General features: G+C 43.6%; 1 protein-coding gene across 1 annotated transcript; it reads left to right on the forward strand.

Moving 5' to 3' along the window:
- Positions 1 to 6,744: 6,744 nt before the first annotated feature.
- ALKAL1 (ALK and LTK ligand 1) lies at positions 6,745 to 65,184 on the forward strand. The gene is made up of 5 exons (XM_060242971.1): positions 6,745 to 7,432; positions 47,479 to 47,532; positions 54,324 to 54,404; positions 61,776 to 61,852; positions 64,905 to 65,184. Exons 1-4 carry the CDS (start codon positions 7,036 to 7,038, stop codon positions 61,838 to 61,840), a joined length of 597 nt encoding a protein of 198 aa, XP_060098954.1. The 5' UTR covers positions 6,745 to 7,035; the 3' UTR covers positions 61,841 to 61,852; positions 64,905 to 65,184.
- The last annotated feature ends 78,995 nt before the right edge of the window (positions 65,185 to 144,179 follow it).

Raw genomic sequence — 144,179 nt, forward strand, 5'->3', positions numbered from 1 at the left:
ACACATTTCCATTTGCTTGTTTTAAGTTTCTGCCTCTCCGTTATTTCAACCTTCTTTGTCAAGGTGTATTAACCAGAATTTGCTTTCCAGGATTGTTTTGTTATATAAAGGAAACCCGTATCTGCAATTCAAGTTTAGTGCATGCTCATTATTATATAGTAGTTTTAAGAATTGCTGGTATGTCTGCTAAGAATTGTTTGTTTAAGGATTAACTATTATTTGCTTTTAGGATTTTTTGTTGTTAAAAGTTTGTTGAAACCCACTCTCACATTTATGTGAGACCCACAGAACAAATTTTGGATGAGCTGACAAGGAGGAAAATGGGGTTCAGTCTCTATTTCCCCATGCCTGCCTTTGCTGTGCTTGTCTATTATAGGGGAGTGCAGATGGCTAACTTCTTCCTTCCTTCACAATCTGTAGAGTAGAATTGTCTACTGGAGGAGGAAATCTGACTCTGCATTATTGAGTTAAATGTAAAAAAAAAAATTACTTGGAAGCAAAGAAGCTTTACACAATATTCCTGATCCTCCATGTTTCCCAATTAAGGGAAAAATGCTGTTCAAACAAATTACAAAGATGATCTGACTCCAATGGTAACAAGAGAAGGAAATTTACTTGCACAAATAGAAGCACATCTTACATGACATATTCATGTACATGCATTTAACGGATTAACTCCAAAAAGTTAATTTACTACCACTCCAAGTCCATGTAAAAGGGAAAAGAGAGGTCAACATCTTCAGATTTCAGAATACTACAGATTGAAAGAAAATTCTGTTTGGATTCAGAAGATTCATAATATTAAAGAATGGGTGTGGTTTGGATTAGCCCTTGATTAATTGTCTTAAATTCTTGACTTAAAGATCTGACAACACTTCCCTACATATTTGCCTACATATTTAACTACCCTTATCCTGCTTTTCTGACCAAGGGAAATCTAAAATGGCTTACAAAATACAATTTAATTTTTTTTAATGAGACCAAACATATAAATATGAATACTCAAAATCTGGGGCTGGTCCCCATTTTCCTCTCTACTAGAGGATCATCCCCAAGGATTACACAGCAATACTGGCAAGAGCTCTTGGCTAGAAGTATCCAAGAACAGTAAGAAGCAGTTCTAGTAAACTGCATTCCTGTTATGTGGCCATGATCCTGATGTGAATTCCTGGTATTCTCCAGAAAATCATCCTCTGATTTATAACCTAGTATCCTCCTTGATTATGTATTTTGAATAAAAAGAAATCTCAAGCGGTCTCCATAACAAAACCACTATGTGACTTGTTTCGTGTCTGATTCAGACAGTCACTTTGGCCGTTTTCCCACTCACGTTTTACTGGCGCCACGACCATCCTGACGCCGGCGAATCTGCCTGGATTTCGCAACAGAAGCGCCGGCGCTCCCAGAAGCGCCGGCGCTTTCCGTCGCTAAGCCAGCGCAAACGTTTTCCTGCATCTTTGCGATTTCCGTTTGCGCTGGCTTAGCGACGGAAGTAGCCGGCGCTTCTGGGAGCGCCGGAGCTTCTGATGCGAAATCCAGGCAGATTCGCCGGCGTCAGGATGGTCGTGGCGCCAGTAAAACGTGAGTGGGAAAACGGCCTTTGTTTCAATTTTCATTTGATTGTGAATTGTTCCCTGCTGATTTCCAAGGGAAGGTTTCAACTGAAATTTGCAGGGATGGAAACTCTCTGTGAGGGAAAAAGTGTCCTAATTTCATCCAAATAAATATTGGGGGTTTTATCCTTGCACAGATGAATTTGATTATTTAAACAAGCTTTTGATTATCCTGCCATATTTTTTGTAGCAAATTAGCATGAAACTGGGCTAATTAGCATGTAAAGTGTTCCTGCATAAGATACCTTTGAGAAAAAGAGATGCAAGGGTTTCCAAGGAAATCACTGTCCAGTGTGACAAGCAATACTACTGTGTAACAGAGTTTAAATATGGTGTCAAAATGAAACCAACTCAGTCACAAAGGTATTCAATAGGAACAGTGGAATGGGAGACAATGTTCATTTGCTGAGTAAAACAAAAAGTCATTCAGACTTTCACTCCAAGAAAGAACAGGCAAAAGGTGGATAAATGGCCCCCAAACTATACATGTTTTACACTTCCACAGCCCCCTCTCCAAAATCACATTGATTGCAAGAGAAAGTGAACAAAAGAATCCAGACAGTTGGGGGGAGGGCACTGGGAGTCAAGTGAAAGAGACATCCATCCAAAGTAGCTCAAAGTAACTTTGCTTTGAAATGACCCAGAGGAACCTTACTTCATTGAGGGTGGAGGTGTTGAACTCATTTGTTACAAGGGCTGATTCTAACATAAATATAACTTTGTTGGGTCAGCCAGGACATGTTCCATAAAATGTTACATGAAGTACCAGAGATACGGTATAAACTTTATAAGGGCGATTTTTAGATGTCAAATAGCAACAGCAGGTGAATAACAATAGCAGGCTTGATTGGATTAGGTGTGATTTGCAGAGGGATAGTAGGCATGGAGATACCAGCATTGGTAATGAGACAGAAAACCTAGGTCTCAATTCCATCCAGGAGGATTCAGTCCAAGGGGATGAAAAGAATAAATGGACATAAACATTACAATAGAAACCAGAACATTCAGTTGCTGTCCCAAGAGTAGCAGTGCTCTTACAAAGGAATTTCAAAGGGAGGTAAGAAAGAGACCCTGCTGAATTGCAATTGATAATGAAGCTCAAAACAATGTATCCTGTACTGAATTGAGACCTAGGTTTCCTGTCTCATATCAATGTGTGTTATTATCATTTGGCATCTGAAATCACTCCATCTCTCCAAAATATAAAGACCAACCCAAGTGTTCTAATTCCTAATCAGGGTCTTTTTTGAAAGAAAATAAATCCAGATAGGAACAAAGAAACTCGATCTTTTTTTAAAAAAATCCACAACTTTTCAGAATAAGCTAAAATAATTTCCTCAAGGTACATTCACCCAAGAAGAAGCGTGTTTGCACACCCCACTGGAATAAAATGCTGTTGGTCTTAAGCTGCCATGATGGGACTCCAAATTTGTTCTCTTTCTCTATTTCCTTCCCAAAAGAGGAGAAGCAGCCCAGCAGAAGGAAGCAGAAGCTCTGTCTGTCTATCTGTGTGTGCGTGTGTGTGTGAAAGAGAGAGGCTTGTTTTTGTATCTCTCCTGCATAAAGCAGGAAGCAACCATGGAACTCTTTCTCTCTCAGAGATAGACAGACAGCGAGGGAGAGAGGGAGGCAAGAGGCAGGAAACAGGAAGTGGGAAGCAAAAATCCACTCAGAGAGCTGGGAAAAGAAAGCTATCATTCAGCTAAAGGAGCAGCCCTAAAAATAGAAGCAGGAGAGGGAAATTGCTCAGGGGAGGGTGGATTTGGGCCCTTCACAGGCAGGATGTGACCCATGGGCCACATGTTTGACACCCTTTATTTAGGGATTCTTCTGAGGTGGCTCTTGAAGCACAGTGTTTCTTTTCAGAGTGCAATTCTTTCTGAAAAAAATGTACACCCCTATATAGGAAAATGAAGAACATTCATGTCAGTTATTAATTTAAACTAGGAGTCTATGGGCCACACGTTCGACACCCCTGATTTAGGGATTCTTCTGAGGTGGCTCTTGAAACTCAGTGTTTGTTTTCAGAGTGCAATTCCTTCTGAAAAAAATGCACACCCCTATTTAGGAAAATGAAGAAAATTCATATATCAGTTATTAATTTAAACTAGGAGTCTACAACATGCCCACGCTGGCCACCATGGCACCTGCTGACAACTTTCCTGGCACCCACCAATAGATTGGGCTAGGAGGGGCTCCCACCCAGCTGGCCTTCTGATTGGCCTCTGGAGATCTGATTAGCTGTGTGGATTAAAATAATGTATCAATGGCAGCTGCTACCACAGTGTTGACTTTATTATCTTTCTCACTTCTTTTTCTTTTTTAAAATTACTCCTTTTATCCCCTGTGTGGTTGGCTCTGCTTTGTGCCTGGCTCTGCCTCCTGGATGGCCATTTTGTAGTTGTGTCCACTACCCTGTGTCAAAATTCCAAAGGTGCCCACAATCTCCAAAAGGCTGTGGACCCCTGATGTAAACTATGTTCTGTAGGTAAATAGAGAATGTTTTTATACCAAAGTTACAAGACAATGTTACACAGGAAAAACTAATTGCATAGCTTTCTATATATTGCAGAAGTACTCTAAAACAGAAGTCTCCAACTTTTTTGAGCCTACAGGCACTTTTGGAATTCTGACACAGCATGATGGCTGCAGAAATAAAATGGCTGCCATGAAACAGCTTCCATTGGAGGTGAAGGCAACCACAAAATTGTTACTCAGCTTACCTTCATTTACACAGTGAAGGCCCTTGTGGAGGTGACAGAAAAGAGGTTGGCTGTGCTTGTAAAAGCCTTCTTCTGTCTGCAAGCACCTCTCAGAATTTAGGAGGACTTTAGAAGCAGCCTCAAAATACATCATGAGGAATGGGGTGGGGGGGGGGGTTGCTGCTCTTCTACACTCACCATAAGTTTTTTTGGGGAGGTGGGCACAGTCCTTTCTGGAATCTCATTAAGGACTTCACCCCAATGATCTCACAATAGTGAGAAATAATTTATTTCAATTGTTAGTGTAAGTGCATATATGCATTTGATTGAGGTGGGCAGATATTCAGCTTTACTGGTTTATTTGGTTTAAATGCTCTTAAATATTCACATTGGCTAATAGCCATTCATGTTTTTTCTCCTTTCTATTTGTACTATGCTAGTTGAATTGACATGATCTTCGGAATAATTGTATTGTGGAGTAATCTGTTTCTGTTTTTTGCCAAGAGAAGGAGTTTGGCTCTGATTAGTTCAAACTTTTAATATGCTGCATTTTCTGCTTGAACATCTAAACTCAGGTACTGAATTTTTCCCAGATTAACTCAGTTTTGAGCAATTTGTATACAACCTTCCCTTCTTTATTCAGTTTTAGAGAGATTAATTTTTATGCTGTGTTTCTTTTTCCTCCCATGAAGACATCAATTCTAGGGAAATCCCACAATTACAAGCAACGCCCCCCCCCAAAAAAAACCCACCCACAATGCAAACAAAAACGGCAGACAAGTGAAGATATATGAATCTGGAGGAACATTCCCTAATCTGGGTGACAGTCTAATTTCACAAGCAGCTGAAAGTCACTCTCAATTGATGGCTATGAACCGCCGTCCTCATGGGGACAAGAAGGGAGGAGGAAGTTTGTCAGAAAAAGACCTTTTTTGAGCTGAAGAAGAATGATTAAGAGAGGGCTTTGTCGTCTGCCACCCACCTAAAGTCGATAGCACTCAAATGGACAGGAGGAAAATGAACTATATAAGCCAGGTGTATGACTATTAATTCCACAGACTACTTTTGAAGACACTGAGAAAGAGTGGAGACAACTTCCTACAGGAAGAAGCAACTCTTGCACGGTAACAAACAAACAAATTAACAAAAAATCCTCTCATAATCACCATTTCATTAATTGAAAGAATAAGGACAGTCTACCAGTCTTTCTCTCTTTCGTTTATAGGCAGTTCTTACAATGTTTTAGCTGTGGGGCATGTGGGGTTTATTGCCTTTCTCATTTGATTGGTACTATATTGATGTTTGGAATTAGTCAGGATGTCCGCTTCACAGGAAAGGATTAAATCTGCCCCCATTGTATGTATCTGCTGAGTAGAATAAAGCAAAAATTTAAGTATTTGGAGACAGAGAAAGGTGTGGGTATTTTTTTAAACTATATATTTGGATAAAGGGGTTCTGGAAGAGTTATACATTAAAGTGGCTTTGTAAACAGCTGGATTAATGGTCTTTAGCATTTAAGTGTACTGGCTTGAAGTATTTAGAATGGCTTACTGGGGGGGGGGGCATGATAGATCCAAATGGATGGTTCAGCCCGTCCAAGTTGATTTGCAAAGTGCTTTCGATGTGAGGGTTCCAACCCATGCAGTTGTCATTTGAAACAATAAGAGGGGTAATAAGAATAAAGGAGAAATGTTCTTGAAAATGACAGCACTACCCGATGCTAGAGCCAAGGGTGGATTGTGAAAGAAAATTTTACCTATGAATGCAATTCTGAGAATAAGTGGCGATTTTTTGGGTTAAAATATATTTGAAAATATATGATTAAAAGTAGGTGACAAATTATAAGTAGCACCCTGAAGACAAATATTTATCAACTGGACTTATTCTCCATTGTAAATATAAAAAGGGGGTCAGTTTTTTCCCCCAAAGTGATGTTCCAAATTAGAAAGAGCAGCAGAGGTTTGGGAGATTCGACAGCCCCTCTAGTCAAGCTCCTTCCTGGGCCATGCGTAAAAGACGCTGGGCGATGTCAAGAGAATCCTCGCGGGAGTTTTCTGCGTGTCTTTCTGCTTCGAGAGAGCAAGGAAACGCTCCGCCCCAAGAGCTGGTGTCCGGCTTAGAGTTAAGCGTGTCCGGCGTCGGCCGCCTTCAACTCGGAGAAGCGTTTGGGAAAGCAAGCTCGGCAAATCCCCCACAAAGCCCCTGGCTTGCAATATGCCTCGCCTTCTTAATACCTTTCCCCCCTAATCCGTGTCTATAAATGTGCCTTCAGGGGGGCTAAGAGGGAAGCGGCGGGGCGGTGGGCGGGGTGGCGGTCGTGGGACCAGTCAAAGGGAGCACCTCCCCGCCGGCCCTGGCAGAGAGCAGCCAGGCGGGCAACTGCAGCGGACCTCTTCTCCTCCCAGGACCAATTCTCAGCGCCCGCGAGCCCTCGCATGAGGCGGCTGGAGCAGGCGAGGGCGCCACGGCGTGACCCCAGGCAGCGACCCTCTGGCCGCGCCACGTGCCGTTGCCGCCGCGGGCTCAGCCAATCGCGTGCCGGGCGCCAAAAGCCAGCCTCGCGCTGTGCCCCCCTCTCCGGCTCGCCCCCCGCGTGCGGGGCAAGCGCCCGCCTCAGCATGAGGAAAGAGCCGGGGGCGGGCGTGAGCAAGAGCAGGAGCTAACCCACCGGGCACTGCCGTCTCTCTCTCTCTCCCTTCTCCCCAGGAGGCGGCCAAGAGATGCCAGAGACCAAGAGATGCCACCCCGCGTTGCCGGCCCTTCTCTTTCTCCTGCTCTTCTCTTCCGTCCTGACCCCCATGCCGGAGGTCGAGGGCAACAGCGCTCCAAGGAGCTCACCCCGGGACCTCCAGACGTTGGCGGGGGACAGGAAGACGGTGCTGGAGCTCCTGCTCAAGTCTCTTGGGGACAGCGGTGGCGGCAGTAGCCACCAGACTCTTCAGCACCACCTAGGGGCCAACCGGCTGCTCGCCCGGCGCTACAGGGGCAGCAGCGCCGTTTTCCCCGCGCCGGCTGTGGATCAAGAACCCAGAGGGTTGGCGTTCACATCTTCGTCTTCCTCCAGGGAGCGAGTAGTTGGGCAGCCAGCTAGGCTCTTCTCCGTTTCCAGGCACGTAGGTAAGAAGGCAATGGATTCCTTCCCCCTCCCCCGAAGATGAGCGAGGTCTGTCTTACTGTAGGAAGCAGGAGTCCCTTTGCCCATGGGCAAAGAGTCTGAACAATAGAACTGACGGGCATACTGGCAGAGAAGCCAGGTCCCATCTTCTCCTGCTGCTGCCAGGGTCCCATCTCCTCCCCATTGAGATGATGGTGGCTTCTCTTGGGGAACAAACGGGACCCTCATCAGCACTACCCCTGCCACCCACGCTCGGCTCACCCCAGCCAGCAGGAGTTTGGTCTGAATTTCTGATGAACTTTGCTTTACTTTTAATCCCAGAGACTTTCACGAAAGTGTGACAACATCCGGCCACGCTCCTAAACTACTTACTTGGAACAAAGCAGGAGTAAAGTTTACCATTAAGACCATCCAAGTTTTAAGTTTACGTTCTCAATAAAACTTGGTTGGTCTTAAAGGTGCACCTTGACTCCTGCTTTGTTCAACTGCTTCAGACCAACACGGCTGCCCTTTTGGATCTAATTACTTTGAAGTTAGTTCTGCTGGTATACTTAAAGAAAAATCCTGAAGCCTACTCAGAGGTAAGTCCCGTTTATTCAAATGGGGCTTACTGTCAAAAGCGTGTTCTTAGGATCACAACCCTGAGTGGCTTATTTTCAGAGAAGCTTGATTTCTCGCTCCAGCAGGCTTGAGCCTCGGAAAGGCAGAGACGTTTCAACCTGTTGCGCTGAGGCTCGCCTCGCGGCGCTGCTGGGAGCGCGCGCCAGTGCTGCGGCTGCTCCTTCAACTGCGCATCCCGCGCCTTCAGGCGGTGATGAAACTGACAAGCCGCCTTCGCTGGCGGCTCTGGGTAGCCTTGCTTTGTTTTGTCTAGAGCAGAGGGCGGTTTTGACGCTGAGCAGAGACACCTAACTCTCCATGCCTGCTTCTTAAACTTCCCTGATAAACAAGCTCCATTGACTTCCAGGTCCTCGGGTGTTTATGTAGCTTCTAATAGCTACAGGAGTCCTAAGCCTAAGACCATCAAGTCATCAGTCCAGGCTCTCACATATACTTGCAAAAAGAAATAATAATGAGAAAATCCTCAGTTGAAGTGGCAGGCAGACATTCAAGAAATCCTCTTGCAAACAGATCAAAAGAAAATGGAGCTGCAGAAAGACATTTTCTGGTACATGAATTTGTGGGGGTGATTTCAGGTCTTGTTTTAAAAAAGGAAGGAGAAGGAGTAGTGTTCTGTTCCTGTTTTCTCATCTCACAAATTTTGGAGACTTGAAAATGTAGACATATTACTCTCATTTGCTTCTGGAGGCACATCTGTCAAGAAAAAAGCATCAGTCACTTGTCCAGAGAGGAACTGCTTGCCCCCAACCATGTTGGTTACTCTTGTTATTTTTTATCTTTTCAAGAATGGGATAGTTCCTCTCTAAACAGCTGTAGGAAATAGCAGTTAAAGGGCAAATTAAATTCAAAATTTCAACTCAGCATACTGGCTTTTAGACAATGTGTAATGAAGTAACTGATGTCTAGAGATGATTTTTGTTGAACTTTGCCCTCTGTTCTGTGAAACTATAGAGGAGGAAAATAAGTATTATTTGCTTCTACTTGAACTGGATTCATTTCTACTGTACAGATAATTGGTGGGAGTGCAGGGAATGAGTGGGGTTCTCTAAAAGGAGCTCAGAGTTAGGTGAATCATATTGAATTGGTAGGAATGACATGTCTCTTTCTACTTGATTGTTGATTTCAATGGTGCTTAGGAGTGTCTTTGAACTGTACTCAACAACAGTAATCCCCCCCCCCCCCAAAGAGCTGAACCTCTGGGTCCAGTTTACATTGGGAGATCAGTTTTCTGTCAGATGTATCATTAAGGCACATGATCTATATTATAAGCAGTGCTTGTGTTGGTGCAGTAGTGCTAGTTTATCCTATGCTAAAGATTAGCATGTTGACTGTTCTTCTGCTCTGGGTGGTAGAGATGCAGACATTGATTCCTAACTAACAACAAATTGTAGATTAGTTAGATGTGTTAACATAACATCTGTATTTCAGGGCTTTTTAAAAAAACTGCACAGACAAAATGTCACCTACATTTTATCTGTTCTGCATGCCTTTAATTCTTGCCCTTCCTTTTCTAGCATAACTCCTAAACAAAAGTTTTTAGCCCATTTAGCTGAATTAACATGGCACAGAAGAGACTATGGATTTTGGGAACTGTGTGAATTATTGATAACAAACAGTTGTGTTATAGCAGTTTACTTCTTTGTGCACAGTGATTTCTGGCTGGTATCCTGAGTTCGGAATTACAGTAATTAGGAGTAATTCATTAGACCACTGGGTTTTTTAGAGTCCTTTGTCTGTATGCAAAACTAAGAACACTGTAGCAATCTGTGTCCTTTCATAAGCAAACAAGGACTTTAAAAATAGAAAAATAGAGGAAATAGCTCATATGTATTCTTTGCTTGACTCTGCTGACAATGGAATTCTCTTTAGAATTTATTCATATTAAAAGGATTAATGCTGTTTCCTATTGTGTACATATACTTTTCTTTATTCGTTGTCAGTCTGCTAAAATGCATATAATACAGCCTGTGCCGTACTGTAGTAATCTGTACCTTTCAAAAGTGACCAGATTATGCTCTAAACAACTAACTCTTATGTAGGTCAGGAAATATAGTATTTGAAGTTTGTTGTTGTTTTAAAAATATATAATAAGCAACACTTATTATCAAGCGATCATTCCCCTTCCATAAAGGATTTCTGGTGCATATGATTTAAAACTTCAGAAAAGTCACAGATGTCTAGATATGATCATAGCAGTAGTACTGGGAGAAGAGTGTTCAAACCTTTTCCCTCATGCTAATCCCCTGATTTATATCGACCCTCCCAAGCAGCTTTTAGCATATGGCAGAACAAATGAAGATGCCTATGCTAGCAAATCACAAAAGCTAATAGTCTTGCTAACTTCTGCATCATTCTAGGTTTCTTATTTCATTGAATTTGATTTAAGGTTTATTGTAGGGTTTAATTAATCTCATGATCTGATGATTTTTTAAAAAAGTATTCCTGACTTTTTTTCTTAAGTACTCACATATAGTACTTACAAGCAAGAGATCCATCTGGAATCATGTGTGGAGAAGAATCCTTTCCCACCCATATCATTTTGCTGTGTGTCCATTTCCCTCACCTGTACCCAATCAACCAATTTCCCTCTACTATGTCCCTGGAAAGGCGCTATGCTCCACTGGTCAAAATCTGCTGGTGATCCCCAACCATAAAGAGGCATGGCTATCCTCTGTGAGGGTCAGGACCTTTTCAGTCCTGGCCCCGACTTGGTAAAACACTCTGCCAGAAGACATCAGGGCCCTGCGGGATCTTTTACAGTCCTATAGGGCCTGTAAGGCAGAGATGTTCCACCAAGCTTTTGCATAAGGACAGCAATGGTTGCCATGCTGGCACCTTTTTCTTCCCACCCCTGATGTAATGACTGAGAACTGAATAACGTAACTATCAAGGTTTATAATTTCTTTTTAATGTAACTGGTTTAAATGTATGCATTTTGTTCTTGTGTTTTACATCACCCAGAGGCTGGCACTGGCTGGGATGGGGCAATTCATTAAGATAAAATGATGATGATAATAATAAAATTTCTCCTGAGCCCACCCAAGTGTAGCTTTCCTCATTCTCCTTAACCATCCTTCCAGTGTCTCCTGTTGTCAACCCATCTCCTACCTTTTGTGTGGCATATAGATAACTCAAAATGTCAGCTTTTTCCTAATACAGTATCTGCACATGTTGTTGGTTACTTTGTTAAAGGGTTTAATGTTCCTTTTTATTTTTGCACCCAAGCCCCCACATTGGCAAAAATGCATACCCTCGCTGAGGGTGCCCTCCTTGTGTGTGTTTTTTTTTAAAATGTACATGGGCATTACTATCCAATATATAGCTAAAGAGCCTTAACTGAAGGATTAGGAGAAGAATAACCTGTAATCATTACTTATTGTGGGTCCTCACAAAGTATGTATTGGAATTCCAGATTTGTTTACTCCCAGTGGTGTGAGTTTTCTAGGAAAATCTGAACTGGAAATTTTTCTGATTAAAATTTAAATGAATAATTTAAATATTTAAATAACATTAGCAAATGTTAATAATGTTGGCAGTTGCTCCATGAATGAGCCTGGATCAAGTACAAACACTGGAGTTTAGCCCATATAAGCATATCTAGCCCATACAACACAATTGATTTGTAGCACAACTGTGACAATTATAGATAAACAGACTAAGTTTACATAGGTGGGTTGGAAAGTTTTCCATGGAAAAATATAGCATTGGAAATTTTTATGCCCCACATCATTGGTTACTCTAGTCCAAAATCTGTAACAAATTGTAGTCTATAAAGGAATTAAAAGGAAAGATTATCTGACATTTTAGCCTTACTGCTGTGCATCTGTCCTGATATGCTGATATCCCTGTGTATGGGTTCAATGCAGATAAACCCCCCGCTGTGTGACAAGGCTTTACTTTTCTTAACACCGTAGCTCCTAGTAGCCTCCATATATGTGAGGCCTCTTTGAATGTCACTATAAATCCACATTTAGGCCAGACTGTATTGCTGATATATAAGCAGTTTTGTTCACAGCACATGCAATCAGTACTGAGAGTACTGGGGAGGGAGCCACTGTGTAATAGAATTTAAAGTAGTGCATAAAAGGGTTGACAAATCAACCCTTAGAGAGAAAGGGTAACAATACTGTGTAACTGACTGCATAAATGTAGAAAAGAGTACAATATTGTAATAATGCATTTGCAAACTTCATAGTTCTTCACTGATCTAGCCCAAAGCGTGGCAGAACAAGGGACTTTGCTCCCTGCCCCCACAACTTTTCATGTGCCCAAATGGCAAACCCCATGATCATTTTGGCACTTGAAGTGGTGCAGAGAAAAACCAAGAGTACCTCATTCCACTTTGCTTTGGGCCCAATTGCCTCCTGGCATTTTTAAATTGCACATTTTAGGCTTTAAAATGATGGTGTCATTCCAGCATTAGACATGAAAATGCTGACACATTTAGTTTGGCCCTAAGTTGTACTGGCTAGCATTGTTGTCTGAGCCACTTATTTTGCCCGTGTTCTTTCAACAAGTCATCAGACTGTACAAGATTCTCTGTTAGCTGTTGTTTCGACACTAACTAGTGGAATTTAAATGCTTTATTTAAAAGATCTTACTACTTTTTTCCCTCACTCCATCAGTTTTTTCCTACTTTTCATTCCCACCCTCTAGTTATTTATTTTATTAGAGATTTTAACATGTATGCTGTGTCACAGAATTCCTATTTTTAATTTATTTTTACATTTTGAATAATCTCCCTTTCACATTAGGCATAGCAGCCTGAGTAGCCTAGCTTAGCCTGAGCTCATCAGAACTTGGAAGCAAAGCAGGTTTGCTCCCCAAGGACGGAATAAAGAGTCAGACACAGAGTATTGGTATAAAATTGGGCCACTTTATTCAATATTCTAATAAACAGCAAGGGAACCCCAACAGCGGCCTGGCCAGGGCTAGGGGTCACTGTGACCGCTCCCCTGCCATTAATGGGTGAGAGACCCAGCCCCCCAGCCGGAGCTGAGTGTTACTCAGCTCCCTCCAGGCAGGCCCAGCAGGGAGGCACGTACCAGAGGGCCCAAACCCAGACGCACGTCTCACCAGAAAGGCACCCTCTAGCCGAGCCTCCTGGACAGTCTGCATTCTCCAAACCTGGGTCTTCAAACCCGAAGGCTGATCATGCCAGACCCCAAATTCCCCAAAAGGGGGATGCTTCACAATCCTCCCCTAGCCGCATAGTGCCCTAAACCCCAAAAACCTGCCACTACTAAGGCCCAGTCTCTGCTTAGGGCTTAGCGCCCACTGGGAGGCCCAAAGCCATCCGCAACCCTTGCCGCAAATCTCTCAGGAAAAGCATATTACCCTTTTCTGAGAGATGGACCCCATCCCCTCTGTAGAGGTCAGGAAATTTCAACAAAATGTCCGGATGGGGCAAATAGTGGCCCAACCCCTTTTCCAGCACCCTCCTGATCTCCTTATTAGCCATATACCAGGCTCTTTCTATAGCTGCAGGGTCCCAAGCACAACACCACACCAGGCGGGGCAACATGGCTGACCAAATTATGGTGGTCCCAGGCCATTGCTCCCAAATGTGCTAGAAATCATCCCGGGCCTGCCAAACTAAGGCCTTGCCCTTTAAGAGTCCCAGATCGTTACTTCCCAGGTGAACAATTAAAACCTGAGGAGGACGACCCACACAATCTTTAAACAACAAAGGCAGCAGGCCCAGCCACTGAAGGCCCTGGCGCCCCCGCCATTCGATACACACATGCTGGCTGAGTCCCAGCTGAGAGCCAACCACAGTTCTCCGAGCCTGATGAGCGGCCCAAAACACGTGGCCATGGCCGCATACGAGAACTCGGCTCCTCTGGTCAGGAACAACAACATCTAAAGAGAAAAACAGTTAAACAAGAACAGAACCAACAATAAACAGACGCCAAGTCACTCACGGCCTAATAAAAGGTCGCACGTAGGCCTTATAGGCCGAGGAACGCCACCTGCCCAATCTCTGAATGGAAGTGGAAGGATACCCCATGACAGCCGCTGTTGAGGCTGCCCCGATTCTAAAGGAGTGGGTCCCAAACCACACCCCAGACAACCCCAACTCACCCAAAGCCCATGACGTTACTGCCCAAAACTGATGCTTTGTCAACAGGCTACCATTCGAACGTATAAACGAAAACCCCTCCATGGGCCCCCTAACTGCCAAATAAGCAGCCAACGCAGTAACTGGACACAGCTCAAGCTCTGAACAACTACCCAACTCGAGCACCGTACCCTTCTGCAACTGATCCGTCTTAGAGCGACGGACAGTGATGACTGCCTTACCCGCAAATAGCTGCAGATTCCTTAATAACAGAGCCTTACCAGAAAAATCATTTCTAGACTGTGCCACCAGCTCACTTACTCTAAGAGCCCCCCAAAAGCTAACAAAGACACAGCGTGAAACAAACATGCTTCGAATGACAAAGCACACACCACATCCCAAACCCTCTTTAAACCCTGCAGAATCAAAGGAGACACAGGATTCCGCGTATCAACCCTGGGACTGGCCTCTCTGGCCCACCCCTTCAGCATCTTTTGACTACGAAAGTCAGCTGTTTCTTCCCTATAACCCAGCACCTTACTGACAAAAGCCAATGCAGACAGGCACCCCCTAATGGATCACAAGCCAACCCCTTACCTCGCAGTGAAACACAGTAATGGAGCAAATGCTCCACCAAGAGAAGCTAAACCCTGCAATACCGTACCTCAGCCCTAAAGTCTTCAAACTGCTGCACAGCCTGTTCATAAGACTTCCTGGTGCTGGGTGCAATGGCTGGACCTATCACTCTGCAGGCCTCGGCTCTCCAATCAGCCATAGCTCCTGGGGCATTGGCACCGGCTCTCTGTCGGCATCTGGGGCCAGCTGACGAAACCTCTCCATCTGTTTACGAGATAGAGCGTCAGCCACCCCGTTACTCATCCCAGGAACATGCCTGGCTAAAAACAAAATGTTAAGCTGCAAACAGCGCAGAGTGAAGGCCCTCACCAATCTCATAACCTGGCCAGATTTGGATGAAAGGGAATTAATGACGTGGACCACCGCCATATTATCACTCCAAAAATGGACAGTGTGATTGGCCATATCCTTCTCCCACAGAAAAACTGCGACTAAAATAGGAAAGAACTCAAGAAACGTAAATAGACTCCAAAACACAAGGAACCAGCAGCATCAGACATGACCTGAAGCTCAGCTTCGAGCCTCATGTTGTCCCTCCAAAAAGAGACTTCATTAAAGGACTCCAAAAATTCCTGCCAAACCCTCAAATCATCCCTCATGCTGCAGGTGACCCTAGTTCTGTGCTGAGGCAAGCGTAACCCTGCCATAGCATCGCACAGCCTTCTAAGAAAAGCCTTCCCAGGAGCAACCACTTTGCAAGCAAAGTTGAGGTGCCCAACTAGCTGCTGCAACTCCAACAAAGTAACCTTCCTTTTAAGAAGAAAGGTAGAAATCCTAGTCCTCAGCTCCACTATTTTCTGAAGAGGCACCCTAGACAACTGCGCAATAGTGTCAATCTCAATCCCCAAAAAGGTCAACCTCTGCGTCGGACCATCAGTATTCTCAGGTGCTAAAGGAACCCCAAGCTCTGCCGCCAGCTCAACAAAGCCAGACAGCAACTGCCCACAACGCCCAGTCCCCTCAGGACCCACAAAAAGGTAGTCATCCAAATAATGAACGACATCCTGCAAACCCACTTTCTCCCGCACAGCCCATTCCAAAAATGTACTGAAACGCTCGAAATCCGAACATGACACAGAGCAGCCCATTGGCAATGCTCTATCCATGTAAAATTGACCCTCAAAAGAAAACCCTAGAAGTTCAAAATCATCGGGATAGACAGGTAAAAGGTGAAACACAGACTTAATGTCGCATTTTGCCAATTCTGTCCCCATCCCGCAACGCCTTACCACGGCAATAGCCTGGTCAAAGCTGGTGGACTTAACAGAGCATAAGTGCTCATGGACTTCCCCTTAGGAAAAGACAAATGGTGAATCAAACGAAATTCACCAGGCGCCTTTTTAGGCACCACACCCAAAGGTGAGACTCTAAGAGTACTCACTGGAGGATGTGAAAAAGGACCCAGTATCCTTCCCTCAGCCAGCTCTTTTGCAATATTGTCCCTAATGACCTGCTCCAAGCCCTGAACTGACTTAAGGTTTCCTGACATAAACGGAACTCGAGGACCCTGAAAAAGGATCCTAAACCCAACTTTAAAACCTTCTTAGAAATACAAACTATCAACGCTTCGAGGGCACCTCGGGCTGGGCCCCTTTCTTAGCTGGAAAGGCACCTCCGCTCCTGCCAGGCTTCTTCGTATTTTTAAGCCCACGGACTCTAGGGCAGTTGTCAAATGAGTGGGAATCACAACACATGGGGCACTCGTGCTTGAACTGGCATGCCTTCCTATTACATACCCCAAGGGATCCAAATTCCCAGCAGAGCATGCGAGGTTGAACCGCCTGCCCCGCTGCACCGCGGGGAGAGCCTGATGAACCAGCAGCGGATGTGGATGACCTACTCACCAAGTGACCACTATCAGAGCGATCACCCAGATTAGGCGTAGCCGGGGACATAACCTGCAGCCAAAGCTGCTGATGGATCCGATCCCACTGAAGGGACAGATACAGGGCAGCCCTCATCCTAAATTCTTGGTCATATTGTAACCAGGCTGGTCCACTAAAGGCCGTATAGCCTTTATAAATTATGTCCAAATACTGGAACAGGGATGCTGCCCGCCACGGCATAAATACAGAACCCAGGAAGCCAATTAGCCCAAGTCCTGTCCACCTTCTGTTTTTTCAATTTTTCCTTCTCTTTCTCATCCAATTCTTCCTTGTCTTTTTTCTCAACCTCTCGAAAAAAGAGAAAAAATATCCACGTACTCCCCTTTTAATATTTTTTCCCTAGTAGCAGAAAGCAAGTGGTCCTCCAGCGGCAAGGCAACCTCCCCAAACGGCAAAGCAGCAAAAGGCACCATCCCATATGTTGAGGGTGCCCCCATAAAGGAACCAGCCATGCCAGGATGCCCTGCACCCAGGTACACACTAGGAACTCCTTGCCCACATGGCCAAGCCCAATTCTGAAATGCGCCCAACGCCAAGGAGGCAGGTGCCCCCGCGCTTGACAGGAAAGTGCCCTGCCCGGCCACCGAAGCAGGCCCCCATGCTCCCCATGGCCAAACCTGGCCAGGCCCCACCTGTAAATTATCACCCAACCTACCTCCGAATCCAGCAGGAACCAATGGCAAACCGACCCCCAATGCTCCAGCCACCGCCATCAAACCCACATCCGGACCGCAAAGGCCAGCGTCCCTGCCAGACACGACTCCACCAGACCTGCCCTCAAGAATAGATAGCCTGGTGAGAATACTCGCCTGCTTACCCTTCTTAGATTGCCTCACACCTTCCTCCCCACCTGGAGAAAGGATGCCCACTGCCTGTTCCAATGCTCTCAATCTATAAGCAATATTGGAATCGACCACCATATCACCCTCCTCATCAGAAGAGGATAAGGGCGGCGGTGGCATTTTTGCAGGAGCCTTGGGCGCCTTAGGCGCTGGCTTTTTTCCTTTGGGCTTGCCTGACCCTTTTCCACCAGCCATCTAAATAGCAAGCACAAGACCACAAAATGGCCTCCTGCAGCTCCACTCTAAAATGGATTCCCCCTGAAAGAAGAAAGGGAACTCAAAATGGCCAAAAAGCCTCTGCTGCACACCAATGTCTCCAGTAGGAGAAAAATTGGGGGGGGGGGAGGGGGAGGCTCTCCAAAATGGTCACCTGCCACCTCAAGGGTAATAATAAAAAAAAACCCAGGTTGCCCCACAGGCCCACACCCTCAAAAATTAAAAGGGGAAAGACCAACCCCTGGGCTCCACAACCCCTGCCCCAGCAGACCCCAAACCCTAGGCGGACTCAGCCACCAAGAAGGACAACGCCACGTCCTCCACCGTCTCCGATGCCACCGCCAGCCCGCAGCACTGCAGCCGACGCTCCAGCCGACACCGATGCTCCAGCCAACGCTTCACCCGCTGCTGCCCAGTCGACTGCCCCAACAAACCCCGACGTCCAACCAAAAACAAAAGAAAAGCTTCAGCCTTAGCCGATCGTCTGCCAAGACGAAGGAGCTGATGAGGAGCCTTTTTCTCTGCGCGCCAAAACGGGCGCCCCCTGACTCTTCCCATCCAGGGAAGCAAACCCTGCTCATGCAGCCTAGCAGCTACGTTGCAGTCTGCAAGCATAAGATTAGCCATCCTTAGCACTTGGATGTGAGACCACCAAGGAAGGCTGAGGTTGCTATGTGGAGGAAGACCATGGTAAACCACCTCAGCTGGTCTCTTACCTGGAACGTCCTGTGGATGGGGTAACCATGAGCTGGTTGCACCTTGAAGGATACTCCTCTTGCTTCATATTAAGCATGCAGTTTAGATTAATGGAGTGGTCTGAGCTTGATGATGTAAAGTATACTATTATGACACAGTTGGCTGTAGAAATGCATTCTTCCCTGGTTTGCAATTTACAAAGTGCATGTGTTTCTGGCAGTTTCCTATCTGCCAAATTCAGAATCTTGGTGTTTCTGCCACAGTAGGCCTTCGGTCCATGTCCACTATTTTCTTTTTATGTATTTATTCTTTGATGTCTTTGAAGATGATCCAGAAAACTGAAGTGTTCTGAAGTAGCAATACATTTAATATTTTGTTGTAGTATTAAAATTAATACTGACCTTAAAAGGAGGTGCAATTGATCTTAAAAGAAGGTGCAATTGATCATTGTACTTTAGCTTTGGCAAAATACATTTGAAATTAAAATTGGGACTTACTGTAAGCATTTCTTCTCATCAGCAGACTGGAAGGTGTCTTTAATACTGGGTTACATGTCCTCCTTGCTCCTCAGGCGGGGCTTATGCAAATAAATTTTGCAAGGATTCTTCCATCATTTGGAGGCAGATCTAAGTATGGATGGGCATGAACTGGCTCATGAACTAAAGTGATATTCACAAACTGAAAAGCCTTCCATGAATTTTAAGGCAGCTTGTGAAGAGCAGAGAGCAGGAGTTTAAATGGCTCCAAGCCCTGTCTGAGGAGCTATCTGCTACTGACAAATATCTGGAGACAGATACTCTTGGTCTTATGTGACAGTCAGGCATAATACTACTGCCTGTTCCATGAATTGGGGGATCACATGCTAGATTAATAGGCGAGGATGGATTAAAGTGTGTGAACACATTATCAGATGTGACCAGTTTCTTGGCATTTAAGAAGACTTCCTCACAGACATGTGACCACACCCACTTTTGACTCTTCTGTAACAGTTCAGTGAATGCAATGTAGTTGCCAAACTTTTACATAACAAACCCTAAAAATTGTAGGATGTGTCATGTCCTGGAGCTGTGGAGTTTCCAGGGCTGCCTTGATTTTCTTTGGACACTTATGTAAGCCTTGTACATCTGTGATATGCCCACAATATGCTACAGACTCCTAAAAAAAGGTATGTTTTGCATGGTTGGCTGACAACATATATTCTTCTAACCATTGTGGTACTTTTTCCAAGGTTTTCAGATGTCCCCTGTGCCATGATAATGCCATCCAGACAGCACTTTGTTTTTGAGGTACCTTGCAAAACTTGCTCCATTGTGCTTTGCTAAATAGCCACAGCTAATACAATACTAAACATTAGTTGTATTGGTACAGACCTTTTGAAGTGTTGGTGATGCCTTAGAATCTTCTAGTTCCATTGCAAGTAGACCTGTGTCAAATCAGTTTTGCTGAATTGTTTCCCTTTTGACATGGTTGCTTATATATGATCAATTTTTGGACCGATACCAAAGCATGGTTTTTACTAACCCTTCAGAGCAACACACACACACCTTTTTAGCATGAGAAAAATAGAGATTGCCTATTCAGTCCAAGCAACTTTGGAAATATATCTTCCTTCACCAAGCATCCACTTTGGAACTAATATTATAAGGTGGTCTGACACTGTAAAAGTTGGACTGTGTATTTTCAACTAGTACTGCTTTTTTACTTTTAGAGTTTTTGTGCCTTCTTTGAATATTTCTGATCCCTAATTTAAGATATTTCCCAACTTTTACTTGACTTTAGTAACTTCTTTTGTAGGATTGCAGCACCTGTATGGCTTTCCAATCAAGGAGCAGTTTTTGTGCCCATAAATATATAATTCCCCTTTCATTTTAGCAAATCCAAACTCCCTCATTGGTTGGAATTGGGTGGGACTGTGGTGCATCAACTTTTGGCCCATCAAACCATCAATCAACTGCTCTTGCATCGCATTGGCTGACTCTGTCCTCCCCCATCCACTGCTGGCCCCAAGACAGACGAGGATTGGCCTTCTGGGGAAACTGCTAGGCAGTGGCTGCTGCTAGGCAACTAACCTTGCTTCTCTCAATAACAAGCAACCAAACTTGGTTCTTTCAGTAGAAGCCAGTAGGGGAGGCATTTTCAATTCCTATTTTGGCCTTTGAGGGAGAACGCATTGATTGACTCTGCTCTTTTCTCCTACCCGAGTGGCTAGCCAGCCAAGCTGATTCTTGCAGTAAAAGGCAACCAACCTTAGTTCTGGCAGTTTCAGCCTCTCCCTACTCTCCCATTGGCTAAGCTGCCTGTTGCACTGCTTTGCACAGGAGAGAAAGAAAGTCTTCCCTTAACTGGCTAAAGGATGGAGGAGGAGGGAAAGAACCACAGAGAAAGCCTTCTCATGATTGGCTGAGGTTGGGAGGAGGAAGCAAGGCTTTCTCTCAATTGACTGAGGACTCCCTTGATTGGCTAAGGAGTCTGGGAAGGAAACACCCAGTGACAGGGGTAAAAATGGTGTTCTGTTGCAGTAGGCCAGACACAGAAAGACAGATAGGGAGGGAAAGTGAGAGACAAAGAGAGACTGAAGTCAATGTTATCAGAGAGAGTGTGTTGTTCTGAAAGGTATTACTAAAGGCCTCTGAGGGAGAACTCCTTGGGGCCAAACCTGATTATGGCTGCCAGTTCCAGGTTTGTGGAAAAACCCTGGAGAGTTTAAGGAGGGCATACAAGTTAGGGCTTTAGAGTGGGGACTGCCCCAGGTTCTTGCTGTGGAAGCTGACTGGTTGATTTCAGACCAGTCACACACTTCCTACCTCACCTACCTCATAGGGCTGTGCTGCAGATCAAAGGGGGGAGAGGAGATTCTTTGTTTTCTCTGCTGTGGAGAAAGACTGTCCTTTTACTATGTAGAGGCTGCAAGGAGCGTGGAGACGATGGAAAGCTGAAATCAGATGGAGAGATAAGGGGAAGGAGATAGGGTTGTCAACTTCAAGTTAGGAAATTCCTAGAGATTTGAGGGGTGGAGCCTGGAGGGAGTGGGGTTTGAGGAGGGGTGGGACCTCAGAGAGGTGCAATGCTATTTCCTTTAGGAGAACCAGTGTTGCCAATCTTCAGGTGAGGGCTGGAGATCACCTAGGATTACAACTGCTCTCCAGATGGCAGAGATCAGCTCCCCTTGAGGTGGGGGGGAGTCAATGCCTTCACTCGGGTGGGTGGGAAGACAGCAAGGATGGGGGGGGCGCTCTCCCAGAGCCTCCTTCTAGAGCCTTATCCCTAGTAAATAAAAAAGCTGAGTATTTCCCCCCCTAACTTCACAACCAGGACTTCTCAGCATGCACAGACCTGGAAAGTGAAAACACACAAGTAATAAAGGATGAGAGGGATGTAATTATTCATAAGCATCAGTTTAGTTTTGAAGACCACAAAAAGACCTTTTCTTATTGATGTTGGGAAATCATGTTGAGGAACTTTGAGAAGATAATGTACTGGAAAATTAGACTGCTATTTGGAGCCCTTCCTCTGTTTAAGAGCCCTTTCCAAGACAGACACCCCTAACTTGTCCTTTTTCAAGGTAAGGAGAGACCTTGAAAGAATAAGAATAGATTTGGGTCAGCATGGCGGCCAATAACCAAAAATTATATTCTGGAAAATGGATTATAACATGTGCACATTTATAATTTTCAGATTCTTTAGTTAGTCCTCTGTTTTACCTTGGTAACCTCTGCACTGCTGAGGTATTAATTTAAAATATGTAAATACTTAAGAGAATATTTGAGGTTCCACAAAAGATAATCACATGTTTAGAGCAGCTGCATACCATTCACATTCTTTAATGTTTGAACCATAGCAGTGGTTATTTTTCTTGACTTCACATATCTCAGTAGTATTTAGGTGTGGAACTTTAATTTCATCTTGCTCTTACCAAGGGCTAATTAATTTGCCCCAGTTTTATAATAAACTGTGTCAGCAGTTGACCTGCAGGGATGACACCCTCTCACTCACTTCATTGGCAAACATCCCAGTTCTGCAAAAGACAGCAGAGGCACGCGTGGGACAGATGACTTTCAGCTAAATTTCTCATCCTCCAATTCACAAACAAGAAACTTTGTAGGCTTGTTTTGGTGGTAAAAAGTTGTAGATTAGGAGAAAATAATAATTTTCATCTTCTGATGTGCTCAACTATAGTTGGCACTTACAAGTGAAATAAATGTATCCCTCTCATCCTTTTTTTAACTCATGCTTCTCTGATTTCTGCTCCCCTCCCACTATTTCTGTCCTCTTTCTCCCATATTGTCTCTTGCATTGGGCAGCGGTATGCTGAGAGCTCTTTCAGATGGGGCGTGTTTTTATTTATGAAGTACTGTAAAGCATCAGATACATTAATATATTGTAGTAGTAACAGTAATATTAAATATTCATCTTCAAGGCACTAATAATATGGAAACTGATAAAGAAAAACAGTGATGCAGTGAGAAGAAATTCTCCCAGAACTTGCTGACCAGATGGAGGCAGCAGTGTTCCAAATTTGTGCATGAATTTGTGAAAGATTTGAGCATTGTGAATATTTTCTACACATATACTGCAAGTTTTGCAAGACGCTCCCTGGAGGAAGGACCTGGCCATTCGAAATGGGCTTTACTCTGCTAGCGGTCCATTGGAGCTCTTTCTGGATTTATGATTTGGACTGCTTGCACACTGTTGAATATATGTGCATAAATATGCATATGTGGTATGTAAAATGATGAGGTTGCTGAAATGCACTTTTTTCCTTATATGAATTACATTTTGTAATAATATTTTTCACAGAGTGATTTTGATTTATTTGATTGTATCACCTGGAGATTGGCAACGCTGGTTCCCCAGGAGGAAATAGCATTGAACCTACTTGAATGATCTCTAGCCCAGGAGAAAAAGGCTGATTTGGAGGGTGGAGTCTATGGCATTGCACCTGTCTGAGGTCCCACTTCTTTTCAAACCCTATCGTCTCCAGGCTCCACCCTTTAACTCTCCAGGAATTTCCTAACTTGGAGTTGGCAATTGCTAAGTCACACTGGCTGTCATGGGGGGCAGCTGCTGAACAGGAACAAGCAGCCAGGCCTAGTTAAGCCATGGCGGTCAGGTGGTATCAAGTCACACAAAGGGTGCTGCCAGGCCTAAGTAGCCAACCTCCAGGTGGAACCTGAAGATCTCCTGGGATCCAGGCGTCATTTTGGGCAGCTCATAGCAAAGCTCCAGAACCTCTAAATTTTATTGTACTTTTTCTTAGCCCCCTCCCCAATAATATTTGCTTTTGGGCTCCGTTGTTCAAACACAATGTGAGAATTTTGCTGAACTCTAAGATTTGACAAACTCTCTAATATTTTCCCCCACAAAAAAGGGAAAATAACCAAAACATATAAAGCAGACGGATGGAAATTTTCATCATGCCACTGTGGCCAGTGGCCACACAGGAGGAAGTAATTTAAAAAGTATGATGGGAGTAAGGTTTTATTATTGCAATTATAATTTAAGAAGCATTTTAAAGTAGATTATGAGCTAATATAATTTAGTACATCTTCTGGTGATGCGAGGGTTGTGTGCCATATGCAAATGAGTTGTGCTAATGAAGAAGAAGAAGACTGCAGATTTATACCCCACCCTTCTCTCTGAATCAGAGACTCAGTCTCCTATATCTTCTCCCTCCACAACAGACACCCTGTGAGGTGGGTGGGGCTGAGAGAGTTCTTCCAGAACCAGCCCTTTCAAGGACAACTCTGCGGGAGTTATGGCTGACCCAAGGCCATTCCAAAAGCTGCAAGTGGAGGAGTGGGGAATCAAACCTGGTTCTCCCAAGAGTCTGCGCACTTAACCACTACACCAAACTGGCTCTCCAGCACCTCTTTTCCTACAAAATGACCCCTGCTGGGATCACAACTGAACTCCAGATGGCAGATCTCTCCCCATCCTGGAGAAAATAATTGTTTTGGAGGGTGGACTCATGGCATTATATTCAGCTGAGGGCTCTCTATTTACTGCCTAGCAACACTCTCTGGCTAGCAGCTTCCCCAGTGAGCCAATCCTTGTCTGTCCTGGGGTGAGGCTAAGGGGAGGAGGGAGTGACAGGAAAGAGGTGGTTGCCATGACCTCTGAGGAAATTACTTGTGAGGCCTCAGTAGAGTGGCAGCCCTTTCTGAGGCTGGTTGATGGAGAGAACACAGAGAAGCATTGGAGATGTGTCTGTCTCTGAGGTAAGACTGTTTTGGTGGTTTGTTCAGTGTTCCTGGACCTGCAGTAGTTGGGGGACATGAGAGTCAGCCAAAGGGAACCCAGAGGTGGTGACTGACACATGGTGGACCAATGGTTTATGGAGTGCAGGTATCAACCAATGGAAGAGCTCCGTTTGGCCAATACCACCATGGTTTTATTATTACAAAGGAATGACATTAAATAAATAAAGGTGCCGCTGGACTTCTAGGTTACAAAAACTTATTTCATTGTCTAAAATTATTACTAGAATAATAATCCATAGAAATAAATTCATTGATGCCACCTGTAATTCTTGTACCCTGGTTGCATTGTTATTAACATAAATTGTTCGAAAAGAACTGAATCTATCACAAAACTAAATAGTTAAGATAAATACACTTACAGAGCAAGTTAGTCCAATGGCTAACATGGACCAGTATGATGGGAATCAGATAAGAATATGTGATATCAGCAAACTATTCTAAGTCTTTAATTGCCTGTTGTGGAAGAAATTATGAATAAATGAGCATGAATGAAATTATTAACCGTCCTTGATGCCAGAAGTTAATCTTGTAAAATTCAACAGACTTTTCATGAGAGTATCACACATTATTTAGATAGATGGAAGAAATCTTTTGTGAGGAAAATAACAGACAGAAACATCATGGGAGTCTGAAGTGAGTTCAGTATGTAGGGAAACAAATAATGGACAGATGAGCATTATTAGAATAGATCTGAATAGGAAAACAGGCAACTGAATATCTGCCTTTAGGCGATCAATTTGAGTGAATCTATCTTTGGACTATGCCTATAGCCAAATGGCTGAGAGAACAAAATCAATATCTATTCCCCCCTCCCCCAAAAAGCTTATTATAACAAATGAGTAAGAATGAAAAGTCTCTGCCTTGAAGCGTATGAATCTTATTAAATAGTGGACAGCAGCAGACCAAAAGAATAGATAATCATCAGAGGGAATCAGAGTTAAACTGTTACAAGGTCATCTATTGTAGTTGTGCCTGGAGTGGGGCCAGCCTGTGGGGAGTAGGGGAGAAGGATGACACAGATACTGTGGTGGGAAGAAACAGGCCACAACATTATTTACTGAGGTCTTGGCAGAGTGTAGGCTGAGGATAATGAGTGCAGTTGACAGTCCAATTGCTGTCAGTACCTTCTCCAACCCACTTGTTGAGGTAACTACGGGCAGAGAGTTTGTGTAAGGGCTGGAAGTGGTGGAAACCACTATTGCCATCATCATTATCTGGGGTATGTGGCCAATACACCAGACTCAAGGTTGGCTGTTGTTCCACCCTGCCATTCAGAGCCCTTTAAGGTTCTTTTGGTTATGCAAACTGCTTTGAAGCCATCTGGGTGTCTCTCCCCACTGCTGTTTAACATTAGTCACTCCTTATTTATCTGGAACAGAAGAATAGCTTTCTTTTTTTTGGTCAATTGCTGTTTCTTCAGCATGAGGCACATCAGCTCAGACAAGACAATGAGATTGCCAAGGCACCCAGAAGTGACCAAGTTGGCCATGGAGAAAGCTTGTTGTTTCCCAAGTGGCTGCTGTGGTGCTTGTGGTGGTTTTACTCAACCAGCTTGCTCTCTTCAAGACAGTGATATCACATCTCTGAGCTAGATATTTGAATAAAGACTGTCTCCAAATTGGAGACATAGACCAGGAGACTTTGAAAGGGTATGTCTCTGATTATGAATTATCAGGCATTTTTACTACTAAGCTGAGCCGTCTAGGTTCTGGTGAACTCTTTCTAGCTATACAAATGACTTCTGAAATGAATGTCAAACAGAGGGACTGTACTGGCTTCCTCTGTCACACACTCACTGGCAAGAGCCACATGTTGGCTTCCCCTCTCACACACTTACCCTGCCTCCCTGCAGCAATTTAAAGGCACACACACCTTCCAAAACACAAGCAGTTATTTGCAAACTTCTTCTAAGCCTGCCAAGGCTTCCCCTCTAACCCCTTTAAATCTTGGGGGTAGCTTTGGGGGTGGGGCTTCCCCCCTGCCAGCCAGCTGGCTGGTGGCAGGGGTGAGCCTGTAAAACTGAGGGAATCTCCCACTGGGACCTGGGGACTGGCAAGCCTAATGATTGAACACTGAAAGGAGTTCTGGCCATCACATTTAAAGGGACTGTGTTCCTTTTAAATGCCTTCCCCTCATTAGAAATAATGGGGGATGGGGGCACCTTGTTTTGGGGCTCATAGAATTGGACCCCCTGGCTCAATCTTTTTGAAACTTAGGTGTTTGTTTGTTTTTTGAGGAGAGGCATTAGATGCTATGCTGACAATTTGGTGCCTCTACCTCAAAAAACAGAGCCCCAGATACTCCCAGGTAGATTCTCCTTTATATCCTATGGGCACCAGTCTCCATAGGGTGTAATGAAGTGCTCAGCAGATATTCAGCTCCCCGCCCCCAACCATTTTCTGATAACCCTGAAGCAGGGGAGGGCCTCCAAGCCAGGGAATCCCCTGCCCTCAGCTGGGGATTAGAAACACAACTGGGGATTGACAACCCTAATTCTCAGCTAGTGGTGGCTCAAAACCTCCTGGTTTAGGGAACTAGATTGATACTTGGGAGCAGGTGTCTTGAAACATTGTCAAAGAACCAAGAAGTCTTTTCTGGCTCTAATTTTCTTACTAGTTCTTGTTTTAAGATGTGAAATTTTGTACAGTTACCAGGACTGGATTAACAATTAGGCCAAGCAGGCACTGGCCTATGGGCCCCCACGCTTTTAGGGGTTCCAGGCTGGCTTCCCCCCCCCCCCGCCCCTGCTTGCAGCCCTCTCAGCCTGCACATGCAGCCAGTAACTGAGCTGCTCTTTGCCCAACTTGCCTGATGTGGCTGCTGCTGCATCATCGCCAAGTTTGCCTCTCTCTGCCTCTCCCCCACAGCTTTGTCAAAGGGGTTTTTGAGACGGTGCCTGCAGGCTGCAGCAGGGAGGGCACTCTGACTTTGAGATAATTTACAAGGGGCCCCCAAGATTTTGACTTCCTAGAGGCCTCCACAGGGTTTAATCTGGCACTGACAGCTAACCTTTCACATATTATGGACAATTTCAAAAGCTGCTGAAGTTTTAGTCACTATTATTTAGTCAGTAATATAAAAGTATAGCTACAAAACAACTTAGGAGGGAAGTACTGATGAATACTTGAATAAAAAGGTAAAGGTATTTATTTATTTATTTAAGATTTGTATCCCGCCCTTCCCACTAGTGGCTCAGGGCGGCTTCCAACAATTAGTCAAACATAAAAAAAACAATATTTAAATATATAAACAATTAAACATTTAAAACTATTAAAACATTAAAAACCAGTAAACATTCTAGATATATACATATAAAACAAGAGTCTGGCAAGCTACATTGAGTTCTCATCTTAGCTAGGTGTAAGCTAGCCGGAAGAGGGTCGTCTTGCAGGCCCTGCAGAACTGAACAAGGTCCCGCAGGGCCCTCACCTCCTCCGGCAGCTGATTCCACCATGTAGGGGCCATAACAGAGAAAGCCCTTTCTCTGGTGGATTTCAAGTGGGCTTCTTTTGGCCCGGGGATAGTGAGGAGATTTTGTGTTCCCAGCCTCAGTACTCTCTGGGGAACGTGGGGAGAGACGGTCCTTCAGGTAGGCAGGTCCCAGGCCATATAGGGCTTTAAAGGTAATAACCAGCACCTTGTACCGGACTCGGTATATCACTGGAAGCCAGTGCAGGGTCCGAAGACCCGGCCGGATGTGTCCCCACTTTGGGAGACCCAGTAATAGCTGGGCCGCGGCATTCTGCACCAGCTGCAATTTCTGAGTTCGGGACAAGGGCAGCCCCATGTAGAGGGCATTACAGTAGTCCAACCTCGAGGTGACCGTAGCATGGATCACTGTTGCTAGGTCGTCGCGCTCCAGGAAGGGGGCCAACTGCCTTGCCCGCCTAAGATGAAAAAACGCGGACTTGTCAGCGGCTGCTATCTGAGCCTCAATCTTTAGGGAAGGCTCCAATAGCACCCCCAAGCTCTTGACCCTGTCCACCGCTATCAGCGGCGCACCATCAAAAATTGGTAGGGGGATTCCCCTTCCCAGCCCGCGGCGACCCAAGCAAAGGACCTCTGTCTTCGCAGGATTTAGCCTCAGCCCACTCAGTCTGAGCCATTCAGCCACGGCCTGTAGTGCCCGATCAAGATTTTCCGGGGCGCAGACCGGCTGGCCATCCATCAGTAGATAGAGCTGGGTGTCATCAGCATACTGGTGGCACCCTAGCCCATACCTTCGGGCAATCTGGGCAAGAGGCCGCATATAGATGTTAAATAACATCGGGGAGAGAACCGCCCCTTGGGGCACACCACATTCGAGTGTGCACCTCCGGGATAGCTCCCCCCCAATTGCGACCCTTTGTCCCCGACCTTCCAGGAAAGAGGAAAGCCATTGTAAGGCCAACCCCTGAATCCCTGCGTTGGCGAGGCGGCGCGTCACTAGCTGATGGTCGACCGTGTAGCATTTTGTTTGTTTTGAATTACCATCAGCTTCTCATGTGCCATTATCAAAAAAGACAAAAGAAAGATTTTAGACTGTTACTCAGTTCCCTAGGCTGGATCAGCATGTATCTATATGCATTTAAATGACTGGGTGGAAGACAGCAGAACAAAGGAGAATGAAAGGGGACTGCCCAGCCAAAGAAACAGAAAAAATGGGAATCTGGGATGCAGGGAAGCAGGGAACCATTATAGAGGGATATTAGACCATGCAAATATCACATTTTTGAAAAATGCTGTCAAGCATGCATACCATATATAATAATAATAATAAATTTTATTTGTACCCCGCCCTCCCCCGCCGAAGCAGGCTCAGGGCGGCTAACAATACGGTGACCAATGGTGCACCAACAATAAAACAGTTACACTAGAAACATTAAATTAACATTAAACTAACCTTAAAAGCCTGAATTAAAACAATTAACTAAAACATTTTATGACGCTATCCTTGACACTCTTCTAGTTGATGCTGATGGCGGATTTTCAGTTATTCATAAGCTAATTTAAAAAGGGTGGTCTTGCAGGCCCTGCGGAACTGATCAAGGTTCCGCAGGGCCCGCACCTCCTCTGGGAGTTGGTTCCAGAGATGTGGGGCTGCGGCCGAAAAGGCCCGAGAGCGAGTATTCTGTAGTTTAATTTGTCTTGGCCCAGGGGTAGTCAGTCTGTTCTTTCCTACTGACCTCAGTGCTCTCTGGGGTTCATACGGGGAGAGACGGTCCTTCAGGTAGGCTGGTCCTCGGCCATATAGGGCTTTAAAGGTGATAACCAGCACTTTGTACTGGACCCGGTATACAATCGGTAACCAGTGCAGTTCGCGTAGCCCCGGCCGTACATGTTCCCATCTTGGGAGACCAAGTAACAGCCTGGCCGCCGCGTTCTGCACTAGCTGTAACTTCCGGGTCCGGCACAGAGGCAGCCCCATGTAGAGGGCGTTACAGTAGTCCAATCGTGAGGTGACCGTCGCATGGATCACCGTTGCTAGGTCCCGACGCTCCAGGAAAGGGGCCAACTGCTTTGCCCGCCTCAGATGGAAGAAAGCTGACTTGGCAGTGGCTGTTATCTGGGCCTCCATTGATAATGAAGGCTCCAGTAGAACACCCAGACTCTTCACCTGCTGCGCCGCCTTTAGCTGCACACCATCGAAGGTCGGGAGGGATATTTCCCTCCCTGGAGCGCCGCGACCCACACAGAGAACCTCTGTCTTTGCCGGATTCAGTTTCAGCCCACTCAGTCTAAGCCACGTTGCGATAGCCTGTAACGCCCGATCCAGGTCTTCCGGGGGGGAGGCGGGCCGGCCGTCCATTAGCAGATAGAGCTGGGTGTCATCCGCATATTGGTGGCAGCCCAGCCCAAACCTCCTGGCAATCTGGGCAAGGGGGCGCATATAGATGTTAAATAACATCGGGGAGAGGACTGCTCCCTGAGGCACCCCACAATCTAGTGTGCGCCTCTGGGATCGTTCACCCCCGATCGCCACCTTTTGTCCCCGACCCATGAGGAAAGAGGAGAGCCATTGTAAAGCAGACCCCTTAACCCCAATGTCGGCGAGGCGGTGGATCAGTAGCCGATGGTCGACCGTATCAAATGCAGCCGACAGATCTAATAACATCAGCACTGCTACACCGCCTCGATCCAGTTGCCGTTGGAGGTCATCTGCCAAGGCGACCAAGACCGTCTCCGTCCCGTGGCCCGGTCGGAAGCCAGACTGGCACGGGTCTAGGACAGAAGCGTCATCTAGAAATCTCTGTAGCTGCAACGCCACTGCCCTACCATGACAAGTGCACAAGGATTGAGAATCTTTTCTATATCCTTCTCCCTTTCCCCAACAGTCCCATTTTAGCCCTGGCAAAGTTGATTTTTGTGACTTAGGGACCTGTGTGACCTGCAGATTGGGAGGCTGCAATGAAGAGGTGAAAGGGGCAAAATCTGCCTTTTTCATAAGCGCCAGCTGTACAAGAGGTAGGATGGGGCACTCAAGCTCCTACAGGTTTGGCTCATTTGTAATCACCAGTTGTGAATAAACAGATGATTAATCATGGTTCAGATTGTTTGATCGTTGAATTTTTTGTCAGAGTTTGCTGGGTGGTGCATATCTGCATCAAGTGCAATCTACATGCACATACATAACAGAAGAAAGGAGCTTGATAGTTATATTTTCCCCATGGCTGCTTTAACACTGGGGATTTTCTATCCTAGTTCCATTCTCTCCTCATTTTGTGGCGGCAACATCTGTTAATAATGCCCAGAGAACAAGCAGATAACGTGGCTGGTGGGTGAAAAAGCTATTTCACATCAGCTAACCAGCTTGTGAGGTGTTTATGATGTTTGTCCAGCCAGCAAAGTAATCCCATGATCAGCTAACTATAGTCGCTTCCCATCAAATAATACAAGTCCACCTGATGAATTCATTTCAGCAAAAATTGCAACATTTCTAGAATGGAGGGAGATTTTATCCACTCCCTTCTCATTTTCTGTCCCATCAATGTAAGAATCAGCTGTCCTGGGGTCAGAAGAGACTACTGAAGGGATTTGGGGGAATATCCATAGCCATTAGCACCTCCCACTGATAGATTACAGGATCCTACCTTATGTTTTGTGTACCATTTAATGTTTAGGAAGCAGTTTGGTATGCTGGGGGCTCTATCAGGTTACAGAAGACGACGAAGAAGAAGATGATGATGACAATGATATTGGATTTATACCCCAGCCTTCACTCTGAATCTCAGAGCGATTTACAGTTTCCTTTACCACTACAACAGACACCCTGTGAGGTAGGTGGGGCTGAGAGAGCTCACAGAACCTTCCCTTTCAAGAAAAACTCTGGTGAGAGCTATGGCTGACCCAAGGCCATTCCAGCAGGAGCAAGTGGAGGAGTGGGAAATCAAACCCAGTTCTCCCAGATAAGAGTCCATGCTCTTAACCACTATACCAAATTGTCTCTCAGATGGGTATTGATACCAGCTATGGAAAATGAAAAAGTATATTCACTTGGAAGATCTTCAGAGTCCTAAAGACAACATAGGAGTAATTTGATCTGAAAACAAAGCTGAGATTGTCTTACGACTTCTGGTTGCAGGTTTGTGGGTTTTCTGGGGGTTTTTGCAAGCAGAAATACTAGGAACCTACTTATCTTCAGCAAGGTTGTTGGGTCAAGTACTTTCTAACCATACCATGCCACTAGGATTCCCCTCCTTAAGCTCAAGTTATACAGCATGAATAAGAGCACTGTGCATTCTGTTTTATATCCTGTTTGTCTTCTCACCCTTATATGATACTTCATGTTGGTCATAAGTCTCTTAAAATTGGCTTGATAGCAAAGTTATATTTAGGATGTTTAGGATAGCAAAGTTATATTTAGGATATTAACCGACTGAGCATCAAGAGAAGAAAAACAGTAATGATATTAGAGTTCTGCAAAATCCCTTTTGTTCCAGAACAGTATATCTAGTTGGTGTAATGAAAATTGAATTTTGGGGTGTATGGTTTTAGATATGAAATTTGGCCATTGAATTCTGAAACTCATGTTGTTTTTGTCTATGAAATGCACACCTCTGATCAGTGATGCCAGAACTTGCCTAAACATCTAGGTGCTTTATGAGTAGGTAGTGATGAGAGTTCCCTTGCTGCCAGCCTTGAATTGAGCATCATGGCTGGCATAATTAAATATAGCATTTATTCACTGAAATTTTAGTGCTGAATTTACACAGGCAGTTTCTAAGTGGAATCCAGACAGCTTTCCTAAAAACAATTTATTAAGTAGAACACTTTTAGTTCATTTATTGTAGGGAACCCCGATGTCTGTGACAGAGAACTTTATTGTCCGAAAATCAAACCCATCATATGTTGTTACCTAGATTGGGAAATTTATGAACTGAGGTTACACAGAGTTGGAGCATCCTGGATAGGGTCAAGATATCCATGGTGATGTGACCTATATTTTACTTTGATAATCATTAAACAAACGTTTTGATTTGTTTTAGTACTCTACAAGTTATGTACTTCCCACATCGAAATGTTAGTCCAGCCCATCTCTACAACTGTGACTTGTACACACTTTTCAACCACATTGGTAGCATCTTGTTTGATGTGCCTGCCTCCCATTTTTTGAGTGGGGGGTGCCATTTTTTGGTTTTGCCTGCACTCAAAAAATATGTAGATCCAGTCCTGAATATAGATAGGTAATCTATATGCATAGTGGACTACCCACAGCTCTGTGTGTGTGTATGATAATCATAATGATAAGCCTTACTTTTGTGAGCAAATGGAATTACACAGCACAAAATTAAGACTATTTCATGTTAGTTATGCAAGTTTAGGTTACTTTTACTGAAACAGTTACAGTCCTTTTCCACAATGTGCTACTAATTTAGTTTTTGAATTTTAAAACAGTTCAGCATGCAATGCTTTGTAAGCTTTTAAGCTTGTGCCTTTGTCAATTTTAAAATTCTCTCTTTTAAGATCATTTTGGTACACATGCATCATTAAAATCACATGAAGAATTTAGGGTACCAATGAAGAACTCATATGGTTTGCAGATGTTTCAATCAATATAAAGCTATCTCTGCCATACAATTTTATTTGTATATTTTACAGATACCAGCCTCCAGGTGGAGCCTGGGGATCTGCCAGTTTTACAACTGATCTCCGGATCACAGGGATCAGTTCTGCCAGAGAAAATGGCTGCTTTGGAATGTGGACTCTATGGCATTATACCCTGCTGAAGTCCCTCCGCAAATGCCATCCTCCCCAGACTGCATCTTTAAATCTCCATAAATTTCCTAACCTGGAATTGGCAAACATAATTTGCATTTAAGAAAATGAGTGAATTCATTCAAAATCCAGCACTCTTTGCTTTCAATTTTTGTCTCTGCTATGGCTGATACCACACAGCCAGTGGGCCTTCATCCCTTCTTGAATTCCTCTGTAGCAATTGTTTTGGGACTTTTATGAGACTTCATGAGACCAGAGCTTTCTTTTCTCAGAGACTAGGTTTTATTTCAGAGTGCTATATGTTGTAAGGTCAGTGGTGCCTTCGGTGGTCAGCCAGGTAATCACTGATGGCACTGAGCAGTGGGTTGGGTAATGTACAAGAGTTGTCATGGTGGGCACAGAGCTGATCATAGGTACACCTGCCAGTGTTGAGCCGTTGCAGGGCCACATCCAATGCAAGCAGCATGAGTGAGGAGTGTGTGGCTGGGTTCATTGGTCAGCTGGGCAGCAGGTTAGGGCTGCTGCAAGCAAGAACAAGAGCTGGTCATAGGCATACCTGCCAGCACTGAGCCCTCACACAGCTGTCAGGGCAGTGGCGCAAGGCTTGCCGCAGCAATAATGAGCATGAGAACTAAAATTTAACAAATTGGAAGTCAGCAGCCTGGGCTTGGTGAGAAGTTGGGGGCCTTGGTGGTAAGCCAGGGGGCTGGGACCCTGGGGGCCCCATTATAGCTACAGGCCTGAATAAAAGGCAGAGAAGATTAGCTTCTGCAAATTCCTTCCATAGGTGCTTGGATTCAAAACACTGAATGTTTGTTTTTATTGTGTTTTACCCTAAGATGTTTCCTGGGTAGTTACAGCAATTAAGAACCCATCCCTTTACATATGAATTTAAAATTATTTTATGTTTGAAATGTGTAGTTATATGAATACTATTTTCCCATCCAGAGATAGTTTAGCAGTCCTTTACAGTTGGCTTGAAATATCACCATCCAGGATCTTGGCTCCTTATTGTAAACCACAAACTCATAAGACCCAAACATGGAAGAAAAAAATGAATGCCCTCAGCCTAGTTTACAGGCTCATTACATTATATGGTTTATTTATGTCATCACAGAAATAAAATAGAAAATTTTCTTTCACTTGGAGCTGGTGTCGGATGGAATTGTAGGGGTAGTGGTTTGTTACAACTTTATACATGGGCCCTGTTGAATTCTGATTGTTTGTGAATGCTAAGTAGAACCAGTTCCAGTACAAACCTTTGAATTTCCTCCAATATGAAATCTGGAGTGACAGTTCAAGAATTCCATGGTGATTTCTCCCATAACAACCCCTTATTTTTTCCTTTATTTGGGAGCTTGAAAAGCAGTTTTTAAGGGAGTATGGGGGAGGGGCAACAAAAAAGCTGAAAGTATTAGAGAGTGATCAAAAGCCCTTCCACATATAACTAAACATGATTACTGAGTTGTGGCATGTGGGGAACAAAGTCACAGATTTAAAACATGTTCAAAGAGGGTGAAATTCTCACTGGGACAATGTCTTTGTGAAACAATTATACTAATAGCATTAAAAATAAAAAATGTACTGAGATCAGTGGAGAAATATTACTGTCTCCCTGGATATGGTGGTTGAAAAATCTAGAAAACCATGATTCACTAAGAAACCTGATTGCATTTCTCAGTGTTTGAATAATGGTTAGTCTCTCAATAGTATAATTTTGTATGCAATAAAAAAATAACTCTTTTGAAGTCAGCCCTAGAACTCGAGTGTAGTATTTAGCAAATGTTTAGTTTATGTACTGTTTAGTTTGTGAACATAAGAGAAGCCATATTGGATCAGGCCAATGGCCCATCCAGTCCAACACTCTGTCACACAGTGCCCCCCCCAAAGCACCAGGTGCCATCAGGAGGTCCACCAGTGGAGCCAGGACACTAGAAGCCCTCCCACTGTTACCCCCCCCCCCACCAGCACCAAGAAAACAGAGCATCACTGCCCCAGATAGAGAGTTCCATCTATAAAAAGTAAAGGTAGTCCCCTGTGTAAGCACCAGTTGCTTCCAACTCTGGGGTGACATTGCATCACGTTTTCATGGCAGACTTTATTATGGGGTGGTTTGCCATTGCCTTCCCCAGTCATCTACACTTTCCCCCCTAGGCTTGCCAATCCCCAGGTCCCAGCAGGGGTTCTTCCACTTTCCCAGACTCCTTCCCACCCCCAGTCAGCTGGCCAGCGGGGGAAAGCCCCGCCCCCAGAGGACCATGTGCCTTTGCACCTCCAGAGGCTTCAGTCTCTGATTGAAAGGCTTCCTCTTGGGATGGTGTGTCTGTGTTGCTGTGAAGAAGTTGGCAGCAACTCATGAAAAGAGAGGCCAATCCACCTTCAGAGTCACCAGAAACGGGGGGGCGGGGGAAGGGAAGCGAAACGTCTGCTGAGCACTTCATTATTCCCTATGTGAAGATCGAGTCTCATAGGGTATAATGGGGAATTGATCTGGAGGTTTCGGGGGCTCTGGGGGGGCTGTTTTTTGAGGTAGAGGCACCAAATTTTCAGTATAGTATCTAGCGCCTCTCCCCAAAGTACTCCCCAAGTTTCAAAATGATTGGACTAGGGGGTCCAATTCTATGAGCCCCAAAAGAAGGTACTCCTACCCTTCATTATTTCCTATGGAAGGAAGACATTTAAAAAGGTGTGCTGCTGTCCCTTTAAATCTGGCCAGAACTCTTTTGGAGTTCAATTATGCTTGTCACACCCTTGTTCCTGGCTCCGCCCCCAATGTCTCCTGGCTCCATCCCCAAAGTCCCCAGATATTTCTTGAATTGGACTTGGCAACCCTATTCCCCCCAGCAAGCTGGGTACTCATTTTACTAGCCTTGGAAGGAAGAAAGGCTGAGTCAACCTTGAGCTGGCTACCTCAACCCAGCTTCTGCCGGGATCAAACTCAGGTCATGAGCAGAGTTTGGACTGCAGTACTGCAGCTTTACCACTCTGCTCCATATCCCCTCTTGAAGCCATCTATGCATGTAGCTGCCACCACCTCAAGTGGCAGTGAATTCCATGTGTTAATCACCCTTTGGGTGAAGAAGTACTTCCTGCTATCCATTCTAACCCGACTGCTCAGCAATTTCATTGAGTGTCCATGAGTTCTTGTATTGTGAGAAAGGTAGAAAAGTACTTCTTTCTCTGCTTTCTCTGTCCTATGTATAATCTTGTAAACTTCTATCATGTCACTCCTCAGTCATTGTTTCTCCAAACTAAAGAGCCCCAAGCGCTTTAACCTTTCTTCATAGGGAAAATGTTCCAACCCTTTAATCATTCTAGTTGCCCTTTTTGGACTTTTTTCAGTGCTATAATATCTTTTTTGAGATGTGGTGACCAGAATTGGACATAGTACTCCAAATGAGGCTGCACTATCAATTTATACAGGGGCATTATGATACTGGCTGATTTGCTTTGACTTTATATAATGATTAATTATTCATATACCAGCAAATAGGGTTGTATTTACCTTCCTGTAACCTTTGCTTATCTTCCTAATTTATCCTCAAAATATATCCTATATATATCTTGTATATGTGTATACACACACACACTGCCTTTTTTGACCTTTTGCATCTTGAAATATAATATTCTGTTTGTAATAGCTCATGCTGTAATGAATTGCTTAGTCAACATGTTGTCGATTTTTGTTGAACACATGTATAATGATGGAGAATATGTATGAGGGCCTTATACTATGACCAAAGTGCAAAGCCATGAGGCAGAGCCTGTCAGTTGATGTTATCAGGTAATGTATCATGGGTCATTCAGGGCTCCTCAGGAGAAGAGAAGTACTGTGTAGCCAGCTCTGAGTAAGCAGAAGCCAGCAAGCAGGAAGACGAACTGCAGGCTGATCAGGATTTATAGGCAACGGCTGGTGCAGAGCCACTGACCACCCTGCCAACCCTCCAGCATCACCCACACCCTTTGAGCACCACAGACAGAGGCTGTGAGAACTACAGGAGAGATGGCAGAGTGCTCACCTTCTGGCCTGATGTAAGGTGATTGAGTAGTTGCAAATTGGACCTTTAGGCACATGTGTATAAAAACCAGACAAGGAAGGCTGTTAGGCATGGAAGCAATAAGTAAATCTATAATTGACTCTGTGGCCACAGACTTGGATCCTGCCTTACTCATGTGACCCTTTGACTGGCTTCTGACTGGCTTTTTTTTGTGTGTGACTCTGCTGGTCTTCTACTCATGAATAACCCTTAGACTGCTTGATTACCTCTCAGGGCAACCCCTTTGCAATGGCTCTCTTGGCCTTAAACACTTGGTCTGTATTGTTGATTTGGTTTCCCTTACTTGGACTTTGACTGCCCTCCAGGAACCCAGTTTGGCTCTGCCTGACCCATGGAACTATCTTGACCAACTAGTAAGAGCTAGGCAGGGGTGATCAAACTTGCTTAATGTAAAAGCCACATAGAATAAATGTCAGATGTTTGAGAACCACAAGACATGAACAGATATCACACATACATTTTTAATTAAATCCTTATGTATGCAGTCTACAACACAACCATGCTAGAAGAAAAAAAATTAAAGCAAAAACTGGGAATAACAATCCCTATAAAACCAGCATAGGAAAGGTTAGAGAATTATTTTTTGGCACCAGTGAGAAGGAAACATATGTACCATATAAATCACTGGCCACTGTTTGCATCATTAAGCATCTCTCTTTGCCTTGACACTAAAGTTAGTAAATACAGCTCCTACAAGAACTATGGAAGAAAGATGGAACCCTGCACAGCCCTCTTTTAATTCCATCCATCCTTCTAGTGGCTCCCTCAGTTCTTGCATTCTTGTTCCCTGCTCTAGGTCTCCAGGTGACCTCTGTGGTGGTGGAGAAGTGCTTGCAAGCCTGCCTATTTTCCCCTCTTTCCTCACTTCACATATGGCGGACATAGTTGCCTACCTATGTCAGCGCTCAGAGATTAACAGAAGCCCAATGCTAAGCATATTTACTAGAGAGTAAGCCTGCATTAAGTTCCTCCTTGTCCTCTGGGATCCACGCAATATATGTGAAACAACTTAATGTGGCTCCTAAGCCACAGTTTGGTCACCCCTGAGCTAGAGGCATTCCATTGACAGGTGCCATAATAACACAAAAATAATACTCTATATGTGATATGATAGCTGATTCATGATAGCTACCGTACTTTTTACAGCCAAGCTTGCACTTGCTAGTTGTAGCTATCATGCAGTAAATATGGTCTTTTAAGCAGGTTATCAAAGCAAGTCTTTCAAGAGACAAGCTTATCACCTTCTTATTTGGCTGTCTGTGTGAATTGCCCTTAAGAAGGAATGAGATCAAATGATTTCCAAACCAGTATCTCACCATCTTGTTGTGATTGCTAATGAGCATTTGTAATTAAGAGAATAAAATAGCTTTTATTCCACAGATAGAAATAAAAGGAGAGTGTGCTTTCAAGCTATTTACTATGGAATAATCTTTCTTTAGGAAGTTTTATTCCAGCAGGAATTGTTTCAAGATTAGCTGGCAAACCAATTGCTTTGTACAAGGTCAGCCAGGAGGCCTTGTATGCCACTGTGCAGCTGAATCTAACTAATCTTGTGGCCCATCTGGTGCTACAAAAACAACATCCCAAGCATTAGGGAGTAAGTAGATGTGTTCAGTGACCACTTCCCCAGCTTTTCATAGCAGTAGCCACCTGTGGAGTAAGGAGTAGGATTTGTTCCATAATGCTTAATTATCTAAAGAAGAGTAGGCATATACAAGTTGAAAGATCTTGCTGGAAACAAGAAAGAAATCCCTGATGAAGAAGATTACTTATTAACTGGGATGACTGTACTGGGCATTGGACTCTGGCTTATATAATGCAAATCCATCTCTTTTAACTTTCCCTGTGATTGCAAAGATGTAGGTCCATGAAACTTAAACAAATGATAAAGCATGCTTTATTTGAGACCATAAAGTCTTTTCAAATCTGTTATTTGTTGTATAAAAATAACATGTTGCCTTTCTTGGAGCTTTTGAGCATGGGAACAGGGTAGTGGTGGGGCTTCCTCTAGGCAAGATAATATAACACTTATGCTTAAAGCTATTCTTTAAATATTTAACAGAAAAGGCTCTGTATTATAAAGATACATATTAAGAACCTTGAATTAAAACCTGGCATATACGTTAAGCAAAAAAAGAAGTAAACCAAATATTTTTGCGATGTGATTGAGTGTGTTTATCAAAGTGTTTATGAAAAATTCTGACTTTTACAGTTTATAATCTGGATTCTTTGCATTGAACATGCACTGTGCTATTTTCCCCATGTACATTCTGTCAAGATGACAGCTACTATGGTAAAACTAAGTAGAGGTTCATTAAGGTTCACATATTCTCATTTTGGATTCTCTTTGTTTAGTACAATATGCTGCTATTTGATACTTCACTGTACAGTATCTCTTCTCTACTATTACAATAGTATTAGGTAACTGACTGCAGTTCTAAGAATATACTCAGAAGTAAATCCCATTAAGTTCAGTTAGACTTGCTCCCTAGTAAATGTATTTAAGAGTATGTCTTAAATCCTTTAAAATGTTCAGTAAATTAAAAGGAAGTGGAATGAAAAAAAGAAACTTATAGTACTCAGCCTCCCTGGTTGTATAGCTTTACTAAACCTTACGCTGGGCCTTATGAAATAGATTGCCATACAAGGGTAATAACTCAGTTCTGCTCCTTGTGTATGGTGAGATGTTTGTAATGAGGCACCCCTAGGAGTTAAACAAATTTCTCCTGTCCTGCAACAGGTTGCTTTGCTCACAGGGGTACTATTGTCACATCAAGTGTAAAGTAAGGGACTGCTTTTACATGTGTGGTAAATAAGACTAGGAGTTCACTGGGCCTAGCTGTTGTCTGCTGGATGCTCTGAAATAGCAGCTTTCAGAAAATGAGTGTTGAGTCCAGAGCACCAATTTCATCTCACTCAACCCATTTTTTCTGAGGGACACGATTTATATCAAATGACTATACCTTGTGCTGAGGCTTATGGAGTAGATTGTATATACTATTGGCGTACTGGTAATGCTGTTGCCTAACAACTTCTTAACAGAGCTGGTCTTGGAGGTAGTCTTGACCTATGGGATTTCAATTTCTGTTCCACTTTAGCAAGGTGAAAATTATGGGTAGGCTTCCCAACCCCCCCTCGCCATACACAAGGACCCCCCCCCCGATATGCAGCCTTCTCCCCCGCTCTCCAAAAATCAGGAAGCGGGGGAGAAATGGAGCCAATTTTTCTTCCACTCTAGGATTTTCTCTCTATGATACCAGATAGATGCTCTAGGATTTGTCTCTGTGATTCCCTGTGTGTCCCTTGCCGGCGCCGCCCCCAGCCAGCACAAGTCTTTGACTGACAGGGCAGATTCTAGTTCTGAGAGAAGTGGGCTTCAGTGGGCTTGCCCCGCCCTCCTTTCTTCAGCAGCCGCATTTCCTGTCCCAGCAGCCCTCATTTGGTGGGCGTGGGACTTGGGCAAGTTGCTTGGTGGTCGTCTTTGCTTCCTAGCCCCAGCCTGAGGCCTCAGAACAAGCTGAGGCAGCAGCCTCAGCACAGACTGCAGCTGAGCCACAATCTGGAAACAACAGGTAAGGGTTGTTGTTTTTTTCTCCAAAGAAGGATGACCTTGGTGTTATTTTTTTTTTCATGCTGCAGGAGTAGGGTTGCCATTCCCCAGGTGGGGGCAGGGGATCCCCCAGTTTGGAGGCCCTCCCCTTGCTTCAGGGTCGTCAGAAAGCAGGGGGAGGGGAGGGAAATGTCTGCTGGGAACTCTGTTATTCCCTATGGAGATTTATTCCCATAGAAAATCATGAAGAATTGATCTGAGGGTATCTGGGGCTCTGGGCAGACTGTTTTTTGGGGCAGAGGCACCAAATTTTCAGAATAGCATCTAGTGCCTCTCCCGAAAATACCCCCCCCCCCAAGTTTCAAAAAGATTGGACCAGGGGGTCCAATTCTATGAGGCCCAAAAGAAGGAACCCCTATCCTTCATTATTTCCTATGGAATAAAGGCATTGAAAAGGTGTGCCGTCCCTTTAAATGTGATGGCCAGAACTCCCTTTGGAGTTCAATTATGCTTGTTACAGCCTTGATCTTGACTCCACCCCTGGCTCCTGGCTCCACCCCCAAAGTCTCCTGGCTCCACCCCCAAAGTCCCCAGATATTTCTTAAATTGGACTTGGCAACCCTAATTATGGGCCAGTCTTAGTATGTGTTTTGTCCTACCCATATTGCTGATAAAACATTCAGATTAGTCTTTGGTTCTGATCAAGGATGAGGATTAGCTTTGATGGTTTGCCACTGCCATGGAAAGATCATGATGGTTGGGCTTTTAGCACTTACTGACATTGTAAGTACAGTGGACCCAGGCCTTTTTTTGTAGCAGGAACTCTTTTGCATATTAGGCCACACATCCCTGATGTAGCCAATCCTCCTGGAGCTTACAGGGCTCTTATTTCAGGGCCTACTGTAAACTCCTGGACCCATTAACACCCATTAATTGGATCCATTAAGACCTATTAAGACCCATTAAGTAGACCCATTAAGAATCAGGGGTGTCAAACTCATTTGTTATGAGGGCCAAATCTGACATAAATTAGACCTTCTTGGGCTGAGCCATATTGAGCTGGGCCAGGTCATGTAGGACTGGGCCTTGTGTGTACCTATTTAAGATTACGTAGCAGAGACATAAACTTTATAAGGGACACAGACAAACACAATTAAAGATTTAAAACCAGCTTAAAACATGCTTAAAATATTAACACTCATTGATCTTAATGGTGCATTTTTTGTAGCTCTCCCATGGGATCCAGGGAACTGGCCAAAGGAAGCTGTGGCTCTTTCTTTCCTTCCTTCCCCAAGGAACCAGGAGGGGGAGGAGCCTCAGCCAATAGAAGGAAAAGAGGCTTGGCTTAGTAGCTCTGCTGTGCAATCGATAGAGCCTTGCAAAGGAAGCAATCCTTCCTCCCCAAGGGAGGAGCCTCAGCCAATTGAGAAAATAGAGGTTTTGCTCTGAAGTTCCTGTGCGATTGAGCAAGTCTTGCAAAGGAAGCTGTTATGCAGAAGGAAGCAAGAGAGAGGGAGAAGGAAGCAAAGGACTACTAGTTGCTCGGGGGCCTGATTTTGCCCCCAGGCCGCATGTTTGACACCCCTGCATTAAGATGGTCTACTGTCCAAGGCTTAAGGATATAACTGGTTTTCAGATAGCCTCAGGTAAATATTCTGGTTGGTCTGGTCTGACTGTTCTGCTGGAATAGGGAATTGATTCAGTAAATTCAACTTCAAGGCATATTCTCCCTGCTACCAATGTGCATAGATTGTCATGATTAAAGAAGAAGATGAAGAAGATCTTGGATTTATATCCCGCCCTCCACTCTGAAGAGTCTCAGAGCGGCTCACAATCTCCTTACCTTCCTCCCCCACAACAAACATCTTGTGAGGTGGGTGGGGCTGGAGAGGGCTCTCACAGCAGCTGCCCTTTCAAGGACAACCTCTGCCAGAGCTATGGCTGACCCAAGGCCATTCCAGCAGGTGCAAGTGGAGGAGTGGGGAATCAAACCCGGTTCTCCCACATAAGAGTCTGCTCACTTAACCACTACACCAAATTGGCTCTCCAGTTTTATTAAACAATAATCTGAAATGGTAGGGATACTGTATCTCAGTGAAACTCAGAATGAATTAACTTATTGAATTCAATTAATAATGAGCTGGAAACCATCTGAACATTTATTCTGTGGCATGGATGACAATCTATATTAAGGGAAGGCATAATGCTGTCCAGTCTGAAAGAAGCTTTTGGAAAAGCATTCACTTGATCTCCAAGGTTTGTGAATTACGGACTTATATCAGATCTTCCACTCTGCCAAATTTATCAAAGAGTCAGTGACTGAGAAAGTTTAGGTGTCTCTGGATAAAATGGGCTATCAGAATCTGACTTCAGAGTTAGAAGTCTCAATGGTCCACTGTGACAGTTTCTGGGTTCTTTATGGATCCCTCCTGACCTTGATTCTACTACTAAGTAAGTGATGAACTTTGCTGGGACATAGAGAAAGGGAGCATGGCCAAGTTGATTCTCCTAGTTCTCTTGTCAGCTTTGATATTATCAGCTCTGGTATTATTAGGGTTTGTAGAATCTTTCGGGATCAAGTGCCGTGTTCTACTGGAGAAAGTTTTCCTTCCAGACGTTTCGTTCTCAGCTGCGGAGAACATCCTCAGTGGCGTTGCAGCCGGAGCAGGCGCTCAGACCTTCTTGGCTGCTGTGTGCAGCAGCCAAGAAGGTCTGAGCGCCTGCTCCGGCTGCAACGCCACTGAGGATGTTCTCCGCAGCTGAGAACGAAACGTCTGGAAGGAAAACTTTCTCCAGTAGAACACGGCACTTGATCCCGAAAGATTCTACAAACCCTAATGATGTTACCAGCTGTGAAAACCTGAAATCTTTGATTGCTCTGGTATTCTTTTAGAACAGGTGAGAAATCCAGGAGCTAAGGCTCCACTTCTATCCTCCCAAGAACATTTAGCTGTTGGTGGGAGCTCACTTATGTAGCATCCAGGAATCTATGCTGTTATCCATGCCTTTCAGAAGCTGCTGAGGTAGTTGGTTTAGAATTGTTGAGTGAATTGTCATTAATATGCAATTGATAGTTAGTTCCATTCCTACTGTTCATCTGAACATTCCTGAGCTGTTATCTGAAGTAAGAGATGGACTAGAACAGAATAAACAGAAATTGGTCCAGACAAAAGAGAGTTGAGCATAATAGAAAATTCAATTAGAATGTTGGGAATTTCTGTTTTAGGTAAGGTTAACTTCTTCTAAAACATCAGTTTTTGTTTAGAGTGCAGTTGGACCGAGGTTTCTTTTTGGAAGGTTTGATAGAAGATATAGTAAAGTGCATATTTTATGTGGTTCACCAACTACATCCTTTCTTGGAGCAGCAAGATTTGGTTTCTCTGGTACATATATATCTTAACTTATTTGGCTTTTTATCAGGCTGCATGGAATCTCTAATTTGCCCAGACATCAACATGATACAAAAAACATACCAATGTCTGTTCTCTATACCAATTTATTTATTTATTTATTAGATTTATAAATTGCTCATTCTTGCTATAGGAGGACTCTAGACAAGGGTTTCTCAAATCCCGCCCCCCCCCATGGCCCAGTTCTTTCCCCATGGTCTGGGCAGAGGTCTGTGTGAGGAACCTGGTCAGAGGCTTTACTCGGGAGGTGACCACTTTAAATTTCTCCCCGGTCACCTTCCCTCAGTCCCTCAGTCAGACTCACAGAAATCCTGTCAGAACTAGTAATAATTGGCACCAGATGGTTTTAACGTTAACAACCACAAAATACTTATCAGGTAACAAAAGGCAAGGAGGGGGATGAAATAATATTGATTATAACTGTTCAATATTAAAAGGCAAATCAGTTGGCAGCTGGTTGGCAGAATAAAATAATTACAGAGAGTAGAGACTTTTTCAGGCTGAGGTAAAAATATAACAAGACTTTGGCAGGATATCTTTAAAATAAACAATAAACCAGGCAGGTTTCAGAGTCCCACTAGACTCTACTTCACACAGGCTGTTTGTGCCTTCTGGGCAGTCAGAATGCTGGTTCTTCAGATGTTTTACCCTAACTTAGGCAGTGCCAAATCATATAAATAACAAACTTCAATCACTCTTCCACACACACATAGAGAACTCCTGACTGGTGTCAGTATTCTCCCTCACAGACCCTTTCACACTAGCTATCTTCCAGGACTTGCACTCCTCTATACCGATGCATCTCAGTCCAACAGCTAGTCCTCTGGTCTGAGTCTTGGGCAACCCTGCTGACCACCAGTATCCAGTTCTCCCCTCAGTGTGTATTTGTGTGATCTTGTTTGTACTTGGAGACTGCCTGATGCACTGGCAAAATCTCCCTCAGAGAGTTTCAAACCGTCTGAAAACTCCCTTTTCCAGAGCCCACTCAGCTCTGTCTGCCACAAGGAGCTCAGCCGCTCTGGCTGCTCTCAACCCCTCATCCAGTTGGTTTTACAACTCCCTGGCCTAAGCCCACTGTCTTCACTTCAGACATACTGAAGACTTCACTTGAAGACTCCCTGGCTCAGACTAAAAATCCTGAGGTGATTTTCTGCTGAGCAAACTTCCAAAGGATACTTTTCCGTTGCTTGGGCAATGTTCCAGCCAATCGCTGCAAGCCTGTTTCTCAGCTACTCAGGCTAAGGGCCTGAGTCCATCACAATCTGGGTGGAGGTTTTTTCCCCATGGTCTGAACATCTTAAAGTTATGGATGTCCAAACACACACAGAGACAGATACACACAAACTCACAAAGATAGACATACCTCTGAACAAAGTGTGGCTTGACATACCCTTTGGGCCATGATGTGATTGTTCCTAGAACAATGCGCTGATGGTGTGAGTGAACCACTGTCTGAGCCAGGAAGCTTCACAACTTTCCCATTGATTACAAATGCAATGTAACATTCATGTGAAAATGTCTATTGTGTTCGGTGACCTTTAATTGCCAGGACAAGGCAATTATCACCAGGACAAGAATTATGGGATTAAAATGGGTTTTACTAGGTATTCACTTACAGGAAAGGAAAGGTAAGGTAAGGTAGGGAGCTGGTTAGTTTTCTGTCCTTTTCTGAAAATTAATCTTTGGCATTGATAGATTTAAAGAGGGAAGGGAGCTGCCAAAAACTAAACCCTTTTCACATCACACCTTTAAGATCACTTTTCCCAGTTAAGTCTCTGATCAATGTTTTATGGCACAAATTTCATGTTACAGTAGGACCTGTTTTGATCAGGGAAGAGTCAAGAGTGAGTGACCCTGTGAGATGTAGAAAGAATGATGCCTGTCATCATCTTGTTCCAAAGTATCAGACGAGTCCTTTTGAGGGAGAAGAAGTATAGATATAACAGCTGGAATCTATTTGTTCTTGGTTCAGTCTCATTTCAGGCTGTTGTCTACTGCTAAATAGGTATTTCATAGCACTATAATAGCTACCCAGTGAATTTATGTGACATCACCTCTCTGTCTTTGAGAAGCTTTAAGGACTGATTTATTTACTTGAACTTTTATTATGTAAAATATATGTTGCCTGTTAATTGTGGCCTATTGGACGCAAATTTGTTTTACTTGCCATTTACATGGTATTGTTTTATTTATTATTGTATTACTGTGATTTACTTTGAGAACACATTGTTGGTCAAAAAATTGCCATTAGTAACAAGCATGTTTGGGCATTTCATAGCATAGGAACCCCCTCACTTCATTTTGCTGTGGCCACATAGCACATAAGCTTCTTGAAGTGGTAAGAGGGACTTCACTTCAATAGAGTGGGCACCCTTATCCATTCAAGGATATATATGTACATGATAGAACTGATGCTTCCATTGAAGTTAAGAGATATGCTTTGTGTACATTGGAACTCTGCCTGTTTAGAAGGGCCTCCACATTTGCAAGAGGGGTTTATGAATTTAGGGTGATGTTTAAATGGTCACTAAAATGAAATTTCTAACTACATTTCCATATGTGTAGCTCTTTTGCATACAGTTATACTTTATGTGTGCATAATGTATTTTTTCCACAGAAGTATTTCCAAGAGATTCCAGTTTAAAAGACAAGTTTATAAAACACTTTACAGGTAAGAACAGTTTTTATTTTAAAAGAACATATATTTAAACCCCCCCCCCCCGCATGTCGCCTGTATGAAGTGTTTGTCTCGCTCCCACTGAATGACGCCAATGCGGTAAATGGTGACCTGGTCACCCAAGAAGCAGTGGGACCAACTAGTTAAAGGAGAGAATCATAAGTTTTGTGCCAAAGTCTAAGCTCATCTATTGGAACTGACTTCACCTGTTGAAATGTTGTAGACCTCTTCTGAGAGTTGTCTGTTTCCAGGGCCGGCTCATGCACTAGGCAAACTAGGCAGTTACCTAGGGTGCCAGGAGCCAGGGGTGCCGAATTGGGCTTTCCTCCCCGCCCAAGACAACTGCCTAATTTGCCTCCCTTCCCACACCGCTGCCATCTCCTGCCCACCTGCCACACTCCTGCCCACCCTCCCAGAAGCTTACTCTGCTGTCGCCCACCCCCAAAGCTTGCCCTGCTTTACCACTGCCAGCTCCCTCCCTCCCCCCACAGAAGTTTGCCCTGCCACTGCCCGCCCATCCCCAAAGCTTGCCCAGCCCTGCCCTACTGCTGCCAGCTCCCTCCCTCCCTCCCCCTTCCCTCCCTCCTTCCTTCCTTGCCCTGCCGCCGCTGCAGCCAGCTCCCGCCGCCCAGAGAAGCTCACTGCGAGGACGCCGGGCCATACCGGCTTCGAGGTCTGTGCTTGTTTTGACAGACCTCTGGAGGAAGTTTCTTCCCCCTCCTTTCCAGAAATCACTTTCTGGTTACAATAAGGTCCGAACAAAAACGGGATATGCTTACAAGAGAAATGTATGTGATGCTTAATTAGGACTGAAATGGTTATAATTGGAATGCAGGAGGAGAATTTGAAGCTGAAGGAAACAAGTTAACTGGGTCTTTGAACTATTCTCTAACTTTGATTAACAGACTGAGGGTTTTTTTATGGAGGAAATGGCAGCTCAAATCAAAGCATGTGATATTATGATTAACATAACCTCCTTAAAGCAGGAACTTGGTTGTTTAGCAGAGTTGGTGCAACAACAGATGGGGACTTTTATTTTAAAATACAGCGAAAACAAAAATCTACATGAGCAGAGTAATAAAGAGTTCCTAGTGATGTCTGTCAAGCTGAGGAAAAAAGCTAAATATTTGTTGGGAAAGGTCTGGAAGAAAAGCAAAATGGAGACATATAACTGCATAGTTATAAAGTTGAAACAGAAATCAGCATCGATTATAGCCTGCCCCGAAGGATGTGACGAAGCGGTGATCATACCACTTTCAGCAAAATGCTTGGAGATATCAAGAGGAGAAAAGGCAAATTTCAGCAAGATGATCAAATTTTGGAAAGCGTTCAAAAAGAAGAGATTTTAAACTGTTTTGGGGTTGTTGTTTTTTTGCTCCACCTTTTTTTTACATTTAGCTGGTTAATACTGAATCAATGAAAGGGGCTAATAAGTAATTCCGTAATGGCAAATGAGGCTTTAAAAATTGGGATGCCTTTCTTCAGTTTGTTATAATTATCTATGGAAGTTAAATAGAATATTGTAATTAAGAGTGGGCTAAGCAGATTACATGGGTTTTTATTTACCTAAAAATAATCAAGTATAGGAAATGAGGTAACTATTACATATTAATTTTTCAGAGCATTATGAAAATAGGATTTACCGTCTCCAAAATGTTTAAAGAATTCTAAATGTTTAAAGCAGATAAAAAGTCAATCTGGGTAAATTTGTAAAAAGACAGGCTACACAAATATTTTGTAATCTTAAGTCTGCCCTTGATATTTCTGACAAGAGAAACTGTCTATAACGTGTGTTTTCTGTTTTTGCTTTCTCTCTCTGTTAAAAATAAATAAATTAACATTAAGGATTAAAGAACTATATTTACCTTTTGTGCTTATGTTAACTGCTAATATTGTTAAACCAACTAAGCTTTTATTTTAAATAATGTTAAATTTAACCAGTCAGCTCTGTTTCAGGGTTGGTTCTTCTGCTTTTCTCATTTGTATGTACTGAAGATAAAAACTACAGAATAGCTAAAAGTGTATAACAAAATAAGAAGATTGTAGAATTTAAGGGTTATAATGGGCAAAACGTAAAGGCTTTCAGGTAGAAAGAATCTGGTATTTTGTCTTGAGGTAGAAATGTAGCAGGTATATATGCTGCTTCTCTTTGTATTTTTGTTTCTGTTTTTCTATCTTGTATCCCCTTTCCTTTTTTGCTTCTGTAACCCTGCATTTCCTACCCTTTTTATATTGAAACGTAATAAAAAAATTTAAAACAAAACAAGCACAGACCTCGAAGCCAGTATGGCCCGATGTCCTTGCAGTGAGGGGGGTGGCGGTGAGTGGAGCGCAGGGGGCACTTGCCTCGGGGCTGGCAGATGTGGGGCTACTTGCGAGTAGGGTGCACCTGCTGCCTATTCGTGAGTAGCACCTGCCGCCTACTTGCGAGTAGGTGGCAGGCGCAGGAACTCAGGGGCAGGCGGAGCTGTGCTGGCTGCCTAGGGCGCCAGAAGGGCTTGGGCCAGGCCTGTGTTTCTAGCTTAGACAAAACACAATGGTGTAGTCCAGGAGTATTAAATGTCTGGCCCGTGGGCCAGAACCAGCTTGCTCAGGGCCTTAATCAGGCCCACGGGGCTCTTTTCTTCTCCCTTCTGTCCTCAACTTTTGAAGCGACAAAGCTGATGAAGTTCCCCGCTCTTTTTACCAGGGGCACAGACTTTTCAATTTCCCAGGGGGGGGGGGGGGCTGGGGCCTAACCAGAGACATTTGATCCAATGACATCATAGGGAGGAGCCAGTGACATCAGAGGGAGGGGCCTCCATTATCACTACCTATGAATTTATGAAGAAGCTCCCTCTCCATAAATTTTGGGAGCACCCCCCCCCCAAACAATGCCCATGGACCGGGCCAAACCTAGAAAAAGGTGGGAGTTGGCCAATGGTTATAGTGGTATCTCAGAGGTCTCTTGCTGTGTCCTGTTTTTGAAATTCACTTTTAGAATAGTCACTTTAAGATCTGCAAATATACATATCATGTGCATAGGACAAACTAATGGCCACAAATTTGACAGTAAACGGCAATACAGAAAAGCTTTAGGGGAACATTTCGCTCCCCCCCCCCTGCTGTTTTCTGATGACCCTGAAGCACAATCTCCTTTACCTTCCCTCCCCCCACAACAGACACCCTGTGAGGTTGGTTGGGCTAAGAGAGCTCTTACAGCAGCTATCTTTCAAGGACAACTCCTACAAAAATGATATTGACCCAAGGCCATTCCAACAGCCGCAAGTGGAGGAGTGGGGAATCAAACCCGGTTCTCCCAGATAAGAGTCTGTGCACTTAAACTACTGCACCAAACTGGCTGTCACCAACTATATGTTGGGTTCAATATATGCTACAGTTTACAGCTGCTGCTGATACCAGGGCTTGACACCTAAATCATTCAGTTTTCACTTATACTCAGAAATGAAACTTTCATTTCATTTCATATATTCAACATATCCTGCCCTACCCACAAAATGGGCTCAGGATGGCTCACATCATAAAACCAAAAGCAGCAAAACAATAAACAAGATCAATGATTAATAGCAAAAAAAAGGCTCATGTCAGATAAAATAAGTGTGTGTGCAATCTAAATGAAACAGTGTACATACACACAAAAGCTGATGCCCAGAATAAAACTTGGTTGGTTCTTAAAGGTTAAACTGACCGCAAATTTTGTTCTTAAAGACTTCTGATCTTCATGGCCACACTCAATCTTACTTTTCCCCCAAATGTAAATTGGAACCAAGCAAGTATTTTGAATCCACAAACAATGTTCCCTCTAAGCTGCAGAGTCTTGTGAGCAAAAACTCTACTTTGTGAGCTACTGGCATTAAAGTTGTGAGCTACTGCATAAATTATTGTGCTCTACGGCCATTTTTACTGAGCTAAGACAAAAATGTGTGAGCTGGAGGCTAAAAATCTGTGACCTAGCTCATGCTAACTCAGTTTAGAGGGAACACTGTCCACCAAAGAGAGCCTGCAGTCTGACTGTTGGTACATTAAAAGTGGAGGGGGAAGGAGTGTCACTATTATCTTGGCAATTGCTGCCCTATCCAAGGATTGGTTCATCGTCTTTTCCACCTCATGAGACTTTCAAGACAAGAGAAGCAGAAGCTCAATTAGCATTTCTAAGGAGCCGAGTTTGAGTTGTAAAGTCATTAAGTCATTCATAAAGTCATTCACTGACTTTGAAGCTCAGAGGGAAAATCACACACAGCCCTTATCACCCCATTCATGCCTTTGAAGCCCCAGGTCCTGTGCTGAATGCCCAGTGGGGGCTTAGCCCCAGGTGGGAAACTCCTGGGGGGCTGGAGCCCCCCAGCCCCCGCGTACTTTACACCTATGCTTTTTACCTTGTCTTTGCTGCCTGCAGCAGGAAGCAAAGCTGCAAGGGAAATGAATGGATTTTCCATTAAAGTCTCTGTACCTAGATAGATAGATCCAGAGACCTTAATGGAAGATCCATTCCATGTTTTCCTTGCAACTTTGTGCTGCAATGTGTTTCAATGGACTGGAAATCAGTTTCACATTCAGCATTCCTATATCCAGCTGAAGCTCATGCTTCCTTGAGTTGCATCAACCCTTGCAAATAAAGGGTTACTATTTTGAACCAGCTTGTCTCTGTTGAATGGACCTGACCTAGTGAGTACTCTAACCTCAGAACTCACAGCCAAAGGGGGATATTACATTAGAGAGCCATTGACGATCTGAGTAGACCTTGGCGGGGGAGAGGAGAAGCTTGCAATGCCATTTCATTGTTTTCCCAGGCTCAGCATTTTATTAGTTTCTGCTGTGATCCTTGTGCTTTTTTATTGTTTTATTTTAAAAATTGCATTGCCAAATCCCACTATTCCCATTGCCAAATCCCACCTTCCCATTTTAAACAAAATATTGCAAGAGTTTTAAGCATGTTTGTATTTTGAGTTTAAAAAATCTTTAATTGTGTTTATCTGTGTCCTTTACAAAGTTTATATCTCCACTGCCTCACATTACATTTTATGACACACATGGCCCAGCCCCACAAAGTCCCATTTGTGTCAGATCTGGTCCTCACAAATGAGTTTGACACCTCTGGTGTAGTCAGTGTGAAAAAAATTATAATAATAAGCAGCCTTATCAATATGTCTAATTTTCACCATGCCTTCTTCTGCAGATATTTCAGAACCAGGTTTGCAGGAAAATCTGGGGAGGGGGGAATTGAGGGGGATTTAGATCCACCTAAAATAGAGAAATACATTGTCTGTGCATGTTTATGATTAATAGAGAGGAGAAGAAAACGTCATGCCCTGAGATCGCCCATGAATGCCTTTCCTCTGGTCTCTGGAGGCCTCTGGGTGGGAAGGGTGGAAGTCATCCCATAGGAGGTAGTGCTGTGGGTAGAATGGAGCAGAAGCTGCTGCCATCACAGGCAACTGTATGGGAGAGGCAGCAGAGCAATGACCACCAATGCCACTGCCACTCCCCAAGTGATTGAGGGAGGCAGTTCAATGGAGGGAGGCAGGACAATGAGGAAGGAGGCACCAATTTTGCCCTGCCTCACTGGGAGCCAGTGAGTGAATGGGTGAGTCAGGCAGGTAGCAAGAGGAGGGAGACAAAGGTGTTACTGGCAGATAGGTCAGTAATAGGTTGATAGGTCAGAAGTGGTTGGCTTGGGAGACAAGGGGGGAGATGGAATTCCCCCCCCCCCACAGATCTCACAGAGCCCTGTTTGTATATTTTTATTCAGTGCTACTTCTTTTCTCTCTTTCCACTATTTCAGTATTTCATATTACAGTTATCAAGCTGATTATATTTGTGTGAAGCTAAGTATAATTTAGGGGTGCTGTTGTTAAAGGGTAAGGGCCAAGTAGACACGGTATGATTCCCCATTGAGCCATGAAGTTCATTAAATGAGCCATGATGTTCATCAAAAGTCCCCAACCACCAGGCCGTGGACCAATACCAGTACCAGTCCATGGCCTGCAAGCTACTGGATCGTGGAGTAAGGTGGAACAGCCCTACCACCCCTTTCACCTGCCCCAAACCCAGGCAGATAAAAGAGGTAGCGTGACCTCACTCTGAGGAAGGGAGGCAGCCTCGGAGTGAGGCAAAGCAGCCCTGCTGCCCCTTCTACCTGCCTGGGACTTGGGCAGATGAAAGAGGCAATGTGGCCTTGCTCTGAAGCTGCTTCCCCTTGCAAGGGAGGCAGCTTCGAAATGAGGCCACACCACCTGTTTCATCCACCTGGGCCCCAGGCCAGCAGAAGGGGCAGCGCTGCTGTGACCTTAGCCTTCCCCTCATTTATAGACTCCTGCTGATCAGCAGGGGTCTTTAAATGAGAGGGAGGAGGCAGATTGGCCTTCTGTCACCTGGCCACCTAGCAGGAATGTGGCAGAAACTTCCCCAGTCTCCTCCCATTTAAAGACCCCAATGGGGGGCAGGGATGGGGCATAGGTGGGGGCAGCCTGGGGCAACCAAAACCCCAGCACCGCCCCCCACCGGTCCATGGAAAAATTGCCTTCCACAAAACTGGTCCCTGGTGCCAAAAAGGTTGGGAGCCACTGCTTTAAATCACTTCATCTCAGCCAAACTGGTTGTTGTGAGCATAAAATAGAGGGTAAGGAACCTTGGTTGCCACCCTGTGCTCTTCGAGGAAAGCATGAGACACAAATCCAATAATTAAGTAACTGTTGTTAGCACAGTGTGAGATGGATGCTAATATTATGTGTTAGTTCACAACTGCATTAACTAGGTAGTAAAACTTGTTGGTTTTCTTTAAACAGGTCCAGTCACATTTTCAGCTGAATGCAGTAAGCATTTCCACCGGCTGTATCACAATACACGGGATTGTTCAACTCCAGCCTGTAAGTTATAGTTAAAACTGCATAGTTTTAGCATGTTTTGATGTTTAATGTCCTGATTGTACAAATAGGGTGGCCAGACCGTCCCGGGCACCCGGGAAAGTCCCGGTTCTGGCCCCCTATTACCGCCTCCCGGGCTGGCTATACCGGGACCATTAGAGGTCCCGGTTTAGCCAGCCAGAGAGCCGGTGGGCCGCGCGCGCCGGCGGGGAAGGCGGCGAGTGAGGGAGGGAGCGTCCCTGCGCGTGCGCAGGGATGCTCCCTCCCTCACTCGCCGCCTTCCCCGCCCGCACGCGGGGCCCGGCGGCGGAGAGGCCGGCGCTGGTCCCTGGAGGCCCTCCAGAGACCAGCGGAAGCCCTCCCCGGCCTCCGCAGCCGCCGCCAGCCCTGCCAGCAGCACCAGCCGCCCAGAGGAGAGGCCACCACCCGCCCTGGAAGAAGGTAAGCAGGGAGGGAGGGGGCCGAAAGCGGGGGGGGCGGCTGGCGGGAGGGGGCGGCCTTCCTTCCTTCCTTCCTTCCTTCCTTCCTTCCTTCCTTCCTTCCTTCCTTCCTTCCTTCCTTCCTTCCTTCCTTCCTTCCTTCCTTCCTTCCTCCCTCCCTCCCTCCCTCCCTCCCTCCCTCCCTCCTTCCTGCCTTCCTTCCTTTCTTCCTTCCTTCCCTCCCTCCCTCCTCCCTTCCTTTCCTCCCTCCCTCCTCTCCTCCCTTCTCCCTTCCTTCCCTCCCTCCCTCCTTCCTTCCTCCCTCCTTCCCTCCTTCCTTCCCTCCCTCCCTCCTTCCTTCCTTTCTTCCTTCCCTCCTTCCCTCCCTCCTCCCTTCCTTCCCTCCCTCCCTCCTTCCTTCCTTTCTTCCTTCCTCCCTCCTTCCCTCCTTCTTTCCCTCCCTCTCTCCCTCCTTCCTTCCTTCCTTCCTTCCTTCCTTCCTTCCTTCCTTCCTTCCTTCCTTCCTTCCTCCCTTCCTTCCTTCCTTCCTTCCTTCCTTCCCTCCCTCCCCCCTCCCTCCTCCCTTCCTTCCTTCCCTCCCTCCTTCCTTACTCCCCTCCCTCCTTCCCTTACTCCCTCCCTCCTTCCTTCCTTCCTTTTTCCTTCCTTCCTCCCTCCCTCCTCCCTTCCTTCCCTCCCTCCCTCCTCCCTCCCTCCTTCCCTCCCTCTCCTCCCTTCCTTCCCTCCCTCCCTCCTCCCTCCCTCCTTCCCTCCTTTCTTCCTTCCTTCCCTCCCTCCCTCCTTCCTTCCCTCCCTCCCTCCTTCCTCCCTCCCTGTTTTGGTGGTTTGGTATATGGTTACTTTTGCATTTATTGGCATTTGCATTTATTGGCAATAGCTTGTGTAATACAGCATTTTGACTTTTTTTTTTTTTGCCATATAGATAGGGTGATCATTTTCCTATACTACTTGTGCTTTGCGTATTTTTTCAAGTGCTTGTGTATTTATGTACATTGTTTTCATTGACTAAGGGAGGTATCTGGTGTTTTCTGGTTGCTGACCTAGCCAGACAGGACAGGAGACCAGCAGAGAATATCTCCCCTGTTTCCCTCCCTCCCTTCCTCCCTCCCTTCCTTCCTTCCTTCCTTCCTTCTTCCTTCCTTCCTTCCTTCCTTCCTTCCTTCCTTCCTTCCTTCCTTCCTTCCTTCCTTCCTTCCTTCCGTGGCTCTCAAATATCCGATGTTCATGTCTTGCGGCTCTCAAACATCTGACCTTTATTCTGTGTTGCTCTTTTGTTAAGCAACTCTGGCCACCCCTGGAGTAGACAATACTGACTTTGGTGGACCCAAGCACTGATTCAGTGTAAGGGAGCTTTGTGTTTGTGTCTTCTGGTGCAATTTTGTTCTCAAATCCTGTATTTACTTCATCAGTATATGGGATAAGGCACTTTCTCAACTGTGCTGCATAATGCAGCCTATTTATTTTGTCCTGTTTGCTCTGTTGGCTCTATCTGCGCCACCTTCATCACTTTCGGGGTGTGGATCCCCCAGTGGGGTTGTCTCCCGACTCCCTCCGCTGGCTGTTTCTGATAGCCCTGCGCCCCCTCTTTCATTTGATATGTGTCCCGTGCGGGTGCCACCCTCCCGCCGGGAGATGCCGCAAAATGAGCCCCCTTGAGGCTTATGGCAGCAGGGCTCGGGGGAAGCGAGCTAGACTGCTGTTCTTTTGAGGGGTTATAGAGTGTTTCGAGCCGGTCCCTGTGGCATCGGTCCCATCGTTGTGGGGCCCAGGGGGCCGGCGCAGTGGCACGCTGAAGCAGCCTGTCGGTCACTTCCGGGTTCCTGTCCTGCATCTCGACCTGTGTTATTAGTGACAGACACTTCCGGCAGGTGGCGCGGGGGAAATGATGTCACAGGAAGTGACATCACTTCCTGTTTCCGGCAGGTGGCGCAGGGAAAATGATGTCACAGGAAGTGATGTCACTTCCTGTCACCGGAAGTGACATCACTTCCTGTTTCCGGCGGCGCGCACACAGAGCGCGCACACACCCCTACCTTCCCCCCCCCCCCAAGGTATCCCTGGCTGGCCTTCAGACATTATGGCCACCCTATGTACATCTAGTTTTACAGAGAAGGGCAGGTTCTTTTACCATAGGCCATTTCCTATGATCCTTTTGTAAAATCACTGCATGTATGCCTACTATCATTTTCAGGTGGCACTCCCTGCCCTGAAATTTTGCTGTGCTGCAGTATATTAAGTGTATTGTGTTGGTGGATGAAATTGGGGCAGGGAAATTTATATGATAATCACAGATCTTATGTCATGTTAGTCCAGTTCTGCTATGAATGAATAAAACAGGGCTTGGGGAGGGTCAGTGCAGAATACAGACTGTTCTCTCTTTGCCTCTTTTTGGTGGTCATGGTTAGGAAATTTGCCTGAGAACCAAGGGTGGAATTCTAGCCAGAGCTCTTTTGCATATTAGGCCACACACCGCTGATGTAGCCAATCCTCCAAGAGCTTACAAGGGTCTTTTTTGTAAGCTCTTGGAGGATTGGCTACAACAGGGGTGCATGGCCTAATATGCAAAGGTGCTCTGGCTAGAATTCCACTCCTGCTTAGAAGAGTAGTAGTAATTAATTGTTTTCAGCCATAAAATTTCAAATAAGCTGGCTTGGGGGGGGTGTTTTTTACAAGCAAAGGCTAATGGGTTGTATTTCTAACTTAAGAGGTTGAATTGCCAGGTGTTTTTTTGGGAGGAGGAGGGCGGCTAAATCTTTTTTTAAAAAAAATTCAATTACTAAAAGGAGTAACAGCCAAAAAAAACGTCATCTTTGACTTGATACAAATTCCATTTGACCCCAGTGGCAACAAGACAATGTGCTTATTACCCTGTTAAACTTTCAGCTAAACATGGCATTTCCTATTACAGTAATAAATGGAAAGTGTCTGGTTAGATCAGTCAGTTTAGAGAAGTCTGACTGGAAGCGAAATGTGGCAATTAATTGTCAGAGAACATATTTTTCCTACCATTCAGTGATCTGATTCATTGCATATTGGGATCTTTATGGGACTTTAAAGATCCCAATATATGGGACTTGATCATTTGGAGACATTCTACAGGCTAAACACTTTGTGACAGTGTTATAAAATTCACCAGGTGTTCTAAAATTCACTTTGTGACAGTGTTCTAAAATTCACCAGGATTTATGAGAGTTTTAAAGTCTATCCTATTTTAAACCCTTTCAGATAATCTAGTACAATATCACTATTCACTATTGAAAAAGTGGGAAGAAGTGATAAAAAGGACTAGTTTATTTCAATGAAAGACTGATTAAACTAGAATCTTCAAATCTTGATGATGGACTTCATAGTTATCTCTGGATCAAAAAATCTACATAAAAAACATAGTCCAAGATAAAAGGCATATAATGAGAAATAGCTTATTTAAAATATGGAAATCACTATGAAAGAGAATCAGCCCCACAATCCCACCAATAATGTTACCAATAGATGCTTATTATGATAATCACACAAGAAGAAATAATGGCTTTATAACTTATAGTAATACAATAAACTCACAAGGTATGATTAAGATGTGGCAAGAGATCAAAGATGAAGGAAAAAATGGTGGACATACTTTTAAATTTCTTCAAGATTTAAAAAACAATATCTGTAGAGAAGAGAAGAGCCCCGTGGCGCAGAGAGTTAGAGCTGCAGTTAAGCTCTGCTCACAACCTGAGTTCGATCCCCGGTGGAAGCTGGTCCAGGTTGACTCAGTCTTTCATCCTTCCGAGGTTGGTCAAATGAGTACCCAGCTTGCTGGGGGGGGGGGGGGTGGGAAATGTAGATGACTGGGAAAGGCAATGGCAAATCTGGGGGGGGGGGGATTGAGGGGGATTTAGATCCCGTAAAAAGTCTGCCATGAATACGTTGTGAAAGCTACGTCACCCCAGAGTCAAAAACGCCTGGTGCATGCACAGGGGACCTTTCCTTTCCTGTACCAAGAGAAGTGTTACCATAGAACTGACTGTCTTTGAAAAAATCATTTTGCAATCTAAAGACCAGTTATTAGGAGAACTTTACAAATTACTGCTTCAATATGACTTTGAAGAAGAACAGGTAAAACCCTGCGTGATCAAGTGGATGCAAAATTTTGGTGACGAAATATAATTTCAATGCTGGGGAAACCTATGGACTTAGGGCATTAAATTTACTGCTTGTTATGTACTAAGAGAAAACTGGTATAAAATGTTCTATAGATGGAAATTACCCCCAAAGATATTGAAAAAATGGACAAGAATTGCAAAGAGTCTTGTTGAAAATGCAAAGAAGCAGAAGGCACGTTTTACAATATGTGGCGGACTTGCAGCAAGACAAAAAGATATCGGAAATACATGAAGAGATACAAAACATTTTAAAACATTTTAAAAACCAAATTCCCAATGAAACCAGAGACTATGCTATTGGCAGTCCTGCCAGACAACACAGATAGAACCTCACAAAACTTGCAATGAAATGGAAGTCAGAAAACTGACCCACAATAGAGATCTGGAAAGGAAAACTAGCTGAATATGCAATAATGGCATATATACACAGAAGAACCCCAAAAGAATTTCAGCAGGAATGGCATACCTATTACTCATGTTATGGGATTAATTAAGTATCTTGATTCCTGAAACTATTTGTATATTGGATCACACATGATGAAGATATTGATTACAGTTATAACTCTTTTTAGTTCTCAATATTCTAACAGAATTTAAGTACTCTGTAAAAATAAGGTGTAGAAATTGTTAAATGTTTAAGATAATACCTAGGCTCTTAGGATGCTTTAAACTTAATATTAAAATTTATCTAATTGTAAGGTATGTAACCTTTTTATTGTTAATAGGATACTGAAATTAAGAAAATTCTTGATTATTTTTGAAGAGATAATTCACCTCAAATACTGTAATAACAATGTATAATTATCTGCTCGTACATTTGAAATTATTAAATGATAAGTCAATATCTAGGTTTTTCAGGATGGTTTAAATTTAGTACTAGAATTCATCTAACTTAAAAGATGTAACCTTTTTATTGTTCTATTATCTGTTCTTTTAAAGAGAGAACTCACTTCAAAATACTGTAATAAGGATCTTTTAATATCTGCTCTCAAATGTGAATTATGTATTTTTACTTGATTTAACTTGTAATTATTCACAAAATTTGAAAATTACTGAAGAATTTATACTTTCCTCTTTAGCTTTTTTCATTTTGTAGCCCCCTTTTTTCTTTTGAAAAAAGAGAAAAAATTAAAAGGATAAAAAAACTAGTTTCTGAATATATATCTTTAATTATACCAATTAACAGTAGATCAACTACAGACCTGATCCTATAGAAGGGACAATATGTGACTCTGTAGGCTGAGATGGTGGCTATGAAGGATTTACTCCACAATTCACATAATGCAATAAGAAAACTGAATTAGGAGTTAAGGCTGAATTACTTAAGTCTGGGACCACTTTGACATAAGTATGTCTTGCTTCATCATGGCTACTAGTCTCAGCTTTTCAGTATAATGTTTCACTATAATATCAGTCACTAGCTTTTGTAAGAATGAAAAAGAAAGTCAAATGCCTTTTGTAAGAATGAAGCTACTTGTACACAAAGTAAAGCAGTCCCATGACCACTTCACTACATGGTGAAACTTGACACCTGTTTTGTGTCATTTAAGGGGCATATGACTCGGATCTCATAGTACTTGTTATAATCATTTGTGAGGCTAAAAAAAAGACTTTCTCATCTAGTGTTGGTTTTCCTCAGCTATATGGACATGCCATAATGCAGTACATAATATTGATGTGTAAGTATGGTTGCCAGCCCCCAGGTCCCAGCAGGGTTCCCACACTTTTGGGGGCTTTGAACTGCTGCTGGCCAGCTGGCTGGCAAGGGAAACACCACCCTCAAATGATGTCTCCAACATGATAACATAACTTACATGTGACATCATCATGCTGGAGACATCACATGGTGATGCTGTGTTTTTTGGGCAAACTCCATGGTTTTGAGGGCAAAAAGCCATAGAGTTTTGTCCAAAACCCAGAGCATTTTGCATGATGTTGCTGACATTATGACATCACTTCTGGGTCATCCTACCTACCCCTGGAATGTCCTCCAAATCCCCCCACCAAAATGATAAGGGGAACTGGCAAGCTTAGGTGTAAACATCCATAGGTATGGCAAGATTCTGATCAAGAGTTATAGGTGTGGGAATCTCTTGACAGAAAATAAAATTGGAAGGAAAACTGAGTGAATAGCTGTTCTTTAACTTTTATTTACCATATATGATCTTCATATTTGTGAGTCCTTCAGCCACTGTAAATTATGTTGGCATTATTCATTGTAGATGGATATTGTTAGTGTCTTGAACTTTGTAAATAATTAAGAAGCCAATTATTTGATTTATTGCATTACTAATGCTTGTAATGTTAATTCCCGACTGTCTTATTCCTAGTCTTTAATCATGGAGCAATAGGGTCTATAATCTATGGGCTGGATCCAAGGAACCACAGCTGAAAGCATTGTTTCACAATTGTTTACAAAAAAGCTTAATCATGAACTCATACAACTGTGTAATAAGAAAATTGTGAAACAGGCTGTGCAAGCTCTTGTACAAGCAGAGTATATTTTTAGTTTAGTTTCACTTTTATTGGCAATGTTCTAGCATGAGCTATAAAATGGCCTTAAGTGGGTAACCACCTGCTGAAGGGCATTTTAAGGTCTAAAACGTATACAATAAAAAGGAGGGCTAAACTATGATAGTACTGCAATCTGACTATGGAATTTTTTAATGTATATTTTTCAAAGTATTGATATTTTGCTGCTGGTGACAAATGAAATCAAATTTTCATTCTGGACAATAGATTTGGCTAAATAATAATTAATGTTTATTATATTTTGTGGTTTTAAAAAGATTACAAAAGGTGTGCAAGATTGCTGACGAGATTAGCAATGAGCCCACTGTGTACACAGCCATAGGAGGCCTGCTATGTAAGTATACTTCCCCCCTCCCAATAATCTAATTATTCTTTCCTCAGAAGCCAGGCAATATTCCTGACTTTGCATTTTCTTCCAGTATTGATTTCAAAATGTTTCATATTAATGATTAGATTCTTCCTCATACCAGAAATTAAAACCATGTTTTTCTCTTGGTTTGCAAACTTATTTTTTCTGACCAGGACCATGGCATTGGGCTCATGCTTTGCAGGATCAGTCCTCAGCATCTCATTGGGAAAGAGCTCTGCCCAAGTGTTTTGCTGCCAGTCAGAGTAGAAAATATTGAAGTATTTGGTCTAGTGTTCCAACTTAGTGTAGGGTAGGGTTGCCAGGTTGGTCGGATCAGCAGGCAGGGTATGGGGCTTACCTTTCTGAGTTCAAGGAGGAAGAAGCAGGAAATAAACATGATGTTGTTACGTCACCAAGAAGTGACATAGGCACATAGGTGACATGACGAGATGAGTCTTTGGGTTTTGGACAAAGTTCTGTGGTTTGAAATTAATTCTACCATAGAATTTTGCCCAAAAACCAGAGTGTTGCGTTTGACATCACTGATGTGCTAACTTCACTTCCTGGTTACGTAGGCACATTATGGGTGATAACAGACAGGCATTTTGGGGCGGATGGGAGGTGTCCCAAATCGGGGCAACTCAAAAAGAGCCATCCTGAATCCTCCACATGCTCCCCTGCATGCCGTCCCCATTCCATCCATGGGGCAACATGGGTGTGTTCAGACGGCTGTTGCGCACCATTCCCGTCACTCAGCTTCCCCATACATTTTCAGTAGTTATGCACATGTCAGATGTGATTTGGGGCGGCTTGGCAGTTTCATACTGCCAAGGTACCTCGTTTGCGCCCTTCCACTTCCAGACGCCAAGGAGGCAACTGGCATGCTGCTCAAAAATTTGCTACCACTTGGGAAGCGGTAGCTTTTGGAGTCACACTACAGAGGCCAGAGGACAGGGTGAGAACAGGACGAGGATGGGCGGCAGATGTTTGTGTATGGAAGGATTTTTTGGGTCAATTTCAGAGTCTCTGAGTTGGCCCAAAGTGCCAGTTTATAATCACCCTAAATTTATTTCGTGCTTCTTACCTGTTCGAAGGGGATGTAACTCCTGCCATGGAGAGGAGCACCGTACAGCCATTTCCCTCTGCTTTCTGATAGCTTTGAAGCAGGAGAATGGTTTCCAAACTGGGGGATCCCCCACTCCTTACTGGGGATTGGCAAACCTAGCACTGTAAGGTAGCTTCATAAGTAATCCAGCTGGCTAGGGTTGCCAAGTCAAATTCAAGCAATACCTGGGGACTTTGGGGGCGGAGCCAGGAGACTTTGGGGGTGGAGCCAGGAGACATTGGGGGTGGAGCAGGAACAAGGGTGTGACAAGCATAATTGAACTCCAAGGGAGTTCTGGCCATCACATTTAAAGGGACAGCACACCTTTTTAAATGCCTTTCTTCCATAGGAAATAACGAAGGATAGGGGCACCAACTTTTGGGGCTCATAGAATTGGACCCCCTGGTCCAATCATTTTGAAACTTGGGGGATATTTTGGGGAGAGGCACTAGATACTATATTAAAAATTTGGTGCTTCTACCTCAAAACATAGCCCCCCCAGAGCCCCCAATACCCGCGGATCAATTCCCCATTATTCCCTATGGGAATCGTTCTCCATAGGGAATAATAGAGCGCCCAGCAGACATTTCCCTCTCCCCCCCATGCTTTCTAAAGCGGGAGGAGGGCCTCCAAACCAGGGAATCCCTTGCCCCCTCCCTCTCTCTCACACACAAATACTTACTGGGTCTTGTTCCTGCAGAACTTTACTTCATCAGAAAACGAAAGCAAAAGAAAGGGAGGGGCCGTTCTCTAAAGCCCTTCCTGTTTCCTGCTTCCTGCTCAGCCTTAAAGGGACATATCTTAAAAATGGTCCTGCAGGAGCTCTAAAACTACATGGTGATTGTGGGGGGCGGGGCTTCCCCCGCTGGCCAGCTGGCTGGGGGCGGGGAGAAGCCTGTGAAAACAGGGGATCCCCTGCTGGAACCTGGGGATTGGGAAGCCTACAGCTGGCTGATCTGGGATGTGCTGAATTAGTATAGGAGTTTGTTTTTGTTTTCTGCTTTATCACAAAAAACACATCCCCCTGAGCAATGAATCTTACGCAGTGCTAAGGAAGCAAAGCATAGAACCTGGTTACAACCTTACAGATATGGTTTGCTTCAGGAGGCTGAAGCATTTTTGCACCCTTTTGGTTCTGTTAGATTTGTTCCTGGCTTTCTTCTGTATCCATTTTAGGAACATGAAGAAGTCTGTTGTTGCAATAAATGGGCATAGTCTTAGTAATGAAAATGGGTTTAACTGCAAAGATCATAACCAAAATTTTCAGATCAAGATGCTGTTGTGTCTTACAAAATATTTTGGTCAGGGTTAAATTACATTAATTTTAGTTAAATGAACAAAAGCTGACAGGAGCTACTTTAATGCCATCTGAGATATATATGCAAAGATATTCCTCTAAAATAAACCATTAATTTCTAAAACTTGTCAAAGCCCTTATTTGGGGGATATTTTCAAATGGTAATATCATTCATCCAAAAAAGAACAAGATCTAATAGAACTTTTGGCTTTCAGTCCAAACATGGAACTACACTGAAATCAGTGTATAAAGGTAGTTTCATGCAGTGTGAGCCCTGAGCCTGCTTCGGCAGGGAGAGCGGGATATAAATAAAAAGTATTATTATTATAGTTAACTTCATGGGCATGAGGGGCTGCTTTTTAAAAAAAAATTACACCAAAATATCTAAAATTCCTTTTATTGTATTGCTGCTGTTTAGTTTACAAGATGTATTGGATTTTATATTTTTTATTTTAATTTTTGACTTTTTAAAAAAGATGTGTACTAAATTAAATAAAAATATGGAAAATCTGGGTGTATTTTTTTAAACTGTCAGTAAACCATAAGCTATAAAATAACTTTGGTCTGTTATGACAGTATCACGATTTAATAACTATGGCTCTAAGCAAACAGTAATGAGTGAATTCATCTTTCAGACTTTCCTGCTAAGACAGAACTCTGGTTTGCCAAGAAAGTGCCTTGAAATCTACCCGAAGACAACAGAGAAGATATCTTGACCTTTGGATTTACTGCATTTTTTTTTGTTAATAGATGGGTTTTATTTTCATATATGCTGGACATTTCATATTTGTCTGAATGGAACATATTTTATTTGAATGTGTAAATATCTTGCCTGTAGTTCAAATTCGCCAATTTATTTAAATAAATTGTAAATAAATACTACTAATAATATACTAATTAAATATTATAACCATATGCAGGGAGTTGGTTAGTGTTTTCTTGTTTCGTTGTATGTACATCATTTTGCTCAGGCTCTTACTTTCATTATTTGCACTAACTTGAAATGCAGAAATCTCTGTAACTGAAATATGATAAGCTGCAAGTGGGATGTTTTACTTTCAGTGGAAAATATTTGATATTATGAAGCTTTGGTAATATTTATATATGCCTATACAGTATATATATTATTGCACATCAGAACAAAATGCTCAGAAATACACATTGCTTTGGGGGACATTTGTAATGTTGTTCTGGATTATCATCAATTACATATGTATTGGCACTTACGGAAGGAGTTGCAAACAATGTAAATATAAAAGACTGGAAGACTGCAATGCAGCTCGGGTGGAATAAAGACTATGAATATAATTACATTTTCATTTACATTTCTTGAAACTTTGGATAGATTTCAGATTATTAGTGTGCTTTAATTGTGTGGACAAGAGTAAAGCTGCATCTGCAGTGTAAGTCAATTAACCAATTGCAAAGGTTATAGAGGTCATTCTTGGAGCAAGTCCACAAAACAGCTACTTGTGTTTGTGTTCTTTAGTGCTAAGGAAAAGGCAGGCATCTTTTCTTTGCAGGTATTTCTGTGCTGAAATGATGAACCAGTTTGTACATTGTCCAGACAAATAAGTTGTATATATGGGCAATTGCCTTGGTTAACTCTGTGAACTGCAGGTGTAAAGCATCAACTGTGTTGCCAGCTCCAGGTTGGGAAATAGCTGGAGATTTGGGGGTGGAGCCTGGGGGATGGAATTTGGGGAAGGAAGGGCATAATGCCATAGAATCCACCCTCCAGAACAGCCACTTGCTCCAGGGGAACTGATCTTGGTCATCTGGAGATCAATTATAATAGCAGGAGATCTCCAGGTGCCACATGAAAGTTGGTAACCTTCATCAGTACAAATTAAAATGAAACCAGATTTGTGATGGTGGTACAGAATGCCAAACTTGGATAAAAAAGAGAAAGGAGAAATTGACAGCAGGGAGACTGAAAGATGTGGTTTCACAGCCTAATCCTGATCTGCAAACTCCAAAGGCTCATCCCTTGAATATGTTGAATGGTCATATTTTACACTCTGGTCCTAAATGCGTTTAGAAGTAAGTCCCATTGATTTCAACAATACTAGCTTGGAGACTAAGGGTGTTTTCGCACTGACCTTACTCAGGAGGGACGTCCCTCTTCACCGCGCAGCGTCTGCGCGGATTTCGCACTAATTGCTCCGCAGAACCCGGAAGAGCCGCAAAGTCCCGCAGCTTTTGCGTCGCAAATGGAAACTGGTTTTTGGCCAGTTTACATTTGCAACGCAAAAGCCGCGGGACTTTGCGGCTCTTCCGGGTTCTGAGGAGCAATTAGTGCGAAATCCGCGCAGATGCTGCGCAGTGAAGAGGGACGTCGCTCCCGAGTAAGGTCAGTGCGAAAACGCTTTAAGATTAGAGCTGAAGTGTAAAAAAGGCAGCAGCAAGCCAAAGGGGATGAAAATTTTCCTCAAGGAAGAGGAACACACAGAGTGTTTCTACTCCCTACTGCACATTTACAACTTCCAGAAATGAAAACTAAGGACTGGAAACAGGAACTTGCCATTTCTGGGTTTATTCTTTGTTCTTTCTGTGCCATGTTATTTTAGTTAAACAACACATGCATTTCCTCTTCTACAGTTTCTCTAATTTTATAAATTATTTGTGACACAATTGCAAAATCAATAGAAGTTGGAGTGAGTCATCACATTATACTAAAATACACTTTAGTCTCTTGTTGAATCAAAATACAATTTGGCACTCAGCTGGACGTATTGCCATCTGTACTAAATATTCCAAGAGCCCTCCTGGGGACAGAAGGAAGCAAAATCAGTATCTGTATATATTAGGCTTTTTCACAGAATCTTGGCAGAAACAAGTATGCATGCGCCTATGTGTTTGAAACTGTGGCTTCACAACTTCTGTTACATGCTGAATATAGTTTATTCTGAATATGCTGAATTAAATGAGAATGAGAGTCCAGATGAGAAGGTATGCAAGCCATCAGCATCTCCCATGGAGGATCTCCAAATGTTTGGAGAACCGATTATTTGTATGGCCCACTCAAGATAGAAGTCATTACCTCAGAGAACAGACCCAAATATAAGATTCTGAGTTACCTCTAATTCAGAATCTCCCAGGATCATTGCTTTCTTGGTGTTGGAGGGCTTTGAGGACCTCACACAGGAACTGCGGCAAAAACCTGCATCTCTCCAGCCTATCTCCAGGAGGGTAGAACATTTTTCTAAAACCAAGAAGGAGCATTGTAATCTAGAGGTTTACAAGATTATGCATGGGATGGACTGGATGGGCCATTGGCCTGATCCAACATGGCTTCTCTTATGTTCTTATGTAATGTTTGCATAATTTGTGGTATATTATTGGACAACTCATCCTCTGCTGTCCTTGGTTACAGAGCAGATGTAGCCAATGACTATTAGGCCTACTACTCTGCTCCTACAGTTAAGGAAAGGAGAAAACTGGATGTGCATGTTCAAAAATTACATTTTTCAGCAGCCTTAGGTTTCAAAATTGCTAACTATGAAACCATTATGGCTGGTTATCAGCTCTTCTTATGGGAGAGGATTTTTCCATTCCTGGAATTCCTGCTGGATGATAAGCATCCTGTCACTAAAGTTCTGCATATGGAGGTTGTTAAACTTTCAAAACAGCATTCTGTTTTGATTTAAGTGGGACAGCATTCTGCAGTTCTGGCTGCACAGTTCATGGAGACCTCCATTGTACTCAGGCACAATGCATGGTTAAGATCAATGGTCCAGTCTATGGAGATCAGGCTTAAAGCTGAAGACTTACCTTTTGAAGGTTCCACTCTTTTCTCTTCCAAGATGAATGAGATGCTTTTCCTGATCAAGAAGAACAAGCAATAGTTCTGTCAATAGTTAGATCTGGTTACAGATTTGAATTTAAGTCTATCCCCCTTGCTCTTTACCTTTCTGTGGATCCAACCAAGCAGCTTTGGGTCCTGCCCAAGCTTTGGCCTCCTTAATTGACAAGGGCACCATAGAGGAGTTTACTTTGTCTCAGTCATTGGAGGGTTTCTTCTCTTGTATGTTCTTAGTAGATAAGAAAGATGGGGGAGTTAGACCCATTTTAGACCTAAAAAAATGTTTTCTTCATGTTTCAAAGTTCTGTATGATGTCCATTCCTTCTATTTTACAGTAATTATAATTTAATTGTTGGTTCACCATTATTGATTTGAAAGATGCCTGTTTTCATGTTTCTATCCACCCTTAACATAGCAAGTTCTTACGTTTTTCGTGTGGGGAATGAATTTTTCAGAACACTATCATATCCTTCGGCCTAGCTACGATACCCAAATTATTCTCTAAGTGTTGAGCCCAGTTGTTGCTTACCTCTGTTTGTGGGGTTGCCATATATTCCTTTACTTAGATGATTGGTAACTGGTGGCCGATTTCAAGGACTGATTGTTGAGTCATTGCACTCTTGTGAAGGTGTGATATTTTGGTAATATGAGAAGGCAAGACTCACTGGGAAAGATAATAATGCTAGGAAAAGTTGAAGGCAGTAGGAAAAGAGGATGATCCAACATAAGATGGATTGACTCAATAAAGTCAGCCCTGGCCTTCAGTTCACAGGACCTAAGTGAGGCTGTTAATGATAGGATTTTTTGAAGTCATTCATTCACAGCCTCAAAATAAGTTGGAAGTGATTTAATGGTACAAATTTCACACACACACATCTTACACAGGATTTTTAATTGCTGATTTCGGTAATTGGGAACTTCCTCAAGAACATTGCACCGGGAGTTTGACTTATCAATATTTTTTTTTAAAAATGAAGGCAGTGGCATACCTAGCCTGTTTGTTGGCTGGACCAGATAATTTTTTAATACCCCACTTAGGGTTGTAGCCAGGATTTGGAAAGTCGGGGGGCATTTGTATTTTTCAGGGGGCACTGATGCCCCATCCAGCACTCCACACAGCCTCCAGCTTACACATTTTTGTCTTAGCTCAGGAAAAATGCCCCCCTTTTCCTTTTAGGAAAAATGCCCCCCTGTTCCTTATCCCCCTTTCCTAAAACTTGAATACAATATATTAAAAAGAACATAAGAACATAAGAGAAGCCATGTTAGATCAGGCCAATGGCCCATCCAGTCCAACATTCTGTGTCACACAGCGGCCAAATGTATATATATATATACACACATACACACACACACATACACACTGTGGCTAATAGCCACTGATGGACCTCTGCTCCATATTTTTATCTAACCCCCTCTTGAAGGTGGCCATGCTTGTGGCCGCCACCACCTCCTGTGGCAGTGAATTCCACATGTTAATCACCCTTTGGGTGAAGAAGTACTTCCTTTTATCCGTTTTAACCTGTTTCCTCAGCAATTTCATCGAATGCCCACGAGTTCTCGTATTGTGAGAAAGGGAGAAAAGTACTTCTTTCTCTACTTTCTCCATCCCATGCATTATCTTGTAAACCTCTATCATGTCACCCCTCAGTCGACGTTTCTCCAAGCTAAAGAGCCCTAAGCGTTTCAACCTTTCTTCATAGGGAAGGTGTTCCAGCCCTTTAATCATTCTAGTTGCCCTTTTCTGAACTTTCTCCAATGCTATAATATCCTTTTTGAGGTGCGGCGACCAGAACTGCACACAGTACTCCAAATGAGACCGCACCATCGATTTATACAGGGGCATTATGATACTGGCTGATTTGTTTTCAATTCCCTTCCTAATAATTCCCAGCATGGCGTTGGCCTTTTTTATTGCAAACGCACACTGCCTTGACATTTTCAGTGAATTATCTACCACGACCCCAAGATCTCTCTCTTGGTCAGTCTCTGCCAGTTCACACCCCATCAACTTGTATTTGTAGCTGGGATTCTTGGCCCCAATGTGCATTACTTTGCACTTGGCCACATTGAACCACATCTGCCACGTTGACGCCCACTCACCCAGCCTCAACAGATCCCTTTGGAGTTCCTCACAATCCTCTCTGGTTCTCACCACCCTGAACAATTTAGTGTCATCCGCAAATTTGGCCACTTCACTGCTCACTCCCAACTCTAAATCATTTATGAACAAGTTAAAGAGCATGGGACCCAGTACCGAGCCCTGCGGCACCCCACTGCTTACCGTCCTCCACTGCGAAGACTGCCCATTTATACTCACTCTCTGCTTCCTATTACTCAGCCAGTTTTTGATCCACAAGAGGACCTGTCCTTTTACTCCATGACTCTCAAGCTTTCTAAGGAGCCTTTGATGAGGAACTTTATCAAAAGCTTTCTGGAAGTCAAGGTAAACAACATCTATCGGGTCTCCTTTGTCCACAAGTTTGTTTACCCCCTCAAAGAAATGTAACAGGTTAGTGAGGCAAGATCTTCCCTTACAGAACCCATGCTGAGTCTTCCTCAATAACCTGTGTTCATCAATGTGCCTACTCATTCTGTCCTTGATAATGGTTTCTACCAACTTTCCCGGTATTGAAGTCAGACTGACTGGCCTGTAATTTCCTGGATCTCCTCTGGAACCCTTTTTAAAGAAGGGGGTGACATTTGCTACCTTCCAGTCCTCAGGAACAGAGGCAGATTTCAATGAAAGATTACAGATTTTTATTAGAAGATCCACAAGTTCAATTTTGAGTTCTTTCAGAACTCTCGGATGTATGCCGTCCGGACCCGGTGACTTATTAGTTTTTAATTTGTCTATCAGTTGTAGGACCTCCTCTTTTGTCACCTCAATCTGACTCAGGTCTTTCAACACCCCTTCCAATATTAGTGGTTCTGGGGCGGGCAAACACTTCTCATCTTCCACGGTGAAGACGGAGGAAAAAAATGCATTCAGCTTCTCAGCCATTTCCCCATCCTCCTTCAGTAATCCTTTTACCCCATGGTCATCCAAGGGCCCCACTGCTTCCCTGGCTGGTTTCCTACTTCTAATATATTTGAAGAAATTTTTATTGTTGGTCTTTATGTTTTTTGCAATATGCTCCTCATAGTCCCTTTTTGCCTGCCTGATCACAGTCTTGCATTTGATTTGCCACTGCCTGTGTTCCCTTTTATTAATCTCACTTGGACTGGTTTTCCACCGCTTAAAGGAGTCCTTCTTACCTTTTACAGCTTCCATTACTTTGTTTGTTAACCATGCTGGCCTCTTCTTATACCTGTTTGTGCCTTTCCTAACTTGTGGTATGTATTTTATCTGAGCTTCTAGGATTATAGTTTTAAATAGTCTCCAAGCTTCCCCAAGGGTTTTGACCGTATTTACCTTTCCTTTCAGTTTCCTCCTCACATGCCTCCTCATCTCAGAGAATTTACCCCTTTTAAAGTTAAATGTGGTTGTGGCGGTCTTTTTGGGCAACTCCCTATTTATACAAACGGTGAAATCAATAACATTATGGTCACTGTTCCCAAGCGGCGCAATCACTTTTACGTCTCTCACTAAGTCTTGGGCATTACTTAGGACCAGATCCAGGATCGCCCCACCTCTGGTAGGTTCTGAGACCATCTGCTCCATAGCACAGTCATTGAGAGCATCAAGAAACTCAATCTCTTTCTCTCGACCAGAACACATATTGACCCAATCAATCTGCGGGTAGTTAAAATCACCTATTACGACACAGTTTTTACGTTTAGCCGCTATCTTTAATCCTTCCATCATATTATAATCGTCCTCTCTCTTTTGATTTGGTGGGCGATAACAAACTCCCATAGTTAAATTTCCTTTTGGGCCCTCTATTTCAACCCAAAGCATTTCTAAAAGGGAATCTAATTCTCTGACCTCAGTCTTACTGGACTGTATATCCTCTCTGACATACAGAGCCACCCCACCTCCAACCCTTCCCTCCCTATCCTTCCGATATAACTTATATCCAGGAATCACCGTGTCCCACTGATTCTCCTCATTCCACCAAGTTTCTGAAATTCCCACAATGTCTATGTTTTCTCCCAACACTAAACATTCCAATTCACCAATTTTACTTCGGACACTTCTAGCATTTGCATACAAACATTTATAATTTCCCAGGCAAGCTAGCCTGCCACCTCTGTCCTGCTGCCTCAAGACTCTGGCAGACAGTCCATACTGTTTGTCACCATCACAGTGGACAACTCTGATCCGTTACTCGGTAGAAAAATAGAAGCCAACCCTTCATCTCTTTGAGATGAGTCCTCCCGAACCAGAGACATTCCATCTCCTGTCGGCTTTCCCCCAAGATTTAGTTTAAAAACTGCTCTGCCACCTTTTTGATTTTAAGCGCCAGCAGCCTGATTCCATCCGGAGACAAGTGGAGACCGTCTCTTTTGTACAGCTCCCGCTTGTTCCAGAAAGCATCCCAGTGCCTAACAAACTTAAACCCTTCCTCCTTACACCATCGTCTCATCCACACATTGAGACTTCTAATTTGCGCCTGTCTCTCCTGCCCTGCATGTGGAACAGGTAGCACTTCCGAGAAGGCCACCTTGGAGGTCCTGGTCTTAAGTCTCCCACCTAGCAGCCTAAATTTCTCCTCCAGGACCTCACGACTGCATTTCCCCACATCGTTGGTGCCAACATGCACCACGACCACAGGCTCCTCCCCAGCACTGTCTATCAGCCTATCTACTACACGTGTAATGTCCGCTACCTTCGCACCAGGCAGCGGTGCCCAGAGCACACTAATTTATGCAGCAGCTCACAAATTTAATGTCAGTAGCTCACAACTTTAATACCAGTAGCTCACACAGAATTTTTGCTCACAAGACTCCGCAGATTAGAGGGAACATTGGTCATAAATTGGCTACTTAGTAAGAAGCACAAAATATGTTTTTAAAAACTGAAGAATGTTTTCTATCAGCATTACTGATAGAAAGGAGGAGGTCAGATCAGAGTTTCAAGTGGACACACTGCCAAGGAGAAAACAAGTGAAGTTGCCTCTATCTGCCTCTTTAGAGTCTGCTGGCGGAACACAGAGAAGGGGAAGAAATAAGAGGCAAGCACAGCCAAAAGGAGATGGGCTCCCCCCCTTCACCCAGAATTAGGAAGGAAAGGAGAGAAAGGAAGGAAAGGAAACAGACAGAAAGAGAACAGGGGAGAGAGAAGTGAAATGAACGAAAGGAGAGTCAGGAAGGAAAGGAAACAGACAGAAAAAGAAGAGAGAGCCATGAAGGGTGGGCCCTCCTTCCCCATTGGAGCGTCAGGAGGAGGAAGTGGTGAAGAGGGAGAAAGGAAGGGAACAGCTGCCCCCCCTCCTGGAAAGTCTTTGCAAGGCATAAGAAGTCTTTGCAAGGCACGAAGAAGGAAAGCCCCAGAGCGAGTGAAGGAGTCCTTAACCAGAAGATGAAACCAGACCCAAATAGGATAGTTCTAAAGAGCGACAGGGGAGAAGGGGGAAAGGAAGGGGTTAAATGCAGGAGGAGGAGAAGGGATGGGGGGGGAGGTGAACTAGGGACAAGATGGGAAAACCACTTTGCAAGAAAAAAAAAGAGGGGAGGCGAGAGACAGGCAGGTTGTCAGGGTGCTTCAGCAACCACGTCCAGAGGAGAAGGCACAGGGGCTGCGGAGGCAGCTGGTGAATGGTGACAGCAGTGGTGAAGGAGAAGATTTTGCAGACCTCTCCCTGCCCAGGCCCAGCTGCACCTTTTTGAAATCCTTTTTGAACTGACAAGCCTGGGTGCAGAAGAGCAGACTCTCAGTTCTTGCTTTGCCATTGCCTGACTCAGAGCACTTCCCCTGCACAGCCCTCCCTCCTTGCCGACTTCTCTCTTCCCCTTTACCTGTGCCCAACCCAGAAACAAGAGAATTAATGAAGGGGTGATCTCAGCAGCAGGAGGTGATGGTGGAAGGCGGGCAGCACATGCTCTCTCACTCTGTGCAGAAGCTACGCACACAATGGAAGACACCTTAGAGGACAGGAGCAGTGTGGGGCTGCCCCCACCCCCCTAGGTATCCTCTTTGTGCACGATAGGGCAGTGCAGGCACAGCAGCAGCCAGCTCATATGGTGGAGTCGCCCCAGCTGCCAGAGGAGGGGGGGAGGGCCCGACGAGGCTCTGCGGGTTGGGTGGCTGGGCTGCCGATGCCCCTCTAGCTGCAATGGGGAGGTTCATCAGATGTGTGTGTGGGTGGGGTGGACTTACTTGAAGTAAAAAAAAAATACAATTCTGGTGTGCTGTACGTCATCTGCCTCGCTGCTGCTGCTGCCACCCCCCCTTTTTGCACCGGCCTCTAAAATAGCGTGCAGGGCCCTCCGCAGAAGCAGCCCCCAGCTCCAGTTAAAGGACCCACGAAGCAGCTGATCGGTGGGCCCTTTAACGCTGGAGGGAGGCTGGGACTGCTTTTGCCTGGCAAGTGACCTTTTCACTGTCCAAATTACTTGCGGGCGGCGGCAGCCCCTGGAATCATGGCAAAGGTCTTGGGGAGCTGGTAGGGGTCTCTGAGTCAGGGGGCCTCACTCAGAAGTCAGGGGGCTGTGCCCCCACAGGCCCCTTCATAGCTATGGGCCTGACCACTCATCTATTTATTTATTTTTTGCCATCAAGCCACAACTGACTTATAGAGACCTCATAAAGTTTTCAAGGTAAGAGATGTTTGGAGGTGCTTTGCCACTGCCTGCCTCCGTGTCAGCCTGCTTAACATCTGAGATCTGGGGGGGGGGGGGGGGGCACACAGAAAAAATTAAGTGAAGGAAGACAGAAATTATTGAGAAAGGTGTGGAAAAGGAGAGAAATTAAGACAGGGAAAGTTTGTTTTATCTTGCTGCAACACCCTAACTAAATGCTTTGCAAGATCTAGCTGAGCTGGGTGCAAGGAAAGGGAGAGGCTAGACCAGAGGCGTCAAATTCATTTTTTTTTAGAGTTGGATCTGACATAAATGTCACTTTGTTGGGCTTGGCCATGCATGCCATAAAATGTGACATGAGGGACTAGAGATATAAACTTTGTAGAGGTGATTTCAGATGCTCAATGGCAGTAACAGGTGAATGACAATAGCAAGCTTGATTGGATTAAGTATGGCATGCAGAGAGGTAGTAGGTCATTCCAAACTAGGTCTCAATTCAGTCCAGGAGAATTCAATCCAGAAACAAGCTCCCCAACATCAAAAATCACTAGACCATTACGAGCTGAGTCCAACCCTCCTGCAAATTTTATTTCATTTTGAATTTTCTCAGGGCCGACTTCTCATTTGTAGCTTTCCCTTGTCATATACTTTCCCCATGTTTTCTCAAACGGACCACGGCTGCAGTAGAGGGAAAATGACACCTGAGGCTCAATTTGTTTTTGCATTGCTGGCAACAAAAAGAAAAGTTGGGAAATGTAGCTTTTTAACTTTATCCTGATTGTTGAAACACCTGTACATGCTCAAAGCCATTTCACAGAGCTGGAATTTAGAAAGACCTTAAGTAAAAATGTCCTGAAAGGTGTTCCACATACCCCACCCCCACCAAATGGTAAACTTGGAGAAGTGAGGATATGTGTGAAAGGGCACTTGGCAGAGAAGAGGGCTTTCAGCAGTGAAATATTCCCATCCCCCTCACACATGCACACACACACACTGAGTCCTTCCAAGTATTTGGGAAATTCTTGGGCCCCAAAGTTCTCTCCATACAGCCCATTTTAAACAAGTGATTCCTCATCTTTAAGTAGTCTTAATGACTTGCAAGGTTCTGGAAGAATCTATACAAAGGGACAGAGAATAAGCAAAAGAGCACTTGGGCTCTTAAATTTGATTGGAAGAATAACTAAAGTACCCTTGAATATTTTAGTAAAGCCATTCCCTATTAAAGAGTTCAGGATTACAGTAAGAGAGGACAAGTCTGACTATTTCCATTAGTTCCAGGGTTCTTGAGTTGAACCCTGCCCCCTACAAGTGTGAAAATATTTGCTTACCATATGGTATTCCTCTTCACCTATGAAGTACCTGTTTCAAGCTGTTTCTGTTTTAAATCAAATGAACAAATATTCCAGTTTTTACCAGCTGTGTTTACCCATTGATCAAGGTCAACACAATGGTTTGGAGCTTGTACAGCAGTAAGGCACCAGCGAAAGTACAGCTGATTGATCTTCAAGAGACACTTCCCAAGAATGTTCATCAAATTTAGAATTTTAGAGAGGAATCAGTTAACAAAAAACAATATACCTGATCAATCAGATCAGATTTATTAAAATATTTCCATTAAATGAAGCTATTATCTTTGGTGTCCACTGGCTATTTAATCTCTTGTTTACTAACCTCATATGCTACTTTTTGACATCAAAGTGCCCCTAAGGTTACAAAAAAAGGTTACATGGAAGCTAGAAGAACCTATGATAAAGCACCATACAGTATAGGGCAACAGTAATTAATACATAATATACAGAAAGCAGCAATAGAGTGAAATCAGTCAGGAACCCAAGCATCCGTCAAATCTCATTCAACATTACCCAACTGTTAATGACTTGTCTCACCTGTGGCTGTGTCCTTTTTATATTAAATTCTTTTTATTGAGAGTGGGGGGAATGATTGAACAGCTACATTTTGGAATCAAAGGGGTGGCCAACAGTAGCTCTCCAGATGTTTTTTGCCTACAACTCCCATCAGCCCCAGCCAGCAATGATTAACACCCCTGATTAACAGAAAGCCAAAATCACCATGAATGTGATCCCCCCAGAACTCAGTTCCCAAATGTAGAAGGCTTCTGGTAGGTTTAAGAAAGCATGGTGACTCACCTCCCAACATGGGCTCTCATACAGTGCCTGCCTGGGCAATTCAGAGGAGATCAGTATGCACTCCCCATATCTAACAGTATCTAACAGTAACTTACTGTTTAGTAAGTTACATGAACTTCAGAGGGAAGCAGTATAGAGCTCCCATTGTCCACAAAGGTCTACAGTGTGGCCTGCATAATGTACATGAGTGCTGTGGAAAGGCAAGAAGGAAAACAGCACTTTATCAAAAATCCTGTATGTTGGTTCCTTCCTATATGTTTTTATTATTTATTTTACAAAATTTGTATCCTACCCTTTTGCCCTCAAAAGGGCCCCAAGGAGGCACAAGGCAAAATATACAGTAATAAACAAATGCTTGCAAACTCAAGATGGATTCAGGTAGGGCAGCAGTGTTGGTCTGAATGACTTTTTCAGATCTGTTATTTAGTAAACATATATTAAGATATACCTAAATCAAACTTGATTTTACTAACTGATCTTCATTAGTGGTAACAACATAGCGTGGTTTGGAAACCTTCAATATTCTGTAAAAACAAGAAGTGGTGATGGGGGCACTTTGTTAAGGCCTCTAGGAATCCTCCTGTGTCTTGATTTCCTCCCTGTAGGTTAATTTTTTTTTTCCAGTAACAGGACACCTTTCTGTACATTAAGTCTCCTAATTAAATTTTTTTTTACCACTTGATCTTATTTAGTTACTAGACTTTTTTAGTCACCACTCACCTAGGGGGTCTCATGTAGACTTACAAGACTTAAAAGAACATCATAATAAGTAAGTTAAAAATCAACAAAATAAAATAATACATATATTAATATATATAACTTGGATCAAACCACCCCAGAGCATCTGGTTAACCCCCCAAAACCAACTTGAACTATTTGGCCTGACAGACCCTGTGGAAACTAAGCACATCCCACAAGGCACAGGCATCATCAGAGTGTGAGTAGGGGACCTATCACTAAGAAAGTCCTTCCCCTAATAGATAATTGCCAGTGGGAAAAGGGTCAGAATAATTGATTACAGGAAGATGCCAAACTGTTTGGATCTGATCTGACTAGTGGCATAATATTACATGCAGGGGTCATTTTGTAGAAAAATAGGAGGTGGAGCTCATTAGCATAACTCATTAGCATATGCCACTCCCCCCCAGCCCAAAACAACCCAATGCAAGAAAGGAGAACCTTGGGTGAGCAAGGCCTGTTTGGGCTGACTAGAGGTTTAGCCAGCCTAAGCAGGCCTCGCTCATCTGGGGCTCTCCTTGGCCACGCCCCACAGTCAAAAGGCCAGCAAGCCCACTGCCCAAAATCACACAAGAAGTGGAGAAAAGGTGGCACAGGCTTCTCCAGGGGTTAATGAGGGTTGCTGGGGGTATGGCAAAACTCCTGGTGGCTGGCTCCTCTCCTAATCCAGGGATTGTTCTGCAGCTGCACCTACTATTCCATGGACAAGGTAGGTAGGGAGGAGGAGGGAGGGCCATCAGAAAGATTCAGGAGCTGTGCTCCTGTGAGCTCCTGCTGAATTCAAGATCTGATTATATATTTTGGAATGTTTGCTCCTCCAATAATCTTCAGACCATGGCTAATTCAAGGACAAGAAATTTTCTCATGCATCAGCCTTGAGAGCAGCTACAGTCAGCAGACCAGGCTCATCTCCAAGTGTCCTCTCTGTCAGGGCATGTTCAGTTACAAAAATGGCCCTGTCTACACATTCAACATAACAAGACTCTTGAGTGGTGGAATGGTATGTATCACTTCAGATTGCAGATGTGTTAATTTTGAATACTCCAGCACACCAAGGCAGAACAGTAGCATAGAAGGGAGAAACATTGTTGTTCAATCCATTCTCTGATGTTCTTGTTATTTTTTCATTTGCAGTGAGTTGTTGCAAAACAGAACCTTTAAAAATGTCATTCCTTCCCTGTTTTTTTGAAGTGGTAATGTCCTGGGTGGGGGAGGCAATGGCAAACCACTCCGTAAAAAAGTCGTGATGCGACGTCACCCCAGAGTCGGAAACAACCGGTGGTTGCACAGGGGACTACCTTTACCTTTAATGTCCTGGGATTTTGATTGCTATAGCCCCCAGCCTGTGAAATCATCTGCCAAGAAACCAGAAGATGTTCTTCCCTCTCCTCTTGAAAACTCACCCTCTTTCAGCTGAAGTTTGTTTGGTGTACTATGGCTTTAACAGTTGATTTTTTCACTTTGTTTTTATCTTGGTCCTCATTCTGTTAAAATGTAATGTTTCAAATTATGTTTTTTCCTCCAGTTTTTGTGGAAGTGGCATTAAAACATTTTAATTCAATGCAGCTTTCTTTGGCAGTACATCATCCTAACCATTTTTGTAAGTTTCTTATATTAACATATATTCATGAAGAAGACTGGCTGAGTCCTGAGTTAGCCCTTGAGAAACCTGATTATGTTCTTGTGCCTGGAGTGGGGACAAGCTGTAGGGCGGGGAGAGAAGGACCACACACACACCACACTGGGAGAAATAAGGCCACAACTTTATTGATTATACAGTATAGAGATAAGTTCTTTGCTGTGAGAAAGGCAAAAACTCCAGGGTCTCAGAGCCAATCAAAGACTTGGATAAAATAAAAACCCTGTCCTGTTAACCAGCAATTACATGCAGGCATAGCAAAAAAAAGTTTAGAGGGAGTTCTCAGCGGCCTCTGCAAGTTGAAACTAATGGAGACTTTATTCAGATCAGCCTCTGTATCACTTACCATGCATTGATCTGAGCATTCTCCAACCCAGCTGATAGGAAAAGCATAAGAAATACAGAATTTTAGGGAGGCTCAGTCTCAGCATGGCTACCTGCTGTTTTCCTAAAGTGCACAGCATTTGTCTATATATCTCTCCTGACATGGACCCTCCATTCTTCCCATGCTTGTGCTCAGTTGTCTGCACACAGATTGAATGAGTTCAAGAATATGGTATGGAGCAATGTGCATGGTTAATATTAATTCAGGCAGCCATGGGGTCTTCTCATCATGCTGAAGGTCCTGCTGATAAGTTTGTTTAAATTTTGAAGTCATACCAAATTTGATCACCTCATCCTCAGTCAGCAGGATATTCTTATGGATCATCGCTTCCAAAAACCTCATGCAGCACCCTTCATTTCTGTTTCTCTAATGTTATGCATGCTGGACATGTTTTTGTTGCACAAAAAGTACTTCACAGCAACCAGACACAAAGCTAACCCTACCAAGCTGTGCCATGTTTAGTTGGCTCTCTTACAAATCAACAGGAAACTCTTCTGCTGCTAGCACTAGGATAGTTGCCTAAATGTGCTGTTTCAGACACCTACTGTGCTTTTTCGGACACAACTTCAGACTTCTAGAATGTAATAGTTCATGCCTTAAATAAGATTAGTCATACCTTGTTATGTGATGCCAGTATTAGAAAAAGACCATTTTTATTATGTGGCAGGCCTCTTAAAATTAGAACGATATCTTACATGACACTACAGAAGAAAAGTCCACCAACTGTTGGAACATGTTGTCTGTGGTTCTTTTACATCTTAACTCATGAAGCATGACATTAGTTCAAAGTGTCAATTCTTGTAAGTGTTGGAACATGTTGTTGCCCCTGCACCCCAGAAGGAACAGATGACACATCAGCTTGGGTGTAATAAGGCCAAAACTTCATTCAAAGAACTGCAGTTCAACCCAAACAAATTTTGCTGCATTACAGCAATGAGAAAACAGAGGCTGCTTCTTTTACACTGTCAGGGAAAAAAATGGTCATAAATTCAGTAGAATGTAGTTGCAAGGTCAATGGCTCCAGATGCTATATTCTGCCTTGTGGTCCCAATTGACCATCCACTATGCTTGGGGGTAGGTAAGACTGGTTTGGTATTCATCCTAGACATGGACCACATCAAGAGCACCTTGAGTCCACAGGTAAAAAAGGATGTGTTGTGTTCCAAGATTAAATGCTATCGGATACAATGTCAGCAAGACTGAATGCTCTGCTATGCGGATAAGCACCCTTTCCAAGGTCATGAGAGGGCAGTGAATTGTAATTTTGCTTGTTAAACAGCAGCATCATTACTGTTCCTAAACACAACATAAAAACAGATAAAGAATTCAGCAGCTAAAAGGGAACCTTGTAAAACAATCCCCAGGCTAGAAATATTATGTATAAACGGTTTTAAAAGATCAAACCCCTGAATTTAAAGCCAGGATGAAGATAAATGCTTTAGCTAAGAGGATAAAAGAGGGCAGGGCAGATTCCATGCAAGGCTCAAGAGGGGGAATGTTCCACAGGCATTTCTATCTGTCTTGAGTACTGCCTTAGAGCTCCCTCAAATACCAGAATGATACTTGAGAATCAGAATGGAAAACTCTTAGTTGCTTATTTGCATGTGTGATTCAGGCTGATTACCCCCCACCCACATCTCAGCTACATATGAGTGTTCTCATGGCTGCCTATTGCAGGTGGACATCCATGATGGTATTTTATTATTATTTATTAGATTTAATTAATCGCCCCATCCTGGCCAATGCTAGGCTCTGGGTGATTTACATCAGTGGTACAACATAATACAAAGTTAGAAACATTAAAAACAATATAAATAAGAACATTTTATGAACCCCCGATGGCGCCCTGCTACTTCTACACTTTCAGATTATCAGCATCATATTGGGGGTTCTTGGAAGGGGGTGCCAGCTAGGCAGCCATTGCTGCCCTTAATCAAAAGCTTGCTGGAACGTCTCTGTCTTACAGGCAATGCAGAGTTATAAAAGGTCCTGCAGGACCCTGATGTCATCTGGCAGAGAGTTCAACCAGGTTGAGGCCAGGACCAAAATAGTCCTGGCCCTCATCAAGGACAGCCAGACCTCTTTAGGGCTTGGGATCACCAGAAAATTGCTTACAGCAAAGCATAATGCTCTTCCAGGGACATAGTGAAGGAGGTGGTCTCACAGATACATTGGTCCCAGGCTGCTCAAAGTCTTAAAGGTCAATACAAGAGTCTGACTTGCTACTCAAGTTCTTTATTTTGCAATAAATGATAGGGTTATCAACACCTCACTTGTTGCACACATGCCACTTTTGCTGGACCGAGACCATTGTCTTAATGGTTTCAATGGAATTTAAAGCTTCCAGTGTTCTGCTGACTAAGCCTTCTGATGCCCTCTGTACCACTGTTCCCTGGCCAGACTGGTTCAAATTGGGTTTGCAGTTACACAGAACACTTGCAAACTCTGCCAGTTATCAGGTAATTCTCAAGGGAGTTACAAAGGTACCCTGACAATTATAGCTTCTGGTATTAACACAGCCAGTCTTAGTCTTCTGGATCTTCATCAGTTTTGCACTTGTCCCAAATGATCAGGTTTGAGATTCCACTAACCATGCTGAAAACCAATTTATTCCCTAGTCCACATCTAGTGCTCTGTGCTAAGATCCACCATATTATTCTGGAATTTCTTGGCACACACTTCTGCCAAACAGAAAATTTCCTCTTGTATCATTTAGGGGTACAGGCCTATTCGGGGCAAATAAAGTTCAAATATTTAATTGCCTTGTATGTCAGGCTATAACTTAGTTCAATATATTGTTTTGTTGCCATAGGTCTGGGTGAAATAGTAATTATCCTGTTGGAAATGTTTCCGTGGTAGTCTCTATTGAAAATGAATAGTATTGAAGTTGCTAGAGAACCCAGAGGATTACCACAGATCAGCCCCTAACATTCTTACTGGATTTGTGTCCTATCTGCTGGAGAGTGTCTAACCTTCATTTGTGTCAGTAGCTTGAATATTCTCTGAATGACTTTGGACCTAATACTGTGCAGAGTTAATATCTTTTAATCAGTCATTCCTGAATCACTTCTCAGCTCTCACTGATAGTAACCCCTGCAATCAGATTATACAGCAGTCAATGCATGGGAATCAGCATGTTGATATCAGGGAGAGCAGTCAAGCACATCACCATCTAACTCTGAGCCTATGAGAACTTGGCATCAAATAACATTTATTCCTGGAAGATGCACAAATATTGTAGCCAGTGTAGAGCTCAGTCTAAGACCCTCCCCATAGCTTCACTGCTTGATTAAGAAGCATCCACAACCATTAAGTGGATTGCACCAAATTCCTGGATTTGGTCAAGATGGAGTTGCACTTTAACAACATAATTTTCTGGAAAATGTAAAATCTATTTCTTTCTCCAAATGCAGCTTCTGCAGCTACTAAGCTAAAGGGGAGAAAAACATGGGGGAAGAGGCATGACAACCCTTACATTATTTGTTATTTTGCATTAAAACAGCTCAAGCTGCTTTTATTCCCACTGGAGGAAACATAAAAAGTTAACAGTTACCTTATGAGTCTATTATCAAGCACAACTTAGTTAACTTTCATGAGAAATTAACAAGAGCTATGAACCAATAAACCTATAAACCTATCAAACGTGTGGCTCATTGGCTGGATAAGGCCCTTGGAAGGCTCCTATCAGTCCCCTGAGCAAATCACTATTGTCTGCTTCCTTCTCCATTGGCTGAGGCTCCTTCTTTGGTGAGGAAGGGGGGAGGGGAGAGCTTGCTTTGCCAGGATCTCTCACTCCTTCTGTTGGCTGTGGCTCCTCCCCCACTCTTCTCCTGGGGAAGGAGGGTGTTGTGTCCTAGGCTCAAATGGGAGAACTGTTACTTTTGGAGGGAACTGTTACTTTTGGAGGGAAGCCAAACAAGCCAGAGCTTGAACTCCACACCAGGGTTCCAGAGAAGGCCTAAGCGTGCCCAATCAGGGGAAGGATTGAAACATAAGTAGCCAATCAACATCCAGGCTCATACTGTACCCTGATAGGCCCTTAGGGCCCTGTAAATAGCCAATCCATGTAGATAGTTAAGGACCAATCAGAAGGGGGCAAGAATTGTATAAAGGAGCGGGAAGTTTGAACAGAGCTCAGTGTGTGTTGTGTGTGTGTTCCTGAAGTAAAGCTTGCTGAAATCACTCTCCGACTCTGGTCTCTTACTGTGCCGACCCCAGTACATTACAGAGGGTAAGATCCAAAGCTTTCTTTGCCCACTTCCTTTGATCCCACAGAAGAGATACAAAGAAAGCACCTCTCTCTCTCACTCTCTCTGTAGCAAGACACACACACAGAGAGAGATTTGTTGGTTTGTTATGCCAGACCTCACCTGAGTGCAACTGGGTTTGCCTCCCCCTTTTCTCTGTATTCATGCCTTCATGATCCAATCTTTCTCAGTAGGAAAACAATGTGAACTATTTGGATGACAAATAACAACAAACCAGTTAGATGGATTAGGCTTAAAGTGTGTGCCCAGCAAGTTCACCCAGCACATTTCCTTTGGAGATTTTAGCCTGGGCTTCCCAGATAAATAGGCTGGTATTGACCACTATACATTGCTGTCCCTGTATTCTTGCACTGCCTCATAGAAGTTGTAGTTATTTCTCTGGGGAAGACTATAGTTTTCTAGACAAACACATGGTCATGGTCCTTTCACATATTCTTGACCAGTCGTGAAGTAACTTATTTATTTATTTATTTATTTATTCCGTAATTTATATCCTGCCCTTCCCACAAGTGGCTCAGGGCGGCTTACAACAAACAATAAAACAATAAAATCGGAACAAATTAATACATTTAAAATCAAGCATTTAGAACCTAAAAACCTTAAAATTTTACATTGTACATTCAAACTATACAGTATAATCACAAAAATCTAGAATCTAGAAAGCTACATTTGTCCAGTCAGGCGTAGGCTAACCGGAAGAGGGTCGTCTTACAGGCCCTGCGGAACAGAGTAAGATCCCGCAGGGCCCTCACCTCTTCCAATAGCTGGTTCCACCACATAGGGGCCATTGTGGAAAAGGCCCTGTCTCTAGTTGTTTTGAGGCGCACTTCCTTGGGCCCGGGGATGGTGAGAAGATTTTGAGTCCCAGACCTCAGTACACTCTGGGGAACGTGTGGGGAGAGACGGTCCTTCAGGTAGGCAGGTCCCAGGCCATATAGGGCTTTAAAGGTAATGACCAGCACCTTGTACTGGACTCGGTATATTATTGGAAGCCAGTGCAGAGCCCGAAGACCCGGCCGGATGTGCCCCCATCTTGGGAGGCCCAATAACAGCCGGGCCGCGGCATTCTGCACCAGCTGCAATTTCCGGGTCCGGCACAGGGGCAGCCCCATGTAGAGGGCATTGCAGTAATCCAACCTCGAGGTGACCGTGGCATGGATCACTGTTGCTAGGTCGTCGGGGTCCAGGAAGGGGGCCAACTGCCTTGCCCGTCTAAGATGAAAAAACGCGGACTTGGCAGTGGTCGCTATCTGAGCCTCCATATTTAGGGACGGCTCCAGTAGCACCCCCAAGCTCTTGACCCTGTCCGCCGGCCTCAGCGGAACACCGCCAAAAGCTGGCAGGGGGATTTCCCCCCGGCCCCCGACGGCCCAAACAGAGGACCTCTGTCTTCGCAGGATTCAGTGTCAGTCCACTCAGTCTGAGCCACTCAGCCACGGCCTGTAATGCCCGATCTAAGTTATCTGGGGCGCAGACCGGTCGGCCGTCCATAAGTAGATAGAGCTGGGTGTCATCAGCATACTGGTGGCACCCCAGCCCATACCTTCGGGCAATCTGGGCAAGAGGTCGCATATAGATGTTAAATAACATCGGGGAGAGACCGCTCCCTGGGGCACCCCACAGTCAAGTGAGTGCCTCCAGGATAGTTCCCCCCCAATCGCGACCCTTTGTCCCCGACCTTCAAGGAAAGAGGAAAGCCACTGCAAGGCCAGCCCCTGAATCCCCGCGTCGGCGAGGCAGCAAGTCAGCAACTGATGGTCGACCGTATCGAACGCCGCCGATAGGTCCAACAGCATCAGTACTGCCGAGCCACCCCGATCCAGATGCCGTTGAAGGTCATCTACCAGTGCGACCAACACCGTCTCCGTCCCGTGACCTGGGCGAAAGCCGGACTGAAGTGGGTCAAGGATGGAAGCGTCCTCCAGGAAAGTCTGTAGCTGCCTCGCCACTGCCCTTTCAATGAGTTTGCCCAAAAAGGGCAGGTTTGAGACCGGCCTATAGTGTGCCAATTGGGCCGGGTCTAGAGATGGTTTTTTTAGGAGGGGACGGACCACAGCCTCTTTGAGTGGCGCTGGAAAAAGCCCTTCCGTTAGGGATCTGTTTATGATATCCTGTATAGGATATCTGAGATCCCCCTGGCAAGATTTAATAAGCCAGGAAGGGCATGGGTCCAATTTACAAGTTGTTGGGCGGGCAGATGAGAGGATCCTGTCGACTTCCTCCAGGCTGAGGGGGCTGAAACCATCCAGGATATAATCCGAAGACATGCTCGGGGCCTCGGTTGCGTTAACTGCCTCAAAGTTGACGGGGAGGTTGAGGCGGAGTGATGCGATCTTGTCCGCAAAATAGTTCGCAAAAGCCTCACAGCCTATCTCCAATTCACTAGAATTTGGTCTGCCCTGGGGCAGAGTAGTCAGATCTCGAATTATCTCAAACAATTGTGCCGGGCGTGAAGTTGCAGACGCAATCTTAGCCGCAAAGTATGTCTTCTTTGCGGATTTGATTGCCATCTCATAGGTCTTCAAACTCTCTCTATAAGATGTTCGGGTCACTTCGTCTCGAGTACGCCACCATAGCCTCTCTAGTTGTCTGAGGTCCCGCTTCAATTGCCGTAATTCCTGATTGAACCAGGGAGACGGTTTGAGGCGGGGACGCAGAGGACGCCTAGGCGCGATCTCCTCAACAGCCCTGGAGAGTCCATCGTTCCAGGACTCAACCAGAGCCTCCAGGGAATCGCCAGTGGGCCAGGTATCCTGTAGGGCCATCAGGAACCGTTCCGGGTCCATCAGGCTCCGCGGGCGAGCCAAAATATGCTCTCTACCTAAACGGATTTGGGGTGGCATATCCATACGAGCCTTGAGGGCAAAGTGATCCGACCATGGCACTGCTTCCATTGCAATATCGTTCACTTGTACTCCCGCCGCGAAGACCAGGTCTAACATGTCTCGCTTGATGAGTGGGCATTGTAACAACCTGGGAGAGTCCTAGTGTTGCCATGGATGACACTAGATCCATCGCCTGGCCGGAGGCCGCATCGTCGGCATGAACATTGAAGTCACCCAAGACCAGTAGCCTTGGGCACTCCAACGCCCAGCCCGCCGTGGCCTCCACCAGGGATGGTAAGGCGGCGGCTGGTGCGTTAGGCGGTCAGTACACCAGCCAAATCGCCAACCCCTCCCCAACGTCCCACATCAGGCCGGCACATTCAATGCCTGGGATCTCCGGGGCCGGGAGAGCCCTAAAGGAGTAAGCCTCTCGTATGAGTAATGCCACTCCTCCCCCCCCGCCCGCTAGTTCGGGACTGGTGGAAGACCGAGTAACCTGGGGGGGGTCATCTGGGAGAGAGCCACGATCTCCCCATCTCGCACCCAGGTCTCGGTCACACAAGCCAGGTCCGCGTCCTGCTCGAGCAGGAAGTCCCGAAGGACCTGGCGTTGCATAGCACCAGTGTCGGAGGCGGGTGAATTCGTCTGGTCCCACTACCTGTCACCGTCGGGATGGGACGCAGGCTGGAAGGTGGTCGAGCACTCTCATGTCTCAGCCTCCTTCGCTTGTAAGTCTGCCTGCTCCCACCATCGTACCTTCCCCTCCCCAGGAGTACCAGAATCCCCAGGCCAGTCATCTTCTGTGGTACAAAAGCTTGTAATGCCCAACCATTTCATGTTTTCCTCTGGGTTTTAGGCTCAAAGCATTGACCATGAGATTTCTGTAATTAATGTCAATAAATCAAAAGTTGGTTTGCAACTTACAGATACACATCTGAACAGCATACTCAAGATTGCTACAGCACAGACATCTCCAGGTTTTGATAGAATGATTCAGAGCAAAAGATGTCAGTTACCAGTGACTGTTAAATCAACAAGATATTGCAAGAATACTTATCTTTTAAACATGTTTTATTTTTTAAGTTAAAAAACCTTTGTGTTTGTCTGTGTTCTTTATAATGCTTATATCTCCACTACCTGGCATTACATTTAATGACACACATGGCCCGGCCCAAGAAGGTCTAATTTATGTCAGATCTGGCCCTCATAACAAGTGAGTTTGACACCTCTGCTATAACCTATACAGAGATTCTTGGTGCTTTCAAAAAAAACCTCCTTAATGATGTACACTGTCTTCATCTATAGGACATCACAATACAGAGGTGTTGAACACATTTGTTATGTAAATGTCACTTTGTTTGAATGGGCCATGCATGCCTCAATATGTAAGATGAAATACTAGAGATATAAACTTTATAAAAGTGATTTCAGGTGCTGAATGGCAATAGCAGGCTTGATTGGATGAGGTGTGATATAAAGGTAAAGGTAGTCCCCTGTTCAAGCACCAGTCGTTTTCGACTCTGGGGTGATGTTACTTTCACAGCGTTTTCACGACAGACTTTTTATGGGGTAGTTTGCCATTTCCTTCCCCAGTCATCTACACTTTCCCCCCAGCAAGCTGGGTCCTCATTTTACTGACCTTGGAAGGATGGAAGGCTGAGTCAACCTGGAGCCAACTACCTGAACCAGCTTTCGCTGGGATCAAACTCAGGTTGTGAGCAGAGGGCTCTGACTGCAGTACTGCAGCTTTACCACTCTGCGCCACGGGGCTCTGAGGTGTGATATACAGAGGAGTAATAGGTGTGGAGATGCCACCATTGGTAATGAGATATGAAACATAGCTCTCGGTTCTATCCAGGAGAATTCAGTCCTTGAGGATGCAAAGAATAAATGGACATAAATCTGACATTAGAAACCACAATATTCAGTTGCTGACCTAAGAGTAATCATGCTCTTATAATGAATTGCAATTGATAATAAAACTCAAGACAATGCATTCTCCTGGACTGGACTGAGAGCTAGTTTTCCTATTTCATTATCAATGTGTACTATTATCATTTGGCATCTGAAATGACTCTACTCTACAAGATATAAGGGCCAATCCAAACATTCTATTTCCTAATCAGAATCTTTTTTGAAAGAAAATAAATCCAGATAGGAACAGAGAAATTCAATCTTTTTTTAAAGCCACTTATCAGAATAAGCCAAAATAATTTCCTCAATGTACATTGTGCTTGTCAGAACAATCCATCCTCCTCCCCTTCCTCCCTATGAAGAAGTGTGCTTGCACACAAAAGCTCATACCTGGATAAAACACTGTTGTTCTTAAAGCTCCAACTTTGTTTTCTATCTCTCTCCTCCCCCCCTTCTTCCCCCCAAAAGGAGGAGCAGCCACACAGAAGCTGTTTGTGTGTGGGGGGGATGCTTGTCTTTGTATCTCTCCTGCACAAAGCAGGAAGCACCCAAAGAGCTCAGGGGGTGTAGAAAGGAGGCAAGAGGCAGGAAACAGGAAACATGAAGGAAAGAGCCAATGAGGGAGCTGTGGAAAAAAAGCAAGCTATGGTATGGCTGCACTGGCAGCCCTGGAAAAGGAAGCAGGAGAAGGAAGTTGCTTGTGGGATGGATTTGAGCCCTGTGCAGGCCAGATGCGGCCCACAGGCCACATGTTTGACAACCCTACCACAATAAAAGTATAGGTTCATTTTCCGTCAATACAGTCGCCTGGATAAATGACATGGACAGTCTCAATGCACAGCAGCCAAGAAGGTCAGAGCGCCTGCTCCGGCTGCAACGCCACTGAGGATGTTCTCCGCAGCTGAGAACAAAATGTCTGGAAGGAAAACTTTCTCCAGTAGAACACGGCACTTGAGCCCGAAAGATTCTACAAACCCTAATGACATGGACAGTGCTTCATGCACACAATAATTAAATATGATTTGAATGTTCCACACCTCTGTATGACTAGAACATTGTACAACATCACAAGTAGTAAATGGATGGATTTCCCTTTACCAAGCTTATCAGTAGAAATCTAAGTTCTTTCTAATGTTCACTAAAGACTGCCAATATCTCAAATAAAAGTATGACAGTAGCTAAATATGAATTAACAGAGTATCAAGGCATATGCTTGTGTGTGGGGATGGGTGGTAACGTGAGTATTACTTCCCTCTCTATAGTTCAGTGGGTTTTTCAGGATACATTTTATTTCTCAATTTCAAACAATTTTATTAGTAACATATTGTAATAAATTTCAATTTATTACATCATTAATAATTACTTTTTTATCTATCCCATATATTACTTTCTACCCACCCCTCCCCCCCGTTACTTGATCCCCTCCGGTGTTATATACTTAAAATCTTAATATTAAAGGTACCCTTAATTAATAAGAACCAAAATTAATATCCTCCTCCCTCTTGTAGTTAGTCATTATCAAATATTGTCCAATGTCCTTTTATTTGCCACTCTTTTTCTATGTATCTTCTGAATTTTTTCCACTCCATCTTAAATACTTCTAAATCATAGTCTCTTAAGGTTCTTGTTAACTTGTCCATTTCACTCCATGTCATAACTTTTACAATCCAATTCCATTTCTCTGGTATTTTTTCTTGCTTCCACAACTGCGCATACAATGTCCTAGTAGCTGAGAGCAAGTACCAGATTAAAGTTCTATCTTCTTTTGGAAATTTTTCCATTTGTAATCCCAACAGAAAAGTCTCTGTGACTTTGTTAAATTTGTATCCCGAGCTCTTAGAAATCTCTTGTTGAATCATCTGCCAATACTTTTTTGCTCTTTCACAAGTCCACCACATATGGTTGAAAGAACCTTCATGTTTTTCACATTTCCAACATCTATCTGGCATTTTATTGTTCATCTTTGCCAACTTTTTAGGAGTCATATACCATCTGTACATCATCTTAAAACAATTTTCTTTGATACTCTGACATGTTGAGAGTTTCATAGAGTTCTTCCACAAATATTCCGATGTATCCATCTGTATTTCTTTATTTACATTAATTGCCCACTTAATTATTTGAGATTTCACTACTTCATCTTCTGTAGACCATTTTAAAAGTAAATTATAGATTTTTGAAATTAATTTTTCATTATCTCCAAGCAGAACTTTTTCCATTTCTGTTTGTTCTCGTCTTATTCCTTCAGTTTCAATATCACTTTCCACCAAACTCTTTATTTGTTGCATTTGAAACCAATCATATTTATAATTCAGCTCCTCAGCAGTTTTGAACTCTATTTTACCACTTTGTATTTTTAATAGTTGATTGTATGACATCCATTTTCCGTCTCCTGACTCAGCTGTTATTTTTATTACTTTTGCTGGCACTATCCATAGTGGTTTTCTCTCATCACCATATTTCTTATACTTCATCCAAATATTTAGCAAATTATTTCTTATGTAATGGTGAGAGAAAAAACCATCCATCTTTTTCTTCCCATAGTACATATAAGCATGCTAGCCGAATTTATTTCCATGACCTTCCAACGTTAAAAGTTTTTTATTCAATAGCATCACCCAATCTTTTATCCACACTAAACAAACTGCGTCATGATATAATCTTAAATCTGGTAATTGGAATCCTTCTCTTTCTTTAGCATCTATTAAAACTTTCATTTTAATCCTTGGTTTCTTTCCAGCCCATATAAATTCTGAAATCTTTCTTTGCCATTTATTAAATCGTTTACTGTCTTTCACAATTGGAATAGTTTGGAATAAATACATTATTCTTGGCAAAATGTTCATCTTAATTGCAGCTATTCTACCAAGCAATGATAAATTAAGCTTGCTCCACTTTATCATATCTTCATCCATTTTACGCCATAACTTTTCATAATTATTTTTAAACAGATCAATGTCCTTCATTGTTATTTCCACACGTGAATATTTTACTTTAGAGGTAACTTCACATCCCGTTAACCTCTGCAATTCCTTTTGTTTATTTACTTGCATATTTTTACATAAAAGTTTTGATTTTTCTTTATTAACATAAAGTCCTGCCAATTCTCCAAAATCTTAACAACAAAGGTGTAACTTGTGTAGGATTTTCATTTATAAACATTATATCATCTGCAAATGCTCTATATTTATAGGTAAATCCTTTAATTCTCATTCCTTCTATTTCTTCATCGTCTTGTATTTGCATCAATAAGATTTCAAGAGTCATTATAAACAGCAATGGTGAAAGCAGATGAAGATATGATAAATCGGAGCAAGCTTAATTTGTCATTGCTTGGTAGAATAGCTGCAATTAAGATGAACATTTTGCCGAGAATAATGTATTTATTCCAAACTGAATTTATTCCAAACTTAATTATTCCAAGCTTAATTTGTCATTGCTTGGTAGAATAGCTGCAATTAAGATGAACATTTTGCCGAGAATAATGTATTTATTCCAAACTATTCCAATTGTGAAAGACAGTAAACAATTTAATGAATGGCAAAGAAAGATTTCAGAATTTATATGGGCTGGAAAGAAACCAAGGATTAAAATGAAAGTACAAGGTACAACCTTGTCTTGTACCTTTCTGATTATCAAGATCTGCAAGATCTGCATTTATACATAGCCTTGCACATTGTTCAGTATATATTGCCGTTATCATTCTTATAAAGTTTTCTCCCAACTTTATTTTTTCCATTACTGCAAACATAAAGTTCCAGTTCAAATTGTCAAAAGCTTTCTCTGCATCCACAAAAAATAATGTAACTTCCTTCTCTGGATGTCTTTCATAATATTCTACAATATTTACAACAGTTCTAATATTGTCTCTTATTTGCCTTTTAGGGAGAAAACCCACTTGATCTTCCTTTATAACATTTATTAAATATTGTTTAAGCCGTTCTGCCAAGATTCTTGTGTATATCTTATAGTCATTATTTAATAATGAAATTGGTCTGTAATTCTTTACATTCGTGACATCTCTTTCTTCCTTTGGAAACAATGAAATTACAGCTTCTTTCCATGTATTTGGAATTTTCCCATTTAATCTTATTGCATTTATCAGTTTTTGAAGTTTCAGTACTAATTCTTCTTTAAGCTTTTAATTTTTTTTTGCCATATATCCATCTGGTCCAGGTGCCTTTCCAATTTTCATTACATTAATCGCTACTTCAATTTCTATTTTTTCAATTGGATCATTCAAAATTTTTTCCATATATTCAGTTAAGGGTGCTATTTTGATCTTTTGCAAATACGCTTCGATCCTTTCTTTCTTTACTTTAACACCCTTAAATAATTTAGCATAATACTTAAAAATTCTCTCTTTATTCCTTCTTGATCTACCATCTCTTTTCCATCAGCCACAATTTTATTAATAATTTTACTTTCTCTCTTTTTCTTCAATTGCCAGGCCAAGTACTTTCCAGGTTTGTTTGCTCCCTCAAAAAATTTATGTTATAATTTTTTCAAATTCCATTCCATTTCCTTATTTAACAAATGTCTCATTTGTGTTTGTAATATTGTAATCTCCCTTATAATTTTCTTTTTTCCTGGCCTTTTTCTTAATTCACCTTCTTTTTTCTTAATTTCATTTTGAATGTCCAACATCTGTTTATCTTTTGCTCTCTTATCTTTATTATTCAATGTTATTAATATTCCTCTCATTACTGCCTTGTAGGCATCCCATACCATCTGAAATTCTATATCTTCTCTATCATTGACTTGGAAGTAAGCTTTAGTTTCCTTTTCTAAAGATGTTACTATTTCTTTATTTTGTAGTAAATCTTCATTTAATCTCCATCTTCTCGACTTTTTAGACAATTTTGTAATCCACATTATTGGGTTATGGTCAGCTCCTATTTGGGGTAAAATCTCTATCTTCCTTGTTATAAGTCCCAAGCCTTTGGTACCCCACAACATGTCAATTCTAGAAAAAGAATTATGTCTGGCTGAAAAAAAGGTACAGTCCCATACTTCAGGATTGAACTTCCTCCATATATCCTCCAAATTCTCTTGTTTAATCAGCTTAAAAAAAGACTTTGGCAATTTCCCTTCTTTATCAATTTTTTTCTTCCCAGATCTATCTATTGTGTTCTGAATGTCAGTGACTGGATAGCTTACAAGTTAAGCATGGTAGATCATCTAATGTCAAAGTACTGAAGTCATGTGATAAGGATCACAAGGCAGACTGATGCAATGCCTGGAAGTCACTAAAGTCACAATGAGTCAGCATATTCACCGATAGGTGGGCTGAACTATAAAAGGAGCTGAATGCCAGAGTCTTTTTCCTCTCTGTATTATTGGTAGTCTGGCGAAGCATTTTGAAGCTCTGAACTGTGAATATTGTATATATACTACACTTCTGTGTGAATATCTGTAAATACACTAATAGTTCTGGAAGAACTAGTGTGGAGTCTCTTCTTGTCAGCGTGCCTATTCTTATCAGCCTATTTGGACAGCTCTTTGCTAACACTCGCTATCCGTCAGGGTTATGGGCCCAGACCATGAGCTGTGCTGTTGAGGCTATTTTTGGCTGTGAAGGTTTGTGTGGAGAAGAGATGTGCAAAGCAGAAGTGTATGAGTGAGTCTGAGGAAAGCCGAGGACATCTCGTTATCCTTGTCGGTGAGTGACGAGGGGGAGGATGGAGTCCAGCTATCAGTGGAGGTCGGTGATATGGCGCAACTGCAGGCTGTTTCGGTGGAGAAGCTAACCTCAAATAATTATGCTGTGTGGTCTCTCCGGATGGAATATTTTCTACAGAGGGAAGGACTGTGGATGTTTGTTTCTAACCCTCCTGTGAATCCTACAGCTAATGAGGCAGCACAAGAGCAGAAGGCTCTTGCCCATATTATTCTTTGTGTGGGGGATGATCAACTTATTTACGTTAGAGGCAAAGCCACCGCCAGCGAGGCTTGGCATGCACTGCGTGGTATGTATGTGCACACAACCACTGATTCGCTTATGGCCTTGACACGAAGAATGTACCGTACGCTGATGAGCCCAGGCAGTTGTGTAAAGGAGCATATTAAGGCTCTGACCGATTGTTTCGTGGAGTTGGAGACAAGAGGAAAAACTGTTGCAGCTGATGATCATGTTTATATTTTACTTTCATCGTTGCTGGGTGAATATTTGCAGCTAATTACATTGTTAGAGGCTGTGGATAGTACAATGCTGACTATGGAATATGTAAGTGCTCGACTCTATGATTATCAGGACAGGATGACCGCAGCATCCCATTCTGGGAACAAAGCCAGTGCACCTGCCGGTGGGAGTGAGCAGAGCTCTGTGCCAAGTTTGAAGCCTGTTGCGAGGCAGCAGCAGGAGGTCGGCCCGGTTGCTCTTCATGTACGAAAGTGCTATCGGTGTGGATCTACAGGTCATATCAGACGGTTTTGCACTGAGGCTGGAAAGCAGCGGAAGAAGACATCACCTTTTAGCACTTTTTAAATTTACAAAGTTCAAATTTAGCCCCTTTTCTTCTCCTCCTTTCAGGCTTCCATTATTTCCAACTCCCACCTTTAATTTTGTTTTGTTTAGCTTTAGTTAGTCCCGGAGTGAAAAGATAGCAATCAGTATCTTTTTTTTGTAGTTTATCCAGATCAACACCAGTCTTTTGTAAATTAGATGTTTAAGGTTGTAAAAGAAGATTCGGATCCTGTCGAGCTTATGTCAAATAATGACGCTGGAAACTTCTGCAGATGATGAATATGCAACTTCTCTCTGGAGATCCCTCAAAGGAGCCCCCACCCCACCCCGGGACTCCCTTTCAGCCAAGGTAAGTCTCCTCAAAGTATCTGTGCATATCTTGGACAATTCTCTAGCTGAGAAAAGTAGGCAGTAGGCATTAATTTGCCTTTTACTACCCCGAACAGAAGTGCTAGCCTACCCCCATTAAGGAAAGCAGCTCAGCTCACCATTTTCCGATCCTGGAAGTCCTCCTGATGTCAGGATACATTTTATTTCTCTACTGCCTTGTGAAGCTATGCTGATTAGGGCTGTATTGTGCTGTTGTCATGAGAAAGATATTGTGGGAGTACCACACAGGGACTGAAATGCTCTGATAGATATGAACAGAAAGGTTCTCTGTAAGCTACAATTCTCTTTCTTTTTGTATTTTTCCAGGGACAGGGATATGAAAAGTGTTTCCAGTCTCTCTCAGGCTGGAAAATTTGGAGGTAACCAGTTTCTTAAAGATCTAAAAGTGAAAATAAGATCTAATCTAAAATTAATGATAGTATGAACAAATATTTCAATAAAGCACTTAATATTTCAATAAGCACTTAAAAAAAACCCAATATTGCTTTACCTGTTATATCATTACAGGTATAATACTGATTGTGATCTGACCTGGATGGCCCAGACAAGTCCAAACTACATCAGATCTTGGTGGCTAAGTATGTATGGTTCGGGTTAATACCGAACCACCAAGGAAGTTCTGGATTGCTACTTAGAGCCATATAATCGCAAACCACCTCTGAATGTGTCTGGTCTTGAAAACCATATGGGGTCGCCACAAGTCAGCTGTGACTTGATGGTACTTTACACACACAATGCTGCTTGTAAACAAAAACATGTGTTTTCCCTCCCTTTACTTTAAAGTGAGACACTGGCTGCTTTAACACTGCAGTGCTCTTTGCACTGAACATGTTACACTAATTAATAAGCTCATATTATTGTTTATTAAGAAAGTTCCTTTTGGGCAGCACTGTAAGAGCATGTTGTGATTGGCAGACCTTTTGGAATTACAACTGGCAGCTGTTTGTAGTTAAGATTTTCCCTGCTATGTAATTACAGATTGCTTCTCCCCCCTCCTCCCATCAATTCTGTGGTTGGTTTGAATTTATTTATACTGAATTTTATGTGTGGCCACTTAGCTGTGAGAAGTCATCCTATGATGCACAAAGTTCATAAGGGCCCTGGATATGCTATATTCCCCTTGAATTAGGAATTAATTCATTCTAATATAGGCAAATGTATGTCTTTTGTAAAGTGAAAGGGGAGCTTGGTCATCTCTTTAATTAGACAAAGTGAGACAGTGGACTCAGGTCACACATTTTGGGTGAGTGACAACATCAACCAGCACCATTGTCATTGCCACTTCACACACACACACACAACAGCTGGAGGAGATAACACACCTTGACGCCACATTCCCCATCTTTAAACCCAGCATGGCATGTCTATAGTCATGAGACATTAGAATTAAGAAACACCCACTGGGTGTTTCTGGCTTGTTGTTGCATCTCTGAAGATTCCTGAGAAATTAGGACAGAAGCCATGTTCACTTCTTGAGCCTCCTGCATGGGAGCAGTGGAGAAGGCAGGGTTGCCAGGCAACCAGTGGAGGGGGACATGGAGGGGCACCATTGATGATGGTGTGATGTCACTTCTGGGTGAAACCTGAAAATGATGCACACCTCTTTAGGAAATTCCACAAACAGATTTTCCAGTGATTCCTATTATCATTTCCAAGTTTTCCCCAGAAGTGATATCATGCCATCAGCTCAAATTTTTATCCTGCCACCTTAGCTAGTGGTGGGAAAAACAAGAACTGGAGACAAGTGATTCCTGTCCCCACTGGGAAGGTTTGAAACTGTGAGATGGGGTAATGAGAGGCACCTTTTTGGGGGTGGATATGGCCAAGAGCATCAGGTCTCAAGCAACACTTTTGTTATGCCATCACTGGAGGGGGTATATGGATCTGGAAGCTGTGATAACTTTTAGATGTCTCAAAAAGGTGACTTTTACCAGTTTATACAGGGTTATCTAGATAATTAATTAGGGGTGACTCATTGGACCACATTTTATTAAGTGAATTTGGGAAAGAAAAGTATGCAATAAAGTGATTGTGTGAATCTGTCCCCCATGCTCCCAGATCAGCCCACATCATTACCCACTAAAATATGTTTAATTAAAAATAAATATACCTTGTCTTTGTGTATTAAAATAGCACAAAGAGTTTCTTACAACATGAAAAAACAGATAAAGATTAAAACTATTAAAGTTAATAATAGCAACTTGTCCATAGAACTAAAATAATGTTTAAAAGCCTTTCTGGAAGCAAGTATTCGTGACCAATTCTGTAAGTATGGAGAGTAGGTAATGCTTCCTGGGGCAAGGAACCCCGCAGTGTAGGAGCCAACACTGAAACAGCCCTGCTCCACATATTCATTAACTTCCACTCTCTCACTGGAAGCAGGCAAAGCAGTGCAGCAGCGGGGTGATCTTAGTCCATGGGGCAAAGCAGTTGGCTTTAAAGATCAAAACCAGCACTTTGAATTGTACCTGGAAAGAAATTGGTAGCCAAGAGCTGGCATAATACTGGAGCAATATAGTTGCTATGTTGGGTTCCCTTTAGAGTGCTGTCCAGCTACACATTGTACCAGTTGAAGTAAGTCAATTGAAATGAGGGAGGGAGTGTAGAAAATGTGAGTGCTTGGCATAACCCTGAGTGTGCATGTGCATTCTCTCCCTGCCAGTTAATTGTACAGTGTGGACTCATGCGGCTTCTTCCTCTACACTTCCTCCTCTTCTTCATACTTCACTGATTATTTGCTTCGTGGTTTTCAATGAAAGACATGTGCATGTGATAGATTCTCACCCAGTAGCACAAGCAACTCTGAGGGAAACAGCTAGCAAAGATCTGACATAACTTTCCCTGGCATGTGGGTGATCATTCTTTGTATCCTGAGCACAGTCTCCCATGTTCTTCTATCCTTGTTTCTGTTTATGCATGATCTGTGTTTAGGTGAATTATCACATGATTACTGGAAGGTTCCTAGAGGAAGCAGAAACAACTTCAGCATCCAAGATCTGAGCAGAACAAAGGAAAAGTCAGCAGAAAATTAAACAGAATAATCAGGTCCAAGTTGGAGTGCTGTTTTCCAGCTTTAACTTGGTCAGTTTTTAAAAAAATATGTTCTACTTTGCAGATGTTATGATTTTTAAACCATGATACAGTTAATTCTGCATTTGTATTACATTTGTATCTTTAATAAAAAACAATTATTTTTGCTCTACCTTCCAAAAATTGTTTCATTTGGAAAAGAAATCAGTGTGCAAATTGAAACCATCATTTTGATAGCTTTTAAAAATAATCTCTTCCTACAGTTTTAAACTGCCAAGCTAGTCCAAAACAATTTTGTGTCTTCTCTGCAACCAGGCTTTTCTGTGTGAACTGGATTCATAGGTTTTTTCAAGCTTTTAGTGTGATTTACTTTCCTAACATGAAATCTGGTTCTGCATGAAATCTGGTTCTCAGAACAAAATCAGTCTCTCACATTTCACAGTTCCTGCACTTATTGGGATGCAGAATTAATCTGTTCAAGTCAGTTTCTAAAAACTTTCAATCTCCTTTGATGATCCCCCCGACCCACACTAGAAATAAAATGAATATGAGAACAAAGTGTCCAGGAAGGGAAATCCATCAGAAGACTATCTCAGCACTGTCCATTGTGCATGAGACATAAAAGTCAATGATTCACATTTTCTTTGACCAGCTTTATACTCCTCAGTTTGTTGTACTCCCTCCTCAGTTTTGCATCCAGACCTTGGTTTTATTCCTACTTTACCCTACAGCTTTTATTTCTTGTTATAGCCTAATGTAAAATATTATCTCTTGTCATAAACAAACTGTCTGTTTGGGAATTTAGGCTCATGTGGCATAGTGGGTAGAATGACACAAGGACTTACACCTAGGTGTACATTGACTTTTAGCCAGTGAAGCTCATTAGGTCACCCCCCACACACACACACATACATTCTAATATACTTCACAGGGTTGTTGAGGGGACAAATGAAAGATAGAGCCATGTAAACAACCATGAGCTACCTTGCAGAAAAATGATTTTAAATGAACAGGGCTTTTTTTTTGTAGAAAAAGCCTAGCAGGAGCTCATTTGCATATTAGGTCACACCCCTTGACATCACCATGGTTTCACACTGAGCTTTTTGGAGAAAAAGTCCAGCAGGAACTCATTTGCATATTAGGCTACACCCCCTGATGCCAAGCAAGCTGGAACTGTGTTCGTGCCCCCCCAAAAGTCCTGGATATGAGACATCATAATGCTTCTCATCAATCCTCCCTCTAAACTGTGGATTCTTGTGAGCAAAGATACTGCTTCATGAGCTACTGTCATTAAAATTGTGAGTGAGCAATTTGACTACTGCATAAACTAGTTTGCTCTGGGGCCATCCTTCATGAGCGAAGGCAAAAATGTGTGATCCAGAAACTAAAAAACTGTGAGCTAGCTCACACTAACTCAGCTTAGAGAGAACACTGCTTCTCATATATCCATTAGTGAGCAAATCAGTCAGTTCCAAGCACCTTCTCTTTTTAAAACCTTTAAATACAGTTTGCTTTCAACAAGCAAAAAACCACAGTTTTTAGGCTGCCATCCCAATCTGGAAGCTGATTTAAAAATATGGTAGATTGGATTCTGACCCTTTTGATACCCAAACATTTCATCCCAATTGAGTGGAGTATACAAAAACAATAATAGTAATAGCATTTAATGTAAACAGCCAAAGACGATTGCAATCAATCACAAAGAACATAAAGTATAAATAATTAAAATAAGCAGATTATTTTGGTATTGTATTTATATATGCATGTGTGGAATAGATCCAGCTATTCACCGGTCTGAAGGGCTGGTGGACACCAGCAGGAGATGACTGGCCTGGGGATTCCAGTACTCCTGGGGAGGGGAAGATATGACGGTGGGAACAGGTGGAATCACAAGGGAAGAAGGCCGAGACATGACAGTGCTCGACCCCCTTCCAGCCTGTGTCCCATCCCGACGGTGGCAGGTAGAGGGGCCAGGTTAAATTACTCGCCTCCATCACTGGTGTTATGCAATGCCAGGTCCATAAGTAATAAGACCTCTACCCTTCGGGAATTCCTGCTTGAGTAGGATATGGACCTGGCATGCATGACCGAGACCTGGGTGTGTGATGGGGAGACTGTAGCTCTTTCCCAGATGACCCCCCCCCCCAGGATACTCGATCTTTCACCAGTCGCGGACTAGCGGGCGGGGGGGAGGGGTGGCCCTATTCATATGAGAGGCTTACTCCTTCCTGGCTTTCCCGGCCCTGGAGATCAAGGGCATTGAATGTGCCGGTCTGGCGTGGGACATTGGGGACGGGTAGGCAATCTGGCTGCCGTACTGACCGCCTAAGCGGCTGGTGCCTTACCATCCCTGATGGAGGCCGCAACAGGCTGGGCATTGGAGTACCCAAGGCTTCTGATCCTGGGTGACTTCAATGTCCATGCCGATGACGCGGCCTCCAATCAGGCGATGGACCTAGTGTCATCCATGGCGACACTAGGACTCTCCCAAATTGTTACAACACCCACTCACCAGGCGGAGCACATGTTAGACTTGGTCTTCACGGCGGGAGTTTCAGTGGACGATATTACTGCTGAAGCAGTGCCATGGTCAGACCACTATGCCCTCAAGGCTCGTATGGATGTTCCACCCCAACCCTGTTTAGGCGGTGAGCGTATTTTAGCTCGCCCGCAGAGCCTGATGGATCCAGAACGGTTCCTGACGGCTCTATGGGACCCCTGGCCTCCTGGTGACTCCTTAGATGATCTGGTGGAGTCTTGGAATTATAGACTCTCCAGAGCCATCAATGAGATTGCACCTAGGCGTCCTCTGCACCCTTGTCCAAAGCCAACACCTTGGTATAACCAGGAGTTGCGGCAATTAAAACAAGGGCTCAGACGACTAGAGAGGCAATGGTGGCATACTCGAGACGAAGCGACTAGAACATCTTATAGAGAGTTTATGAGGCCCTATGAGATGGCAGTCAAAGCCACAAAGAAGACATACTTTGCGGCTAAGATTGCGTTTGCAATTTCGCACCCAGCACAATTGTTCAATACAATTCAGACTCTTACAACGCTGCCACAAGGCAGACCAAATTCTAAGGAATTGGAGATCGGCTGTGAGGCTTTTGCGAATTTTTTTGCAGATAAGATCGTGTTGCTCTACCACGACTGCCTGCCATATTGGAGACAGTATGTGAACCCGAGGCCTCGTGCCTATCTTCGGATCATATTCTGGATGGTTTTGGTGCTCTCAGCCTGGAGAAAGTTGACAGGCTCCTCCTATCTGCACGCCCAACAACTTGTAATCTGGACCCGTGCCCCTCCTGGCTTATTAAAACCTGCCATGGGATATCATAAATAGATCCCTGATGGAAAGGCATTTTCTAGCGCCCCTCAAAGAGGCAGTGGTCCACCCTCACTTGAAAAAATCAACATTAGATCCGGCCAAATTGGCACACTACCGGCTGGTCTCGAATTTGCCCTTTTTGGGTAACCTCATTGAGAGGGCAGTGGTGTTGCAGATACAGAGTTTCCTGGAGGATGCGTCCGTTCTTGACCCCCATCAGTCCGGCTTTCACCCGGGTCATGGGACGGAGACAGTGCTGGTTGCCCTGGTGGATGATCTTCAGCGGCATCTGGATCGAGGCGGCTCGGCGGTACTAATGTTGTTAGACCTATTGGCAGCGTTCGATACGGTCGACCATCGGTTGCTGACTTGCCGTCTCACTGACGCAGGGATTCAGGGGATGGCCTTACAATGGCTTTCCTCTTTCCTTGAAGGTCGGGGACAAAGGGTGGTGATTGGGGGTGAACTGTCCCAGAGACACATGCTTGATTGCGGGGTGCTTCAGGGGGCGGTGCTCTCCCCGATGTTGTTCAACATCTATATGCGCCCCCTTGCCCAGATTGCCCGAAGGTATGGGTTGGGTTGCCATCAGTATGCTGATGACATCCAGCTCTATCTACTTATGGACGGCCAGCCTGCCTGTGTCCCAGAAAATTTGGACCTGGCGTTGCAAGTTGTGGCTAAATGGCTCAGACTGAGTGGATTGAAGCTAAACCCAGCCAAGACAGAGGTCCTTTGCCTGGGTCGTCGTGGCCCGGGAAGGGAAATCCCCTTACCAGCACCAGTGACGGTGTGCCACTGACAACGGTGCATAAGGTCAGGAGCTTGGGGATACTATTGGAGCCTTCCTTGACAATGGAGGCTCAAATAGCAGCCACTGCCAAGTCCGCATTCTTTCATCTTAGGCGAGCGAGGCAGTTGGCCCCTTTCCTGGAGCATGATGATCTGGCAACGGTGACCCACGCAATGGTCACCTCGAGGTTGGACTACTGTAATGCCCTCTACTTGGGGCTGCCCCTGTGCCGAACCCGGAAGTTGCAGCTAGTGCAGAATTCCGCTGCCCGGCTGCTATTAGTGCTTCCTAGATGGAAGCACATCCAGCCAGGGCTCTGGGGACTGCACTGGCTGCCAATAATATACCGAGTTCGGTACAAGGTGCTGGTTATTACCTTTAAAGCCCTATATGGCCTAGGACCTGTCTACCTTAGGGACCGTCTCTCCCCACATGTTCCCCAGAGAGTGCTGAGATCGAGTTCTCAAAACCTGCTTGCAATCCCCGGGCCAAAGGAGGCCCGACCTAAGTCGACCAGAGACAGGGCCTTTTCAATCACAGCCCCTTGCTGGTGGAACCAGCTACCGGAAGAGGTAAGGGCCCTGCAGGACCTTGGGCAGTTCCACAGGGCCTGTAAGACAGTCCTCTTCCGGTTGGCATACAACTGATTGGTACTTGAAAATTTCAAATAGAAGGCTGTAATATGGTACTTTGGTAAATGGCTTTGTTTTACTGTTTTTACTGGTTTATTGTTTAAATGTTGTAAATTGATGTATTTTAAAACTTAATCCTATGTTAGAACTTCTGTGTTGTGAGCCGCCCTGACCCGCCTTGGTGGGAAGGGCGGGATATAAATTAAAATGAAATGAAATGTATGTGTGAGTGTGTGTACCTGGAAGTCATGGTGACCTCTGGTGACTGACCCCTTCTGGGGCCTGGAGGATATTCAGGGAGATGACTAAATAAATCCTGCCCCTACCCTTTCCAACTTCTGGTATTCCAAGGAGGTCTCCCATCCAGAATGCCACCATTAATGAAATGGCCCCATCCCATTGGTGACTTGGCTCCTACTTGACTTCCTGGACTTTGACCTTGGACTTATAGGGAACTGATCTCTGTAGCTGGGAGATCATGATTCTAGGAGATCTCCAGCTCCAACCTGGAGGTTGCTGCTTGAAGAGCACTTGGTGTAATTAGTCAACTGATCAAAGCCACCAAGTATTACACCATCTTTCAGTTTGAAAAAATATATTATAAAGATTGTGTACAACACATAATAGACAATACAATAATGACAGAGGCCGGCGGTGCTAGGGCTTTTTAAAGTAACAGAAAACCCCCAGGGGCCAAAAACCCTCATCTCCAAATGAAAAGATTTAAGTCCAAACTTGGAAAGAGTCCAACTGAAATTTACAAGGTGGGTGCTCCTGAGGAGTGTCGCTTCAACCAGCCACTTTCTTGAAAACACTGACACTGAAATGAGAAGCTTAATGCTGTGATTAGAGAATGTAGAACAGGGTTCCTAAATAATTAAGCCATCAAACTGAAGAAAGAATTGAAACGTCAAAATCTAGAGAGATGTCTTTTCAAGAAAGCGGCTGTGTTGAAGCTACACTATGCCGGCCTCTATCATTATTGTATTGTCTATTATGTGTTGTACACAATCCTTATAATATATTTTTCCCTTCTGAAAGATGGTGTAATATTTGGTGGCTTTGATCACCCGACCTGGAGGTTGGCAACCAAAGAAGGAGAGAAGGAAGCAGGGAAAGGGGAGACTTTCATGAAAGAAAGGAAATAATGGAAGAGGGGGAAGTGAGGTGTCTCCCACAAGTTCTTGCAGGTTCCCACATTTATGGTATATTTGCACACCATCTTTTTCAGCTTTTAAAGTAATATCTTATTTTTATTCAGTGAAATGGTACTTCTGAGGTTGGAACAAATCATTACAAATAATTAACACTTTGTGTGGAAGTAAAATCTCTAGCATGTACCTTGAGTACAACAAGCACTTGTGGACAACTAGAATTTTGCATTAATCTTCAAATTAAGGTTTTCTGAATAAGAGTGAAGTCATAATTTATTCCATGAACAAATCTTTGAATGAAAATATGTCACATGCAGGTGAATTAGATCAATGATCTCAAAGGCCATGTATGCAACCTTCAAACAAGAATGGAAAAGGAGTATGAACTACTTTGGTTTCTAAACTCATGCAGTGATGGCATCACTGTGCAAAATTTGTGGGAGGTACATCCAAATTTGGGTGCAATACAGAAAATTTCTCAACTGATAATAAATTGGATGGAATCGCACAGTTAAACATACAAAGTAGGCACACCTTGGACATAAACCCAGCCCCATGATCCCCAGCACAGCCTTTTTGGTAGTCAAAGAGAATTTCTGGTGGAAGAGTGAAAAACCTGCTTGGATCCAGCCCCAACTTTCCCTGGAGTGTTCTGTTATTGTTTGGGATCTAATTCACAAAACTATCCTTTTCAATAAACAGTGTCACATTAGAAGGGATGTAAGAGAGCTGATTGCTTGCCAGTGTCTGAACTGCAAGAATGTCTGGCTTACCACAATCATTTCTCTCAGCTACTGTATCATTTCTGTCAAAATATTCATTAGGGCTTTTCATATTATATATCATATAATATGAATAGGTCAAACTACTTACATAAACAATGACAAATCAGCTTCCATTTTTCTGTCAGCAGCGTTATATCCCTAGTCAGGTGCAGATGCAACAGTGATGGCAGAGCATATTGCAAGCACAAATTGTTGTATTTATGTTCCTAATTTCCATGTTGAAGTAAATTGGTACTTGGTAGATTTGGCCACTTATAAATTCCCTTTTTACATGTGCAAATGCTCTTCAATTTTAACAAGTTTCTCTTCTTCTAATAAACTAGCTTTATTTTTGTTTTATAGTGCAAGAGATTTTTTTAAAACCACCACCCCCCCTCCTGAAAACTTCTTATCTCTGGTTAGTTGTTGAATATAGTCTCTTTTTTGGATAAATAAGAGAGCAGGTATGGATAGCAATTAAGGAGGGATAAATGTCTTTAACTATTAAGGAAAAAAATGGATAAACATGATGCCACTATTCTTTTAGCCACCCTTAGTAAATCTTTGCCTCCCGCCCACAATGTAAAGATGCCATTTACAAATATTGAGTTCAACTGGTTTTGTTCATTAAAAGGTGATCTGCATCTTATTAATTACATCACTTTAGTGTGGATTGCTCTATCTACTAGACTATCAGAGGCCTGCCAATGCTATGGGCAATTACCTGTTTTTCAAAAGTAAATTCTAACATGTTGCAATCCACAGGGTGAATAGGAGCAAGCAGAATGTTGACTTAATGTCACACTTGCCCAACAAGTTACCCTTCCCACAGTGATGCACTGATAAGAGGTGTATTTCACTGAAATGAACTCCTTGGACAATGGACATGCAATTGTTAATGGAGTTTCCTTTTGAACATATTGATGCACCAAGAAATCCAAATTAGTCATTGTAGCTTCAGATGATATTTATTATTCAAGATGGAATTCTGCCCACCTGCTCCACAGGACTAGAAGAAAGTTGTGGTGTTGGCTGCTTGGATAAACACCCAGACAATGCCAATGTGACCTCTCTCTTCCACACTCTTTCTCAGCTCCAGATCTGGCCCCAGGAAGCAATAACAAGGTAAGCCTTCCAGATGCTCCAAGAAAAGACTCTGTAATGTTGCCAACAGCCCAGCCATAGAGAAGAGCAAGCCAATCAGCTCCCAGACTATTCTGAATGGCAGAACAAGCTTATACCCTTGCTGTCTGCCCAGAGCCAGATTGGATGAGGTGTTCCCAAGGATAGTGATCTTCAGGCTGGTCGTTGTCTTCTTCTTCTTTTTTTGAAAGGCGGCACAAAGGGGCAAGCACTGAAGTTCTCTTAATGGGATTTGTTAATGTTTTTCCACCTCATATATAATTAGACAATTTCCTTCGAGATGATGATATTTTAAGAGCCCCCAATGCTCATGTTTGCAAATGCAATATGTATTTTTTTTTAAAAAAATGTCTTTTTAAAATAAAAATAGACTCATACAGTGTCCCCACAAAATTATGTGAAAATATTTAAATGCATAAAATGCCACTCTTACATTGTGATTAGAAGCTAGTCATTCTCTTTCAATCTAACACTCTTGTAATTAAGATACAATACAAGAGGGAAAAACCACATATGCCGGCCTGAACTCCTTGGAAGAAGGGATGGATAAAAGTGTAATAAGTAAATAATATATTTATCAGACAAAACTACTCCACACAGGAAAAGTCAAGTCTGCAGTCCAGTCCTGTCAAAAATCTCATGGTTTCAATAAATTTTTCTAAATTACAAATGCTTATGAAATTGCAAGTTTTTCTTGAAAACCTCTATTGCGTCCAGAAATCTCATTCCTCAAAGTCCTATAAGCCCTGAATCTGAATTGCACGCTAAAACCAAAGAGTGCAATTGTTCTCTTGATGTCTTACACATCATGTGTTTTTAATATGCACCTTTATGATAAAGTCAACAAGAAATTCCATTAAGTTTCAATTGAACAGAAAAGACAATTTAATCTCACAGGTAAAAAAGCAGTCATGATAGCATTTAAAATCAAATTAAAGCAAGGAAATCACTTTTCTTTTATGGTCCTTGGAGGAAATGCAGTTCCTGTTGATTTTAAGAGGAAGCTTTTCTTGATGTCCCAGGTGTTCCCAAGGATAGTGATCTTCAGGCTGGTCTGTATTTCAGCAGGCTAGCAAATTTGAGATTTATGACTTTCCCATTGTGGAACCAGCATGCTCACAGTAGGAGGTTGTGGGAGAACTGAGGATAAGACTTAGCTGGACTTTTCCAGACTATAGTAAATCCAAGACTGGAGTAACATGCAAGCTATCTGACCAGACCTCAGCCCAAAGAAGAAAACAGTTCAGAACTACCCTCTGAGCAGGAGAATGATTTATTTGTTGTTGGGTTTTGTTTTGATTTTTTTAAAAAAGTAGCACCAGTCATTTCTGACTCTGGGGTGACTGTAGCTGCCCTTAAAAAACCAGAGCATTTTGTTTGAAGAAAGACCAATTGAGCAATGAAACTACAATAAACATTAACCCTTAGAACTGAAACTTGTATAGCCTGGAGGCATGGAATCTTGCACTATTAACTAGAAAACCAAAAACTCTGTGAAGAATAAACAAACAAAGCTAGGCACAAAATACTTCATTTACTTAATTGGATTGAGTTTGCACAATGTATTTGTCTCAAAATATGAATATTTGTTTTGGATTCCAGATTCTTTGTGATAGACTTGGCAAATGGGATGAAGCAAAGACTTGACCCTATTATTAAGGAAGAACCAACACTCCCTTACTAATGGTCACAAAGGTTCTTTAGTTTCCATATAGAAACTGTCTTGATAATCGGGAGTTAGTGCTCAGCTTCCCAACCTCTCTTCTTCCCCATCTCTGTTAACTCTCCATTTTAGGGAGCAGCGGCCTGTATTCAACCACACTGTTCTGAAACCTTAAGGACATTTACATTTCCTTAGAGGAAGGTGATGGTTTCCCTCTCCTGCAATACCCCACTGAGTCCTTTGAGGATCAGTAGGCTTTTATGAACAGCACAAGGAAAAGTGTATGTGTGGAGGGGTGCAGTGGGAGGGGGAATGGAACACCCTGATTTGCAAGCAAATGACATTTTAAATCAATGGGGGAATTTCCCTCACCCCAGCAGAAAAAAAAATCCTTCAGATCCCATGTTAATGAAACATAGTACTGCCTTTGAAAAGCACTGATCAAACAGCAAAGGATTATTTGTAATATGAGTCAAAATGATCCAATGGGATGCAATGCTTCTTTCTCAGCTGATGGTGGAAGTTTCATACCTGCAAGATTTTCTGGAGGCAAAAGACCAGAAAAAGATCAGTTTCTAACCAGACTTAGCTTCCACTTATCCTGGTAATACTAAGAAGAGTTGTTTCCAATAAAATAAGACTAATTATGTCATTCAAGGATCTAAGCATATTCAATGCATTCATAGCATCCAGCTTAGAGTGGCTGGTCCTCATGGATACTAATTTAATGTGATATAAGGAAGTAATTTGATCTTTGCAGCATGATTGCTTAAATATACTATTTATACTGGGATTAAAAAAAACTGAAGACAATTTTCATGCAGTTTAATTTTTCTCAGCTGTTTAGGTATCTTAATGGTAGTCAGTAGCAATGTTCCCTCTAAGCTGCAGAGTCTTGTGAGCAAAAATTTTACTTTGTGAGCTACTGGTATTAAAGTTGTGAGCTACTGCATAAATTATTGTGCTCTTGGGCAGGGTTTCCCAAATTTTTCTTTCCCGTGGCCCAGTTATTTTTACACTTCTCCTTCGTGGCCCACTAAAATTTGGGGGTGGAGCCAGAAGACTTTGGAGTGCAGCTGGGAGACAGGAATTATGTCATTTCCTGTGGTGTCAAGGACCAAGTGATGTCACTTCCAGGGCACACTGAACCAAAACTCCATCTTTTCCTGTGATGTCACTTCCAGGTCACTTCCCCAAACTTGCCTCTTCTTTGGAAGTAAATTCATTTTCAGAAAAATATCTCTGAAACTCATGCTAAGCCAAAATGGGGGTGGAAGGTGGACGGTCCTCTCTTTTCACCCCCACACCTGCATGCACCTATCTGTTTGTGTATTCTTCTCCAGCTTGCAAGCACTCCTAATGTCTATGTTCAATTGCCTGCACCACCTATACATCCCTTCTTCAACAGCACTGGCCAGTGTATGCAGTTGGGAGTGCTGTTGCCATTGCCATCAGGACTGCCAGTACTGTGTACCACCCACACTGGGCCCTGGCAGCTGCTGTACCTCAAAATATGCTGACACATTTAGTAGGCCCTTCCTTCAGCTGCTACTACTGGAACCCTGCCTCAAGCTACAACCAAACTTGCATGGTTTCAAGAAAATCTTTCAACAGCTATTTTTCATACTTTTCTTTGGTTGAAACATGGGGACATTGCTGTGAAAGGTAGCAGAGAATTGTGCTGCAATTAATGAATTAATTTAAAGTTATATGAAGTTCATACAAGCTTTTCTGCAGTTATCACAAAAGGGATGTTTATGAGGGACTTGCAGCTTTTTACTGGCTGTGTTTCCCATGCCTTTAAAAGCAACCTGTTGTGCAGATACTTAGCCAGTGAACTACTTTCATCCTTTTTAATATCTACAGGAGGAGTTTAATTTTGGTGTCAGACAGCTGTTAAAAGCAGGACCAGTAAAATGGTGCCAAGTTCATAGTACTATCTCTTCCAGTGCTGTTGAAATATACCACAGTAATCTCCAATAATCTCTTTCTGCCCCACACCTCTTACTCTCACTCACTCACACAGAAAACTCATAGAAGGCCACTTGGCTACAACTGGGGGTGCCAACTTTTCATTGGCAGAGCTCCTATGTCTGGAACAACAGTATGATGAACATAGCTCCAAGTGGGCAGCCGTGTTGGTCTGAATCAGTTGAACAAAGCAGGAGTCAAGTTTCACCTTTAAGACCAACCAAGTTTTATTTAGAACTTGACTCCTGCTTTGTTCAGTATGATGAACAGAAAAGTTTCATCTAATAAAAATGGAAGAAAAGAAAGAAAGAAAGAAAGAAAGAAAGAAAGAAAGAAAGAAAGAAAGAAAGAAAGAGAGAGGGGGCAAAGAAAAAAAATAACCTTCCTCACCATCAGATGACCCTAGCCAGCAAAAATTCTGCCCAGGGGTCATTTGGTAAAAAAAATAGCTACTGGAATGCCCACTCCCCGCCCCTCCCAGCTGAAAAAAAACACACTCTCTTCTTTGCCACCCAGGCCTCCCGTGGAATTCTCTCCAAAAGAACATACTGCAAGGCATGTGAAAGCTCATATCTTGAAGAACACTTCATGGTCTAAAATGCCAGTGGATGCTAGCTTTTCCCTCAAACACTGGGAGCGGGGGAGAAGGAAGGAGAGGCAGCCCAGCTCCTCTCTGCACAACACAGAGATGGGGCGGGGCTAGCTTTCCTGAGGGCAGGGCTAGCTTTGGCTTTTCTTGTGAACCGGTACTGAGGCTTCTGTGGCCCGGTACCAAGTCACGACCCTGCAAATAGGAAACACTGCTCTAGGGTTATCCTTCCTTAGCTAAGACAAAAATGTGTAACCTGGAGGCTAAAAATCAGTGAGCTAGCTCACACTAACTTAACTTAGAGGGAACACTGACCAGTAGCTAAATGTTACTTAAGAAAAGTCATTATGAAAGTGATCTTAAGTAGGTCTGCTCAGGATTATTCAATAGGGATTACACCCAGGAAAGTGTTCTTTGGAATGCACTGTAGATCTCTCATAACAGTCTCTATTAGTTCTACAGAAATCTATGTAAAAGAAAAGGAGGATTCTAATTCTTAGTCTTGGACATATTTAGGTTATATAATAACGAGGAGAAAATAGCTCTGGAAGCTCCTCCAGGACGCATGCAGCCCATCCCTGTTCCGGGGGTGGGGCATGTGCTGTCCAGAGGCTCCTAGCCGCTCCTTTTCTGGCTAGCTCACTTCTGGGATGTCTTGATGCCACCCTGAGTCAGCTGTCTGTTCTCAGCCATTGAGTTACACAAGACTGGCAGACAGACCCACTTGTGAGCTATATGGCTGAGCTCTTTTGAATCAGGTTTCCATGATGCCATTATCCTGGGCCTAGTGAGGCCTGCAGGCCCCAGGAAAACCTGCTTAGGAGTTACTGGGAAAAGTCTACATCTCCCAGGGTCCCCTCTGTCCCTCTGATTGGGTAACGAGGGTTTTGGAGGGAAACAGGCCCAGAGGGGGGTGGGGCCTGGGAAGAGAATATAAAGGCCAAGCCCAGGAAGTGGGGGTTCTTTCCCTGGAAGGCTTAGCTGGAAGCAGGCAGTAACCTGGAGAGCTGGAAGCAGGGGACAGACCCTTATCCAAGGGGGTAAGTGCAGGTAAGAGTAGGGACTGTAAGATAGATACGTTAGGGCATTTGTTTATTTTCCCTTTACTCTTTAATGCACCTTGTTTGTTTATGTTGCACTGAACTTCTCTTTTAAAATAAAACCTTTTTGTTGTTGTTTACTCTGCCTGGTCCTCACACCTATTATTTGGCCTAAGCTGCAGGAGGCCTGAAGGGCTTGGGAGGGTACTCTAGGCATTCTCAAGGGGAACCCTTAACTCAGAGTGGTGGCAGCAATTAGTAATACCCCCCTGAGTCTTGACACATGATCTTACTTGTATATGAAAACATAAGCACATAAGAGAAGCTTTACTGGATCAGACCAGTGATTCATTTAGTCTAGCATCCTGTCACACACAGTGGCCAACCAGTTCCTGTGAAGGGTCAACAGCAGAGTATAAAGGTCAAGGCCTTACATTCTAACTGGTCTTATACTCTACACTTTACTGGGTCCTGCTTTAATTTAGATATAAATATGTATGTAGGAAGGATTACTAACTATATATCATAGATCTATTCTAATCTTAACAAAAGCCAAAGGTTCTGGTTTAAGCTTGTGAACATAATCATTGTCATGAAATTATGTTTTCATTTTTTTTTTTTAAAAAAACCCCTTTATTCTCATACTTTAAAGGTTGAATGGAGCGGTTTCTCCTACAAACACTATCATTATTACATTGGTGTAAGGCACAGTGCTTATTATACTGCTATTTAATTTTGACCTAAATAATATTATGCAAGTTTTTCTTGTCCTCCAATATTTTCTGTCTACTATATGAGATTATAAATTCTCAGTACTGCTGCATAAGAACATAAGAATGGCCCTGCTGGATCAGAATAATGTTCTATCTCAGGAGTGTCAAACATGTGGCCCGGGGGCCAAATCAGGCCCCCAGAGGGCTCCTATTAGGCCCTCGAGCAACTGGCTGTCATCTGCTTCCTTCTCCCTCTCTCTTGCTTCCTTCTGCATCACAGCTTGCTTTACAAGACTTGCTCAATTGCACAGAAACTACAGAGCAAAACCTCTATTTTCTCCATTGGCTAGAGGTTTCTCCCTTAGGGAGGAAGGGGAGGGCAGAGCTTGTTTTTTCGAGACTCTCTCAATCACACAGCAGAGCTGCTGAGCCAAACCTCTCTTTCTTCTATTGGCTGAGGCTCCTCCCTCACCAGTCCCCTGGGAAGGAAGGAAATAACCAGTGCTTCCTTTGCCCAGTTCCCTGGATTCCATGGGAGAAATACAAAGAAAGTACCTTTAAAACCAACGAGTGCTAATGTTTTAAGCATGTTTTAAGTTTTTTTTTAAAAAAATGTTTAATTGTGTTTGTCTGTGTCCTTTATAAAGTTTATATCTCTGCTATCTAATCTTAAATAGGTACACACATGGCCTGGTCCAACGTGGTCTGGCCCAACCTAACATGGCTCAGCCCAACATGGTCTCATTTATGTCAGATCTGGCCCTCATAACAAATAAGTTCAACACCCCTGTTCTATCTAGTCTAGCATCTTGTTTTTCACAGATGTCCCTCAAGACATGCAAGCAATTCCTGTTTCCTCCAGGAATTGGAATTCAGATGCATCTGTGACCATAATGGTTCCATTTGTACATCATCATTGTTTGCTGTTGATGAACCTGTCTTCCATAAACTTATCACCATTTAAATTATCCAAGTTAGTGAACACCACTGTCAACTATCTTTTCTAACTAAAAAGTCATAAACTCATTCAGCTGTCCTTGTAGGGAAGATGCTCCAATACCTTGCTTAATTTGACTTCTTTTCTGCACCTTTTGCAATGCATCATAGATCTATACAGCTTGTATTTAATCCCTTTCCCAATAATCTCTGTCATAGAATTAGCCTCACCATACTCTGGGCTGATATTTTCATGGAGATGTCCAACATAAACACAAAATCTGTTTCCTGGTTAGCTGCTGTCAGTTGCTGAAAGATGCTTGGTGAAGAACCTGTCTTAAATCTTTCAGTTATGATTCTCTGTGTAAGGGGCTGGAATGGATTGGGTTGCTATACTTTATTATCCATCCATCCATCCATCCATCCATCCATCCATCCATCCATCCATCCATGTTAATTTCTAGTCCACTTTATCCTGTGAGTGGACTCAGGGCAGATTACAACAAACTTAAAACAATAACAATAAGCAATAAAAATTAGAAATAAATTTAAACAGTTAATAAAACAATAAAATTACTCAATTTCAGGTGGATGACAACTAATCAAGCCATAGTGCAAACAGAGCTGGAACTGATGATATCTCAGGCCCAATAGATGGTGGAATACGGCAACAAGGGAGGCCAGACTCAATGTACTATAGGTGTCCACTGCCTCACTCAAAGGCCTGGCAGAACAGCTCCATTTTACAGACCCTACAAAAAGATAGTAAATCTCTAACGGAAACATGTTCCACCAGTTCGGATTGTTGGGAGAGGCCATAGTTTCCATCCTTCCTCTCATGGGATGCAAATAAACAAAAGAGTAATGAAGCAGGTTAAACAATGACTATTAGGAAGCAAAACAAAATTAACTGCGTTACTAAAGGGTTATATTATATGATGATGCATTGAGAACGGCCAATCAAAATCTGTTGAGTTACCAGAAATTACAGTGAGACCAGTTCCTCACTAGCGGTTGCTCCACCCCTGGGCTGCTGCTTTCCTCAGTTCAAGTGATCAATTCTCCACCAGTTGCTGCATGGGCAAATTTTGATCCATGGCTCTCTCCAGTTTGCTCCTAAATTGATATATGAATTGAGAGTATTTTGCCAACAAAAGGAACAGCTTGCTCCTATAATATTGAAGATATTGGATTTATATCCCGCCCTCCACTCCGAAGAGTCTCAGAGCGGCTCACAATCTCCTTTACCTTCCTCCCCCACAACAGACACCCTGTGAGGTGGGTGGGGCTAAGAGAGCTCTTACAGCAGCTGCCCTTTCAAGGACAACCTCTGCCAGGGCTATGGCTGACCCAAGGCCATTCCAGCAGGTGCAAGTGGAGGAGTGGGGAATCAAACCCGGTTCTCCCAGATAAGAGTCCGCACACTTAACCACTACACCAAACTGGCTCTCAATATAATATAAATATTATATATATATAAATATATATATTATAAATAATATAAATATTGTTGAGAGCATGCAGCTAGCAAAAGACTTGCTTACTCCTATTATATATATATTTAAGTGGTACTGGGGGGTAAGTTCTTAATTACAACCAATAATATTTAAAAATAAAATAAATTAAGAATTTTCCACCTCCATTCAGCTATGGGTTGTATCTGGTTATAATTACTATGGTTTATTCCAGAGCTTGAAGAAAATCAAGAGATTGCAGAGAGCATATACAGTGCATTGTAATAAGAGGCTGATAACCCCAAAGGAAATAGAAATACTCTTGAGAAAGTTTTTTGAACAAAATGAGCCTATATCCGGGTGTTCATTGAGATTGGATGGACTTTTCTTGTAACACTGTAAAGTTGTACTACTTCTTGCTTTTTGAAAAGCAAGAAACCGCAAGGGAAATTGGAAGGAGCCATGGATCAAAATGCACCTTTGCAGCAACTGGTGAGCAATTGATCCCTTGAGCTGGGGAAAGCAGAAACCCATGGATGGAGCAACTGCTAGTGAGGAATTGAGTTTCGTAAAGAAACCCAAACCTTTGTATAAACGAGGTTAAATTAGAAGCTCTTTTATGTGGGTTGTCTGTATACACAAGATTTTAAGTCATTCAAATGATCCATGCAGTTCTAAATTCTGCTTGTGCAATGGGTGGTAAACTGATATCACCTATGAACTCCAGTCCACCTATTTGTACTGGTAGTAAAACATCTTACAACCCCTTTTTCTTTTCAAGATCACAGTAACTGGAGACAAAGATCCAGTTCAACTTGTGTCATTGGATGGATGAGTATTGACACAACAATTACACCTGAGTGTTATTGGAAAATCCATAAGGGGGTCCGAGTAATTTACAACAGGTCTATGACTGCTACAACCCTACTTCTTCACACATACACCACTTGTAATTTTGATTGTGTATGTTTATATACAACAATCCATGCATTCAGTGAAATAAGGTCTGACTTGCAAACGCTTATGTTGGAATAAATAGTTTTAGTCTCTATGCTGTCACAAACTTCTTTGTGATTAATAGGTGTCCATTGACTTACCACTGACACTGAAGGAATAAGTTTTGGTGTTACTTTTATCTCTCATTTCTACTGCTGTTCTCGTAACTTTCCTTCTAGGAGTACACAGGATCACAGCAATATTTATTTGCTAATATTTTAACATAAAAATTAATACATCACAACAACACCCACCATAAAGTACTAGCGGGGACCTCACAAGAAACTTGTTGGAGTGGCTTAACCATTACCCTCACACCTTGGCTTCCTCCTTTCTCCCCCAGCTACTCTCAGACTCTCACTCTTTCTGCCACTTTTCTTACTCTCTTTTTCTCTTCCATGCCTGTCACTTGTCCCCAACTGATCACTCTTTCTTTTTCTGTTTCCCCACCTCATCATTCTTCTCCCCTCCACCCCATTACTCTTTCTGTTCTCCATCATTCTCCTGGCCTCCCGCCTGCTTCCTTCCCCCTATGGCAGCAGTGCTCCCAGCCACCCATCTGCTTCATCCAGACACACACAGCAGCACTGGCAGTGGCAGCTCTCTAGAAATCACAACAACTCTCCCAACTTCAAGTTGGAAGATTCCTGGAGATTTGGGGTGGAGACCAGAGAGAGTGAGGTTTGGGGTGAAAAGTGACCTCAGCAGGGTATAATGCCATAAAGTCCACCCTCCACAGCAGCACATTTCTCCAGGGGAACTGATCTATGCCATCTGGAGATCAGTTATAATTCTGGATGATTTCCAGCCCTCACATGGAGGTTGAAACCTATAAATTGAAGCATGAAAAGTAACTACAAAAGCATAATACAAAATATTCACAGATTTCTATAATAAACTCAATTATATGCTATAATACGCAATGTTCAATACATAAGCCAATAGTCACTATTAACACCTTGTAGTCATTTGTATTATTCAAAGTACGCAGAAGTCCTAATCCGCTTTAACTCACATGGAGGTTGGCAACACTGTTTCTCTGGAGAAAATGGCCACTTTAATGGATGAAGTCTATGGCATTATATCCTTCTGAAGTCTCTCCCCTCCTCAATCCCCATCCTCCCCAGGCCCCACCCTTCAAATTTGCAGATACCTGCCAATCTAAATTTGGCAACATTATCTCCTTCCCACCTAACAGCCAACCTACCATTATCTGCCCCTCTGTCTTCAGCTTTCTGTCTCCTCCATTTTGCAGTGTTTACCTAGGAAAACTACAGTCTTTCTCCACAGTGGAGACTAAAGCAGCTTCTCCTCTCCTCCTTTTTATCTGCACAACAACCCTGTATGGTAGGTTAGGCTGAAAGTATGTGTATGATCCAAAATCACCCAGTGAACTTCCAAAGCAAGACTGATATCTCTTCCAAACCCTACTCTGAAGCTCTAACTGCCAAACCACACTGGCTTTTATAGGTTGGCTGCTGTTGAACAATGGCAAGAAGCCAGGCCTAGTTGAGTCATGCAAATCAAGTGGTATCAAGTCATTCAGAGGCTGCTGCCAGGACGAAGGTTGGCAGTTTCCACGTGAGACCTGAAGATCCTGCAGAATTGCAACTAACTCCAGACAACAGAGATCTGTCCCCCTGGGGATAGGGTTGCCAGCCCCCAGGTGGGAGTGAGAGATCCCCAGATTTTGCTGGCTTCTGCCTGCTGCCAGCCAGCTGGCCGGTGTGGGGAACTTCACTCCAAACAGCCACAACCCAGTGCTGTTGCTTATATATAAGAGAAGTGACAGCTTATAGCACATGCTGTAAAAGTGAAACTAGATCTGGAAGCTAGATGATCTAGATGACAGCAGGTGGCTGGGTGCCAGAGGTATTGCATCAGCCAGGAGCTCAGTCAGCATGACACAGCAAGATGCTGATTGGCTGGTCTATGTATAAATGTACAGAGTCACTATGATGTGTGTGGGTTAATGGAGTTGGAGTTGCAGCAGAGCATACTGTCGGAGAGAAGAGTGAGTGGTGTGTAAATAAATGTATATAGTGGTTTTACAGCTACTGTGTACAACCTTCATTCTTGCGTTGCTAAGAATCACCCTCTTGGACTCTAAGTGCATCGACAAGTGCAACATCTCCAAAATGATGATGTCATGTGGAAGTGACATCATTATGCCAGGGTCATTGTACAGTGATGCTCTGGTATTTTTTGTAAAACACACTCCCAGAAAGTTCCTCCTTCCTACCTTCCACTGGCAAGAGACCTGACAACTTACCAGGAGAAAACTACTGCTTTGGAGGGTGGCCTCTGTGGCATTATATCATGCTGCTGTCTCTCCCCACCCCAAACCCTGTGCTCCTCAGACTTCATCAAAAAACTCCCCAGAAATTTCCCATACTGGATATGGCAACCCAAGTAAGGCCTGGCTCCAGTGACTCCTACCTCAAAAGCCTGGAAAGAGCCCTGCTCCCTCCCTTTTTACCCCAGCCTGGAATACTATGGTTGCATAGCAATAGCCACTGAGGGAATCTGTTTTTTAAAGCTACAGGTATTCCTTTTATTAATTTCAGATTTTTCAAATTCCCCAGTATATCATTTTTTTGGGGGGGGGGGTGTTCTCATTTTTCTGAAAATCTGGGGCCTTTTTCTTGTTTGTAGAAAGCTCCAGCCACCAGATTTAAGTATCCAAAGACTTGCCATTAGAATATAAGATAAATAAAAACATGACAAAAAAACCCAAGAAAGAAGTGCAATACAGCTACTGCCACTATGTGGGACCATGGGATTAGCCTCTGGCTGATTTTAAACCTGAAGCTATCCACACAGCAATATTTAGAATGGTGCATGCTTTCCATGGAATTTATGTCTTTTTTGTCAGAAGATCTTGTTTCTGCATCTTATCTTCCTTTTCATGTCTGTAGAGCAGTTTAGACCGCTCAAAGCATTGAAATCCAGTAGCGACTGTGAGGGGGGGAAGTGCTAGAACTCATGAGTGCTAAAAGTAATAGAGACAGTATGTCACATGGAAGGCTGACTCTCTGACAGAAACAGAAGCTATTCATCAGAAGGGAAACCACAATGGCTGTTCAAACTGGCTGTTGCATTTGGCCATTTTAGTCACAGCTCAGTTAGCAAGCAGCAGGATAAAAAAATAAGATCAATGTTTCCTGTATGTTAAACATTATAATGTATAATAATTTAACATGATATGCAACAAACCCAGTTGTGGTGGAAGTGGGATTTCTTGAATTCTGCCAGGGATTTAAGAGATCTTCTCCCTGATCTTGGATTGCCCTTCTTTTCCAGCAGCTGCCTCAATGGTTAATAGTTTCTAGCAGGAAAGATGTTGCACAATGGATGGTGTAGGGGGAAGATGGGGCTCATTCCTATGTGTGTTGCTAATAGCACCTGTGGAGTTCTGCCCAAGAGCTAGATGGAAATACTCTTCCAGCTCTTGGAATTTTTTCATACAGCACTTAAAAAAATAAAACTTTAATTAAAAAAGTTCTCAGCATCAATGCATAATGGAGACAATGCTAGCAGAATAACTTGCTTAGTTTTAAAAATTGTTGTTGTGTGGTTTAAAGAACACAACTACTCCAGGGGAAGAGAGATGGGATTCCAATGCCAAAGCCACCGGACAGCCACCACAGAATCAGTTGACTCTGAACTTCATCCGTTGCTTAAATAAAATTTATTTTGACGTTAAAAAAAAGTAGGTGCATCCAGCAACAGAGTAGTAATGGTAAGTAGCTTCTAGAATGTAACAATGCTGTTTTAAGATACAAGGGATGATTTCAAATATCTTCTTTTTTTTTTTGTCTTTTCAAACAATTTTATTAGCAATATATGGTAATAAATTTCAATTTATTACATCATTAATAACTACTTTTTATCTATCCCATATATTACTTTCTACCCACCCCTCCCCCTGTTACTTGACCCCCGCCAGTGTTCTATATTTAAAGTATTAACATTAAAGGTACCCTTAATTAATAAGAACCAAAATTAATATCCTCCTTTCTCTTGTACTTAATCATTATCAAAAATTGTCCAATGTCCTTTTATTTTTCACTCTTTTTCTATGCATCTTCTGAACTTTTTCCACTCCATCTTAAATACTTCTAAATCATAGTCTCTTAAGGTTCTTGTTAACTTGTCCATTTCACTCCATGTCATAACTTTTACAATCCAATCCCATTTCTCTGATTTTTTTTCTTGCTTTCACAACTGCGCATACAATGTCCTAGCAGCTGAGAGCAAGTACCAGATTAAAGTTCTATCTTCTTTTGGAAATTTTTCCATTTGTAATCCCGACAGAAAAGTCTCTGCAACTTTGTTAAATTTGTATCCCAAGCTCTTAGAAATCTCTTGTTGAATCATCTGCCAATACTTTTTTGCTCTTTCACAAGTCCACCACATATGGTAGAAAGAACCTTCATGTTTTTTGCATTTCCAACATCTGTGTGGCATCTTATTATTCATCTTTGCCAACATTTTAGGAGTCATATACCATCTGTACATCATCTTAAAACAATTTTCTTTGATACTCTGACATGTTGAGAGTTTCATAGAGTTCTTCCACAAATATTCCCATGTATCCATCTGTATTTCTTTATTTACATTAATTGCCCACTTAATCATTTGAGATTTCACTACTTCATCTTCTGTAGACCATTTTAAAAGTAACTTATAGATTTTCAAAATTAATTTTTCATTATCTCCAAGCAGAACTTTTTCCATTTCTGTTTGTTCTCATCTTATTCCTTCAGTTTTAAGATCACTTTCCACCAAACTCTTAATTTGTTGCATTTGAAACCAATCATATTTATAATTCAGCTCCTCAGCAGTTTTGAACTCTATTTTACCACTTTGTATTTTTAATAGTTGATTGTATGACATCCATTTTCCCTCTCTTGACTCAGCTGTTATTTTTATTACTTTTGCTGGCACTATCCATAGTGGTTTTCTCTCATCGACATATTTCTTATACTTCATCCAAATATTTAGCAAATTATTTCTTATGTAGTGGTGAGAGAAAAATCATCCATCTTTTTCTTCTCATAGTACATATATGCATGCCAGCCGAATTTATTTACATGACCTTCCAATGTTAAAAGTTTTTTATTCAATAGCATCACCCAATTTTTTATCCACACTAAACAAACTGCTTCATGATATAATCTTAAATCTGGTAATTGGAATCCCCCTCTTTTTTTAGCATCTGTTAAAACTTTCATTTTAATTCTTGGTTCCTTTCCAGCCTATATAAATTCTGAAATCTTTCTTTGCCATTTATTAAATTGTTTACTGTCTTTCACAATCGGAATAGTTTGGAATAAATACATTATTCTTGGCAAAATGTTCATCTTAATTGCAGCTATTCTACCAAGCAATGACAAATTAAGCTTGTTCCACTTTATCATATCTTCATCTATTTTATGCCATAACTTTTCATAATTATTTTTAAACAGATCAATGTTCTTCATTGTTATTTCCACACCCAAATATTTTACTTTAGTATCTTCTTTTGTTTTGACCCAGAAGTCTGTGTTTTGATTTTGCTTCCCTTTGTGTTTGCACCAAGCTTATTAATCTTTAACTTATACCATTTCCTGCTTCATAGAACCAACATTTTCTTGCAAAATGTATGCATTTTTAATTTGTGTATCAGTAAATAAACACAGGTGATAGACAGATGATGATAGATAGACAGGACTTTTTTAATAGCAGGAACTTCTTTGCATATCAGGCAACAAACCCATGATGTCGCCAGTCCTCCTGGAGTTTACAGTAGGCACACTGCTGATAACCCTACTGCTGATACAGCAGTGATATACAGTACATTTAGGGCAGGTGTACCCAAAACGTATACCCAGCAAGAATTGGAGCCTCAAATAGAACATGTGTTGTTTGGTTAATCAGCCCAGGGTACAAGGCAGTTTCTAAACCCAAGGTACAAGGCAGTTTCTTGGAACCTCCAAGGTGGGAGAACTCCCACCCAGCCTGGGAACGTGGCAGCCCTAGATCAAACCTATAGACTAATAATTATCATGATGATACCAGTGCAGTGATTATGATGATCACCACACTGGTATCATCATGATAATGATTAGTCCATAGGTTTGATTGTAGCTGATTAGAGTGTCATGGTATGACTGACTCCCACTTTGCTATGAAACTCATTGAGTGACCTTAGACCTGTCACATTCTCTAATTTACCACTCAGGGCTGTTGTGAAGATAAGAGGGAGGGAAAAGAACAACATACCCTGACATGAATTTCTTGGAGGAAATGTGGGCTATTCCGCAGATGAGTCCCTCACTAGCCTGGATGCTCATTTTTGTGGTGCATCTGCTACCATTAATTACCATAAAAGGATGAAGAGCACCAGTTTTCAGTTGCTCTTTTTCAGAGGAAAATGTGGATTAATGGATGAGGAGTATAATTTGGGTCAGGTGAGCCAGCAGTTATATGCAGAATGTTTGAATTTGCCCTTTACTCTACATGTCATGTACACTAGGATAGTAAGCTGCCATCCGAAGAAACACATCAAAGGGAACTGCAGGAATTTTAGAAGACTTGATGAACCAACTAAAAGGCTTAAAATAGCTTGAAGCTTTTAGAATTATAAGAAAGTTGGGCCTTTGACCCAGTAAAGAGCTGATAGACATATTTGGTTAGCATATTAATAACCAATCTAATACAAGAAGCTGCAGCCAAGTATTTCCAATAGCTTGAACAAACTACTTGCTGCTTCTAGGGAAATCTCTCTATATGGATCATGGCTATTGGGCTGTCCAGGGATCACTTCCAATGGCAAAACTAGGTTCAACAGAAATTTGAGAAGTGTCAGATATCTGCAATGTGTTAAAATAGATGGACAGACACAGTGCCTTGCAATGGTTTTTGTAGGCTCACAGGGATAAGGGGGGCCATGCAGAGGAAGGAACTCAGATCCAAGACTTGGTGAATACATGGCCATAGCTTTTTATTGGATACAGCTGATAGAGCATTCGTGCAGCATGTGGATGGATCCAGCATAAGGTGACCTGTCTGCTGCTCAATAACCATACTCCCCTTCCTTCCTTGGAGGTTTTTAAACAGAAGCTAGATGGCCATCTGACAGCAATGAAGCTCCTGTGAATTTAGGGGGATCAGTGGTTGATGTCAATCTGCAAAAAATTGTAAGTGTTAAGTGCATAATTAGAGTAGTAAAGATGATGCAGTCTGTCACATTCAGGGCTAAGCCTGGCACTGTCACTCAACCCAGGGTTTCCACAATAAACAAATACAATAAGTACAAAAATACACAGGAGTAAGGTCTACAAACTGGTCCAGAATCAGATATCTCAGGGGTGGCCAATGGTAGCTCTCCAAATGTTTTTTTGCCTACAACTCCCATCAGCCCCAACCAGCATGGCCAATGGCTGGGGCTGATGGGAGTTGTAGGCAAAAAAACATCTGGAGAGCTACCGTTGGCCACCCCTGAGATCTGAAGATCCTCTTATCTGCACCTTTTGAAGACTCATCCCCTGAGGGCCAGGTGTTGCTTCTTACAGTTGTATTCACCTTCCTACAGGTGTGAGTCTTTTACTCTTTCCCTATCAACCTGTCAGTCCTGGTCCTGCAAGGACTACACTTCAGGAACTAATGGTGACCATTGCTGAGCAGCCAAGTGGGCACTTCTTCATCTCTCCTGAGCTTCCAAATGCTTTTATGCTGTACTGGCTCAGGAGAGGCTGGGGGGAAGCTGGACTCTGTGGTGTTTCTCCTCCTGGAAGATCTCACTTCCCAATTCTTCCCGTTGGGTCTGCTGCTGGATTCAGCTGCTCAGGTGGAGATTCCATGAATGTGAGGCCTAATTCTTTAGATTCCTCTCCTCTGAGGAAGTGGCAGGTGGCTGGCCAATGACACAGTTGCTACCAAATTTACATTGTTTAGTATGTTCCTTTAGTTATACATTTATGCTCCATAAAATGAATTAATTTTTAAATTTAGAATAGTTGTATGCTGCCTCTCCAGTGACAGAAGGTTCCCCAGACACCTTCTAGCACAGACAAAAAACAATCCATGCTACAAAACTAAACCAAATAAAACATCTGCAATATAATCAAGAACAGTTACACACCAGATTAAATTGCCATACAATCAAACCAAATCAGCCATAGAAATCTGATTAAATAAAGCTAGCAATGAAAGCTGGTCAATTTAGCATCCGTAAAGTGGCAATGAGCATGAGGAAACCAAGCATGAAAAAATGTCAGGGGGGGAAAAGGAACCTTTTCACCTGATGCTTGAAATTATACAAACAAGACATCAGGTGATGACTTCTGAAGGAACAATTCTATAACTGGGTGCTGCCATGGGGGGGAGGGAACCCCTTTCACTAGAAGAGACTTTTTCCTCAATCTTAACTCTATGATGCCATTTGTATGCTAGGGTTCATACAGAAGTGACATAGACCTGGACTATTTTAGGAGAGGAAAACAGAAGATTCCTTTCCTTTTAATAAACTTTTCCATTCTAGGGGTTATATTTATAGTATGATTCCAAATATAAGAAGACAGCTTTGCAATCATTGATTACTTTATAAATTTTTAAAACATGAGCCTTCTTCAAAAGGAATGCTTTGAAGCTTAAGCATTTATGCTCAGTCAAATTTCAGAATGTCTTTAAAAGGTCTGTTAATCCCATTTCATATACTGTAGGGTCAGAGAGGAATCTGTGATAACTTACCCTGTTGACAGTTAACCCTTTTCTCCCCCCTCTTCCCTTAGAACGCATCACTCTCTGCAGTGGACTTTTTATGATGATCTTAGTGCAGTTTCACTATCCAGACAGTCATGTGTGTGTGGGCAGGGAAGATCTGCACATACAGCTGGATGTATTTTGAAAGTCAACAACAACAGAAGGAAGAACAATGGTGTCCTCAAAAGCAACAATGCTGCACGCAAACATTTCTACAACAAACTTATAAAAGACTTTAATAACAATAATTGTAAATCAGACCCAAATTTACTGAAAACAAAACAGAACAGTGTCAGTTTCCACAATTAATGCCAGTGTCTTATTGGACTTTGTGGGGATTTCATTTATTTCTTTTTTGGTGTACAGTTTGGTGCTCAAGATTGTTACTAAAGTCTTGTCTAAGTTTGTTATATAAGTGTTTGTATGTGGTGGGGTTGTTTCAGAAGTGTATGGAACCTGATCACCCAGTAGAACTGGTGCTGTTATAGTTACATGGAAAAAACATCTTGCCTAACCCGGTGGCCCATATATATATATATATATATATATATATATATATATATATATATATATATATATATATATATATAGTATGTCACAGAAGTGAAGACACCCCTTCACATTTTGTAAATATTTAAGTACGGTATATATTTTCATGTGACAACACTGAAGAAATGACACTTGGATACAATGTAAAGTAGTGAGTCTACAGCTTGTATAACAGTGTCATTGTGCTGTCCCCTCAAAATTATGCAACACACAGCCATTAACGTCTAAACTGCTGGCAACAAAAGTGAGTACACCCCTAAGTGATAGTATCCAAATGGGGCCCAAAGTGTCAATATTTTGTGAGGCCGCCATTATTTTCCAGCACTGCCTTAACCCTCTTGGGCATAGAGTTCACCAGAGCTTCACAGGTTGCCACTGGAGTCCTCTTCCACTCCTCCATGATGACTTCACGTAGCTGGTGGATGTTAGAGACCTTGTGTAATAATATAATAATAATATAATAATAAATTTTATTTATATCCTGCCTTCCCCACCTCGGCAGGCTCAGGGCGGCTAACAACATTTTATAAAAACATACAGTAGTAGATAAAAACCTTAGATTTAACAATATAAAACATTAAAGCATTAAACTTAATAACATTAAAACCAGTCCAATAAGTACAGTTATTCAGCGGTATAGGTCTTCAAACCGCATTGGCGGATCTTTAATTACCGATCTTCTTAGCAGTCCAAGTGTGCAAGTTTAAAAAGGGTGGTCTTGCAGGCCCTGCGGAACTGTACCTCCACCTTCTCTTTCAGGATGCCTCACAGATGCTCAATAGGGTTTAGGTCTGGAGACATGCTTGGCCAGTCCATCACCTTTACCCTCAGCTTCTTTAGCATGGCAGTGGTCATTTTGGAGGTGTGTTTGGGGTCGTTATGTTGGAATACTGCCCTGCGGCCCAGTCTCCAAAAGGAGGGGCTCATGCTCTGCTTCAGTATGTCACAGTACATGTTGGCATTCATGGTTCCCTCAATGAACTGTAGCTTTCCAGTGCCGGCAGCACTCATGCAGCCCCAGACCATGACATTCCCATCACCATGCATGACTGTAGGCAAGACACACTTATTTTTGTACTCCTCACCTGGTTGCTGCCAAACACGCTTGACACCATCTGAACCAAATCCATGTCCTTAGTCTGCTTGTCTGCAGCAAACCGTTTGCGGGCTTTCTTGTGCATCATCATTTTGTGAATCATCTTTAGAAGAGGCTTCCTTCTGGGATGACAGCCCTGCAGACCAATTTGATGCAGCATGTGGAGCACTGACAGGCTGACCCCCTCCCCTTCAACCTCTGTAGCAATGCTGGCAGCACTCATACGTCTATGTCCCAAAGCCAACCTCTGGATATGACGCTGAGCATGGGCATTCAACGTCTTTGGTCAACCATGGCAAGGCCTAAGTGGAACCTATCCTGTTAAGCCGCTGTATGGTCTTGGCCATCGTGCTGCAGCTCAGTTTCAGGGTCTTGGCAATCTTCTTATAGCCTAGGCCATCTTTATGTAAAGCAACAATTCATTTTTTCAGATCCGCAGAGTGTTCATTGCCATGAGGTGCCATGTGGAACTTCCAGTGACCAGTATGGGGGAGTGAGAGTGGTAACCTGCTCCCCCTTCACACCTGATACCTTGTACCACTAACGAGTCACATGACACCAGGGAGGGAAAATGGCTACTTGGGCCCCTTTTGGACATTATCACTTAGTGGTGTACTCACTTTTGTTGCCAGCAGTTTAGACATTAATGGCTGTGTGTTGCGTAATTTTGAGGAGACAGAACATTTACACTGTTATACAAGCTGTAGACTTTACATTGTAGCCAAGTGTCATTTCTTCAGTGTTGTCACATGAAAATATATACTTAAATGTTTACAAAATGTGAGGGGGTGTACACACTTCTGTGACATACTGTGTATGTGTGTGTGTGTGTATATATATATATATAAATGTCTCATTGTAATCTTTGCAACAGCCCTGTAAGGCAGGCCACAGTTTCCATCTCCATGTTGCAGGCAGAGGCAAGAGTATTGAGATAGACTGGCTTTCCTAAGTCTGCCTATAGCCTTCATTCAGATGCCATACTTACTGCATTTAAATAAAAAATGTGCATTTGTGTGACTTGTTGCTGAAGTTGCAAGCTCACCTCCCTCCTTGCTCCTCCTGTTTCCCTTTCCTATGCAGGTTAAAAGGTCTAAACACCCATCAGATAACAACTCTAGTCTAACTGTGCCTTCCAGTGCAGAGTTACACAATTTTCAGTCTATTGAAGTAAAACCTGCACCTGGTTAGTTGCTATTATTAACAGCAACTCTCAGCATGAGAGGAAGGGTTATCTGCCTGCATATGCTTGGCAACAGGGCAGCAAAACTTGATAGGTTCTACTGGTTAATTTTCTGCTATGAGGGGAGTGATCTGTGGGTTTTGGTGTGGGAGAAGAAGCTGTGTCCTTTGGGCAGAGGGTTAGACATTATTGGAACATGCACATATAGACCCTTTCTGCTTCTGTGTTTACTATGGCTCTCACCTCCCACCTCTGTCACTTTAAAAACCTGCTTCCATATTCATTTGCGCACTCACCTCACTTCCTTCCATATTCTTTCCCCAGCATTCTGCTGTCACTCCTCTGTATCTCTGTAGTTTCCAAGAGTAGTTTTTCAGAATTCTTAATTCACTTCCAAGCCTTTAAAAGCAGAAACATTTCCTTGGACTTTCCCCCTCCCCTGGCAGATTAATTGGTCTATTCTTATTGGCCAGTTTCACACTATGAATGTCTTTTGAAATAGGAAATTAGGAAAGTAAGTTAGCTTGGTTGTTTAAGATGCTGGGCTATTTTATATTTGGAAAAAAAAGGTTTCCTTTTAAATTGACTCTGACCAGAAACATTTCAAATGTGAGAATAATGCTATGGAACCTACTTTGTGGCAGCAGCAGCTTTAAAAAAAAAAGTCTGGTTCATCATCTTCCCCTTTTGTCATTTCTAAAAAACAATGGGGGGGGGGGACTCAGACTGCAAAGCACTGACATCTCCACCTCCCCCCCTCTCCAGCCAAGTGGTCAGCATTGATTCTCACTAAATTTTTAAAGAAGAGCCTGGCAGTGTTTTTTTTTCTCCAGCAAACTCCTTGACTACTAATAAAAGGTGAGGAGGGAATACAGTAATAGTAACCACACAGTAAATTCAGCTGGAAGAATCTCCTATTTCAAAAGACACACCCAATGTGAAACTAACCAATCAGCAGAAACCAACTCCAGAGCACTACCCAGGTTTTCTCATTAGTATGTAGAATATATACACCACAATTCTCAGGAGAAATGGGAGAGAAAGATGCAGAATGCAGCCACAGCATTCAAGGTAAACCCCAACTGACTCAACTCCAAGTAAGCTGTGTATGCAGAATGGATCATAGAGAGAGACATACACAGGCACAGAGTATGAAAGGAGGAGGCGGTTTTAAAAGATATGAACACAGCCTGAATAATGAATTTGGAACCATGAAGATATTTCTTCCTTTCTCTTTAACATCATTGAGATTAGATTAGATCAAGGAAAAGAGGATGATGTTTGCATTCCCATTTTATTTCCATTTGCTTAGAGGCTGTGAAACTGTTATTGTTGAACTCTATGCTTTTCCTTTTGTACCCAGCAACTGTTTGCACAACTAAACATATCTTCCCCTTTCACCCCTATGTGGTCTTTACATCCACACAAAGACCAAACATGGCACATGCTTTCCAAAGTACAAGTGGAAAGGAAGGCAAGCCTTCTTAGCTAGGAATATCTCTAACCAAGGGGGATTTCCAAACATTTATTTATCAAATTTATATCCCACTACCTCTCCCTTGAATAGAACATGATAAAACAGAACAAAAGATGTAATAAACTTTCAAAATGTAAAATGATTGAAAATATATCCTGGTTAAAATCTGTCCAGTATCAAGCAGGGTAGGATGTCTGGCTGCTGAAGACACAGCTGGAACATAATTTACCACCTGCCTGGAGGGCTACAGTCACCTAAAGTCTGCTCAAAAGACAGCAGTCTTGAATGCACTGTGGAAATTGGGCCCATACCTCTTCAGGCAGCTGGTTCTACAGGCTGGGGGTCATTACCAAGAAGGTCTTTGCCCTTGTTGACACAAGGTGGACTGTTTGTGGACCAAGAACTTCAATAAATTCTGAGATAAAGATTGGAGAAGATAGTGACTGCTGCATGAATTACTTTGGCAAGGTCCACCCAAAGCAGATAGGGAGCCAGTTGGTGGGCCCAACATAGATGGTAAAATGCAATCCTTATCACTGAGGATACATTTTTGTCCATGGAGAGCAAAGACTCTAGCTACACCCCCAGAGTCAACTGTAGAAAGTTGGACCCCACCAAGAGCCAGTAGAAGTGGCCACCCCAGCAGTCTGGGCTTCCCCAGTATCTCTCTCTATCTTACATGGATTTAGCTCCAAACAACTTTCACCTAGACATTCCACCATTGCATGCAACAGGAGGCCAAAACTGGAATTCCAGTCACCAGTCACTTCTCAAATAAAAGGTAGAGCTGGTTTCATTTTAAGAAGAGGAGATTGGATTTATAACCCACCCTTCACTCTGAGTTTCAGAGTGGCTTACAATCTCCTTTCCCCTCCTCACAATCTTGTAAGGTATCTGGGGCTGAGAGAGCTGAGGACTGCTCTTGAGAGAACAGCTTTGAGAGAGTTACAACTGACCCAAGATCACTCCAGCAGTTGCATGTGGAGGAGGGGGAATCAAACCTGGTTCTCCCAGATAAGTGTCCACACACTTGACCACTACACCAAACTGGCTCTCATATTGATGGCACCCCACCCCAAGCAACCTGACAATTTCTACCAGAGTGCACTTATAGATGTCAAATAACATAGGGGAGAGAATTGACTCCTGTGGAATTCCACAATTTAGGGCCTATGGTGATGACTTCTCTCCACCCATGTTTACTCACTGGGACTGACCCTGGAGGAATGAGGAGAACCAGCTCAAGGCCATACCTCTCACCCCTAGGGAGGGTAGGTGGTTGACCAGGACGAAGTGGTCTATTGTGTAAGAGGCAGCTAACAGATAAGAACATAAGAACAGCAATGCTGGATCAGGCCAATGACTCATCCAGTCCAACACTCTGTCACACAGTGGCCAAAAAACCCAGGTGCCATCAGGAGGTCCATCAGTGGGGCCAGGACACTAGAAGCCCTCCCACTGTCCCCCTGCCCCCAGCACCAAAAATACAGAGCATCACTGCCCCAGACAGAGAGTTCCATCAATATGCTGTGGCTAATAGCCATTGATGGACCCCTGCTCCATATGTTTATCCTATCCCCTCTTGAAGCTGTCTATGCTTGTAGCTGCTACCACCTCCTGTGGCAATGAACTCCATGTGTTAATCACCCTTTGGGTGAAGAAGTACTTCTTTTTATCCATTCTCACTCAACTGCTCAGCAATTTCATTGAGTGTCCGCAAATTCTTGTATTGTGAGAAAGGGAGAAAAGTACTTTTTTCTCTGCCTTCTCTATCCCATGCATAATCTTGTAAGCCTCTAGCATGTCACCATTCAGTTGACATTTCCCCAAGTTAAAGAGCCCCAAGCACTTTAACCTTTCTTCACAGGGAAAGTGTTCCAACCCAGTAGTGCCACCCTGCCTCTGTCAAAGTGTAACCAGAGATCATCAGTCTTCTACAGTCTAACTGGAAATTGGCTTGATTCTAAGATAGTGCTTGGATAATGTGGAAAGGAAGATGAGAAAAATTAGAACCACTACAGAAAAAATTATTTCCTTGGCATTCAAAAATATAAGATTAAAGCTGATACCACTGTAGAAGATTGATTATAATTGAAATGGAGAAATAAATACCTGGGGTCTTGGGCTAGAAGAACTTCAGCATTGGACATAACTGATCATTATTAATTTGCGTGTTATTGTCTGTTATTTTGGATATGTTAATTGTCTATACTGTCACTCCATTTGGTTGTGTTAAGTGATCTAGATGCCACCAAATGCTTACACCTAATTGAAATCCTCTTTTTATTTAATTTAAATTTAGCAGATCTTAAAAGCTATTGCCATACCGCAGTATTTTTAATACTTTAATACTTTAGATTTTCCTATTTCCCTGGTAAATACCAGAGAAAAAAGAAATTACTATAATCCTGCCCCAAACTAGATTTCCCCATGAAATTACCAATCCTAGCCATAAAAAGAGTTTTTAATTGGCACTTAGTTTAGATTACTACTGTATTTTATATGCATACATATTGAGTATTGATCTACTGCCACCTAGTGGCAAGGACTCCAAACAGTAGACACAGATTGGCTGAAGAAAGTATGTTTTCTTATGCTGACATACATGAGTGTGCTTTGGCATTGTATGATAGCCATGGCCATGGCCAAATACATGACAATCACTCCCCACTACCAGCCTGTTCACATGTTACAAGAAATGCATGTACAACCTGCATGCATGTTCATCCTAGGGCTGTGCACAAAAAAAGAATTGCCTTTTTTTTATTTGGGCCCATTGGCACCAAAAAAATTGGGATTTGGGTAAATAATCAGGATACCTAAATTTATTTGGGATTTTAAAATGTCTTCCCTTCACTCATGAAGGCATGCCCCCATGGTGGCATGACTCAGGGAGTGAAGGGAAGTAATTTAAAAGTGCCTTCTCTTCACTTGTGGAGTTGTACCACTGTGGTAACATGCCTTCCCTTCACTCACTGGAGTCACATTACCTCAGAGGCATGCCTCCACAAATGAAAGGAAGGCATCTAAACATTGCTTCCCTTCACTCTCTGGAGTCACACCATCTCATTGGCATCTCTCCACAAGTGAAGAGAAGGCATTTTAAAATGCCCTCCCTTGCCTCAGAGAGTTGTGCCACCTTGGTGGCATGCCTCCACGAATGAAGGGCATGCCTTCTCCAAGCTACATCTCGGTGGCACAACTTGGCAATATAGCTGGTCTGAATAAAAGCCAAATAATATTGGGTTTTATTTGGGCCAGTTATATCAGTAGCCAAATCAGATTGTCTAATCTGCATTCAGCTGAATAAATACCCCAAAAATACTGATACAATTTTTTTTATTTGGTTTCAATTATACTGAAAGCACACCTCTAGTTCATACATGTTCTAAGAAACACCTGAAATGCATTTAATTTACTAATGAAACTGTAGCTTAATAAAAGTGGGTTTAAATAATGAACTCAGTTGTACATGCATTGAATGTAACATGAGAATTATTCACCACTTGTAAAGAAAAATGAAGAATATGGTTTACAGGGAGTATACTCATGTTCAGGGCTTTTTTTTGGTAGCAGGAACTCCTTTGCATATTGGACCACACACCCCTGATGTAGCCAATCCTCCAAGAGTTTACAGTAGGTCCTACAATAAGAACCCTGTAAACTCTTGTGGGATTGGCTACATCAGGGATGTGTGGCCCAATACTCAAAGGAGTTCCTGCTACAAAAAAAGCTTTGCTTCATGTTCGCTATAACTTGAGATCAGTACTATTGTTTACCACTTTTTCTGCTAAGAGAACAGGAATAAGAGCAAGGAGATGTTTGTATAACTTCGAAACTGGATTCCCTCTCTCTTTTTCTACCTTGTTAATCTGAAGAAATCACACAGTCACAATAACAGATTCAAAGGGAGTTTGGATGGCTACACTTTATCTAGACTTCCACCATCGTTTATCCCTGCCTCTTTCCCTCTGGTTTTAAACACTTCTATTGTAAGGAAAGTGATACAGCTGAAAGGTGAAAATCTTGACAATAGAAATAAAATTATTTTCTTCTATTGTGTCTCATCCTTCAGCATCCTAATACTACAGCTATTTCCCCCTTCAAATTGATCCTACTTACTAATTAAGGAATACTGCATATTCATATAAATGTGTTCATATAATAATAGTTCATATTAATATAAATCAGGCTATCTTACCTTTGCTTCCCATTTTTGGGGCATGGAACAGGTGTCTGCAGGTATGTGGGGAGCGGTACTTGTGAATTTCCTGCATTGTAAAGTGGGTTGGACTAGATGATCTTGGAAATCCCCTCCAACTCTATTTATTTTATTTTATTCGATTTATATCCCGCCCTCCCCACCGAGGCGGGCTCAGGGCTCTATGATTCTGTATTTCTATGTTTTACTGTAGCTTTGAGTGCCAGCTGGTTTCTTGTGTTTAATTTGTGTGTTTAATTTCCATCTAAATTTTTTAAGATTTCAGGATGTACTTTAGTTTGACTGGCCTCTGTTATGAATATGTTCTCTGACAGCTCTTGGAGGGCAAGTTTTTCAGATCTAGCAGAATTAAGTTAATTTGGTCCCACTGTGCTGTTTTTGATTGCATCTTAAGTAGATGCTTGCTCAGTTTTGCCATATAAATATAACCTAGCTTCAATAAGCCTTCCCCTTAAACACTTATTTTTTTTAAAAAAAAAATTATACTTCTCCATAAAAGTTTAGAGCAGCAAAACAATATGCATTTGAAAAACAAAACAATAATTACAACACATAAATCATGAAAATAAAACTAATTGTACAATCCTAAACAGAGATGCTTTCCTTTCTGAAATCCATTGAAGTCAATGGGTTGTAACTCTGCTTAGGATGGCACTGTAAGTCCTTTAGAATACACTGAACCATCACTCCCACACAAACCTCAGTAAAAGTTTTTATCACTAAGATAAGCAAATAGCATCCATTTGCCATCATTGGCAGCAGAGGCCCTCTGGAATAATCAGGTTTGATGGACTTTTCTGAAGACCCCAAGAGTCAGGGTTTGGCACAGTATTTCTGGGAGACAGCTACAGAAAAAGACCACTTTCCCACCAAGGTCAGCCTTACTGCCTGAGAAGACTATTGTTGGACTGGCCTGTATACTTACTTCCATACTAGCAGAAGTGGTTTCTAAGGTATGTGAGGTTGTAGATGGCTTTAAAGATAATAACCAGTACCTTGAAATTAATTTTGGAACAGACTGGAAGCCACTATAGTTGTTTGATGGGTGTTTATATGCTCAAATGTACCTGTTGGAATAAGCAGATGAACAGAAGGGTTTTGTGCCAGCTGTAGTTTCTGAGTTGTCTTCAAGAGCTGCCCCATACAGAGTGCATTAATCTTTGTAGATCAGATTCTATTACAGTGTGATGTCGATCGGCAAGATCTTACTTTTGTGACACCGCATGTGCCCAGATCTCATTTAAACTCAGCCACTGCATGCAACCTTAATATGCCTTAACCTGGCTTGCTGTTTGTGTTGGTACACTAAATCTGAACAGGGTGCTTCTTGTCCACAAGCATCATGGTTGAACCTGACGCTTGACTTGTAACACCAGAGCATCAGGCTTTGACTGTTTTAGATCTGTGGTATGCTGTCTGGTATTCAATCAATATTTGCAGTAGTATTAATGTTCTTACAGTATTGGAATAATGTCATGCTTTTTGATGTAGTGCCAATGTGGTGGCTTTGTAACTGTGGGCATCAGGATTGTGTCAAATATTATTATAAGCAGATGACTGATTACTGTCTCAGCCAAGCAAGGGTCCTTTCTATAATCTGTGAACTATCCAATGTGAACAGCGTACCTAAAACTGTGTCTTTAACACAGTCAACCCTAACTGTTCCTTAATATTAATTGCATGGGACACACATATCTGGAATGTTGGCATGTAAGGCTGTCACAGAATATTATGTAGTTTCTACTATGTATGTATTTATATAGCTTAGATTGTTTTGACTTCAAGTGACTCTTATAACTTTCCACACTGGTATGGTTTTACATTCTCACAAGGCAGCAGTCTTCTTTGTACTGTAATAACCAACACCATGGCCATGGAAATGTTGGCCCCAGAAATGAATTAAGCAGCATTCCAAGCAAATGGTAGCTTATAGCACCAGTCAATCAGGAGGGCTCCAACTCAAGACAATGCACCATGCTGGTACATTACAATTTACCGAACCATAACCCGTGAGTGCCATAGAGCAGCCGCAGAGATTGACCACACCCCATTTTATCAAATGAAACCACAAGGGGTTGAATGAACCTATTAAGATATGGTGCGGGAGATCTAGTCAATCCGGGAGGTGGCTGGCTGGCTAGGTAGGGCAGCAAATGCCCTTACCGGATCAGTCTCTCTCCAAGCAAGCTTGGAAACAGACATGCACATTGCAGACGGAGCTCTTGTCAGGCCATGTGGTGTTATTCCATCGGATTAGTGAGGTTGGAGGGACTCTGGGGGAAGGTCCCGAGGGAAGCTCAGCAACCTTTGGAGGGAGAGGGGCAGCCTTGGGAGTAGTTTTTCCCCACCATGGGTTTCGTACAAGGTAGTCTCAACCAGAGGCACTTGCCCATGGGAGAGTTGGCCAAAGTGGGTGGCAAGCGTGAGCTAGGGTGGCCAGACCGTCCCGGGCACCCGGGAATGTCCTGGTTCTGGCCCCCTATTCCCGCCTCCCGGGCTGGCTATACCGGGACCATTAGAGGTCCCGGTTTAGCCAGCCCCGGAGGCAGTGGGCCGCGGGCGCCGGCGGGGAAGGCGGCGAGTGAGGGAGGGAGCGTCCCTGCGCGTGCACAGGGACGCTCCCTCACTCACTCGCCGCCTTCCCCGCCCGCGCGCGGGGCCCGGCGGCGGTGGCGGAGGCCTCTCCGCGGCCTCCGCTGGTTGCTGGAGGCCCTCCAGAGACTCTGGAGGGCCTCCAGCGACCAGCGGAGGCCGCGGAGAGGCCGTGGAGGCGCCGGCGCTGGTCCCGGGAGGCCCTCCAGAGACTCTGGAGGGCCTCCAGTGACCAGCGGAGGCTGCGGAGGCGCCGGCGCTGGTCCCAGGAGGCCCTCCAGAGACTCTGGAGGGCCTCCGACGACCAGCGCCGACCAGCGGAGGCCGCGGAGAGGCCGCGGAGGCGCCGGCGCTGGTCCTGGGAGGCCCTCCAGAGACTCTGGAGGGCCTCTGGTGACCAGCGCCGACCAGCGGAGGCCGCGGAGAGGCCGGCGCTGGTCCCTGGAGGCCCTCCAGAGACCAGCGCCGGCCTCTCCGCCGCCTCCCCGGCCTCCGCAGCCGCCGCCAGCCCCGCCAGCAGCACCAGCAGGCCGGAGGAGAGGCCGCCACCCGCCCTGGAACAAGGTAAGTAAGCAGGGAGGGGGGGGCTGCTGGCGGGAGGGGGCAGCCGGCCTTCCTTCCCTCCCTCCCTCCCTCCTTCCCCTCCCGCCTTCCTTTCTTCCCTTCCTCCCTCCTCCCTTCCTTCCTTTCTTCCTTCCCTCCCTCCCTCCTGCCTTCCTTCCTTCCCTCCCTCCCTCCCTCCTCCCTTCCTTCCCTCCCTCCTTCCTTCCTTTCCTCCTTCCCTCCCTCCTCCCTTCCTTCCTTTCTTCCTTCCCTCCCTTCCTTCCCTCCCTCCTTCCTTCCCTCCCTCCGTCCCTCCTCCCTCCCTTCCCTCCCTCCTTCCTCCCTCCCTCCTTCCTTCCTTCCTTCCTTCCTTCCTTCCTTCCTTCCTTCCTTCCTTCCTTCCTTCCTTCCTTCCTTCCCTCCCTCCCTCCCTCCTCCCTTCCTTCCCTCCCTCCCTCCTTCCTTCCTTTCTTCCTTCCTTCCCTCCTTCCCTTCCTCCCTCCTCCCTTCCTTCCTTTCTTCCTTCCCTCCTTCCCTCCCTCCTCCCTTCCTTCCCTCCGTCCCTCCTCCCTTCCTTCCTTCGGTCAGCCTGTCGGTCACTTCCGGGTTCCTGTCCTGCATCTCGACCTGTGTTATTAGTGACAGGCTGCTTCGGTGTGCCACTGCGCCGGCCCCCTGGGTCCCACAGGGACGGGCTCGAAACACTCTATAACCCCTCAAAAGAACAGCAGTCTAGCTCGCTTCCCCCGAGCCCTGCCGCCATAAGCCTCAAGGGGGCTCATTTTGCGGCATCTCCCGGCGGGAGGGTGGCACCGGCACGGGACACATATCAAATGAAAGAGGGGGCGCAGGGCTATCAGAAACAGCCGGCGGAGGGAGTCGGGAGACCACCCCACTGGGGGATCCACACCCCAAAAGTGATGAAGGTGGCGCAGATAGAGCCAACAGAGCAAACAGGACAAAATAAATAGGCTGCATTATGCAGCACAGTCTCACTGGAATCTCACTGGAATCTGACTGGCTTCTCAGCATGGAACCCGTTCTCTCTAGTCTTCTCACTTTGAAAAAAGTAAAAAAAGAGTTTCATTTAACTTTACTTCCCCCTTTCCCTCTCTATTAATAATCTTGGTGTTTCCGGCGGTGATATTTGGGGGATTTTTGGGGACGTCACAGGAAGTGCTGTGAAGTCACTTCCTGTTTCCGGCAGTGGTATTTGGGGGAAATGATGTCATTTGGGGGAAATGATGTCACAGGAAGTGATGTCACTTCCTGCTTCCAGCAGGTGGCGCGGGGGAAATGATGTCACAGGAAGTGATGTCACTTCCTGTTTCCGGCAGGTGGTGTGGGGAAAATGATGTCACAGGAAGTGATGTCACTTCCTGTTTCCGGCGGCGCTTCACGCGCGCGCACCCCTACCTTCCCCCCCCAAAAAGGTGTCCCTGGCTGGCCTTCAGACATTATGGCCACCCTAGTGAGCAAGGCTTAAGGGACCCCTTTCCCTTCCCAGTTTGCAGCAATGGCGATGGGGCGCTTAGGCAGGAAATAGCCAGGGCAAGCAGGGGAGGAGGAAGACTGGCAGCAAGCGCCCACTTCCTCATGAGGGGTCTCGAGGTCGCCACGGGCATAAGGCAAATGGCGGCACTTTCTCCCCCCCCCCCCTCGGTCACTATATTGCTGCAGGCGACAAGGCGACCTTCCTTTTCCCCTAGGGGAACCTTGTCTAGCAGGCGTGGCCGCTACAGGGATGGGCGGGGGGAGAAGCGGGGGCAGATGAAGCAGATGGCAGCCCCTTTCCCCGTGCAGAGTCTGCAGCCAAGGAGGCAGGCACGCCCGTGACAGAGCAGCCACGAAGTGCTGCGTGCGGAGTTGGAGCGCAGGCGAGGGGAAAGCAGCTAGAGCCAGCGCCTCTCGTTCTTCTCCCCGCCCCCCCGCCTTTCCAAAGCCATTTCGCGCAATCCTTGCGCTTTTAGCATACAGGAACTGTGTGAGCTGGAGAGCACGTTCTCTTGAGCAGCTGGGGCTTGAGGCAGGGATGCTATTTCATAAAGGGGGTGTGAGCTTTTTCCTACCAGGGAAAGCCAAGCAGAGGGGAAAATACACTTCCCAAATAATAGATCCCAGTAGGCAGCTGTGTTGATCTGAAGCAATAGAACAAAGCAGGAGACAAGTCTGCTTAAGAGCATACGAAAGCTTACATTCTGAATAAAACTTGGTCTTAAAGGTGCACTTGTGTACTTCCCAAAGACTAACGCCATCCCCCCCCCACCCCCCAACTTGCCCAGGGGCCAACTGGAAGCTGAAGACACAGGCAGAAGAAAGCACATTTCTCAGCAGCCACCTAACTCTGCAGCTGTGGCTGACCGGGAGCAATCCTGGGTTAACAGGAGCCTGAAGGAGGGGGGGAGCCAAAAAATTTTGCTGCAGGAGCTGGTGGGTGCTCTGAGGCATCTTCAGTTCAGCAATAAAGAGGTTGGCAGGGAGAGGGCTACAGGAGGAGAAATACCACCTAGAAGGGCTAAGGGTCTGGCTCAGCATTAGGCTCCTGCACATGGCCACAGCAGGGGTTGCCAACCTCCAGGCGGGGCCTGGAGATCTCACACTTTTAACCAGATGGCAGAGATCTATTCCTCCCATGGGTTTGGGATCAGTGGCAGTGCTCTGGCAGCCGTCAAAGAGGACCCCAGGCTCATACAGGGCATCTTGGCACTATCACAGTGAGGGGTGGCAACCTCCAGGGGTGGCCTGGAGATTGCCCACTTTTACAGCTAAGCACAACTAGCAAGGAAAAGCTGAATGCTCTGGTGGGGGGACCTTGGAGAATGGTACCCGGCCGAGGACCCTCACCTCCACAAATTCCGCCCGCTCCTGCATTTACCCCACAAGTCCCCAGCAATGTTCCCTCCAAGCTGTAGATTCTTATTGTCAAGCATATTGTTTCTTTTATGGTTTGTCTGTATGAATAGCTGTCTTCTAGTGTGTTGCACATCAAAGCCATGTAACCTCTGCTTTATTTATTTTTTTTATTTTTTATTTTGTTCGATTTATATCTCACCCTTCCCCACCAAAGCGGGCTCATGGCAGCTGCAGGAGTTGGTGGGTGCTCTGAGGCATCTTCAGTTCAGCAATAAAGAGGTTGGCAGGGAGAGTGCTACAGGAGGAGAAATAACACTTGTGGCAAATGCAGGAATGTCCTCTTTGAAGATAAAACCTTTTTGGGAACATTTTCTCAGGCTCAGGTCTGAACCTAGGATATAGTTAAACCGCGATAACAGATAACTAGCAAGCGTGTGAATTTCACACGCTGGAGTAGCATTCCTAAGGTAACTTTGATGTGCCCCTTAAAGCTGGTAGTTTTGAAGTACAATGTATCACTTCCAATCTGGTGCCTTTCTGAGTAGAGTGGATTATCAATAAACCAATACTTGTTTCAAAATCAAGGACTGGTTATTTTGAGATCTTATGCTTGACATTTATGAGCAAAATTCTACTTTGTGAGTTACTAGTATTAAAGTTGTGAGTCGCTGGCAGTGAAGTCGCGAGCTACTGCATAAATTATTGTCCTCTGGGGTCACCCTTCCTGAGCTATGACAAAGGCATAGCGGGAGGCTAAATAATAATGCTAAAAAGGAGAATGAGAATAAGAATGTGAATAAGAATTAAAACTAGCTCATGCTAACTCAGCTTAGAGGGAACACTGGTCCCCAGGTAATTTCCCAGCATGGACCCAGCATCCCTACAACTGGACTTGTGTTGTTAGGGCTGCCGGAGCAGTTTTACAGCACTGGCTAAAGTGCCGGACTACAGTTCCATGGATATTTTTTAGAACATGGGGCAGAGTTGGGGGTGCCCCTTACACAGGAGAAGATGGAAGGACCTGCCACTAGATTGTCCTACCTAGGCATTTTAATCGACTCTGAAAGGGAGCTCTGTGCCCTGCCGGAAGACAAGGTGGCAAGGCTAGTGACACTGCTTGAACAGGCTTGTTCACGGAAGAGCATGACCCTAAGGGAATGGCAGGTGCTGCTTGGCCTTTTGAATTTGCCTGCAGAGTAGTGGCCCCAGGCTGGGCATTCATGTGGAGGGCATGCGGTGCCCTAAAAGGGGTCTCTAACCCTCAGCACAGAGTGTGAGTCTCTGGAGGGATCAAGGCTGACCTATACATGTGGCTCAGCTTAAAGGGTACAACGGGGTGTCTTTTTGGCGCAGATCTGCATTGCTTGAGGCATCCCTGCAGATATCCTCAGGTGCCTCAGGTAGCCTGGGGTTCAGTGTCTTTTTCCATGGAAGCTGGTGTGCACGGCGCTGGCCACAAGACTGGGCAGTATCTGGCGTCACAAGGGATTTGATTTTTCTTGAATTCTTCCCCATGGTGGTGGCAGTACACTTATGGCATATCCAGCTTCAGAAAGGTGGTTAAGTTCTGGTGCGACAACCAGGCAGTGGTGCAGATGGTTAACAAGCTCACCTCAAGGTCTCCTTTAGTCATAAGACTGGTAAGAGCATTTGTGTTGCGCTGTCTACAGTTTAATATCTTGTTTGTAGCTGTGCATGTGCCAGGCATTCATAACAACATCACTGATGCCTTGTCTCACTTTCAGGGGGAACGGTTTAGGCAGCTGGCCCCAAATGCAAACAAGGACCCAGAGTCAATGCCAGATGAATTGTGGAGTCTTGGCAGGGTGAAATCAAAAGGGCGGTCTCAGCATCGCTAGCCCCAAGTACAAGAGTGACATACAAGGGGTATCAGGATGCCTTTAAGGGGTTCTGAAATAATCAAGGGCTTGGGCAGCAGTGGCCAGTGTCAGTGGAACATTTGATGCAGTTTGTGGTTTTCTTGCGGAACAGGGGCATGGCTGTCTGAACTATTAAAGGGCCATCTGGCGGCAATAGCCTTTCAATCGAAAGCCAGGGGCTTGGAAGAATGTGCAAGAGACTCCAGGTTGAGGTGTATGCTAGAAGGCTGGGTCAGGGAAGCACCACCAGTGCCGGATAATAGGCAGCCCTTTACCCCAGAGATTATGGAAACACTGCTGCAGTTATTTGGGAACATTTGTACATCACAGTGGGAGGTTGAACTGTTTAAGGTGGCCACATTGGTGGCGTTCTTTGGGGCACTGTGAATAAGTGAGCAGGTGGTTGGTCATGGTGGGACAACAGAGACAGGGCCTTATTGATAACAGATGTGAGGCTGAGGGTGGACAAGGTCACACTGAGGGTACGTCAGTCCAAGTCGGACCAGAGAAGGGTGGGGCAGACAGTTACCCTTCACAGGAACATGGAGGAGAGGCTATGCCCAGTGCGCAAGCTTGAGCATTGGCTGCGGGTGATGGACCAGAGGTCGGGTCTGCTGTTTCAACATGAAAATGGTCTTCCACTGACACAGTACCAGTTCTGGGCAGTGGTACAACGGACCTTAAGCTTGGCTGGTCTGGCTGCAAGGGACTTTGGTACCCACTCCTTTCGTATTGGAGCAGCTTCTACAGCTGCTGGGCTGGGGTTTAGCCCCATGAAGGTCCAGCGAGTGGGGCCCTGGAGGTCCCAGGCATATTGGGTTTATGTGAGGAAACAGTAACGGCTGATTCTGGGTTTCCTTGCAGGATGCGGCACAAGGACGGAGAACACCAGTATATTGATTTGCGGGCATTCCATCGTGTATTGGGCAGGCAGAAGAACTGGCAGCTCCAGCATTGTTACCCAGCTAAGCATTGGAGATAGCACCATGATTAAATGGCTGGGAAAGCGGGGAATGTGCTGGGGCCAGCTATTGCCCCTCATCCATGCCTATCTCTTGATGGGAGCGGCTCCCTGGATCGTGGTTGTACATTTGGGCAAAAACGATCTGGGCACTATGTAAGCCAAAATGCCCTCAAAACGAGGTTGGGGAATTGTCAGGTGGGCACCTGGCTCACTCAGGATCTTTTACCTGTGTATACAGGATTCCATGTCCAGAAAGTTATGCTTAAAAATATTAGGGACTCTAATTAAGTAAAACACATTAACATTTATTAAGAAAAATATAGGCTTCCATACAAGATAAAATACTCATAAAATCATACACACAGTCCTAAGAAAAATAGGTAGAGAGATAGGGGAACACATGGCTAGACAAACACGGCGATATTTACCGATCGTAGTCCACAAGGAAGGCTCCAATGGCGACGAGCGAGGAAAAGGGAGAAGGGACCCGAAACTGATCAGGAATCAGGGATGGATCTATGCAGCAGAATTGGGATACTGATAGAAGCACACCTGTGGGTAGCTAGTCCACAGATTATAAGGACTCTCTTGAGCCCTTAGGGGATGGGAGGTACGAGGGAGGAGGAAGGTGGTCAGCTGATGCATTACCTCCCCAAAAGTGGAGGTTTCGCAGTGACCATAAAGGCTGGACTACTGCGACAACCAATAGAAAGTTCATTGGTGGCACCTAATTGGGTGCTTGCCCTTGACCAATGGACTTGCTTGGATCCTGGATACCTGAGTGAACTTTCAGGTTGAAACGGACCAAGGGGAGGCTCCAAAATGACAGTTGGGAAGAAGAATAGAGAGATTACTTGGGTGGGGAGATACTTAGGACTATTAGACTTATCTAAAAGGGTGACAATAGAGAGTCAAATCATGGCCTAGGTAACACCTAGTTTGTACAAAGGAACTTGGCTCTGGCTGAAGATGGTCTTCCTCTTCTTCTGTCTTCTCCTTGGCACTAGTCTTTGTCTTGAGTTCCGTCAAACAAAGAAAGTGGCGGTTGGATGATTAACCACTCCTGGGGTGGGTGGGTTGCTTGCAGGCACAGGTGACATCTGGTGTGTACGTGAGCCATCCGCTTCGCAAGGAATGGAGTCAAGCCTGGTAGGAAGATGTCTGCATGTGGTGTTAGCCCTCCACGGTGGATTCCATGGTCAGTGCTTCAAAACCATTTGCCTGGATAGCTCCTGGCGGCGCAGTCCCTTCCGCTCCCTGGCTGGGATGGATGTCATACGGAACAACGGGAAGTTTTCCGTTCTCCTGGTGGGCACTTAAGAGTGCCTTTGTAGCGTTATGGCTGCTTGTACTGCATAAGTCCCTTTTGCCCCTGGATAGGTGTGCTCACACTCTCTGGCCAGACATGTGCGAGTCACTTCTCCAGTTGCTCTGGCAACCGAGCTGGAGATTACGATGTTCTGTAAGGGGGGTTTTCTTCACAACTAGGATGGCTGTCTCCTTGTTGGCTGAGGTCTTGAAGAATTTCGAGACTCTGCGACAGTGTTCCCCTGATACAGTATGGGTCTGGTCCAACATGTTGCCATGGAGGGTTTGGAAGGGGGTGCATAACCCGGCCCATGTGGACAAAGCACGACGCTGGCTGAACAATGTCATAGGTAGGTCAGTGAACTTGGGTGGTGGAAGTATTAGTCCACATCCCAGGATCCATTTCTTGTTGCCGCATCTTTTCAGAGCCGATGGAGTGCACCTTTTGAGGTGGGGACAGACATTTTCTTAGCTGATCTGCAGGGTGGTCTGCATGACCTGGTGGTCCCTGGTGTGCGGGCCATGATGGGTAGGGTCCAGATGTTTCTGGACTTGGCCCGAGCTGGGGTGGATTTGCCCTTTCAGAAAGCTTGCTTTGCAATCTCAAGGCAACCCGTGCTTTATGATGTATGTAATTGTGCAGATCAGCTTTTTTGTAAATAAAGCCCCGCATCTTTTAAATCTATTTTTAACTGACCTGGCACAATTTTTGAACCCTGTCAACGGTCATCCGCCTAAACTTGCAGGCCGAGCGGTCCCCATTACTTTATGCCGATGACACTACCATCCTCTCTTGTACAAGAGTGGGCCTGCAAAGGTATTTGAATGCCTTTTATGACTACTGTAATTGTAATTCACTTACTATCAATTACACCAAATCTAAAGTAGTTGTCTTTTCAAACTGCTGGCGCCCACAGAGATGGTTTATTGGCAATTCAGCAATCGAGCAAACAAAATTTTTTAAATACTTGGGGATCACTTTTAACCACAAGTTAAGCTGGGTTTCACATCGTAACAACACCATC

Source organism: Heteronotia binoei, chromosome 7 (genome assembly GCF_032191835.1).
Source record: "Heteronotia binoei isolate CCM8104 ecotype False Entrance Well chromosome 7, APGP_CSIRO_Hbin_v1, whole genome shotgun sequence".
Lineage (NCBI taxonomy): Eukaryota > Metazoa > Chordata > Lepidosauria > Squamata > Gekkonidae > Heteronotia > Heteronotia binoei.

Bases quoted from the DNA above. Each gene is read 5' to 3' on its own strand.
- ALKAL1 (XM_060242971.1), top strand. From the start codon at position 7,036: ATGCCAGAGACCAAGAGATGCCACCCCGCGTTGCCGGCCCTTCTCTTT. The intron at 7,433-47,478 runs GTAAGAAGGCAA...TTTTTTCCACAG, and splicing joins CTCCGTTTCCAGGCACGTAG to AAGTATTTCCAAGAGATTCC. The intron at 54,405-61,775 runs GTAAGTTATAGT...GGTTTTAAAAAG, and splicing joins GGATTGTTCAACTCCAGCCT to ATTACAAAAGGTGTGCAAGA.